We start from the raw sequence: 144179 nt of genomic DNA on the forward strand, positions 1-144179 counted from the left end.
AATCATTTAAACCCATGTTAGATATCCTAGGTCTTAATGTCCAATACATAATGCCCATCAAAGCTATAGTCCAAAAATGACAATGTCCAGAAACATAAATGTCCATATACAAAAATGTCCAAAATACACAAATGTCCAACAGAATATGTCCACATACAAAAATTCCAAATACATAAATGTCCAACGGAATGTGTTCAGATACCAAAAGTCGAAATATCTCCACATAAAAAAATGTCCACCCGAATACGTCCACATACAAAAATGTTCAAAATGAACAAATGTCCAACGGAATATGTCCACATACAAAAATGTCTAAAATACACAAATATCCAATGGAATATGTCCAAATACACAATTGTCTAAAATACACAAATATCCAATGGAATATGTCCACATACAAAAATGTCCAAAATACACAAATATCCAATGGAATATGTGCACATGCAAAAATGTCAAAAATACGCAAATATCCAATGGAATATGTCCACATGCAAAATTGTCCAAAATACACAAATATCCAATGGAATATGTCCACATACAAAAATGTCCAAAATGCACAAATATCCAATGGAATGTCCACATACAAAAATGTCAAAAATACAAAAATATCCAATGGACTATGTCCACATAAAAAAATGTCCACCCGAATACGTCCACATACAAAAATGTTCAAAATGAACAAATATGCAACGGAATATGTCCACATGCAAAATTGTCCAAAATACACAAATATCCAATGGAATATGTACACATGCAAAAATGTCAAAAATACACAAATATCCAATGGAATATGTCCACTTGCAAAAATGTCCAAAATACATAAATATCCAATGGAATATGTCCACATACAAAAATGTCCAAAATACACAAATATCCAATGGAATGTGTCCACATACAAAAATGTTCAAAATACACAAATATCCAATGGAATATGTACACATGCAAAAATGTCAAAAATACACAAATATCCAATGGAATATGTCCACTTGCAAAAATGTCCAAAGTACACAAATATTCAATGGAATATGTCCACATACAAAAATGTCAAAAATACACAAATATCCAATGGAATATGTCCACATACAAAAATGTCCAAAATACACAAATATCCAACGGAATATGTCCACATGCAAAAAATGTCCAAAATACACAAATATCCAATGGAATATGTCCACATGCAAAAATTTCCAAAGTACACAAATATCCAATCGAATATGTCCACATACAAAAATGTCCAAAATACACAAATATCCAATGGAATATGTCCACATACAAATATGTCCAAAATACACAAATGTCCAACGGAATATGTTCACATACGAAAATGTCCATTATTACATTATACTCACACACAGAACATACCAGGAAAGCTTTGCTGAACTGTCGAAATGAGATGGAATGACTGTCTGGTTGCAAGGAGCATTGAGCAGCTGTCGAAAAGAATATAATAGTTACATTCCTCTTGGATCAGAGCCACTTTAGGTAGCCTGGTGTGCTTTGCATCACTTCTAGACATTTTTCATAGGTGTGAGACATAAGAAAATGACTGAAGGACTCTCAACGAATATCAGTTCAAACCTGCACCATGATCCAGACCAGACTTAGGTCTGCGCTCATGAGACCACAACACACGCAATCTCAATCTATTAGTCCCCATTGAGGGATGGGGCACGTGCTGGAGACTGCCTTCGCATGCAGGCCATTTGGGTGGGACCATTGTGCTGCTCTTGATGGAATGATGTGCATGTCCTAAGGCCCTTCCACTGCAGATTTCCTTGCAGGCCGTCTCCAAACTCCTCTTCTGCCTGCAGAATCACTCCTACCTTTCCACTTAGGCATCGCCATGATCCCTCAACTTCAGTCCCAAGAAGTACCACGAGCCCAGAGGAGAGCCTACGGTACACCAGTGGCGTAGCGTCAATGTAAGCTAAAAAGCTCAGCTTCCCCAGTTAATAATAATTTCATAATATACTTGCAGTTTATGGATAAAATTATGTATTAATTTTAATAGGATTTATATTTACGCGTTAAATATTGTGATGCGGCAGCTCAGGATTTGTGATGCAGCAGTAAACAAGAAGCCTGCACACACCAGCTTCCAAGCAGACTGGTTTCTTACACTCATTCTTCTGTGTAACCCACCCCGCAGATTTTCCATCCCTTTCTAACTAAACTACCCTGGTCGCAAGGTTCGCAAGAAGCTAGCTTTGACATTGAAAATAAGTAGTTTCTGAGTTATCCCTTTTCGTCAGTTGTGTTCAGTTGAAGTGTTAGTGTGCATTGTGGCTGATATAATAAATAATGAGTGAAATAACAGTTCCTGACACCAATTTACTTGAATTTTTTAGGACAATTCTATTATCAAGACTGACTTACGAACAAAAGTGTGACCTAAAAAAACAAATGACCGACTCCCTTGCTGTCAATGAAGGACACAACCAAAAGACAGATGCATACTTACGTACTGTATCTATTGACCGTTAATATTGTGATTTCTCTAACTATGACGGAGAGTGAGCTAATGTTATACGTATACGTGTCTATTTGTTAGAGATATGTGTAAACCGTGAAATCATATTTTACTACCTTAAGTACCATTTGAGGTCATGCCTTATTGGTGTTACGAGGTTCCAACCAATCTTCGACTGCTGACTTGACATTGACTACTATTTATTTTAAGACTATATTTTTGTAGGCCTAATACGTTTTCTCATATTTCATGAAAGACAACTTGAGTTAGCTTCCCCTGCTCAAAATTTCATGCTAAGCCACTGCGGTACACAACATTACTACCAACAACTAATGACTACTTACCACAGAGTACAAGTTCGGGGGGCCCACAGCCAACTCTACATCGGAGCAAGACCAAAATATTGGAAAGAAACGGAGATGATGAAAGAAAGGAAGTGTAATTATGATGACGAAATAAGTGATTTGGTTGAGGAAATATCTCAATCGGGTAACTTGTCTCAACCAGGATTTTGAACATGGGTCCATTCGTTTCAGGTCACACATACTAACTATTACTCTACAGTGGTGGATAACTCAAAGTATGAAATAAGAGACTTCATGCTTTCTTGGCCTTAACACAAGATGATGTAGTTAGAACCACACTCTGGCCACCTTTTAAGACCTGGTACTCAATTTTATAGAGAATCTATTGGTTCAGTAGTTAGAAGTTATGATAAGATGAAAAATTTGTTTGCACATTGGTTTGAGCTTCGATTCTTGTAGTTTGCAGTTTAAATATATACATTTACTCTCTCAAACGCGATATAAGAAGTGTATGAATGATAGATATAACCCCTGATCCAGTGGCGGCTTCCGCATGTTTCTTAAGAGGAGGAATGAAGTTAACTGCACAAAATGACACCTTCGTGAATGAAACATGCTACAAATTAGTCTACATGCATACATGTAAGACCAGATAGCGTTCGGGTTGGCTTCCCTTTTGTATAGCAATAATCTGTTCTTGTAAACTGAGTTTCCTAAATAATTGTCCAAAATATAATATGTTTTCACTTCCAGTCATTGTTGAATAATTACATAAATTAACCATTACAAGGAAATTCACAACCTCGCAGCATTTTCGCATACACTACAGCATCACACGTGTTGGAAGAGACTAGATACACATAACCAGAACCGTTTTACGGAAGTGGGAATGGAAAATAATCTGTTAGGAAAGCGAGAACACTGCACCCACCCACGTGGTCTGTGTTGCCACATGTACATTTTACATGTTCAGTATCATATGCTTTTGAAGAATGTCAGTTCTTGTAGTCATACTATCATTATTTTTCAAAGCTGCCCTTGGCTGATTAATTTTTTTATGTTAAAAATAATGTAGTTTGGAGTAGGCCTACTTTCTATTTCAAATATATTTGTACAAAACTGACAACTTGGATGTTGTCCTGTCTAGTAGACAATGAATGGAAGTGAATTTCAGTGGCCAAAATGATTTACGATACTAACGTAGTACTTCCTCTTTGTTTTATACAAACCCGACTTTAACTTTCAAATATTCTCGAAAGTTTCAAATCATGAATAGTACCCTATACACAAAGTGCAATGAATAATATATTTTCATTTATAATTTTAAAAAAGTTTATATGGTGTCATAACTTTGCGTTAAAACTGTTTTTATTGTGCCTCCTCTAAGATGTGTTAGTCTGGTTGAATGCAACATCATTAGATGGCAGCTGTAGCGAGCTTGCTGCACGACCAGTCGGTTTCTATTTCCCGCCCATGCACTGATTCAGAGGAGGATCTCCTCCCTCTCCGTTCATTTACTTGCTTTAAAACTCTGCTTCTTTCTCTGGCTGCCAGTGAGCTGTTGTCTATGTGTGTTAACTGCAGTAAAGGAGGAAAGGATTGGCTTTCCTCCACACAAACAATCTCGCATCTTTCTCACTGTTTTCTACAGCACATGAGCGTATGTCGTTTAAAACTCGATCAACCAAGGTTTACTTATAGCTGTGAACTTAAAAATTGTCGAATCTTCCTCGAATTTTAAGGCACATATTTTATTTGGTATTTACTTTCAGAAGAAGAAAAATGTGAGGAGGACGTTCCTCCCTTCCCTCCCCCGAGGAACCACCACTGGCCTGATCACGTATAACAGATTGGCCACGATATAGGATTTTTTGACAATAACATGAGTAATTCCACAGATTGACAACAGAAGACGCGATATGGCTGAAAGACCCTAGATCTGAAACGGCAGCAGCGGTGTCAAGCCTGTGATAAATTATCGCATAATGCAATATCATTTATTTGATAATTTATGTAAATTGGGTAAGGGAATTTAATGTTGGCACACTCAAATTATATCGTTTTTCTGTACTATATAGTGAGAAAGGAATTTGTAGAGCTGACATGGAGTAATAAATATTATATGGGAATGGCCAATCTCATATATATAATCCGGGATATAACATACCAGATGATGAGAAATAGTACAAGAAAGTAAATACCAAAAATAGTAACCAAAGGCTTACCATGAGAAATTGTTTTAATAAATCTCATAAGTATTTTTCTTCATATTCTTTGTTTTTGGGTATTTTCCACAGAAGTTCATCTCCCTAATCATATTGGGTCCTTATGACTATCTTAACTCAGAAAGCTTTCTGATATTCGTTTCATGTAAGGTTGTTGTGGAAGTTATGAAAAAAAAAAAATCTTTTATTTCTTCCCAGGAAAGAACAATACTGGGTGTTCAGTTCAAAATGTGTCTTGGCTTGCTGTATGCCGTCATGTGGCTAGCTGATGAGCCTAGAGAATTCAATCTTCCTACACTTCCGCAGCTCAGGTGTATAATCTAAGAGGCAGAGAAGTTGGCTAGCAAGTACGGCGTTCATTCTGAAGAGTACGTGCCGATACGTACGGTAACGCCAGTAGTGGCAGGAATGTGAACTGTTTGGAAATACGTACTGTCGGGATATGGGGAGAGGGTTAAGACGATTACTTACGTATTTGTTGACATTAACTTCGACGGTCAACATGGACACGAAGCATTTGATTTGTGTTGTGGAATGTTACCGTACGCAACCGATGATAACAAATACCATGCGTACGACTTGCCGGCGCAAAACACAGTTCGAAAGAGGTTATGGTAGCACACAGACCGTACAGACCGCCATCTGTTGCTACGACGTTCAAGTTATACCATACACGTTCTCAAGTTCAGATTGAAGAACGCCTTAAATAATAGGCAACTTCTCTAACATATAAACTGAAACTCGCTTCAAATCGGTGACCCAACAACAGTGACGTCATGACACACTTTGAAATGAACACCCAGTAGAGGGGTCCGAATTCATTTGATAGAAAACAAAGTTATATTAGTAAATAAATTATATTTTATATAAAAATGTACAAGTTTCTACAGCACCTCAACTTCGATAAAATTACCAACACAAAAGAATTGGTTTGTTTTAATTATTTTTATTTTTACTTTCTCATTATACAAAGTACCTATAAAATTAAAACATTGTGGTACTTCAAAACATCGACTTATAAACTTTCAGAAAATTTAAGTTTTCAACATGCCTGATTCCAAAGATGGTTTCTGAGACACCATATATCTGTCTGTCCAGCAATATTTCCTAAAATAATGGACGGATTAGTATCTACAAGTTAAAGCAGCACGGAATGATGCATATGAAATAAATATCACATATAAATTGATTGGCCTCTCTTTGGAAGAGGGGGACAAATAAAATAAAATGGCGACTTTTCCGAAATCACGCTACAACAATTTTCATCATCAATGTTTTTCTAACCAAGATCAAGTGATAAAGGACATGGTATAGAAGTATGTCTCCAAAAACGTTTGATTTGGAGAATAAAATTATTGTTTATATAATTACAAGTCCAATCTAATCATTTCTGAAACAAAAAAAAAATAGGGCTTCAGTAATGGCTAAACGATTGCTTTGCAAAATTAACGTAACCTAAGTTCTGGTGGAAAGAGAGCAAAAAGGAACCTTACATGAAAATAAAGAAATTAATATCTACGATAGGCCTAAGCTTCATGTTGAAAACTTTTTCAAACAAAATTTATAAGCCTAGGGACTGAAGATACCGACATGAAATAGTTCGTAAATTTAAGAAACAAAAAAGGAGTATTTTTCTGGGGTGGGGTTAGGGGGAACACCTTTCTGGACAAGTCCGAAATGTACAGTGAGAATTCCAGAATTGTCTTTGTTGCCACAAATAATTTCAAATTCACGCAGCCCTACACGACCATATAAAGTTGCCCTTTGTAATAAAGAATTGCCTGCCTTTCAGTCAGTTGTGAAGATCACTGCTTTAAAGCAACACAACATTCACCACATCTGTGGTTCAAGTGATCTTCTATCCAGGATTCGATCTCTGGCTGGATCGTGATGGAATCTGTAGTGGCATATCAGAAGTTGCACAGAGTTTTTCTCAGGGTATTTCCTTCTATCAGTCTACCAACCCTCTCCACCTTATCATCTGCAATAGTTAAAAATAGGCTGAGAGGTTGGGAGGGCTTGGACAATCGTCTAAGAATGAAAACTGACTCTGTCAGGGCTGAGGCATCGGATTCGTGAATGCCACCCAGGTCACCTCCCGGGCTTAGACAATGGTGCAATATACAGAGTGGAAGTGAAATGACCTTGCAGATTGAAAGAGACGATAGGGTACACTTAAATGAATAGAAAACCTATTTCGGAATATGTATGATAAGAACTTTCTTGTGTTAAATATTATTAACATACCTTGTTAACATGTTTCGACCTATTTTCGGTCATCTTCGGAACTGGTTGTTGTTGGTGTCTCTTGTTTCCTGTGTGGGTGCGTTCGTAGTGTAGAGTCAAAGAGTGTATGTGTTTTGAAATTGAGTTGTGTGTTGAGAATATCGTTGGGGTGTGTTTTCGTGTGTCTGTATTTCCTTCTATCAGTCCACCTTCTCATTTTATCTATCATCTGCAATAGTTAAATATAGACACATGAACCGTTATTCATACTCACTGGGACACACTATTTGACACTACATTTAAACACTTTTCAACAATTGAACGCACCCACACAACAGGCAGCGAAGTTCGAGATGACGCCGAGATCTAGTGGGCTCTGAAGATGGTGTGAAGAAGCACCGAAACAGCTGTACGCCACACATGCTTACACAATTAACACGAGTAAGATCGCCATTTAATCAATTATTTATATTCAAGTGTTAAAAGTAGTGTACGAAAGATTCAACATGAAATGAACTATCACAAACATGTTAAACAAAAGTATAATGAGAAAGTATGTTTCATCTATTTTTTCTCTAGTATTAATACATTTGATTTAAGAGTGGCATAAGAAGAATGATGTTTAAAACTCTGTATAATAGGTAACATTTTCTGTAACTGATCACCAGGGAACGGATTTATATGGACTAAAAATATATGAAATATGTAAATATATATGTAGTTATTTTTACCAAAATATGGAATTAAATATGGATTTTTACCAAAATATGGAATTAAATATGGACTTAAAATTATAAAAAAATGACTATGTACGTTAAATATTGGTACATTTTAATCAAACTAAACAAAAAATATAATGGACGTACCTTATCTTCCAATGTAGTTTCAACAAAACACAATTTTTATTGTCTGTTACCATAACAATAGGTTACAAACATTTCTTTCAAGTGCTGAAAAGTGAATCTTCTTCTATTGTCTCTGAGGATAGATTTATACTGACTAAAAGAGCGTTCGACGTCACAAGAAGTAACTGGTACATAATTCAATTTCACAATGTCTGCTGGGGATAAGTCCAAGTTAATCTTCACTGTTGATTCACCACTCATCACAGCAACAACCTTTTGTAGTTCTTCATATCCAGGGTTTTTTGAAAGTACAGTGTCCACCTTAGCTCTTACTGCATCTGCAACTTTACCTCTACCACGATTCAGTTGTTCCACAGTACTATTTATAATTTCAAAACTTTCAGATAGTGAAAGGTGCCTATTTTGGAGACTTTTGAGCGTTTTTATGATGCATGAAAATGTATGCTGAATGTGAGCTAAGTCATTCTTCACACTTATGTCACAGGTAACTGTTTTCGCAGTATCAATTGAGACTGCATCTTCAGAGTCCAATGCAAGGAGAACATTGTTAATAGAGTCTATATGTTCGGCATAATATTCAACTGCTTCTAGCCATGTACCCCATCTAGTTAAAATTGGCTTTGGTGGCAATGGAATTTCAGGGTACATTTCTTTCAACACGTTAACTCTACTGGGAGCTTTGAGAAATACTTTTTTCACTGATGAAATCAACAAATCTACTTTAGGGAAATTGTCTCTGACCACTTCTGCCACACGATGAAATGCATGCGCCACACAAGTAAAATGAGTCAATTTAGGATATACAACAGATAATGCTTGTCCAGCTTTGACCATATAAGGGGCAGCATCGCTAATAAAGAATAACACATTATCGTACATAATACCCTTTGGCCACAGGATACCCATAGCTTCGTTGAACAGTTTAACTATAGTTTTGTTATTGCACTTTTCTAGAACATCACAATGTAAAAGAATTCGTTCAGAATATTGTTCACTTAACAAACCGATAACTACATTACCAACAAGTCTACCTTCTTTGTCGGGAGTCTCATCAATGGAAACCCAAATTGAACTATCTTTAATTTCATCTCTTATCTTCTGTATTGTCTCATCGTAGATGGGTGGAGCATACGTCTTCCTAAGTGTTGACTCATCCGGGATTGTATGTTGAGTATATTTTTCAAGGAATTCCCTGAAGACCTTATTCTTTAGTTTGTAGAGAGGAATATCAGCAGAGATGAGAGAACGGCACAGGTCGATGTTAAACTCAGATCTTACATTCGATGTTGTTGGTTGTGTTAAAAACAATTGTCTCTGCTTGGAATTTAGTTGTTTGTTGGCCTGATGTTTACTAGTTGTAATGTGTTGTTGCACCAGGAACTTTTGTGTAGATGATACTGCACACTGACACAAATTACAAAATAATATTTTATTGTCAGTTGATAAACCATCTTCTTTAAATTCTGAAATGTAACTTGTTAGTTTTGATTTTAAATTGACTGAATGACGTACTTTTGGCATATTTACCGTCTTTATAGTATGATTTACAAAACTGAACCTATGTGTACTCTGACTGGCATTTAACTGTTGAGCTGCACAACTGAAGTCTGTTAAAAATTTTAAATTAAATTAATACAGTTTTGTAACTTACTTTCCCATTGTTGATAGGACTGCTAATTTTCAAATAACTCTGATGTTAAAGGGATTACTGAACATGTGTTTAAATCTCTATTGTTGAAATGTATTTTTAAAAGTTAATGGAATTTTGTTTTGTTTTATTGTTAAACCTAATATAATATGGACTGTTTTATATGAAATATGGAAAATATATGGAAATTAACGAAAATATGTACTAAACTCTAAAATATGGAAAAATATGGAAAATAAAAGTAGGATTTTTCAACCCTACACATTGTGAAACATAAAGATAATGCAAAATATAAATTATATTAGCTTTATAAGTAAATATGTATTTACATATAAATCCTTTCCCTGCTGATCACAATAGAATAATATCCACAAGAAATAAGCTACTTAAGTGAAGAAGTAGAGGAACATTTGGAACAATTAAAATGAAACAGTAGCACATTGTTGTCCATGCTCTCTACCAAAAAATAACATGGAAGACTATTGCTATATTTGCGTTTCTTTCTGTTCTTAATAAAACACTTACGTCCAATTTATATATTCTTCTGTTCATAACATCAACATTTTACAGAAAGACAGTTCATGACCTCTGGTGCCACTTTCTGATTCATTTCATTTAAAAAATGTTTGGCTAAACTGGAGATTTGGAGTAGAGCTCTTGAACCATGCTGTTATGACAACAGCCAGCCATTCCTGATGATATTGCAGTTACATTGATAAGTCTGTGTCATGTTTTACGCCCTGTAATTTTTTTCTTTTATTTTTACGATAATTTTCTCTTCGTTTCTGTAACATCCGCTGTCTCTGCTCCTCTGTTTGTCTATTATAATCTTCTCTTCTCTTCTGTAAAAACATTTTCCTTTCTTCCTCTGTTTGTCTCTTTTTGTTTTTCTTATAATTTTCTCTTCGTCTTTTCAGTACCTGCTGCCTTCTTTCCTCCATTAGTTTCTCATAATATTCTTTTCGTCTCTGTAATGTCTCAGAATCCATTTCTTTGTATATTTGTACTATATTTTCAGCATTTTGAAAAGGCCGTATTGCATTTGTGGTAAGGAGTAAACTATCATAATGTCCATTAGCAAATGTGTTGCTGCATAAAGTAGAAAGAGATTTTGCAGTTTCTCCTGCCTCCTGTGTATTTTGCCCCTTACCCTCTTCTACATGTATTTGATAATGAACTGCCAAAGAAAAGATATCATCAAAGATCTTGTTGCACATACTGCAAATATTGTCTTCATAACTAGGTCTAATATAGGAATCAATCATTCTCAAGTCAGACATAAAATGTGTATTATATTGGTTCATTTCCCTGGAAGAAGAAAGAAAAAGAGAATTATTAGCAAATTAATTCTTTTTATTTCTCTTAAGTTACCATTTATACGCGAATACTCTGTGTATATTTTTTTTCGGAATTGAGCGAAGAAAAACTGGGGTTCGGGCATTATTTCTGTGGTGTTCGGGTAAAGGGGTATAAGTCATGTTTTTGTCAAGGTGGAATTTTGTTCCCCAGATGAACACACAAGTTAAATTATACAAGTGGGTGTGCAAAAATCAAAGAATACAAGCAGTTGATGTGTTGTATTAGTGTAGAAAATTATTTGTAATAAGGGTTCCAAGTTTAATTTTCATTTATCTCCGAACTCATTTTTATGACTTATCTCCCTTTACCCAAACACCACAGATTTGAAACACAAATTACAGCCTTTTTTCTCCTAAAATTAGGGTGCGCAGATTATTCGGATATATATGGTATATAGAGAATGAAAGGTGCAATATAAATTTTGCAGAGGTTTTTGTTAGGGTGTCTCGTAAGTATCCCAGGTCTGATAAATTAACAAAAATGTATCATTATATGACAAATTTAAGTGAATGTTACCCACATTCTTGATCTGCCTTTTCACATACAGTAATACTTTCAATATGAGGAAGTCATTTATACATATTTTCCACTAACTTTTCAAAACATGCTGGAAAGAAAGCACGATTCTGCTTTACAAGGAATATGATATTTTTTCCTCAAACATTTCTGTGTTCCGAAAACTTTTCGAATGCTTTTTTAATATAGGAAAGGGATAGAAATCTGTGAGAGAAAAATTAAGGCTGGATGGTATATGGTCTAGATGTTTCCATGTTTCTAACTGAATTCTGTGTATTTGGCATGTAAACTGATATATCATTTATATACATTGCCATGAGCAGTGGCGGATTTATAATTCTGCTGCCCATAGGCATCCAAAGTGGAAATGCACTTAACAAAATACAATAATAATCAGAGTGAAAATTAAATCAGTAATACTTTGAGTGATGAATGTAGTGAGTGTAAGGATGAGTGGTGTAGTATAGTCCGACCATCGGATCTGTGCCCCCGTAAGATATGCGAACTGAACCTTAATTCCTTTTCAGCCTTGGCAATTCATTTCTCTCCCTGTATTCCTATTTCTCTCTTTTCTATCCCTCTCTCTTTCTCTCCCCCACTACTCACAATTTTGAGCCTTCTTGCGGGACAGTTTATTTGCACTTGCAGTCCAGTGTTGTCAACTCAACATGAATACTGTAGCAAGGAGTGGCGAAAGAAATATTAATAAGCAAGTAATAGCATTTTGCGATGAAGAGAAACAAACGGGTCAATATCTGTTTCCTATAAATCAGGCAACGAAAAGAGCAGCTGCGATCACATGTGAGGCTTATTTTATTTCAATTGATTACGTATTAAAATTACTTACTTAACTAATACTGATATAATACAACATGTTATGTAATTTATATAGGCAGATCAGAGCGCCTAATAAAGAAAATCAGGAGAGAGGGAGTCTGTGCAGGAGACGAAAAGCTAGAGTCACCAGGGAAGAACAGACCAAGGAAACCTTTAATTCTTGTAGATTATATGGACAGATGTATTTTAAGAAGAAAGATACAATAATTTTATACAATGCAGAAAGAAGTTCCGACATTGGAGAAATTATTGAAGGTTGCGAGAGAAGCAATAAATTTCCAAGGAGGGAGAGAAATGCTACGGAAAGTGATTTGAGACATGGGATTTAGATTTTTAAAATGTAGAAATACAAGATGTATTTTGATTGAAAGAAATGGTATTGTAGCATGGAGAGCCAGTTATTTAAGAAAAATTGCGAAATTTCGCAGAGAAGGAAAGTATATTGTGTATTTAGACGAAACATGGATACATCCACATTATACTGTTACAAAATGCTGGCAAAGCGATGATGTTTCTGATGTAATTTCAATTTAACCAATAAATATCCACTGTAATAATATAATTATCTGCAAACAATCGTAAGTCAATCAGCGTCATTAGACCTACTTAAATTAAATTATGAATAAGTAATAATTAACCTTACATTATCATAAGCAATATTCAAGAGACATGACACTGTTTGACGGAAGTTTGGCAACATCCCTATTCGGCAAGGTTCGTGGCCTGCTGTTTGACGTAGTGGGAGAGAAACGGCTGGAATGGAGTGAGTAGAGGCGTTAACTTTCCAAGAACGACGACAGCGCTGAAGGGGCACAGATCCGATGGTGCGACAATAAACTGAATCAAAGAAAAAATCTCGGTATTTCTGCGTATATCTTCCTGAATGGGAGGTCATTTTCTATTGTTTAGGGCCAGTTAAATCTAATATAACTATAAAACTTATTGCTGTTTTATATTATAAAAGAGAATTTAGCATGCCATGTTCGATCAAATTGGGTATGATTTCTAAATCTCTTGCATTTCAATTTTATAAACCTGCATCCCTAGTCTGGGACTATTAGTATGGTCTCAAGATAGTGAGCCGGATCTTTGAACAAAGGCTGTGTTCAGCATGACTTCGAACATCACATTTCCGATACCTAATTTTTCCAAGGTTTCTCCAACTGTGAGGCAAATGTAGGGTAATTCATGGCAAGTCTTCGATCTTGTATCGCTAAGTATCATCTCGCTTTCATCAATTCTACTGACACTAGACAACTATACTTGAAACGATGTTATTAAGAAATGGATTAAAAAACAAGAATCTGAACCTCCTGAGTAATTATTCGGTTTTTAATATTATATGATCAGCCTGTTCTGAAAAATGAGCTGAAGATATCCTGTAAGAAAGTAAGTTCAATGCTGAGGAAAACATAAAAAGTAAAATTGAAAGAAAACAGTTAAACTGGTTTGGACACCTTTTGAGAATGCCGGAGTAAAGATGGTCAAAAAAGATGTACGAATGGTAACCACCAAGTGGGAAGAGGAACATGGAGGGAAGACATAGCAGTACTAAAGAATATGGAACCTAGAGATCTGAAAATTCAAGATGCACAAGACAGAAAGCTTTGAAAGACGAGCACGGAAAGAAAACATCTTGCTGTATAATACGAGATATATACCGTATACAAGCAAGTCTTAAATAATAGAAATAGTATTTAGTGTTGCACTAAATTGTTACAAACCCGAAGTCAAAGGTGTCCTCCTTTCCAATGCTGTTGCTATCACTTCCTTTATGGTCTGTAAACTCATTCTCTATAGCTATGTCCTTTTCATCATCTTCTTTTACTGGTTTTTGTTTCACTTTGCTAATACCTGCTAATTCAAAACGAGTATTGCCTTGAATATCTCCAGTACTGCTTTCAGTATCATTTATTTCATAAATACTTTCTGCTTTCTTGCTATCTTCCCAGTTTTTTATTCTTGTCGAAAAAGTATCTTCTCTTGCATCTGAGCTTGCAGTATTTCCCTACGAAAAGTACAATTATACTCAAAAATAGTATTTTAGCACATATAAAAATATTTTAAATCAGAAACTCACAATTCTGTATTAAAATAATGACTAAGGTACTGAAGCAAAGATTAGGTTAAAAATAAAAATGTTACAGAATTGGATTTTAAAGTGAATGTGATAAGCTACCAGTTATATTCCATTCGTGTTTATGTAAACATCATTGAAGATTGAAAATTAAATTTTGTGTGCACTCTTAATTAAATGTAACTTCTAAACTTGGAAGTCAACCATCCATTACATTCCACAGCTTGACATGCATAATAGTATCTTGTTTTGTGTTAAAAGATGACAACTTTTTTCAGCATTGTACACCAGAGTTTTTTAAGCAATTTTTATTACTGCACAAATCGGCACCAAAATTCAAAGATTTGGCTGTTACGAGTTAATTTCTTACATCAATTTTGCATAATTATGCTATAATTGTTTACATTACTTGTACTTCTCTGTTTACTGTCGTCGTCTTCCTAAAAAGTATTAGGCCGAGTGGCCTGTTACGGTCTCAAACTAGAATTTTCAGTCCATCTCTTCTTCGGACGATCTAGAGATCTTTTGTCATGTGGATGGTAATGAAACAGTGCTTTTGAAATTCTGCATTGATCCATTCGTTCGAGATGACCCTTCCACTGAAGTTGATATTTGCTGATGAACTGCATAATGGGTTCTATTTAAAGTTCTTGCATTATGTCCTCATCTATTTATTGTAACTGTGTGTAACTTATGCAATGCAAATTTCCATGAATACAAGACTATTGCTTTCACTTGGTATCTGTTGTTGTCTTTTAACTTTTAGTATTGCACATATTAGTTTATTACTGCACAAATTGTTTATGACTGCACACTAAAAAAACTCTGTTGTACACTTAATTTGGTATGAAAAACCAGATGAAGTGAAGAGGTTGGTTACCAACATCTATGCTCTACTTTGGTTTAATAGAAAATAAATGAAATCATGCTTAATTTCACTTTCTTTCATTTTAATTATACGAAGTACAGAAAAAAGTATGATATTTTAAAAAATAGACTTCGAATTTTTAAATGAGACGAATATTTTTAGCAGCACTGATGATGTTGAAAAGTGGTTCATTGCGGTGTCATTGTCTACCAAATTCAACAATTGGCTGAATTTCACACTAAAAACAGCATTTTCGGCCAAAAAAAGTTATTTTCTCACAACCGGATTTTAATATAATTTCCATCTAAAATCTTTCTTCTTTACATAATGTTTATCATACAAACCTATCCTAAAGAACAAGGCATTTTATGTCTGGTATAACTTTTATATAAAATATCTGTTATAGCTTTTTTTAAGTATTTTCTTAACAACGTTCTCAACTACAGATTATTCAGTACTGGTATCGAAATTCAAGTGACAACGAATTTTGATTTTGCCTGGAGTCCTCTATTTTTTAAATCGTAATGCAACAACCCATTAATTACAATTTCTACATTATTAGTTATTGGACTTAAATTATTAATTGTTATTAGTGTCAATCAGAGGTCTGCATCGGACGTTTTCACTCGAGCGCCAAGTAGTTCATAGCATAATCCGATAGGTAGCGCACATGCATGATGGGTAAAATTGTCATGAGCGATAAATCCTCGAATGGTATAAGCCGAGCATTAGACATTCGTTCTTGTTAGTGATGAACTGTGTAGTAACATCATAGATGTTTATCATTTCAAAACTTTGCAGTGTTTAACTAACCTCTCCATAGTACAACTACAAAACTTGCTTTAAAATGTAATATAAATGTTGTAGGTAAATGTTTTTTTTTTTTTTTTTCCACACAGGAGTGATTTTGTTTTTGCCACATCTGATAGATGTTATTGGATGTAAATGTAATTATTATAAACGGAGAACACAATCACGATAATGCAAGAACTGTATCAAGTTTTCTAGTAATAATAATAATAATAATAATAATAATAATAATAATTAGTGTATCAATCTTTGCGTCTGTAACAGTTGTGTAGCACGATTATTCGTTTCATTATATTTTCTGTGACGTTATCTCTGTACTAATATTGTTATTAATCTACTGCTGTATCAATAATATTTCGTAAAACGTTTCTACATTGTCGCAATATATAGGCGGAACACTATGTATGGACCTACCATATTATATATGTGGTAAATCAAATATTGAATAATTATTAATTAGCAATGCTGTGCTGAGTCTCAGTAATGGTTAATTTCGGTCTGACTGCGTTACGAGCGCCGTGCAAACCTAGAAAGGTGGAGGGGCTGCCTCCTCAGAGCTCCCAAATAATTTTACAAAACAATGGCAGTCCCAACGTTATTATATGGAAGTGAAGTCTGGGTAAGTTCGAACAGTACAAAAAGAAAAATTCAAAGTGCAGAAATGTATTTTCTAAGGAGAACCAAAGGTTGCACACTAATGGACAAAGTTAAAAATGAAGAAATTAGAACAGAATTGCAGACAATTTCTATAAACGAACAAATTGAAAGCTACCGTAATAATTGGTTATATCACGTAGATAGGATGAGCAATTCGAGACTACCAAAATTACTGTATCAATACCGACCGATTGGAAGGAGGGACGTGGGACGACGAAAGAAGAGATGGAGAGATATGCTGTGAGGACGGAACAGGCATTTTGCCTATACCGTGAAGTGCAGAAGAAGAAGAAGATTAATTAGCAATAATAACTGTATATCGAAGTTTTTCATACTATTTTATTTACAACTTCATGTTCCTGTTTTGGTACGTTCCATTGACTGTTCCATTAAACATTTGTCATAAAAGCAGAAAATAAAGCCTTATTTTTACCGTGTGAGCAAAACATATGTGTATCTTATCTGTCGCCTTCCATACAAGATAAGACATGTCGGTGAGATGACCTTGTACTGTGCTTCTATTTATTATGAGTGTATCATGACCGATCGTATCTCACTCGAGGATGCGACACTCAACCGAGTTCAAGCGAGCGATTTAACTCCAATGCAGCACTTTGGTGTCAATATAATTATAATTAATAATAGTAATATTTTTATTGATAAATAAAATATTTCATTGATGCAGGCTTTAACATAAACAGTAGTATTAAGGCTGACCAACTGATTGCAGGCCTCATGTTCACATGTCTAACAGAGGTGCTCTATCATTCAACTAGTGTGAGAGCTGTTATAGTGGATTTCCTTACTTATCGTAGCTCCCCACATTCATCACGATGCTGGCTGGTCATTGTTACCATACACTGGTCGAAATTTCATGAGAGAATTTCTTCATCCTTGAAGACTTGACTTATTGATAGGTTCTTTATTATAATTATAAATAATGATTATTAAAATCTCAAAAAAAGGTAGTAGTTATTGTACTAATCGTTCATAACATTTTATAAACTTGCAGTCTCCTTAAACGCATTTTTTTTTATTTATTCATTTGTTGCTGAACATAACAGGCAAAGCCCAATTACAATATTCACGACTAACAAATTAATTTATAAAACATAAACAAGGAAAACGAAACATACTCTTATTAAAAACTGAAACAAAATAGAACTAAGAGAAAGAAGAAAAGAGAAATTGAAATAAGGTGTGAAAGTAGCTTCAAATTAACTAACAACAATATTCTGTAAAATATAACAAATAATTCTGTATCTAGAGAAATTTATATTGAAAATGTCAACATTAGGATGAGGATGTAATTTACTGTATAACTGTAACATTTGGAAAACTGGGGAATTTTTGTGGGATTCAGTATTTGTCCTTGGTATGTAAAGCAAATTTCGAAATTTCGTTTTAAGCTTAGGTGCATATAATGTTATATAATAAAACAAACCAACACAGTCCAACTTATTGTTAATAATTTTATAAAGAAAGTTTAAAGATTGACAATTTCGTCGAATTTTCAAACTAGTAAAATGAAATATTGAAGCATTGTAGCGTAACTCTCATAGGTAGGATAATCATTATAAAGTCTGTAATATAACCATTTTAGAAATTTATTTTGAATTTTTTCTAGTAACAGAATGTATTTGTTAGTAACTGGGTTCCAGATAACAGCAACATACTCAGCGTATCACCTTTGCTTTGAATTCAGGAGGGGTAAGGGAAGATCTTGCCCCGTGTTTGGTCTAAGGCATCCTGTCTAGGACTCGTGTTACGGAATGTGCACTGGTTTGAGTCCTCATAGGGGAAGAAATTTTCTCATGAAATTTCGGTCAGTGTATGGGATCGGTGCCTACCCAGCTTTGTGATGCACTTGGGAAGCTACGATAGATAGCGAAATCCGGTTGCGAAAGCCAGCTATAACGGCTCGGGGGGGGGGGGGGGGGGGTTCATCATGCTAACCACAATACCTCCATTCTGGTTGAATGATCGTCCACCTCCGTTTCGGCATGTGAACGTGAGACCAGCAGCTGGCTGGTCAGTCTGGGCCCTTCAAAGGCTGTGGCGCCACATTATTAGGGGAGAATCTTGAAATGAAAACCAGGACAGTGTGCATCATAGTACCAAGGGCAATTTCTCCAGGCATGCTATGCTTGCTGCGCAAGCCCAATATTTTCGTAGAATGTGTATATCTCAAAATGGCGTTACGTACATTAATATTTATTTTGATTTTTGGAATACTGTATAGGCGTTTTACCATCCGCAGGTTGCATACCGCAAGCATCGCAACGCTTGCTCGTTTCTCGGAGCTACAGGAAAGACGTAGAAATAGCGAGAATATGTGTGCGCAAGTGTCTTCCTCCTTGGTCCGTCCTAGGCGCACATGCTTTTGTTATGTGTTGTTTGAAGCTCTGATCCGAGAGCTACACCAACGACTATTTATTTTAACGTTACAAGTATTGACAGTGGGAATGTGCTGTGATTTGCGAGTGCAAGTAATTGTATGAGCAGAATGCATGTGTTAGCTGCTGCATGTATTATTAATTCTTAAACATTAATTTGAAATATTGCAATGAGTTCGGAATTGTGTGTTATTGAAACCTTATTATTAAATCCATTTTCCCGAAGGACTATTCAAGAGAAGATAGACATAGAGAATATCTGCGCTCATTCAGTGCAACTTAATACAACAATATGCATTGGTTGGCAGGGTCGAAAAAACTAAATAAACTATTTTGTTGGCCATGTTTGTTATATTATATCGAACTTCTACATCTGATAATATGATCCATGACTCATAATGATTTCATAATTATAAAATAAATTATTTATGTGGGTCTGATTATTTTTATTTTATTATGAATAAAAGAGCAAGCCTAATTTTCGTGACTAGCATTCGCCCCTGCATAGTACCTTTGTTATATAAGACGCATCCTAATTTTAAGGCCCTTTTAGAGAGCAAAAAGGTGCGTTTTACACACTAACATATTCTTTTTATGTTCCTTCTTGTTTGGAACCAAGTTCGACAGTAAAATCGGTATTATTATTTTATATCAGTACACTCTATTTAAAAGAAAGACCAGTTATAAATTATGATCTTAAATGATATATTCTTACTCAATTCGGTTAATAATGTTTCAACCTTTGGAACAGACGTACATAGCGCTGAAGTCACTTCTTCCATCACAGGAATTCTGTCTCCATTTGGCAGTGACAATGGATCTATTTCGCCATCTGAATTAGATTCTTCATTTATTGAATTCGCCTTCAGCCACAAAACCGATTCTGCTATTGTTCCATAACCATACTGTGTAAAATAGAACATAAATGTATTTTATAAAATATTTTGATGCAGCAACTTTTTCTATTATCTATACCAGTAGATGGCATATAATAGTACATTATGCAACGAGCCTATAATGAAGGTAATTAAGAAGTGAGTATGGATATTTATGAAACGAGCGCAAGCGAGTTTCATAATTTTCATACGAGCTTCTTAATTACCATTATAGGCGAGTTTCATACGACTTTTTATGCTCGACCATATTTCTAACTTGATATTATTAATTTTTTAGCAATGTCCCGTATGTTGTGAGATGTGCGCAGACGCGAAAATATTGATTTTTTCCGAGGAACAGATGTCCACATTGACCATGCTAGGCCATAAGAACCTACAGAGATAACATTCAAATTAAATTAGACATTGAAAAACGAGATGACAAATTGAATTTATTTACATATTAGTTACAATTAACGCTAATTATTATAGTAATAGAACAAAACCTTCTGCGACAGTATTGGATTTCCAGCCTCCGTGACTTTTCGCTAATTCTCTTTCGATTGCATATCCGAGAATAACCGATACTTGCGGTTTTATAACGGTAGAAAGCTGACCTGTCATTGGCTGAACAGTTGTAACCTGAGTCGTCATTGGCTGAAAGACCTGACCTTTAATGAGTAGGTGTACTTTAATGACCTGCATTAAAGGTCTGCTACCAGGTGTATAATTACTACATTTCGGCATGGTCGAGCATAAAATACAATAGGATTGAATCTAAATATTGTTACAAGTATAACAGAATCAGTTTATTACCAGTTCGTGAAGTATAGTGGGTTGTACAGAAATTGCTTCTCCAGCCATTCCCATTAATGTGTGGGGCTGCGATGTTATACCTGCATAATATCTTCCACTGTATAGTTGATCCCTCTTATTTCTGCAATACCTCTCTCTTCGTCCCGAAGATATTTGTTGCCTTTGTCTATCCACTTGCTTCAAATAATTTGCTCTTCGCTTTAGTAATGTTTGGTGTCTACACTCCTCTGTCTGCTTCCTATAATTTTCTCTTCGCTTCTGTAATATTCGCTGTCTTTGTTCTTCTGTCTGCTTCCTATAGTTTTCTCTCCGCTTTTGTAGTATCTGTTGTCTTTCTTCTTCTGTTTGTTTAGTTTTGTTCTGCCTATAATTTTCTCTTCGTTTTTGTAGTATCTGTTGTCTTTTCTGATCTGTTTGATTCTTGTAATATTCCCTCCGTCTCTGTAATGTCTGCAAGTACATTTCCTTCTGCATTTGAACATTTTGCAACTGGCATTCCACACCTATCTCAGGACGTACTGCATAATAATTCTCCTCATCAATTGTGTCATTGTCATCAGAATTCTTGCCCCTTACATTGTTGGTATGCCGTCCATTATTGAACCTGTTGTTGGAACCATTTCGGCCATTTCTCAAAACAGACTTTTTAAAAAATGTATTGTATTGTTTTGATTTTCTGAAAAAAGAGACAGAAAACAAAAGAAAGTGAATTATTAATACGTACTCTTAATATTGCATATTACGTTCATATATTCATAATAAACTAAATGAGCCATTGTACAGTGAAGTTTCAATTATAGCCATTTTCGAATATAATTTCTAGTAGGCCTAATCATAATTTTTGTTGCATCATGTACTTGTAAATTTGTTTTGGTTAACTAATATTCACACAATCTGCAGCACCCATTGCCCTTGTCACGTAAGCATCTGAGGGCATAAAAAAACATGGTGAGACACTGTGGGGAAAACGGGGTTAAGTGACATTGAGAATAGAAGTTTAAAAAACTACAAATAATGCCCATGGCTTGTCAGTATATCTTTTCATTAATAGTCTTCCTCGTATGTAATCGTGAAAACTTTGTAACTAATTCAACAGTTCATAGCATAAATACACGTCAAAAAAATGACTTTCATACTCCATCGGCAAGTCTATCGTGCTATCAAAAAGGAGTGCGTTATATGGCAGTAAAAATTTTTAATAGCCTCCCTATCGATATAAAAAATGAAACTCAAAACATAAAATTATTTAGGGCCAAATTAAAGAAGTACCTATTTTCTCACGCCTTCTATTCTGTAGGTGAATTCATGACATTCAATAACGCTTAATGAAATTGATACTAAAACTATGTGTTGTACTAGTAGACTATATTGTAAATCTCGTCTGTATATATTTCATCTAGACTGTGACTATAAATTAAGATTTTATAATAGTATTAAGTTTTTTTACTTGTTCCATATTCTAGCTGTAAGCATGTATGAATACCATGGAATGTTAATAAATACAATACAATACAATACAATACAAAGTATCTTAGTGATAAGCCACATTCTTTCTGTGTAATTAGATTGTTCCGAAAAATCCTAACAAAAAATGTTTCCACAATACAAGTCACTGTGAGTAAAAGTGTTTACAAACCTTAAATCGGTAGTGCCCTCCTTTTTAATGCTGTTGATATTACTTTCTTTACTTTCCGTAATGTCACTGTCTTCCATATAATCATCATAGTCATTGATAATAGTATTCTTTACATAATCGTCATCTTTGTCTATTTCTTGTTTTACTTTACTGACATCTGCAAACTCAAAACAAACTTTATCTTGAACATGTCCAGCACTAGTATCATTTGTTTCACAACTATTTTCCGCTTTCTTGTTGCCTTCCAATTCGTTTATTTCTTTCAGATAAGCTTCTTCTCTCATATCTGGGTTTACACTAGTTTCCTACAAGAAGAAAAAGAAACTCAATATTACTAGAATATCCAGCAAAAATGAAAATATTGAAAACTACAAATTTGTAATGAAAGACACACAACTTCGTCATTCATATGAAATAACCATTGAAAATAGTAGAAAATGTTCAATTGGTAATGACAGTTAAGAAGGATTTTGGTTAATTGTGGTTTATATTTATTCAGTTGTTAAATACTGCAAAATTAAAGTGTGTGCTATTAATTAAAATTAAATGTCAATTTTAAACATTATTTTCATGACTTCATATGAAATAAAATGGTAATTTTCTACCATTAGTGGTTAAAAAAATTACATGACGTCAGTGCCTACATTATTTCTTAATAACCTACACATTTCAGGCATTTCACAATTTAGTTATTTTTTATATAGTGATTTTAATATTTATGATTTATGTTCTTTGAACTTTAATTCAAAAGATATAAAATAAAATACCCTTTGACCGACAAGTTTGCGATAGCGTTTGGGACTGTATTCAGGAGGTCCCGGGCTCCAACTCTGTGGCCGACCAATCTAACTGGAGTTTTTCAATGTTTCCCTCAGTCATAAAGGCAAATGCTGGATTGGAAATTTACATGCCATGATTCATCACCGTCTCAATCACCAATATCATAAACATTAATCAAATTCTATAATCAGTCACATGAACACAAAGTCATCTACAACACACAACAGAAACAGGAACTCAACAATACTAACAATGGTCTACTTGTATACCCACGGATTCTAAACACTCGTTATGACCATAGATTTTAAAGCGTGTATAAATAAAAATTTAACAAAAATATATATACCCAAATAAACAGATGAACTTTCATTTCTGAATTACACGTGAGAGGCATTATTAATATTTTTTATAACCCCAAAAGTAAGATATATTTGACTTTATTTATAAACCATACAGTTCAAGTGGCTGTATGTCAATAATTCTGCACAAATTCATATCAAAGCTATTCGTGTATTGTAATAACTGTAATGTTATTTTATGTTTACGAAAATGGGAATTTAAAAATGATATGCTTGTTGCTTACAATAAGATTTTTGAATATATTCCTTTCTTTTCAGTCAGCAATGCTGTCAGTCATTTAAACTTTTATAAAATATTGCTTCTGTGGAAATTCCCTATTCATAACAAAGGGAGGGTTTACAACTAGTTACTGTTAATCCTTTAAGATGTACTGTAACCTTCTTACCTTACTAACTATGCAGTGATTTAATAGGAGATGGTAAAAACTTAATTAAAAGTGCTACAAAAAGTTGAAATAATCTTGAGTAGCCTATAATAATTTATTTTACGGAATTGTTTTTACTTTATTATGAAGCACTTATTTAATTTGCAATGAATCGTCATTGCATGTTTCTGTTTTCAAATAAAGACTCATTAGGATTTACTAAACAAATTCTATGCTGTACAAGGTATATACCGGCTCATAGAATACATCACTCGATTTCGGAAATGAAACTACAATTGTGTTTTATTTTTGTTTCGGTTTACAAATTCAGAATATGGGTCTACAATAAGAGAAGTATTAATCAGGGGTATGCAATATGTTTTCTCTTCATTTGGAGTGACATTCCGAAATTAGTCCTAGCTCACAACAAATTTTTCACAGAGGCGTATACTGGTTAAAGGGTTTGGGCTACCGCTGACCCTATTATTACACAAAATATATCTAACAATTACTTTAATTTTAATTACTATGGTAAAACTAATAATACAAAATTATTACATTATGTTATATTATAAACTTTTTCTTTTGTAATTTCCTTGGGCTACCGCCGGTAGCCCCGGTAGCCCGCAAAATACGCCCCTGATTTTTCACTGTGTTTTATTTTAATATTGCAGAACACGCGATTACAAATCAAAGGAGTAGTAACACAGGTATTCTTCACCTGACATAATTAGAAACATTAAATCCAGATCTTTGAGATGGGCAGGGCATGTAGCACGTATGGGCAAATCCAGAAATGCATATATAGTGTTAGTTGGGAGGCCAGAGGGAAAAAGACCTTTGGGGAGACCGAGACATAGATGAGAGGATAATATTACAATGGATTTGAGGGAGGTGGGATATGATAATAGAGACTGGATTAATCTTGCACAGGACAGGAACTAATGGCGAGCTTATGTGAGGGCGGCAATGAACCTGCAGGTTCCTTAAAAGCCATTTTAAGTAAGTAACACAGGTCTGTAGCTATTCTTGAAGCCGAGATATTACTGAGAGAGGCCATGTGACATGGCTAATTTTATAGACAACTTTGGCACCTTATGCACGTGGTGTCATTGGGTGTGGTCACATAAGTTGCATTGGTTCATGGCCTAACTACTAATAACATTAGCATGCGACTATAGCTCATAGCATTTGAGATTCTGTTTCACTACAGATCTCGGAATGGGGTGGCCATATTTGGTGAGGGAAAGGCATGTTTTACGTCAAAAATGATATGTTTTCAAGTACTGTATGTCATTCCCCATCAATTGACTCTGTGGATACCGAATATGAACAACATCCAGCCAATAGTTTAGTTGAAATCGCTGTTCACTTACAGTCACTGCATGGCCAGTACTAGCTTTTCGGTATCAGAGATGCTGGAATCTCTAAGTTGACATTTTTCAGAATCACAATATTTTTTGTCTACTTGGCATAATGAGAATGAAAATTTTAGTTACTAGAACTGGCCACACTACCCCATTATCTCTTGGCCTAGTTTTCTCGTAAATGGTGCACTGTTGTAGGTATCACTTGTGAGGTTCAGACCTTCTTTCGGACACTTAACTAAACAACAACATGTATATAAGTAGCAGTAAATGGGCGAGAAGAGTCCAATGGTCGCTTCAACATTTATTCTGTAAATTTAATTCCCATTTTTTTTTTTTTTCACAGAAAACATAATTATTCTGCAAAAAAATCGATTTTGAAATTTTTATGTTTTCAGCAAAACAATATTAACAGTACCTAGAAATAAACTTTTAACTGTAAAGTTAGCCAATGTGATCAAACAGCATTTGTACCCCCCTGTACCCTTCAGTATATGATAGGAAACTGAAATATTATTACTACAGTATTTGTTTAGGCTTTTTTACGAAGTACTTGATCCTAACATGCATGATTTGCTATAAATAGCGTAAGACTACTCTAAATGAACATTTTTGGAAACGAGCAATTGTAGGCTAGTAGCTTACTTCTGATATTACAATCTTAATTGATGCCACTTTTGAACCTCTAGAATAGTTATACAAAGATGCGACGTCACCTTCCTGCATTCCAGAAATTTGGTCTTCTTGAAGTGGGCTTGGTGATGACAGTATTTCAATTCCACTATCTGAATTAGGCACCTGATTACATATATTATGATCTAGGATTAGGCTCAACTTTGATTAAATCTATCTTCAACCATTGTTTTACTATCATTCTGAAACAGAAAATTAATTTTTAATATAACAGAAATTGACTCGCAGTTATTTCTTTGGTTCTGTAGTCTGTCAATATAGCTAGCAAAATTATTTTTTGTACTTAATACACTTTGTAATGCCGCTTTTGTTACAAAAACTGACTATTTTTCAGCAACATTTTTTTCTGCACAATTAGTGCTTACTAGACCTTTAACGTCTACACATCTTGCTACCTGAGAATCACTCTTTAATAAATAGTAGACTAACTTATCAATGAATAGTTAGGAGACAAACTTATCATGAAATAATAATACTTAAGTACTTGTTTATTTAGGTCTACTGATTGACAATACAAAATTATAAGAACGCTGTATCAATTAATATTCTTTAGATAAAAGTAAATTATGCTATCTTGATACAGAACGAAAGTGGCATTTTTTAGTCCAAAATCTGCTTAAATTGTTTGCATTTTCTTTTATCGATTCAAAGAGATTTCTTATGCTGAATGTGTGACAGATCAACTAGTGTGGGCTGCTCTAGTGTGCTCATGACTAAAAAAAAAATGTGAATTGTAAATTTGGCGAAACTTTATTTTTGCGTATAATAGGCCTACCATACTTGAAACAGACGAATGACATTGTATAGCTGTCACATACGGATTTTACTTTGAAGGAATTAATGAGATAAATTAATATACTTTACCTAAAGTTAAGTGCTGGATCTAGTGCTATTCATGTATAAGATATATACACAGTACACACATATTGTTAATATAGAATACGAGCAACTAACAGTATTTTAAAATTATCTACCTCAATGTAAATAGTGAATTAATCACAGGGAACATAGACCTATCTATTGGGTTATGTTAAGAAAATAATAATATTCACTCTCTGTATACTGTCTGAAGAAAATGACATGGCCAGATAAATGTGTGCATATACTTTCCAGGTCACCAGTTTTTGATGAGCTGAAGATTATAGTAGTGCAGTACTCTTTAATATTAAATTTCTCAAATCTTCTGTCTCTATCACTCTATTTATAGAAGTGTTTCGTCGTTCGTTGGTTGTCAATTGCATAATGTTCGCTTGTAGGACCATAGATGGCAGCAGTAGTACACACCAGAGCTTGTAAAAGGGACATTTGATCAAAGAGTACTGAATATAGTATTCTGTGCTCATTGCATTTGACCTGTGATTTGATCAAATCTGTACTCTTTGCATTTGACCTCCATTTTTAAATCTTAATACATTTATAGGAATATGAATTTGATAAATATTCAAATTATTTAGGCCACAAATTATCTTAAATTATGCATAAATTGAGCCTACCTATAAAATTTAGTGAAATTCCCTTACCTTATTTATGTACTGCAATTAAACATGAAAATAACACAATTTTTATTTTATAACTTACCAACAAAATTACAATCTGTTCAACAATGTGAACAATGTCAATAAGTAACAATGATGAAAGAAGTAAGTGTTACAAAATATAATCCACTGGCATGTAAATCTCTTTTAAAACTGAAATTATTGTTTGAATCTGTAGATTAAATCTAAAACAGCATGTCTGTGAAGTCTATTCAGATGAAGTGTAGGCCTACTTACTGTTGTCGAATAAATTATCACTGCTAATGAATTTGGATGGTTGTTTAAACGTTTCTGATAGGGAAGACTGTAATTTTCTATTTCTTGTTTGACTGTTGGGATGCGAAAGTCATGGTACATTTATCTGTTGTTGATGTCTCAAGGGATGTTGCCAATTTTTTGTAGTGTCTGATTGGAATCGCTCCAATATCTTGATGTTAGAGTTTCTTGCAGTAACCCAAAGCTGAATTCCATAAACGTCCAAACAGGTTTTAGAATGGCTTTATAGAGGGCTAATTTAGTTACTGCTGATAGTTGTGATTTACGTCTGATTAACCAGTGTAATTTGCTGAATTTAAGATTTAGTTGTTTTCATTTAGTCCTGATATGTTTCTTCCAAGTTAGCCGGCAATCTAAATGCATTCCTAAATATTCCACATCTTCAGTTTGGAGTATAATTTGATTGTTGAGTTGCACAAGTGGACAGGAACTTATTCGCAGTGTGAATAGTCGAAATAAATTGCATTAACTTAACAAATTTCGCGATCATATTATTCAGACTAATTCGTTGTCAGTCCTGCTCTAGGTTGGTAACGCGAAACTGTCTAGGACCCAGTAGCGGCCGGTGATCGAAATCCTCGGTGAGGCCAGATGCAACTAGTTTCAGTGCCTCCGATAGGAAATGTTTATTTATGATATTAATTATTGTTATATTATTAATATCATGATTACTGCATTATTATTAGTCTATTATTATTAGCCTACTATTGATGAAAAATAATGTCACTCACCAAATAAGCTGTTATGCTGTGAGTTTCAGTGATTGTTTCAGTGTGATGAAGCAACCCACATTATGTGTTGAAAATCCCCTCCTTTCTGTTCTTTTTATTTTTTTCCCTTGACAACAACGAACAAGGCCAACACAGAAGTTTATTTTACACCACATTACCACTTAACTATTTATGTTGCCCATACCAGGATGCAATAGAAACTCGCGTTTTAATATTATCTGTCAGAAAAATTGTCAGCGATGTCGTAGGTATCTCGGTAGACTCTCTCTTTATTTAAGACTTCCTTTCTTTCAATATTATTTCTTCTTGAAAAAAAAGACACTCTAACAATGAATTAACTACACCAGCATTATTTCTCGCATTTATTTCTGTTTATATTTTCTCGAAATACATAACAACATTGGCCCCGATTCACTACACGAAGTACAATAGTACAACACCCTCGCTTAAGTCATAAACTGAGACATAAGGGGAGGGAATAGCGTGGGTCTCTGCCTGCCAAAGAGCTGGAATTTGTGTTATTTATGGCCTATTTAGAAAGACAAGTCACCATTGCTATTCCCACCCCACTCTACACTTGAGGCTGGCCCATGGATGTGAGGAGTGAAACCTGACCAGGCCACGAGGCCAGACGAATTGTGCCTCGGCTACAACGTTTTAAGCACAAGCTCAAACCCCGCGAAAATACAGGAAATTCAGAAGACAGACCCGGCACGAACGATTCTGGCCTCAGGAACAAATTTTACTGCAAAACAGGTCTATATACACCACAACCAGACCTGGCACGAGTGATTCTGGCCTCAGGAGTAAATTTTACTGCAAAACAGGTCTATATACATCACAAAGTTTTAAAATGCTTCTACAGCGATGCTTCATTCAAATAACTAATACATTATATAAAAACGCAAAATTTGATTTCAGTTAAGCCAAGTGACTGAGGCCCGGCCTCACTTGTCTCAGTCAATCAGCTGCCACTGCTAGGACCACGTTTTGATGCAGAGTTAGTCTCACACTATCAACAACTGTTCTAATCTTTGCAGATCAGTCAATAGCATAGGCGGAGATTCGGAGGGATGATGCCCCCCCCTCAGATCAGAGTGATACTGTCTTTGCAAATTAATATGCAAATCAACATTTACGTGAAACTTAAGTAGGGCCTACAGGGTGATTCAGAACTTATGTTACAGAAGAAGATGGTAGATAGTGTACTGAAACAAACATTTTTCGTTAAGTAATGTGTGTCCTATCTCACACCAGTATGGTGCTACACTTGTTTCAATGTTGTGACTGGCAGCAATCATTCATGCAAACTCTCTGATAACTGAGCTTTCAATAAAAAACAACAGGCAATAACGCTTGACAACTTGTGCATTACAGAAAAGCTACGAATTGACATTCCATTTCTCGTAAACAATACTGGCATTGTCGAAACATTGACTACTGCACCCGTTCAAATTGCCAGGTGGTAGTATGTATTGTGTTACAGCATCGACAATCCATGGAAGAAAACCATTGAAATGGTCTACAGATGTGGTGTACACTAGAGTATTCAGATGTCATCACAAGAAGAAGTCAAGTAGATTAAGATCTGGCGATCTTGCTGGCCATAGGTGGGACCTTGATAACCAATTCATTTGTCACCAAATGTTGCCCTGCTGCCAGGTGAAGTACGTATTGTGTTACAGCATCGACAATTAATGGAAGAAAACCATTGAAATGGTCTACAGGTGTGGTGTACACTAGAGTCTTCAGATGTCATCACAAGAAGTCAAGCAGATTAAGATCTGGCGATCTTGCTGGCCATGGGTGGGACCTTGATAATCAATTCATTTGTCACCAAATGTTGCCCTGCTGCCAGGTGAAGTACGTATTGTGTTACAGCATCGACAATTAATGGAAGAAAACCGTTGAAATGGTCTACAGGTGTGGTGTACACTAGAGTCTTCAGATGTCATCACAAGAAGTCAAGCAGATTAAGATCTGGCGATCTTGCTGGCCATGGGTGGGACCTTGATAATCAATTCATTTGTCACCAAATGTTGCCCTGCTGCCGGGTGAAGTACGTATTGTGTTACAGCATCGACAATTAATGGAAGAAAACCGTTGAAATGGTCTACAGGTGTGGTGTACACTAGAGTCTTCAGATGTCATCACAAGAAGTCAAGCAGATTAAGATCTGGCGATCTTGCTGGCCATGGGTGGGACCTTGATAATCAATTCATTTGTCACCAAATGTTGCCCTGCTGCCGGGTGAAGTACGTATTGTGTTACAGCATCGACAATTAATGGAAGAAAACCGTTGAAATGGTCTACAGGTGTGGTGTACACTAGAGTCTTCAGATGTCATCACAAGAAGTCAAGCAGATTAAGATCTGGCGATCTTGCTGGCCATGGGTGGGACCTTGCTAACCAATTCATTTGTCACCAAATGTTGCCCTGTTGCAAGACTGAAGTGTGCAGGAGCTCTGTTATGCTGGAGCCATGTTCTGGTGTGTACGGCAAGAGGTACCTCTTCCAATAAAATAGGCACGGCGTTTACCAAAAAGTACCTAGAATTTTCTCCCCTTAAGTCATTTGGCATGTTACGTGGACCGAATAGTGTGTCATTAATGATGCCACATCACACACTGACACTAAATCGCACCTGATGAGGTCTGACTGCAATGGATTATGGATTTATATGCTCCAAAATGTGCTGTTTGTATTTAAATACCATCCCTTGTGAAAGTTTCTTTATCACTGAACAACACACAACTTGCCAACTGGGGTATCACTGTGCTTTGATGCAAAAATCAAATTCATTTCGGCTAGTTTTCTCAGGCTGTAACACTCAATTTTTTAATGTTGACTCTCTGATGACTGAGCTTTCAATTAATGCGCCTAAAAACAACAGACAGTGATGCATCAACAAACAATCACGGCACTGAAACAAATGTAATGCCATACCAGTGTGAGACAGTACACAAATATTGATTAATGAAAAATGCTTGTTTTAATATCTTCTATCTACCATATTCTTCTATAACAAAGTTCTAAATCACTCTGTATAAGCATTCATTATGCGACTTAACTTTTTATATTATGGATAAGAAAGAATTGGGACAAGCCTGGAACATTTTCTAGAGAGAGTTCATTCAGTTCACTTCACACAACAGTGAATTTTCAGAATCATACGATAGTTTCTAAGGAAATTAGTGACAATTTGTAAACACCATCTAGTTAGAAAAAAATGCCGTAGACCTCATCCTGTATAAGGGACATAAGTGTCTGAGAGAAAAGCTGTTAAAGAGCTTTGAGTCTCTTCATTCTCTTAGATGAACCACGAATAAAGTAAATTAAGTCTTAAACGAATGATAAAATGTATATTTTAGAAATGTTATTTAGAGTCTTGTACAACCAGGTTGACAGAATGAGTAGCCCCTATGTATCAAAATCTTTGCAAATATATTAGCTACTGTAAAGATTTATGAATGGCAATGCTAGCCACCCAGTTTCCTGATTTCATACTGAAATTTCCTTGCAGAGACCTTTCGAGAAGAACTGGATCCATTGCAACTTCAGTTTAATTATAAAATCAGCAAATATTTAGTAAAAAGTTTCAGAAGCAGTTGGTAATAATAAGTTTTTTATGAGGTAAATCAATTTCAAATTTTTTTTATTTGACAGAATGCAATTTCTGATTACAAAATACACGTAAAAATAAACAAAGTTATATAGTGTATTAGAATTCGGAAATACAGGGTGGACATGAAAAAGTCTTGCAGATTTTCAGAGCTAATAGCTAATGTTGTATGTAACAAAAAACTATAATATCACATTGGTGGAAAGTTCATAGTTTTTTAGAAAAAAAAAAAGTTTTTTTCCCAAATGTTTAACAACCTCTTATTCGGTAACTATTGCGAGTAGGATCGTGATTTTTGTTCATATCGGTAGGAAATCTAATAAAGAATAATTCATTCCTCTGGCGTATTTCAATAGTGTGGATGGTTTTCATATAAATTTAATTTTAAAAACCTCTAAATTTCAAGCCACTGCACAATGTGAGCAAGTTGCAACATTGTGGCAGAGATCAGCTCATCTACTGAGACACACCAGCAAATAGGGATTATAAAGAATGGACACCGAGCGAATTTTCCTGTGTTTTGTTTCTCTGTGCGCCAGCGTTTAGTTCCACTTTCAAGCGCTAGAGGTTAATGTAATCGAGCATACGCTAAGCTATTGAGAACAGAGTTGAGACACAGGATCCAAACATCGCCTACCTTATTGCATAATCCAATAACGCTTTGCTTCAAATAAATTCAAGTTAACAGCTTTTCCTTATTTCTCAGTGACAAACTAGTTGTAATAATAATATTTTATATTTCAGATATAATAAATTATATTATAAAATAATATAATACATTATAAAATTATGTATCGAAGTCGTTTAATATTTGTATATAATATAATATAGTAAATGGTTTTACTTCTCGTAAGAGTTTTGTTTTCCCATTTTCAGCGCTATCAAATCATTACATATTTTAATTGTTGTTGGAGTCAACGTCTCAACTGTCATTATAAAGGAACTCTAGAGTCTAGACATTACAGTTAATGACGGATTTATTATTTTATGGATACAATTTATTTTATTTGAGTGTGCATAATGTACCTAGATGTATTAATTATATGTGTTATATTTCCGCTGTGTCAACTGCTAGCTGGTGTGATGTCAGCGTCAACTCTAGGGAGAAAGCAGAATCTCACGCTTTAGCTGGCTTGAAGGTCATTAAAATCAATTCGGCTACATCAAAGGTACCGACGCGAAATGTCCATTCTTTATAATCCCTATTCGCTGGACACACAGAGTTCGTCGACCTCTTACATCTGTATCACGAGTAGTGTGTGTTACAGCAATGTTGCTAGACTGCTGAAACTTCAAACTTAATTTTCTGATTAACCACGCATTTAATCACAAAACATAATATTCTATTCATTTAAGTGTACCCTATCATCCCTTTCAATCTGCAAGATTATTTCACTTCTACCCTGTATATAACATAGAAGACTTAAGAATGTATACATATAGAAATCATTGTTACAATAGTACAAATACCTTTAGAATGCACTGCTCCTACTGTCAATCTTTCAGCCTTGTTTAGGTCTTTATTTTGTACTCAGTCTCAGTAAGATTTCACAAATTGTGACATTCTCCACAAAAATGCAGACGTATCGTAATCATTCAAACCATTCATCCCTTGCTTCACTTTATTCCATGACAGTGTGGCATAAACACAAAGCGTGACAACATATACATGTATGTAGCAACACTCACGAACTACTAAGAAAGACAGAGAGAAAGATACACAAGAGATTTTTCTTTCTTGTTCTTAAGTAAAGTTGACTCCTATTTTTAATGTTCATTCTCACATTTATTATCATTAATGGGTGTCTTAATCTAATCCCCAAACCTTACCAAACATTAAATACTATTTCATTTTACTCTTTGCTGAAAAAGTAGTAAGGTTGCTGATTAGCAATTATCATTATTCTTACTTTGTTTAAAGAAAGAGGACCTAAATTAATATTAAATGTACATAACTAATGCAACATTCTTTACATTGATATTTTAATGCCTGTATCTATTCTTTTTTTTAACCCCTTACAGCATTCTGGGACAGATACGGCACATACCAGTTATATATTCATATAATTTATAATATAAGCATATAATATTTCAAACTGCATACTGGGACAGATACGGTACACTGTCAAGAATTGGATTTGATCATATGTGACATCAGTTGAGAAAGAAAGAACTACTTAAGTTATTTGAATATTAAAGCAGTGTGTGCAAGACTGTCCCATACGGTAAGGGGTTAAGTAAATAATGTGCTATGTGTAACCTGTATCAGTGGAGAAAGGTTCTAAATTTGTAAAATAGTCGAGCAGTTTGTAAATATTGTTAGTTCAAACAATCACTCTACATTATAACAAGATATCTGTAATATATTACCGGCTCAAAAAATAGTCATTGTTTTTATCTGCAGGTCTCAGAGTTCCAAATATACGAATAGGAAACTAAAATGCTATTCAAATTAAGCTTTCAGGTATAACTTCCTGTAAGTTGATTTGAATAATTTCGAGGGAAAAATTGTTCTGGGACCTATGGTTAAATGTACCAATGCTCTCCCAACTGAGCTACCCAGGAACTTTACCAGACACTGATGCAATTTTTCCCTCTATATCCACAGACCTCAAAGTGGGCTGACAATGGTCAAGCAACCAACATTGAGTGCACACTAACTCTGTGCGACTTAAATTGTGGTTTTCTGTTAACATACAGTGATATGTATTATGCAAATCAAGCTTTTAGGTATATCTCCCTGTAAAGTTGATTTGAATAATTTCGAGGGAAAAATTGTTCCGGGGCCGGGTATCGAACCCGGGACCTTTGGTTAAACATATCAATGCTCTCCCAACTGAGCTACCCGGGAACTCTACCAGACACGGGTCCAATGCTATTGTTTGCTGAACGAAATTATACTTTCCAGGGTTTATTTCTTAGACTTTGAAGAGGACTGAAAATATGTATGATTCTGTAACTCCATATAACAAACTCTAGGAAACTAAAATTATATTGTTTGCTAAACGAAATTATAAATTATACTTTCCAGAGTTTATTTCCTAGACTATGAAGAGGAGTGAAAATATGTATGATTCTGTAACTCCATATAACAAACTCTAGGAAACTAAAATGCTATTGTTGGCTAAACGAAATTATAAATTATACTTTCCAGGGTTTATTTCCTAGACTTTGAAGAGGACTGAATATGTATGATTATGTAACTCCATATAACAAACAAAATTAACATTTTTCAGTAGATAACTGGCATCAATGAAAGTTTGTATTCTGAAACTGATATGAAAAGTAGGAGGCAAGGAGAGAAATATTACGATGTGTAACATAAACCAATTTGCTCCCTTTTAGTGTCCTCTGGATTAGATGTAACTGTATAACATTCGTTAAAAGTTTTTATTAAGGCAGACAATTTGACAATCTGGATGACATAATCCCTTAAAACTGGCAAAACCTCTCCAGAGAGAACTCTAAATCGACAATCGAGACAGACAGAAAATATTAAGAGTTTGATTCAGACTTAGCATTTCGTCTATATATCAAGGAATAGCTGCCACTGAGAGAAAAGAAAAATAAATAACATATTTTACGGGTTATGGAAGGTACTGATGTGGAGAGGGGAAGCAGAGAGAGATGCAGAAAAAAACTGATATTTCAAATTACATAGTATGATTACATACAATTAAAATTTCATAGTGTTACAGTCCTATCTGAAGAATTTATTTCCAAAGTATGTTGCTTCTTCGTACATTTTCACTACATGCATGCAATTTTGGACTTGTCACTTTCGAAATAAGATCTTCAGTTTACACAGAGTCTGAGTACCTGTTTGAGGAATAGAATAAACTACTGAAATCTCTCGTATCTTACAGATAGAATGGAAGTTTTATCAGTATGACCACACTTACTCTATTCAAAACAATACATAAACATACACTCAGCATAAACTAAATTAAGATGTGACACCTAGATCCCAAGATTCTCAATTGAGCTCAATTCCCGGTATCATATTATTACGTACATGAGATTAAGTTTAGGTGAAATTAATAGTCATATTTCTTATTAATACTTCTGTGGTCTCAAAATGCGTATGGCATGTGAACAACTTTAAAAATAATGTGACTTATAGTTCACTGTTAGATTTGTTCATTTTTGTGAACACCATCACCATGCACTATAATGGAGAAGATTCATCTGTTACTCCTTCGTGATGATCTCATCTCTTTCTCAATCTCAAACTGGCGGAAGTCTGTCCGTTCTAGGAAGTCTTGTTTCTCTAAATACCTGTAAATACAATAAAATTGGATGAAGAGATTCAGATGATTTTTCAATATCTCACATTATTCTAGTAATTTATATAGTTTGGTAACATCCATTGGTCAAGTAAATCTTAAGAGCAATAAAATTATAATAAAAACCATAAACATCCTAGCAAAATGTTCACGCATGACAAACTGTGTCACAACAATGGTAGTGACAAATGACGGGTTAAGGGATGAATCCTGAGCATATTATGAATGGGAAGTCCTCTATTATTTTGTTCCTCTATGCTTAGATTTCCCAGAAATAGTTATTTTACATGATAAATTCTAATCCCATTATGTTTTAAACACATTTAGATTACATATTTTATAAATATCTTTACATTAGCGTTCTTGGTTCCAACAAATAATTTTGCATATTGTTTCTATCTCGTTCACAGTTTAAAGGTAAGCGTTCACTACATCGTATCGCACTCATACGAACTGCACGAAATGGATATTTTAAGTGCAGTGCGTTCACTGTAACGGCTCTACCTCATCATCTCATCAGAGTCTGTATCAGCTGTTTAAAACATATGAAGTACGATATTGACATTGCTGAAAACAGAAGAGTTTTGATGTTAGGTCTATTATTCATGAGTGTTAATAAATAAGAATTTGTAATTGTTTAATGCTTCCTAATCGAAGAGGAAGAAACGAAAGAGATATTGGTCGTTTCTTATATATAAGAAACGACTTGATTACTGTAATGGGAATGCCTCAAATTATATAATTCTTCGCAGTTTTCTACAAGAGAAATAAGTTTTCCGTCTGCCATTTTGGCGCGACACCTAACATGGCACAACATAATAGTAACAGTTGACCAATTAAAATTGATTTATTAAAGAAGGCTATGATCGCACACATCGGAAAAGTTGCTCATCCGAGAAACGTTGACGGATTTGCCAAGAGCAGATGTGTGCAATACGATGTAGTGAACATGGTTACATAACAACTGCAATAAAGATAGTCTTTTACCAATCTGTGCGATTCATCCGATGAGTGTGATATGATGTAGTGAACGCTTACCTTAAGAGTACTTTAATACTTTATTTAATAAAACATTTTAAGTAAGATATTTGGCAATGCTGTTACTAGATACATGCTTCAACCTAAGGCCTGACTACTACAGGAGATAAGGGCAGTCACCTCGTAACAAATGTCTGATTTTGACATTGACTACATAACTGCTCTTACTGCTGCGGAGAAGAGATATTATCATACATTGGCAAAAGCTACTGTATTTACTGTGATGTTGCAATTATTTCTAAAAAAAAATCCCATTTTCGCACTAAATAAAAAGAAAAACGCAAAATGTAAAGGAAAATTCTGTTCCTTTGGTCTTAAGGATTTACTCTGTGAAGTTACTGTCAATGAACACCTTCTACCCTGTAGAAAGTATAACTGTTATTATTGCCACATTTGGGTGGTAACATAGTTTGCAACCCTTGCAAAAGTTTCAACAAAACCAATCAGAAATATGTTGTTAACTGCAAGCCTGAGAACTCTGTTCACATATTTCTACTTTAAAGCTTCCTTTGTAGTTGCTGCTTTTCGAGCTGCATTGTTGTTCACAAAAGTAGCAACATATTGACCATACCTTAAGTAGAAAACTACAGAACAGTCTATGACATTCTCTATGGCACTCAGCAGCAAGCAGGCCCTGTGTCAGTGCTAGTCATTCCCAGTGAACGGGTCTCCTACAGTCTTTCTCTCTCTGTCCCTGCCCTCAAGGACACAGCACATGGTCACATTGAAACTGTTCAGTTGCCTATGAGCTCTGTTGACTTTTGTATTGATGTATGTACGTCTTAGTTGAAGACTGAAGATTGTGGCTTAATATGGCACAACAAAAGATTTATCTTCTTGAGTGTTACTTGGTAATGAAGAATTGTGGAACAGTGCAACGATGTTTTGCAATGCAATTTCCTGGTGTTCCCATTCCATGTAAGATGACTACAGTATATTAAACCTCGTAAAAAGTTTAGAGAAACGGGGTCAGTTCTGAATAAACGTGGGAAGAGAAACCCAAGTGTACTTACTAAGGAAAAACTCGATGAGATAGGAGAAAGCTTAGAACATTCTCCTCGAAAATCTCTCCGCCATCTCTGGGTGTTCCAGAAACCACAGGATTTAGAGGCACTAAATTCTTAAATTTAAGCCCTACAGAGTGACAACAGTTACAGCCTACAGATAACGCGAGTCGTGTGAATTTTGTAACTGGGTTTTACAAAGTGTTGCTGATGGCTTTGTGGATCCTACAGAAATTATTTTCACAGATGAAGCATAGTTTCACATACATGGCCATGTTATAACGCAAAACAATAGATACTGGAGTACAGAAAATCCTCACCTCATTCACGAAACTTCTTTACATGATGAGAAGGTGCACTATAACTGCACATAGGATTATAGGCCCTATATTTTTTGACAATACAATCAATGATGACAGATACAGATCACAATACTCAACCCATTTTTTTAATAGTGAACCGATATCGAGTGTCAGAGTGCTTATTTCCAGCAGGATTCAGAAACTGCCCATATAGCAGCAGAAACATTGAATTTGTTAAGTGAAATATTCGAGGACAGCGTTATTATTAGAGGTTTATGGCCCTCTAGGTCACCCGATTTGTCAGCTTGCGATTTTTATTTATGGGGATATCTAAAAAATAAAGTATACAAAGACAATCCGCGAGTTAAAAGACAGTATTGTACGAGAAATCGGGAGAATTACAGAAGACAAACTGCACGTGTAAATGCCAATTTCCTTTGGAGATGTCGGGAATGTGTTGCAGCAGAGGAACATCATTTTCAACACCTTCTGTAGTCAAGGTTAGTAAACAATATGAATATGCAATTTTAATAGTTGACTCTAGCGACTGTAGCGGACCCCATTCACAGGGAATGACAAGTGCTAAGGCTGGGCCTACTTGCAGCTGAGTACCATAGAGAATGTCATAGACCGCTCTGTATTAAATGTGCATATGGTCTGAAAAGATTCGATGTAGACAAATTTTGATACTGTACAACAGAGGTCTGCATCAGATGTTTTCACTCGAGTGCCAAGTAGTTCATAGCATAATCCGATAGGTAGCACACATGCTTGATGGGAAAAATTGTCACGAGCAATAAATCCTTGAACAGTATAAGCCAAGCGTTAGGCATTCGTTCTTGTTACTGGAAAGAAGTACACTGTCAAAAATGGAGAGCGAGCTAAAAGATGTAGTGAAGTTGAAACTACTCAACAAGGAATACAAGTGAAGTTCTAAAGAAGGTATGAAGAGTGATGTGTGGGACAAATTCTTACTTGTGACACTTAGTGTATCAATCTTTGCGTCTGTAACAGTTGTGCAGCATGATTATTCGTTTTATTATATTTTCTGTGACGTTATCTCTGTACTAATATTGTTATTAATCTACTGCTACAGAGTGATTTATATAGAACTGACACATTTCTTTCTTTCTTTATTTCAAAACGAATGGTGCTAGCCACAATTTGTTATACCTCAAATGTAGAGTATGGGAGATTACTAACCTCTATTGCAAATGTTGAAAATTCTTTATTTATTCGGCTGGAAATTCACTTAATGACCAGTTTTTAACGTCAAATTAAACAGGAGTTTTGATTCCCTCTCATGAGATGCGCATATGTTTATTTTTTATTCTGTATATTTGTCATATTCTTTTAGAGATCCAGTTGTTTCCAATTTGTTTACCAGTCCCAGTATTGTGTTTCTTTGGGGGGGATTACAAACGCCAAATTCTCTCTGGTCTGCCCTTTGAGTAGCTGTAATTGAATTCCTAATCCAGTATTGCTTCACAAGGAAGAGCTTTTAATTTAATGTGTACTGCATTTTCAGAGACTAAAACAAAATGTCGAAAACAGCTGCCAACAATAAGGAATAAAGAATAAACATCTGCGCATCTCCTGACAGGGAATCAAAACTCTGCTTAATTTGACGTTAAAAACTGGTCATTAAGTGAATTTCCAGCTGAATAAATAAAGCATTTTCAAAATTTGCTATAGAGGTTAGTAGTCTCCCAAAGATACTCTACATTTGAGGCATAACAAACTATGGCTAACATCATTCCTTTTTAAATAAAGAAAGAAAGAAAGAAAGAAAGAAATGTGTCAGTTCTATATAAATCACTCTGTATATCAATATTATTTTGTAAAACGTTTCTACATTGTCGCAGTATATAGGCGGAACACTATGTATGGACCTATCATAATATATATATGGTAAACCAAATACTGAATAATTATTAATTAACAATAATAACTGTATATCAAAATTTTTCATACTATTTTATTTATAACTCCAAATTACTGTTTTGGTATGTTCCATTAGACGTTTGTCATAAACGCAGAAAATAAAGCCTTATTTTTACGGTGTGAGCAAAACATGTGTGTATCTTATCTGTCGCCTTCCATACAAGATAAGACATGTCAATGAGATGACCTTGTACTGTGCTTCTATTTATTATGAGCGTATCACGACAGACCTTATCTCACTCGAGGGTGCAACACTCGACCGAGTTCAAGCGAGTGATTTAACTCCAATGCAGCACTTTGCCGTACAATAATAAAAATACACAGCTCTGTATTACCCGTTTCTTTTGTTTGAGAGTATGAACTTACCCATCTCTCCCTTTGTTATATTTCTGTAGTTCCTCTTCTATTCCTTCATCCTTTTTGTATCGATCCCAGTCCAATTTAGATTTCTCCAATGTTCCCAACTTTGACTTCTTTCCTAACTGACCCAAAACTGAAGATAATCCCTTCAAGCCTCCAGATCCTCTTCCTCGACCTCTAGCTGCTCCCTGACTAATGGCAGGGGCTGCTGGGTTTGTAGATAACCTGGCTTCAGCAGAATCTGAAGCTACCTCCTTTGTTACTCTTGAAACATATTGAAACATGACAATTATTATTATTCCTTTAATATTTTCTCAGACGCAGTATGTTAAAAGAAAACTATGCCTATAGCTTTAGGCATAAATAATAATTTTCAGTCGTCTTCATTATCAAAAAGTATCCGTCTGTGCAAGCATTCACTCCCACACTTACATGCCACTGACCGAAATTGGCAGAAGATGGGCAAGTGCGCTATAGAAAATCTTTATAATAATCCGTGGCGCTACAGCCCGTGAAGGGCCTAGACCGACCAGCCGGCTGCTGGCTTCACGCCCACGTGCCAAAGCAGAGGTGGACGATCATCTAACCAGAATGGAGATATCGTGTGGTTAGCACGATGATCCCCCCAGCCATTATAGCTGGTACTCTCAACCGGATTTCGCTACCTATCGTAGCTCCCCAAGTGCATCACGATGCTGGGTGGGCACCGGTCCCATACACTGGCCAAAATTTCATGAGAAAATTTCTTTCCCCATGAGGACTCCAACCAGTGCGCATTTGTAACGCGAGTCTTAGATGGGATGTCTTAGAACGCGACGCCACGGCACAGGACAGAAAATCTTTACAGCTGCAATTATTAGACTGAGCGCATTTTTCATGTTCAGAGGCAACAAGATGTTTGTATAGTACAGTTTTCAATTTATGGTCTTAGGATGATATATGAAAGAAGAAGACTATTAGGCTAATCCGTTGATCTTCAAAATGAAAATTGTAAAATGGACAAGAAGCCTCAAATTTCTGAGAGTTTTATAATAAGCAGAATGATTTAAAATTTGCTCTGGATTTTTTATGTCCATTCCGTTTTAGTATAAATTTTGATAGGTTAAAATACAATAATAATAAAATTAAAGAAAAATTTAAGGTTAAAAAATTTGTGAACAGTAAAATATACATACAATGTTAAAACTCAGAACCATTTTTGTTCATACATAAGTGAGATTTATTTATGCAAATTTTCAGCTGAATCAGATTAAAGCTGTTATGCAAAGTACTTTTTATATCTACTTGAAATTAAAAGGTAACACATGCTAATAATTTGAGAACCAATACAACACAATAGTCCAAATTTGGTACAGCAAGTACTGATGATAACTTATGGTTTTTAAGGAACCCGGAGGTTCATTGCTGTCCTTACATAAGCCCGCCATAGGTCCCTACCCTGAGCAAGATGAATCCAGTCTCTACCATCATATTCCACCTCCCTCAAATCCATTTTTATATTATTCTCCCATCTACGTCTCGGCCTCCCCAAAGGTCTTTTTCCCTCCAGCTTCCCAACTAACACACTATATGCATTTCTTGATTCGCCCATATGTGCTACATGCCTTGACCATCTCAAATACTGATAAGTGATGATAAGTGCATAAATATGATTGGGGTCTTAAATATTAACACACATCCATTGCAGTTTATAATGAACACTAACTCCTCTTTCACACTTTTGAGAAGACCAGAAAAAATTATGAATACATAATGAATATACTGTACATTAATGTAATTTATTTACGAACATTTCTTAACACACTCCCTGTGCTCTCTATTATTCTACTGTATACCTAGTTCAGTATTTTCAATGTGGTACTAACCTAACTTCTTCACCAGCAAATTCAAACAACTTAGTGATGGTAACTTTGTTCTCTTTTTGAACAGTTTTCTGTGACTCTGCTTTTACTTCAGGAGGATCTTCTTTCTTGTTTCCATTAGTCATAGCTGGTTTTGGTCGGTTTATGGAACCACCTGTGTCCTTCAAGAAATCTGCAAAAGACAAACACATTTGTGGGCAATGCAGCTTCCTCATCTCATTTCCTCTTTCTTCTGCTTATTTTATACTCACCACAGACTGAATGTAATTAAAACAGTATCTTGATTTTAAAACAATGTATGAGTCATTCTCGAGTTTTGCAGCAATTCCTGTCCATGACAAATATCACTACTATGTTTTATATTTACTATATAAATAAATTTTAAAATAATCAGTAGAAAATAAAGAACAATTGAGACAACATTTTAATGCCCACGTGCATCAACGTCGGTTAGTGTAACCACTGGTTAAAATTGTCACCTAACCCGTGTTTAAGCATTTTTACAGTGGATCGACCTCGGTTACAACTTAAATAGGAGGTTAACCACAGTAATATCTAACCGGCCATATTCGAGCGGTTAAAGGAGATAACCAGTGATTAGTAGACCAAGTAAAGCAAAATGGCGGCCAGAGCCACAGATGTTTATTTCGAAGACGATTATTATTACACAGTACTTGAATTACTTGGATAGAGCGTGAGCGTGAAGTTTCTTTAGTGGAAAGAGAGAATTCTTACGAGGAATTAGGTGACAGAAAATTTCAGGAGGGATTTCGTTTATCAAAATCCACAAATGGATCACTTGATATAACACAAGAACAGTCATATTTCTCCTATGGATCGGCTGCTTATGTTACGATTCTATGTACTGTTATTTTTTGTATTTTAAGAGGGAATACTCGAATATCTCTTTCTCTATGTCACTGGCTGATGGATCATAGGATAATGAACAGTTCCCTGGTGTAAATGGGGTCCTGGATCGTACACACATTCCTGCTCATCTTCTGCATCCTTTTCCTTTATGGATATTACTTCTTTTTTATATAATATATTTACATCTAGTAAGTAAGTCTATCAATACTTCAACCTCACATTGGGATATAATCATTTTTGCATCCAATTTTCCATTTTGTACGATTTTAACCTAACAACACTGAAAAACAAAGAAATGCAACTCGTAAATATAACAGTGCCGAAAGGCAAACAAATGCAACGCGAAAATGTAGGACACGTTCATTTCGATGTAGAACAGAGTGAACACAGTCACTTTTAGACGTTGACTATTATCTTTGCAGCGGTATGGATGCTTTCCTTTAGCCATTTTGTAGAAACAGTGTACCATCATAGACTTTACTCTGGTTAAATGAGGTGTCAGCTAGCCATGTTTAAGTAATCGGTGATTGTGAATGGTGCACAGAAATTACATTTTAACCACAGTTACTGTTTAACGGTCGTTTCGTAATCTATGATTACTGCGTTTTTAACCGATGTTGATGCACTTTGCCATAATTTTGCTTCAAATATTGAAATAATATCGCTTTATAACTTCATTAGATGGTGGGAAGATTCACATGATCTTGTTTGAAAACTAACTTCTGCTAAATTAATACCAAACCTAGGCACTCCACATGCTCACTCTATGAAACTTAAACTTAGAAAGTAATTTTCAAACAAGTCATAGAATATTGATGTCCTTAGTGTTACCTAATATGTCTGTGGTAATATTTATATATAAAGGTAGGTTTGGTTAATTGTATGTCTTTTGAATTACTTAATATTTGACAGTAATAATAATACTAAAATGTCAATTATTTTTTAGTAAACGGTTTTGATTGTCAGGAAAGCAAGTCAGACATGTTGTCATTTCTAGCTATATTTGGTTTGCCTGGTGATCTGGTGTTGCACTCTGGCGCGGGTTCGATTTCATATTCTGAAGGGAACTCGGCCTTTGAAGCCTAGTAAAATAACAACACACGAATACAGAAATAATTACAAAGATGACAATATGAACAGCTAGAAAATGATACTTGTTCTCCAATCTGGGAGAGTAAGGTTTTGTTATTTTCACATTTTGAAATAGTCGTCTTACTTGCGTACTGTCTTACATCAGATATCCATGTATGGTGACTGAAGTGTTATTTTATTAAGCAAATACCCAAAACATTCCTTATTTACATATTGAAATTGGCAAGGAAATTGTTTTCTAGATACTTTTAATGGAAAATTATATTTCATTCAGCTATTAATTTCTGGTGTTGGAAGGCAGAATAAATTGTAATATTCCCAAAATTAGATGTAATTATGCTATTTTAGCAATTAATACTGGGCCAGATTAAAAGTGCATTCTAATACTATTTACCAACAAAAACTTTAAGTTACAAATAACACAACTGTTCAAGGTTCAATTTCAACATTACTTGAATATTGCAGCATTATTTCACTTCTCCAAAAAGCAGTTTCGTCTTTCAGGGTAATGAATATTACAATATTAGAAGTGTCACTTAGAAGATGTTGTTGTTTTCTAATGCCAAGCGTTTGACAGTAAAATCATTTGACCTCTTGCACTCCAATATTTTTCAAAGATATTATCATGGTCAGCCACTGAAGCACAGATTTTGAGGTGTTCCGAATCCATTTCTTGGTTTGAGTTGCACAATGGGCAGTTAGGGGACTGATATATTCCAAGTCTATGCAGGTGTTTGGCCAAACAATCATGGCCTGTTGCCAATCTAATTGCAGCTACAGACGATTTTTGTGGTAAATCGGGAATTAACTGTGGATTATGATGCAGAGAGTTCCATTTTTTCCCTTGAGATTGTATTATCAAGATAACTCGCAATTATTGAGAGGGAAAGATGATTTGTTAGGTAACCCATTTTTAGACGATTTTTGTAAGAAAGAAGTGATTAATATTTACATGTTCTTTTTTTTTTTTTTTAAGAGCATGCATAATAAGCACAATTTTCTCTCTCTCCATCTATCCCTCCCTCACAAACACACGAGTGTGAGTGCACGCACACACATACAACATAAACTGAAAGTTTATCCATGGTATCGTGTCTCTAATTCTGCAACAAATGAAATTATATTATGATTATGCTCAAATATTTACCTGACCATAGAGAGTCAGCTTTTTTCTTTTCCTCCTCCTCAGTAAGAATCTTCTCCTCCTCATTTTTCTCTTCTACCTCTGTTTCCTGTACCTCTGACTGATGGCTACGTTTTCTGAAAATGACAAAGAAAACGGTCCTCTGAGCAATAAATTAAAGTTGACAACAGAATACTTCTTCTGGGGCAATGCATTTTCTAAACTTTTCTGCATCAATTACCTATTAAAGATAATTTTTGCAATCATTTACTTTCCATTTACTGCTGCCACAGGTGACATATTTTAATGACAGTGCTCTTCATCCATCTATCACTCCCTCTACTTGTCATACTGTGGTGTAATTTATTTTATGCTCGACAATGCTGAAATGTAGTAATTATACACCTGGTAGAGGCCCTTTAATGGACATCATTAAAGTACACCTAGTCATTAAAGTTCAGGTTTTCCACCAATCAGAAAGTAATATGAAAGCGCAAGTATTGATTATTCTCGGATATGCAATTGAAAGACAACTAGCGAAACGTCACAGAGGCTGGAAATCCAATACTGTCGCAGAAGGTTATGTTCTGTTACTATAATAATTAGCGTTAATTGTAAATAATATTCAAATAAATTCAATTTGTCATCTCGTTTTTCAATGTCTAAACCAATTTCAATGTTATATCAAGGTTAATGTTTATTTTACTCTCTAGATTATATCAAGGTCAATGACATTCGTTTCCTGGAAAAAATCAATACTTTCGCGTCTGCGCACATCTCACAATTTACGTGGTAGGCTATTGCACAAGGTCAGTTCCTCTCCTCACTTAGATAACAATAACATTAATACTTATGAATAATTTCAAGTTAGAAATATGGTCAAGCATAAAAAAGTCGTATGAAACTTGCCTACAATGGTAATTAAGATGCTCGTATGAAAATTATGAAACTCGCTTGCGCTCGTTTCATAAACATACTCGCGTCTTAATTACTACCATTATAGGCTCGTTGCATAATGTACTATTCTTAACTAAAGGGTTAATTATTTTCTTAATTAAAGAGTTAAACTCAAAATCTTGGTAAACCACTTATCTGTAACACAGTATCATCACAGCCAACATTTGGGAACAGTCTAGCATTTATATGTTCAGAAAACAGTGAACATTTATCTAACAGGTTATCAACATATCGTTAGAAATAAAACAGTAATGTAAAATACCAGATTTCCATATTTTGAGTGTATTTCTCCTGAAAACATTTTCAAGCAACAATCACACTGCAATTCCTAAACATGCAAATCAATATTACTTACCTTCCACTTTTAATCTTTTTCTTCTTTTTTCCTTTAATGTTTTTACGTTTCCTTTTTCTTGTATCTACATCTTCGTCATCACTCCCGTCTTGATCGTTTTCTTCTTCAACACCATCTGATTCTTCTTCGGATGGTGGATTACTTTCAGCTCCTTAAATTTTAGAATTAATAGAGATTATAGTTTTATCTGGCCACTTTATGAAAGCAATAAAAATCAGATGTAATTCATATATTTTTCTACCATGTGCTTCTAGTGAATTTATATTAGCTGCACCTTCTAGATAATAATGCATTTATTTAGTGCTTCCAGTATACAGGATGATTCAGAATCTCTCGGAGGGATAATAGGTCTTGTATGGAGAACCATTTTTTGCCACACAATCCATTTTCTTTGACGTGTCATTTAAGAGGTATGCATTCTTGTTTAAAACACGTAGCTATATATATATATATATATATATATATATATATATTGGTTTGAGTGGCAATGTTTACTATGTTTAACTGAGTCACCCCCCTCTTTATCCTCACCCCTACTCATATGTATGTGTGTACTAAGTTCACAAGAAAAATACTGAAGTCAGCAATGCTGTAATTTGTTTGTTATGATCACGTCAACCCCCACAATACTTACTTCTTTACAAATGACTTTTAAGGAACCCGCAGGTTCATTGCCTGCCCTCACATAAGCCTGCCATCGGTCCCTATCCTGTGCAAGATTAATCCAGTCTCTATCATCATATCCTACCTCCCTCAAATTCATTTTAATATTATCCTCCCATCTACGTCTCGGCCTCCCCAAAGGTCTTTTTCCCTCCGGTCTCCCAACTAACACTCTATATGCATTTCTGGATTCGCCCATATGTGTTACATGCCCTGCCTATCTCAAACGTCTGGATTTAATGTTCCTAATTATGTCAGGTGAAGAAAACGATTGCAGTTCTGCATTGTGTAACTTTCTCCATTCTCCTGTAACTTCATCCCTCTTAGCCCCAAATGTTTTCCTAAGAACCTTATTTTCAAACACCCTTAATTTCTGTTCCTCTCTCAAAGTGAGAGTCCAAGTTTCACAACCACACAGAACAACCAGTAATATAACTGTTTTATATGAAATATTAATTTATTTTTTAAATCCGTTATTTGCTTGGTTATCTAGTGATATCAATGATAAAATTAGTCTAACTGTATTATATTTTTATGAAATTGGATCCATTTGGGCTTTGATTATAATTGTTCCTACTGATTGTCGATTCTGCCAGATCATGTACATTTCTCCTGAATAACTAACATTCATGGCATCTGTGGCTACAGTGCTAGCCCACTGGTCTTTCATCCGGGTAGCCTGGGTTTAATGCCGAATCAGGTTGTGATGGAATTTGTCAGGGTACTTCTGTTTCCCTCTATCATTCCATCAACACTCTACACCTCTCCCTCATTTCATTAATGATTTATAAAAGTTAAAAATAGGGTAGGGTGAAATCTTAGGAATAGTGTGGGTTTTCATGCTGACATACAAAGGGCTTGAGACTCCAGGCCCTGGTGCTCATCAGGTACAGTGCATGCATTATGTCCAGACCTCCCCCACTCTTCCTACAGAGCTGCGCACGAGATCGGCTGCGTCTACTTACGAATTATAGGGGAATGGGCTACTCTTTTGCCTTGAACTCGGGAGATACACGCCCAACCTTCCCTCCTACTCCTACCCTCTTAAAAAAAACGTTGTTCCTGTACTGCACATCGCGAGTGTCTTGACAAAATGCATGAGTTGTACTTTGGAACCTGGCTCTCAAAAGTAGCTGGCACTGTGACAAGTTAGTGGAGTGATAACATAATAGTCACAAGTCAACAGCTGATAGGTGAGAAGGCACATTAGAACAGATTGAATTTCTCACCTCAACACATAATTTTCATTAAGTTGCCAGTACTAACAGAGAAGGCAGCCCTTCTGATGTACTGGCTCCCGTTTTCCTTCTATTTAATTTATTGGTGTGAACTCAGTGTTGAAGTGCTTAGAAAGTATTTCTCTTCCGAACTTCATAAGGATAATGACAATTAGAACCTAATGAATTTATTCACTTTTTGAAAATTATTGTACATCTCTAATATTTACTTCTTCTCTTTAGTGAATGGTCGTTATGTTATGTTTTACTTAACGACGCTCGCAACTGCAGAGGTTATATCAGCGTCGCCGGATGTGCCGGAATTTTGTCCCGCAGGAGTTTTTACATGCCAGTAAATCTACTGACATGAGCCTGTCGCATTTAAGCACATTTAAATGCCATCGACCTGGCCCGGGATCGAACCCGCAACCTTGGGCATAGAAGGCCAGCGCTATACCAACTCACCAACCAGGTCGACTAGTGAATGGTTGTACTTGATAGGGTCATGTGGGGCACATTTGAACAGTACATTTCCACCCTTATTTCTGTGCGAAATTAGTGTCAGCACTCAATTTTTCTTTTGTTTATGGTACATATGACTCGACTTAAACCCAAATAATTACGTAAATAGCTATATTTGTACCTTAATGTGGTAACGCAATTGTAAAGAAATAATAATACATTTATATATATATATATATATATATATATATATATATATAATATAATTAATAAAATATTAAAGACATACAAACGAGAATAATAAAATTGCCTCATTACAACACTAACACTGAACAAAATCATTTTAACACAGCTTCCCAAACTAACGTCTCGTCCCACCTCTGCGCCCCCCCCCCCAGATTAAAAGTCCTGGCGCCGTCTCTGATCATGACTGCTAATCAGATCACACAGTCATACCACAGTCTAGTACATACAGTCACGAAGCTTGAGGTGATTTTTTGCATTCCTCGCGATACAATGCTCCAAGCAGTTAGCAACTAAGAGTACTAGGAACAATAGCCTGTGCGATAGTAGCGATCCTAATGGCTAGCAACTGAAGTTCAACTGTCATTGGATGCGTATTCCCTACATATTGAGCTTCGTGACTGTATGTACTAGACTGTGGTCATATTTTATATTAGTCTACATGCATTTCCTATGTTGTTTCGAAAACTACAGCATGGAGAATGTAGCGCAGGTTTTCTGCGAATAGTTCCTTTCTCCTTAGCTTTACTATTTTACTTGCGCCTCATCATCGCCGTCTCTAAATAATTTACAATTTTTATAAATGTTGGTTGGAAGTATCTATAAAAGAGGAACTGTAATTACAGTTATTTAATTATACATACTAGTAAAGCACATTGAATTTGCAGTTACTTTGAGGTTCAGTGTCCCAAAAGTATGTTCAAAATTTAATTAAAGGCGTGTGGAAATCCAGAATCTTGTACTAGTTGTTCTCTAATGAAAATCTGTTCTGTGCTCGAGGAGAGGAACCAGGGTAAGAATCCGAAAGCATCTTATAGCTAATTATTCCTTAAAAGAAAAATGGGTAGAGCATTAATTAAAGGAATATTATCCAAATGTTTCTTTCTTAACTTTTTACAGCTCTTCTTTAGGCCTAATAGAATGCATAGAGTTGGTTGACCTTTGGCCCGAAATTATAATGTAACTTAAATATTTTCAGTTATTCAAGATTAATATATTTTATGTAGGTATATTACTGTAACATGTAAATGTATATACGAAATACTTTCCACATACCCGAGGGTACATAATCTTCATCACTTTCGTCACTATCTGAAGTTAGTTCACGTTCATCCATTGTCCTTGAAGATAAACCTGAAACAAAATTCAACTAGTGAGATTTAAATGGTAATTATAAAATCTTCCAAGACTGTAGCAATGTATAAGAAATATAATATTTTATGACAGCCAGTTGTTGGTCGGAAAATTCTAGCGTATTAAAAAAAATGTACTATGTTGGCATTCTTGTTTTCTGGATTGTACAAAGGGTTCAATGCGACGCGATATGTAAAGGATCTAATGTACTACTTTACTTATAAATAACTAAGAATGATAAAAATTGTTTAACTTTAATACCAAATTCATGCAAATGCAATCTGAATAATCTTACTTTAGTTGTAGAACAATAAACTTTGTCTTACACTGGTCACCAACTTCGCTTCTCTTCTCGTGTACAACTTGCGCCCTCTGTCACTGCGCCGGCTGTACGTCAATTGTTTTGTAGCAGAAGCTCTTGTGGAATGTGGAGTTCCAGTGAGAGGATGTTTTGTCTGTTATTATTATGGTGACAGCGATTAAATCGGAAGTTAATTATAATGTTTTTCCTAATAATCAGGTAAGAAAGTATTCGGTTCAATGTATTATTGGGCTGTTTATGGCTTTATTTTAAAAGAATGCGTGAACAATTAAAAACGAATTTGTCACTTCAGAGGTCAGTGATCACATTCATGCATATAGTACTTATCAATCTACATATTAACATTTTAAAGGAATCTTTATGTTAATGTAGCCATTTGCATAGCGTCTAATGTTTAATGTAATTTCTTCATGTAATTGAACATGTATGCCTAATTGTAGTCATTGTGTTTCAGAACTTTGCAACCGTATCCCTTGATGATCTATTACAATGGATTCTTCGGAGCGATACGTCTGTGGCACATGAATGATTCAAATGTGGAATAGATATTTCTGGACTGGTACTGCACCCCTTCCAGAATGTCCTATGCAGCGAAAGAATTCCAGACATCGGAATTGGATACAGTTGCAAATGTGATTGGTCTTTCTCCTACAGACCCTCTCAACACCTTTGCGGGTAACTTATGTCTTGTTCCTCACATATTAGTTGGATGTGTATAATTTAATATGTTTTCCAAATAAGCGAACAACTTTACGTCATGAGTAATTATTAAGTAATAAATTACACTTTTCTTAGGAATATGAAGTATACTTTAGATTCTTAAGAGATCCTAGTGTTAAAAATTGTGTAATCAATACACTTTTTCTTTGTGGTTGAAGATTCTCGTACATTTCTTGTAAATTTCTAGAAGTGTAGATTATGTAGTTTTAGTACTTAATTATATTAAAAACTATTGGATTTAGTTCTAATAACTTTAATTGTCTGTACAGAGATGTGGTATCAAGTATTCCTATGGGCCCTATTTTCTTCTATCTTCGTTCATGTGATTGCTGCTGCCATAGCCTTTGCAACACTCAGGAAACACAAGTTTGGGAAGTAAGTAACGTTACAGCATTCTGTGATTTTATTTGTGAAAGCAAAAGAAAAATATTAAATAATGGCATCGGTTTTCTTGGTTAACAGATGTTCAAAGTGTGGAAAGTATCAACATGACTTATCTCGGGAGGTTCTCTAGGGAGACGGATTTGTATGACATTTTTGTTCATAATCTTCATCATCGTCACGAATTAGCCTTATTAGAAGACTGTTTCATCTCTAAGAATAGGGATATCTTATGCGAAGTTTTACCGCTAGATGGCAGAAGCGTTCCATGCGGTGCAACATGTTGTAGGGCTATGTTACGTAATATGCAAAAATTTTTCCTTGGAATTATTCTAACCTGCTTTACAGGGAGCTACTACCTGAAAGCCAGATTTGTATAATATGCTACAATTGATTACGTTTTCCCGCTTTTCGTTTTCTGTGCGTGTCAAAATTATATTTATAATTATTTTGTATAACCTAGTTAAATTTAACATAATTCAGTATTTTCTTACCTCATAATTTAATTTAATTTACAATAAATAATAACGTAAACCTGTATAATATTGAGCGATTCCCCGAGATGGGTGGGGAAATCTGCAGTATGCAGAGTATAGATACGAGTAAATTGAATGTTCATGAATCTAAACGAGAACTTTGAGAACGAGGTGCACGAATAAAATATTAGGAACTATGTCGAAGGTGAATATTGCCCTCTTTAATCATTAGTATTTATTTATGCTAAAAACAGGATATGCAGCCACCAATGTGTGTTTTTTTTTTTTTTTTAGGGAAAGGACTATCGAAAATGAATTCCTCGTATTTTTTCTGTAGTTGCAGAAAGATCAAATGCAATTTTTAATAGGATGATATAATATGATCGCAGTAGTATCACGATTAGTAGTGCGTTTTGTAGGTTAAGGACATGCAGTTTTGAATACTATGTGGGATGATTTTGAAAATTTGAAGTTAAAAAAATGGTTTTAATAATTAGGGTACAGTACATTAAGAACATTTTTCACGAAATTGATTTCACTACGGATCGTCCTGGATAATAAACATCCCTCTTTATCGAGAGTTTACTGCAGGCGTAAACTTCGGAGACTCCAACTACTGCATATAATCTAAGCTAACATAGCTCGCTATTGAGGTTGATATGTTTTTATTAACTTTTCTTTTTCCTCTTCCAAAATGAAACTATAGTCAACAATTCCTTACTTGAAGTAGTTACTTTTATTTAATAGCTAGCACTTTCGAGGCGCAATTTAATTACTTATATTTTTTAAGGTTTAAAGCATATTCAGATTATTTCGGGACCAGATTGAAGACAAAAAGCTTTCCCTGGTTTTTACATATAGGGACATAACAAAATTCGCCATTTTTAGTTGTTTTTAAGAGTATTTAATATACTAATGCACTACGTATATCCTCAATGTTTATATACCGAAAAACAAATGCACACGCAAAGCGCATCCCTCAAAGTACACGTACGCTATCTGTTGGTGCTAGTTCAGGATATCCCTATTCCTAAAACTGTCGACTACATCGTCTTTGTGGATTTTCTACGGGGTTTTCTGCCTACCAGTCTGTATTTATATATTTTTTTGGTTAGACCATGTACAGTAGGTATCTATCTTTTTAACACGTGAAAGCTGATTTGTTTGGTAATCAGATAATTTTAATAAAAACTAAATGTACTACTTGTTTCTAATGTCTTCATTTACAGATCCTGCAATAGCTCTCAGGAATTTCATTATTTCCACTCCATATGATTGCCTTTTTTCCTTTGTCAAGAGTCTAGCATTCCACACCATAGGCCTACAACAATGCTGGAACTGCCATTGTCTTATTATAGATAGTTTCTGTTCTGGTTTTCCCATTTATTGTAATTTTAATTGTGCTGCATAAGTATTGAAAATTATCTCTGAATCTCTCCAAGTCTGTCATACAACCAAACTATTTAAAATTGATTTCGATTGATATGGTTTCTAAAGTATAAGTTTTTTTTCTTTTTTTAACAAAATAGGAGAAAAGCATTTTAGGAAGGTACTGTAGAATTAAAATCTCCGTACAACTTTTTAAGTTGGGCCTTATACACGATTTTCCTAGTACTTCTGAATCAAATGATACCAAAATTAATGTTGTACAATGTTGTTTCTGAGTTACAGCTCTTTACTGGCACGTAACACAAAGTTTTCTCCTTCTATACTGTCACTACCCCTACCACTCTTGTAGCAATGACTCTTTGCTTGACCGCACATGTCAGAAATGTTCATCCCTATACAGTAAAGTGCAATTTGGTTTATTTGGATACCTCTATTAGTTCTCTTACAATAGGAGTTCCTAATTAATTGATGAACTAGTGGACTTACTCGTGTTAAATATGTAATATTTGTCCGGCTTACAGCTGTTTCAGTGCTTCACGCACCATCATCAGAGCCTACTAGATCGCGGCGTCATCTCGAACTTCTCTGCCTGTTAGGAGGGTGTGTTTTATTGTTGGAAGGTGTTGAAGTGTGGAGTCGAATAGTGTGTGTGTACTGAAATTGATCTGTGTGTTGAGGATTTGATCGGGGTGTGTTTTAGTGTGTTTGTATATTTCGTATTGTTATAGTGTGTTGAGTTTTTGGTTCTTGGGTTGTGTGTGTAGGATTTCCATGTCCGTATTTATGTTATTGTATGTATGGTTAGTATTGGTTATGTGATCAGCGTATGTAGATGTATTTTGTCCTCTGGTTATAGCTTTAATGTGTTCTTTGTAGCGTGTTTGGAATGATCTGCCTGTCTGTCCTATGTAGAAGATGTGTGCTTTTGTTTTCATATGTTAGTGCGATGTATTTCACACATAAGATCGCATCGTCATTCAGAAAACAGAAATACAACATAACATACAGAACAGAAAACACACTACAAAGACATTTCAACACACAAAAAACACAAACAAATAAATACGACCACACAGGTGTATACAAACTCAAATGTAATAGTTGCGACAAGTTCTACATAGGACAGACAGGCAGATCATTCAAAACACGCTACAAAGAACACATTAAAGCTATAACCAGAGGACACAATACATCTACATACGCCGATCACATAACCAATACTAACCATACATACAATAACATAAATACGGACATGGAAATCCTACACACACAACCCAAGAACCAAAGACTCAACACACTAGAACAATACGAAATATACAAACACACTAAAACACACCCCGAACAAATCCTCAACACACAGATCAATTTCAGTACACACACACTATTCGACTCCACACTTCAACACCTTCCAACAATAAAACACACCCTCCTAACAGGCAGAGAAGTTCGAGATGACGCCGCGATCTAGTAGGCTCTGATGATGGTGCGTGAAGCACTGAAACAGCTGTAAGCCGGACAAATATTACATATTTAACACGAGTAAGTCCACTAGTTCATCAATTAATTATATTCAAGTGTTAAAAGTGGTGTACGCAAGATTCAAAATGGAGTTCCTAATTTTTTCCTATTTTTAAGTATATTTGTCATCACATTAATAAATTACTTAGAATGTTTCTATTTTTGCAGGCTAATTTAATGTATTTTTATTTCAAGGTTTTTCCCGATATTCATCCTTGTGATGGGTGTTTTGGCTCCATTGACTTCAGGAGTGGTAAGCAGTGCAGCAGTGGCTTTTGTGTACAGAGCTTCCAATTTGCAGATGGCACCACTGTACGCACTGATTTGGGGAGTGGGACAGACCTTCTTGGCTGCATGCATCGGCTTCACTCGAATACTTGCCACTTTATAACATATGTTACACTCCATCAATGAGATGAACGATCAATAAGGAGAAAATTATCTCCTGTTTTCTCAGAGTTTCCTTTCCTCCTATGCTCTCTTACTTTATTCATTATTTTTACAACAGAAATGCATCCTCACAAAGTGTACTGGTCACCAAAATGTTGTATGTATTTTTGTATAATTTTAATTTACTGCATGAGGATTACGTTTTAACTTAGACGCTTCCTTACCAGACAGGAATATTGAGATCAAAGCACTAGTCATATTGGATGATCTTCATAGGGAGAATGATCGTCAATATCCCTCTCATTTTAAGGTGTATACATCAGCTCACATACAGTGATAGAAGAGTTGTATAAAATTGTTTATTTTTTTAGTTCCACTGTGATGTAAATAATTTCCTTATCATATCACTTTCGTCGATCGTGCTGGCAGCTCTCTTTCTCTCAGACTCTAATCTAAGCAATTAGTGCGTTGAACTTGATTTTCAGTTCTTATATGTTCATGTAAAGAAATAATGCAGCACAAATATTATCCAGTCCATTCACTCCACGAGGGATGTGTTTCACTTAGAGTACTTATGATTCCTAAGATAGATTCGCTCATATGGCTTGCCACCATGAATTATGTATATATATAGAAAAGGCATGTAAATATGTATTAAGTATATTGTAAGTTTGTAACATATTTTTGTGAATATATCAGTATCACAGTAGTGACGAAAATATTATGGGCATTTTTATTTGTTTATATGTGGGGAGAAGATACCACATAATACTCGAGACTTGATTGTATATACATAAATGTAATTCAAATTTACATTTTAAAATAGCATGGATTGGTGCCTATGGTATGTTAACAATATAACTGGATATTGGAGTATATCTGAATAATTATTATATTATAATATTGAATTGTATATTTCCAATACCTTGAATTGTGATTATTTAAAGGCAGCGTAGGCACTGAGCAGTGACTTATGAAAACATGAAGTACTTTATAGTAATTTGGTGGAAAAGTAGGAATTTTGAAATTTTCAGATAATAAATGTAGACTATGAAGTGTATTTTGTATATAACATGATGAAACACCACTTTATATAAGCTTTGGTTAAAGCACTCTGTAGGATTAATTTTGAAACAGTCTCTGATAAAGACAAGAATAAATTACTGGTCATAGTTGAGAATGTGATTTATTCTTCATGAACAAGTACAGTATTATTCACTGCTAGTGTGGTATTAAGAGAAGGTTAATTTGTTAAAGTTAAATGGTTTTATGTCGGTTTATGTCCAGTATTTGTAGAGGGGGAATTGTAAATGAATATGTACATTTAATAAATAATAGCCAGGGGTAATGTATTTTACAAATATGAGCCATTCTTTCGATATTATTACAATAAGTTTTTATAACATTTCTGTGGTGATTTATTATATATGACGAAACTAGCTGAATAAATTCAGCACATATTTATAAATAAACACAATTGAACATTTGTTCATCGTTTAAAATTATTTCCCGGGTACAGTATGCTCAACCTACAACAAGTGTCTAGCTGCAGCATCCCGAATTTCTACTTCTGCTGCTCGGAAATTTTCGGATGGTTTCGACTGCAATCGTAGTTCAAGTGGAATTATGGGTCTCAGCCTCTCAACAGCAGATGATGATGGAGCTCACCGACCAAATAACGTCTTTTTATCCTCAAAGAGCTTAACAATATTGTCTGCTGTTGCGAAAATATTGCTATCAATTTAAGTCGAATATGGACCCAACATGTTTATTAAGATTAACGTATCTCACATAACACTGTAAGGAAATGTGATTAAATAAAGCATATAATTACTTGGATTTACCTTTTAGTTTATTAGTAGCTCACATTTTAATTTCGTATTTCTTGTTAACATAACACTGATTTGTATTGATATCAATATTGCACAACATATCACAAAGTATCTTTGCACAATATCTTCATACGATGAAAGAGTAATGGAACGGAGAAAAATTCTCTCCGGCGCCGGGATTTGAACCCGGGTTTTCAGCTCTATGTGCTGATGCTTTATTTACTAAGCCACACCGGATACAACCCCGTATCAAACTACTACTACTATTACTATTCTCTTTCTGAGAATTACTTTTTAATTTCTCCAGTAATGTGCAACTATAGAAAGCTTCGGTTACCCTGCATCATTACTACCAGTGAAAGTGTTCAAAAACGACATGTAGGTCTATTTTGTTGTCTTTAAAAAAAGGTAGTATCATGTCTCGTGTACTTATTATGTTGTTCAGTCAACTGTCCTAAGGCAGGTTGGAACATCATAAGTGACACCAACAAGGTAGCTCATGAGACAATGGGTTATGGTGGCCAGTTCCTTTCCCCCCTCCATTGCATATATCACTGACTAGTAACATACTGTATTACATTAACCAACCAAGACTTCAGATGTATACAAACAATTTTGTTCTTCCTCTGACACACCGTCAAGTGAGATGTACTGCCTGATGTACACCTTTGACACGGAAATTGGTCATTGTTCAGAGACAAAGTCCCACCTCGGAATGGCTCGGGAATCAAAGTGTACTCTGGTCTTTGAAAGAAGAAAGAGCTCTATGGCTAACAAGCAAACATTCTCATGGGGGCAGATAAAGTTTTTTTTTTTTTCTTCTATCATGTTAATAATGTCAAAACAAGTGCTTACACAAATTTTGGCCTTCCGAATGCAAGAACATAAAAAAATACGTTTCCCTTGGGCCATTTATAGAAAGAAAACACAATTTCATGGAAAGATTTAATGAAACAGATACAGCAATTGAGCCATTTTGCAACATATTCCCTACCAGAATTGAGACATTTGTCATGCCATGGGATCAATTTTTGAAACCGTGTCGAAGAAGTCTGCCACCTGGGATCGGAACAAGTGTGTTACAACCATCTATACCTCTTTGTTGATCCCACGGTAAGACAGATGTGTCAGTCGGAAATATGTTTAAAAATAGTTGAACAGCTGCTGTATCTGTTCTAATAAATTTTTCCATTGAAATTGTGTTTTTTTTTTCTCTAAGCGGCCCCAGGAAAACTTATTTTTTTACTGCCCTCGTAATTCGTTCAAGTGGCCAAAATTCGTATAAGCACTTGTTTTGACGTTATTAACATGGTGGAAGAAAAAAAAAATTAACTTTCTTATCTGTCCCTGTGAGAATATTTGCTTGTAAGCCATAAAGGTTTTGTAGGGAATATGTCGTTTCAGGACATATAAGTACATCATTGATATGGCTTGTCTTGATCCTAGACTGTGAATCGTGCTTCAATCTGAACACAGAAATTCATGCTACAGGAGAGCGACTGTTTTCTGTGTCAAAGGGTGTATTGTACATTGTACAATCAGCGAGAACCTCTTATTGGATCTTGATATAACAATGGGTTATAAATGTTTATATCTTAATATATATTACAATAGCGTGAATTCAAATTTTGATAACCAGTATCGAAAACATCCTTAATCAAGTGCAGAAAAATTGAAAATGTAATATCTGAACAGAAAGTAATCTTTACAAATGTAATCTACATCTTACGATGTTTGGTGACGTATACACGTCTGTTGATGTGACATATTAATGAATTTAAATACTATTATAGTCACAATCATGCCATGGTATGAAAGAAAAATTTCACAACCTCGAGCGGGAATCGAACCTGCGACTTCCTGTTCTCCTGTCAGGCGCTCTACCACTGAGCTATCGAGTTCGTCTCACGCCAAAGGCTTGGAATCATCCTTTCATACTGGCGACTCTGTTATAGAGTACTGTCCATAGCATCTGATCTAGTCAGCACTGCTTATGGGTTGAAAGAAACTTTACAAATGTAATCTAAGATGTAGATTACAGATTCAGAGATTATTAAGAAGTACCTTCTGTTCTGGTTATAGGTATATTTTCTAAATTCATTATTGAGTATAGGTGAAATAAAACTTCAAATCAATCTTTTCATATTGATATGATTTTGAGAAGAGTGACAGAGAGTGCCCTTAAACTTGAAAATGCCAGTAATATGTGTTAGTTCTATTGCCTTATATTGAAATAATAATCATAATAGGCCAAATAATTTAATAATTAAAAATCCGCGCATTTTGTTAGGCTTCAATACTCTGAAATGAACTAGGGCTCTCGGCAATACTATTCTCTTTTAGCCATCCTGTAATTTCTAGTGAATACCATTGGCCATAATAATTTTATGATTATGGTTTTAGTATTCCCTCCAGGTAATACGATTGCGGTCGAAGTCTTCCGAAAATCTCCGAGCAGATCAGTGCCACCTAAGACACTTGAAAGGCACCGCACTGGTATAGAAGGCTGTGGAGTGGATGAAACAGGTGAAATTCGGGGCGCTACAGCTAGATGCTTGTCAACCAGTGAGCTCAGCTCACTGTTGTCGACGTGATTATGTAAGAAGCTTTGATCCCTCTGCTTTCCTGCCAAACTCCAGTTATAAAATTAAAAGATGTCTATCAGTCCATTCCTCATTGTTTTGCTGTTGACAAAGCGCTGTACAGTTTGGATGTTAGTTACCGGTATTGTTTTAATAATTTACTTTACTGAAGTACTTCAACTGCTTATTAGAAATAATCGATCAAATGGTACTCACTATCAACAACCGTGACTTTATGACGAAACCTTAATAATTTTCTTGTTGCTGTCCATGCACTTGTTTTCGAAACATTTGTTTGCTGTGCTAATCGTCGCAAAGATATCTGAGGAGAATTTTCTAATTGGGACCCTATATCATCAACAGGGAAAGGGATTTGGAGTATTATAAAGAATGGTGAAACGTAGTATAGATATTCGTAGCTCAGTGACTGTCAAGTGAGCTGCGTCATGGCGCATGGAAGAGTAGAGTCCACTTCATACAAACTTACACGCAACGTCTGTAAATATATTTCAGAATAAACAAATGGAATAGTTTAATGACATATAGTGACCTACATACATAATCTGCATTTCTTTTTGAACTACATGTGCTTTTCTTCGCAACGCACAAGACACCAATAAACAACATTACAAATATACATAATTAAATATGAACCTCTGCATCTTCGCGTGTCAGTGGACATATTGATGTTGATAGACAGTTGTCTTCTGTATGGAACTCGCCTCTGAATATGTAGATCCAAACGAAATGGCATTTTCAATTAATGCTATGCCTTGTTATAATAAATTGTAAATATTATTTTCAAATTTTCAAAATACAACTTTGCTCTGTTGCAAGGAAGGAAATTTTGTAACATGGAAAAACTCCGCTCTCCATCTGCAGAGACAATTAGAGAGTACTTGAAACAAGATACGTCAATTAAATTCACATGTTGAATGGCGTCATTGGGACACGTCTTTGTTAGTACATCTGAAATCCGACTAGGAATATCGTATCCATCATTTTTAATCAAAACTTTGTTCATTTTTTCACCAACACGTTTTCCTATTTCACCCTCTACTGCACTCAGTTTATTTACAATAGTCCTCATAATATTTATTTGCTCAACTAGTTCTACTCCTGACTTTCCTAATTGAATAATGGCATCCGGTAAAGATCCAAAATTTGACTTAATATCCGTGACTTCTTTCTCGATTGTTTCATCATTTAGCAGTTCCTGGCATATTTGAATCGCAGCCGCGTCATCGGGATCGAAAGACTGGACAACTTTCTTCACAGATTGGAGGTGAAGTGCGTAATAATTGCAAGCTTCTAACCATGACCCCCATCTCGTAGGAACTGGACATGGGGGAAGAGACAATTTAGGGAATTGTTTCCTGAATTTTGATACTTGATCTGGAGGTTTTACAGATATAGTCTTTCAATACTGTATTGTTAGTTGGTTTCACTTTCGGCATTGTACCTGCACTTCACTACTCTGAACTGCAAACCTGCATGTTGAAGTTCTTATGTGACAACTGTCCCGTTCACCTGTTGTTGACGTGTAGAGACCTGCGAGTATGTCATGGAGGGGAGGACTTGGTATAAAGGGTTGTAAACAAATGACTGTGTAGATGCCAATACTAGCTTTTACTACTCCAAATTCCGTTCCCTAATCATCAAGTTTTTCTTTTGTTAAAACAGGATTGGGCCTATGTCTTGTATACTTTTTTTTTATTAAGGAAACTTTATTGTACATAAATAAATACATTATAGTTGGGAATAACAGAAACAGAGAAAGGAAAAAAAAATAATAATAAAATAACTTGACACTTGTTTATGGGCATTACCCACTGGCAATCCCAAAAGTACCCTGTAGCCACAGATCACTATGCCGTTTTCTTTTTAGTCGTCTATGTGCTGGATCTTGCAGTGAATTAGTGACAATTACTCGAAGTAGTAGATTCATGTGGTTTAAGAAGTTATATAGTCTGATGTAGCTCTGTCTTAGGACCTTCATCATCTCAGGAATACAGAGATCATCATGCAGGTTCTTGTTGCTAATATACCAAGGAGCACCAGGCATCAGTCTCAAATAGCGATTTTGCATGACCTGTATTCTTATTTGTGATGCAGAAGCAGATCCCCAAATTGAACATCCATATTGCCTCACAGGGCGCACACTTGAAATATAGATAAGTCTCTTGTAGTGTAGAGGCAATGGAGAGCTGTCTTGAATAATATGTTTTAGCAGGTAGATTCTGTGTCTAATTCTTTTTAACAATAGCTGATATATGGTTAAGCCAAGTAAGTTTTCTAAGATTAATCCAAGATATCTGACAGATTGAGCCATTGGTACTACTGAACCACATAATTTTACTGGATAATTTACAGTGTTTCTCTTATAAGTAAATCTGACTAAATTTGATTTTTGAGGATTCATAATTATTCGCCATTGCTTACACCATGTGGAAATTTTTTCACAAAAAGTATTCAGTTGTTCTGCTGCTGATTCACAAGTACCTTTACTAAGGATGGCAACATCATCAGCAAAATGGGCTATTGTTAAGTGATCTTCTGTTGGGCAATCCAATGTATATAGAATATAAAGCAACAGTCCCAAAATACTACCCTGAGGTACTCCAGATTGAACAATATTTGATTTTGACTGAGCAGATTCGTATTTAACAGAGAATGTACGTTGTGAAAGGTATGACTTGATTATTAAATAATAGGTATATGATACAAGATTTTTAAGCTCTGAGAGCAAGCCTTTATGCCATACTTTTATCAAATGTCTTTTCTGTGTCTAGGAAGAGACCCCAAGCACACCGACTTTTCCTCATATGTATATAAAATAGTATCTGTGATCCGGTGAGGTTGTGAACAAGAGTGTTTTGCTTTAAATCCAAACTGCGTTAAAGGAATAGTCCCTTGAAGTTGTTCTAAGAGATGAGGTATAAGTAGTTTTTCAAATATTTTTGATAGTAATGGCAGCAGACTTATTGGGCGGTAATTTGAAGGGTTGCTTTTGTCTTTATCAGACTTGGGGATCATAACCACTATGGCATGCTTCCATTGTCGAGGGAAATGTGTTAAACATAGAACGGCATTGTAGATTTGTGTTAGAAGAATGAGTGGTTTTCTAGAAAATTTTTAAGGAGAGGTTGAACAATAAGATCATGGCCAGGAGCTTTCGTCTTTGGAGATCTTTCAATTTGACTTCTGACTTGTCCTGGTGTAAAAAAAATTTCCTTAGTAAGATATTTGAAGAGGTTGTGTTAAACTTTCATGAATTTGATGAGCGAAATCTGGGTCAAGACTGGGATTGGGTTGAAACTGCAGATACAACTGTTCAAAGAAAACTTTTACTTTTTGTTCAGGTGTTGTATACTTTTTGTCCCCAAGAAAACCGTGTGTTCGCACTTTTTTCACAAAAAGAAAATGATTTGTGATGATGGAACGTGTATGCCGGGATATTTAAGGCAAAATTTCCTCTTGCAGAATTTGCAAGAATGTTCTTCAACGTAATTGTCGTAAATGAATATTCTTTGTTCTAAATTATATCGAATTCTCACCATTTTACGCAATTGACCACGCACAGAGCAATAAACGTGTAAATTCTACGAAATTGAGGCATGTGACGGGAAAAAATAGCAATAGGCCTATACCAGGACCTTCTGGTAGTATTCAGAAGGTCCTGAATATACTATTCCAAAGCTTCCTAGATACACTAGATGCCGCCATATGACAGGTGACATGGCGTTTGACGTTTGTGTGTGAATGAAATTGTGTTTTAGTCAATGACTTACAAAGTTACGAAATGTGAACTAGGTTACCTCCATATTATATCATTTTTCCATTTTTAAAATAATATATTTTTGTATTTACGGTTATGTGTCGAAGTGAATTACGGACGTCTGCAATACGTAAATATGGCTAACGTATATGAAAACTCGAACAAGGAAAATGATTATTTTTCGAAAGTTCCTGTGAGTGATATTAGTTACAGCGATATTGCTGCGAAACTTTTGAATGAGAATTTACTTCTTACAGCTCTGGAACTTCATACAGAACTTGTAGAAGCAGGACGTGAAGTTCCGAGATTAAAAGAATTCTTTTCAAATCCAGGAAATTTTGAACACCAAGCAGCTTCGCGTCCTGAAATATCGCCAATTCGTTAGTATATACTATGTGGAAAGCAAACAAACATTTTGTATACATATATGTAATGGTAGAATGTTTAATTTTTTTCTTTTTCTTCCCTCATATCAGCAAGGTCTTCCAGCCAAGCAACCCTTGATTCATTAGATTTGACGAGATATTCTGAAGATGGTGAACGAGGTGTGGATGAGAGAGTTGCAGTTTTGGAATTCGAATTACGTAAAGCTAAGGAGACCATTAGCGCCCTTCGAGCCAACCTGACAGTGGCAACAGGTAGTTCGGAGAGTTGCTATTACTGTCTACTATCAGTATAGGCCTAATCGAGTTTTGCTACATGTTTATACATTGTTGAAAACTTTTTCTATAATATTTTAACTGCATTTATTTTAGAATCAGAAACAACGACACCAGTTGCAGGACCACTCAAGCCTATGCACAATGAACCGATAAAACCACATGAACAACGTGCACTTAATTTTCTAGTAAATGAATACCTTCTGTTGCACGGGTACAAATTAACTTCAATTACATTTGCGGATGAAAATGAAAATCAGGTAGGTGTGTTTGTACTTTTATTTTTCCACTTTTTTTTTGTGCATATTCGTCTAAAGTTGGAACGAAACTTTTCAGCTAAGAATGGATTTTCTCTAAACTCTACAATACAGGAAAGCAAACTATTCGAGCATTAGTAACCTTGTCGTGTCGAGCCTCTGATTAAAGAGGAGGAGAAACATGCAAAGATCAGTAAAGATGGCTGTGTAGGGCCTCTTTCGAATAATTATCCCTGGACCAAAGATTTTGCCTAACTTAGTAGAGGTTGCAAAATATCAAGTTAAAATGAGTAGCAGCGAATAAAGAGTATTTTCTCTAAATAAAAAAATTATATTTTCCTTTACACCAAGAATAAAACGAGAAAGAAGAAAAGTCGGCGAATTAAAGACAAGTAATGATGACTTCACAGACTTCTCGGTATAGTTGGCCTTGATTTCTCGCAACATGACATCATAGCTTTTAACTACTTACCTGTATTCTAGAGTCGTTCCTTTTCATTAGGCTACACCTACCTTATTGATAGCCGTGCTATGTGATTGATTACACAACTAAGTTATATACCACTATGCGGTAATCCTAGTGTTTGTCATGTAGGTTAAATGATATCTTTAGAAATCATTGCTTCTTTTAGTGTTAGATGATGTATATAATAAATGTGATTGATAATTTAAGATGTTGGAAAGATTAGGAGAGAGATCATGATTTTTTCTTATAATATAGGATTTTGAAGACTGGGATGATGTTGGTCTCAACATTCCAAAGCCTGCTGAATTGCTGAATTTATATCGAGACTTCATGCGCCATTCTGGTCATGTAAAGCCACCATGTCAGCATGTGGCCTCCCAAACAGATTGGCTGGCAGAAGATCTCAAGAGAGATGCAGAGTTGCAAGAAATGGTATGGATGCATGGAAAATATAACTTTTTTCCTCCTTTTCCTTCTTCACTTTCCAGGTTGATTTTCACTGTTACATCCATCTTAAGACTTAAGTCTCCATTGGTCTCTTCTAGAGCTGGGTTGTGACAGTATTTTGCCATCACAGCTCTGGAAAAATTGCTGTGGCAGTAATATCAATTTTGTCACAGTGTGATTTTTGTACTCTGGTGATTCTTGGCGATTGTGAATGTTTCTCATCTCGAGCTGACAGATGTTTAAGTTTATCGGTCTTCTACAAATTAATATAGGGTGCCATGTTTTACTGATTAGTATGACGAGTATAACAAACATGCTCAGAGCTGTGTTATCGTGATGTGTGGGTGCGTATATTCGCCCAAGAATATTTATGACTGATTAGGTGAATGGTTTGTGGAAAAATGTAGCGAGTGCATTGTAGCTCAAGTGTCAAAGAGTTGCCGATGTTAACCTTTTGAGTGGGACGAAAATTAATTACAGAGTAGCCCAAAAAATATGTCATTGTTGTTCTCTGGTAGTCTTTCAACCTTTTGAGAGCAGAAAACTATCGTTCATCTGAGCAGTTTGTTGCCATCTTACACAGAAAACTTGTAACAGCAGTGTCCAGGTTAGGATATATAGGAAGACTTCTTGTCGAATTTTTTGTGGAAGTTGAATGAAATAATTTCTTGGCCACTTGATTGCAGGTGCACTTTGAAGTGCAAACATTCGTTAACAAATTCAGACTCGATATCGGTCGAAAAGTGTTCTTGAAGGTTTTTCTCTCCCTTTATGACGTCTTTTTCACATGGAACATTGTGAGAAACCAGAACTTCTTCGAGAAACTTTCATATGATACTTTCCTACAGTTCATTTCGAATGAGAGAGACTGCAAAATTGCGTCATAAGTATAAGTCTTGAAAATCACTGAAGGATTGTATTGGTCTTCACTTCCACTTTCTCCTGAACTATCGTTATCATCCCATAGACAGGTCATGATTCCAATCTCCAGTGACTGAAGTTGCAGTAGAATCCCACTTGCTTTGCATCACGTGATTTTCTTCAATTTCAGACAAAGTGGACATGATCTCTTTCCATCCCTCGCAAAGACTTCGACAGGTATCATCATGAGCTGACCAATGAGTAGACAAGGAACGTACATTGAAACCTGTGATAGATACTGGTGTAGACACACCAATTTCTTAAGAAGGGGAATAATAATGAAACAAGAATATTGATTTGAATTTGATATTATGAAATATATTTGACACCAATATTATTGTTAAATGACTCTTTCTCAGAAGGAAGGAAAAAAGAATAATACCGACACAAAATTAATTAGCATCTTTCTCTCCCGAACTCGATCATTTTAAAGTGTACTAGCATGCCAGTTTACCGACAACAATAAAAGTTGTCCATATGCGCACGTGTGTCAGCTTGTATAATAATGAAGATGAATATAAGTTAAAATACAACTTGCGGCTCGTGATAGGAACAGTTTGGCTATGAGATAATAACTGCACATGCATGGATTTGGTTAATAAAAACTTAAACTAACCAAACCTAACCTTCGTATATGCAGTATACTTGATTTGATCTGGAATGTGCACGCGAAAATAAAACCAGTCTAGCATCATGCTGGCACAGCATGAAAGATCTGCGGATGTGCCACAGCCAAACTGTTCCTGTCATGAGCCCCACCTAAAATACATGCTTATCTTTTGAAGTTACAATGATGAAATGAAATATATTTCTTTTGTCACGTGTGAGCGTAAAAGGCATAAAGGACATCTTTTGTACTATAAAATTTTCCACTCTAGGCCCAGGTCTGTATGGCCTAAATACGCCACTGTTGGCAGATGTGCAGTGTGTGTCTGCGGCCACAGTGTTGCTGAAAACAAGCCCGTGTAAAATGACAGCTCTGTAGCAATAATAACTGTGCAAAAGTGATTTGCAGACCAAGACAAACAATTTTTTTAAGATTGATTGTTGTCTGATCATTGTGTTAAATATACAGAGTTAAAAGGTAATCATGTTGAATAAATAAAAGTCTGTTTTGAGGTTCAGTGACTTTTTCAATGCTAGGCTAAGAAGTTATCAATATCACTTTGTACAGGGACATCATTTTATTTGTACTAACATTTCTAATATTAACCTGGCTATACCTTTGGATCAACGATTGAGAACTGGAAATACCGTTTGCTACCCCCTGGAGTTAGATGATACTGACGTAATATACGAACAAATCACTTTACTAGGTATAGGAGGGAAGAAAAGTAGTTCATCCATTTACGTAAACTATGAAATATCACGCTTTTGAGTTTGATAATTTACATTAGGTTTTTGTTTAATCAAAATAAATAAATAAAGTACTAACAGTATTAACAATAAGTGTTTTTACTCACGAACTGAGCTCTTCATGCGGTCGTATTCATTATGCAGTGTATATTATACTGTCTGCTGCACATTAGCCTACACTATAGAGAATGAAGTTAAATTGAAAAATAATCACAATATGGATATTTAAACACATTTTTGAAAATGGTGGCCGTTCATTTCGATACAGACTTCAGTTCTAATGTGCATATAATCGCACTATAGACTATTGTACGTAATTCCAATTACCAAGTTCGTACTTCGTATCAGTAACTCATGTTGAAATAATTTTGTACCTACTCTATAAAAGAGTACCTTACGTACTGTAAATTCAGTCTTCACTTCTGCCCGATCCGAAAAGATAAAATTACTCGGACATGCTATCTACTGTTCGTCCAAGTGGTTATGTCGCAGGGTTGTAGAAAGGGAGGAACTCACGTGACAGTTAATTACTTAATGAGGCCCTTTTTTAAAGTTATTTTAAACAATTGTATGGGTGTAATATTACATAGACGTTCAATTCCAAACAGAAATTAATGTTCTCAGAAAAGAGCTAAGACAGCCCAGCCACTAGCCTTTACAGAAAGGCGAATAGAAGCAGGTGGGGGAAACCGTGATGCGATGTAGGCAAATGGACGACAGTATCTGTGCGAAAATGATTCAATATTGAAAGCTCTTTCGTCACTGGAAAACGCGAACTTATTTTTGGAACGTACTGTTTACTATGACCGTAAGGCTACTATGATCTTGGATCTGTGTGAAGGATGGTTGAACTTCATTAGTAGAAGGGGTGGGAGTGAAGTACATTCAGAAACTCAGGTACCAGGGGCGGCTTTCAAAGAGGGGCTGCGGAGCTGCAGCACCTCCAGACATTTGTGGCTCTTGTCTCGTTTTATGTTGTGAAATACATTTATTATACAGTCTCTATTTAGCGGCTCGAATTTTAAAAAAAAATTCGCTCTCAATGACATGCACGCAATCGTTAGTGAAGTCACTTCCTCCCCTGGTGCTGCCAGAGCAAAACCAGAGACAAGGACTATAGAGTGAAGCCACTTCCTCCCCTGGAGCTGCTAGAGCGAAACCAGAGACAAGGACTATAGAGTGAAACCACTTCCTCCCCTGGAGCTGCCAGTCTCGTCTCGGATGCTTTGAGCGTTAGTTTTACCGCTTCTCCCTGCTGCCTCTGGCCGTGAATCCAGAGTTTCCAGGCGCAGCAAAATTTGCAGCAGTTTGTCAGTAGCGCGCAGTTTTAAATACATTTTCTTTAATGTTGTGAGTATAACAAGTGCAAAAATGTTTAATTCTGTGCAATATTTACAGTCTATTCAGTTCAGAACCTTAACAATTCAGGAGAAATGTGAAATTAAGTGCCCATCAGTTGAATCTCATAATGGAAAGAGCCGCTAAACAAAATACAAAGGCTCGCATATTTTTTGATAATTTATCCAGTATCCCAGCTTTCTTCTCTCGATCTCCACACAGTCTATATTAGATTAATGTGTTTCAAAGGCAATTCCATTAGCTGGGGCAATAAGATGGAGTTTTAAATAACAGTAAATGTTGTTCATGAGAAGAAGGAGCCATTCCTAGAATGTTTTCAAACCATAATGGAATCTGAAACATCTAACATCACAATAAATGAGGCAAGTGCCCTGGTGCGTACTCTTGAATATCCTGAATTCAATTTCTGGCTCAGTTATTTTTTTCATTTATTGATGTATCATGTATATATATTATACAACCAACTACAACATCGCCAGTTAGATATTTCTAAGGTTCAAATCTGCATATAAAAAATTAAATTATGGTTTATTTAACGACACTCGCAACTGCAGGGGTTATATCAGCGTCGCCAGTGTGCCGGAGTTTTGTCCGCAGGATTCTTTTAAATGCCAGTAAATCTACTGACATGAGCCTGTCTCATTTAAACACAACTTACAAGATAAGGCGCATGGAACTAATCTTTAATTAAAGTAAGTTGCTTGGTTTATTTTTGTATGCAGCCCCCTTAATTCAATACCCACGAGCCGCCACTGTCAGGTACAATAAAAATTGAAGTAAAAATAAAATGATGTCCCTGTATATACTTACATCTTGTATGACGAGGTTTTTTGAGGCTCTTTGTTGCAGTGGGATATACCAAAATTAAGTGTCCAAACCCAAAAATAGAAGAGTTGTCACTGGTTTGTGATATTTGTTGTGAGAGAATATACTGTACATAATTTATTAATATAACATAAATGTGAAAATATCAGTTATAGGTATATTTTTATTACTTTTATTTTTAGATAGTAGAAATGGAACAGCTCAAAGAACATATAGAAGCACTGGAGCAGGAGAAGCAGGAATTGCAGAGACTTTGGTCAAATGAGAACAGGCTAATTGTTGGAGACACAGTATCAAGTGCCACAACTCCGGGTTCTGAACTAGTGGGTATGGTGTTAGGTGAGACAGTTTCCATGCATAGTACAACTCCCGAACACTTCGAACTGATAGAAGCTGATGGCAAAAATGTGGATGGGAGTGAAAGTGCAATTCGAGGAGATGATGATGAGTCTGCTCTGAGCCTTGCTGATACAGACACGGAATGGACGCGTGTAGTGTTGCCTGCTGTGACCGACATGGCTCAAAATGGCGACGCAACTCCAGTTGATACATCCCAGAATCTACAAGAGGTTGCTCATCCGTGTGTTATACTCAGTAGTCCTGTCTCAAGGTAAGCTTGTTCTTCTAGAACAGTTTGAAATAGGATAGAATTATGTATGTACCGGTACCTATGTATCTATCCAATGCGTATCCACTTCACTTACACGATTTGGGTTCCACATATTGCAGATAGATGGCAAGAATGTGACCCATTTTCAAGTTGCCGCACTGTATATGTTGTGTATCTATGGAGAGTTATATTGTGTTCTAGGGTGAGTGTATGTGTAGTGTAGGGAATGGGTGAGAATGTGATGATGATGAAGATGCAGAAGGGAGAAGGTGAAATCCAGTGCTGACATGTAGCCTACTCCTGTCGAATAGCACCAAGGGGGTCATCAGTCTTAAAGTCTCCGTCCAACAGATGGATCGCCATCAACATTGACATATACCTTCTCTTTGTATGTACTGTGGAGAGATTTGGGATTTAACCCAGGCATATTGGTGCACAATCTAGTGATTAGAAGTTGTGCACCGCCACCTCTCCTAATTCTGAGGTAGCAATTTTACACGAAAATCTCTGACTCCATTGGGAATCGAACCGGGGCTGGCAATTCTGGAAGCAGATGCGCTACCACAGAGCTAACTCTGTGAGCTTAGGGTGGAATTATCAAAATCGTTATCTGAATCAGTGATATTTATTTTAAATTTTATTTTAATAAACCTCTAGATTAAAAAAAATAATGCAATGATTTTCTTTTTCCTTCCATTGCAAACATTGCCGACTAGCTACATATTACACTAGTTAGACTTCAAATGCATACAAACAATTGTTCTTCCTCTGACACATGTCGTCAAGTGAGATGTACTCCTTGATAATAGATATACATGTCAGCCAGTAGCATAAGATGAACCTGAGGCTCTATTACCCGGAAAAATCTGCAGTGGCGCAACACAGCATAGAAAAGGAGCATAAAATACTGTTTGACCACACCAAGGTCATTAACAAATCAAGCCACTACTGGGATCGTACAATCAAGGAGGCCATAGAGATTAAGCTGGAGAAAAACAACTTTAACAGAGACGGCAGACTACAGGTCAGTCAGGCATGGACACAGCCTTGGACCAGCTTAGGCCCTATTACAATCAAGGTCACGAAGATCACGGATCGAGGACAGCAACTGATTCCAACCGGCGGAACAGGACTCATCGCCCGCCAAACTTCACACAAGAATCCCGGGAGGGGCGGAGCTTATGAGGAATGATAATTCCCGGCCCCGGATTGGCCGATCCGCCAACCAATCCTGTATCACCTGAGACAGCCCAACATCTATATAACACACGACTTTCTGTCCAGACACAACTTCCCTGAAGATGGCTGCAGAGATAGCAGTTGAAAGCTTGGAACATTCCAAAATTTTAACTCGGCTGATATCCCGCGAAAACATATTAGCGAACCAACGCCGAGAAAGCCTCAAATCATACAGGTACAGTTGTTATTATTTTATTATTATTATTATTATTATTATTATTATTATTATTATTATTATTATTATTAAGTTCTGGCCTTTTTAGGAAAAGATCCTGTTCGTAGTAAAATTGTCATTAATAATAAAATACTAGAACAAATCAAACAGTTTAATTGCTATCAAAAAGGAGTGCGTTGTATGGCTGTAAAAATTTTTAATAATCTCGCTATGGATATAAAAAAATCAACTGAAGAATATAACGATTCTGGGCCCTGATAATATACATGCAGAATAAATCATCTCATATATAGGAAGCATAATGTGCCAATGTAAACCTAAGTGCAAGGATCTGCCCTCGGTCTGTCCTTTGAAAAGTGAAACTAGGAATATGAATTTGAATTTAAGAACGTGAATCTGTATTTTAGTTGCTCAAAGCTTTTTCGGTGGAACTACGTTATTTACTGCTATATACATTTATTACTCTGATAAAACAGAGATACTCTTATGTAGGATATGTCTAAGTTACAGGTGAAGTTTTAGAATATGTATCTGCATAGCAGTGGTATAAATTTCAGGAAACAACTGTAAGTAAGAAAGTTATCCATGTAGTTAAACAGCTGTAAACAGCAAAATATGTCAAGTTTCCCCACGTGCATCTTACAAGAATTGTGTTTGTGCATGTAGTCTATATTAAACAGCCATGTTGAAAATAATGGTTATTAACTTTCTCCTCGTCATGAAATCACAGAAGTGGTTGAACAGTATGGGCTTAATTCTGCCATATGTTGACTGGTTGAAACAAACTTTCGCTTACCTACCAGATGAAATATTTAATAAAAAATTGGTAATATGGTTATCTCACGATAAAGTTGAGTTATCAGGCTTCCCCCCCCCCCCCCCCCTTCCCACATCAATTGATTTTGTGCATTTATCTGTCAACTTTGGCAACTGCTGCATTTCAAAACTTCTTATAGGTTTCATATGTCGGAAAAGATATGTAATTGATGTTTAAGAAAACGTTGTTGAAGAAATTGTTTGAGAGAAATTGTACATTTTACCCATCCATTATTTGGAAATATTTTTATGTTCATAAGTGGAACTATTTAAAATATAATTGTATGTAATAATTAGATATTAATAGACAAAAGAAATTACAGAATTTTTCTAGTGTCATACATAAAACCATCATCTGACCTATTATTAGCTTCGTGGTTAAGAATAATAACCAGATAATAGAAAAATAATGTAGAATGGTGGTATGTGGTTTGGAGAAATGTTGAGAAGATGGAATTCCATAGGAAGTCATTTTGCTAAGGATTTGGTAAATATATTGATATGAAGTCCAGTGTAATAATAATATTTTCCTTTACACATACAGTGTTTATATCAATTTAATTCTTGAAGGCTGTAGCACTTAAATTATACATTACAAGTTCGTAAGCTAAAGAACTGTGGTTCTGAGGAGACGTGGTTTCTTTTTTCCTAGGTCTCTGCCAGCATCATTCCAAAGAGAAGTCCTTACCCGTTGTTTTGTGAATACGTCTCGACAACAAGATGGTCATCTATTAGAGGAAATGTTGAATGATGGAATTTCTGAAGAGCGTTTAGTGTATATTTTGGGTCAGAGTTTGCCTCGAATTATTCCAAATGTTATTCTAAATAAAAGAGAGGTAAATATGATAAGTAAAGCAGCTGAAATACATTACATTGAAGTGGTGTCAAATGTCTATGTATACAGAGTGATTCACGAGAAGTTTTACCACCATTTATGGAACTTATTTCCGAAGGCATTCTGAGCAAAAAATGTCATATAAACATTGGTCCTATTCTCAGTATTCAGATTTACACTATTTTGAAGTTGTTTGTAAAATATGTTTATTTAGTTTTAAGCTCAAAAAATATTACAAATAGAGAATGAACTATTCAGAAGTAATGTTTCTTTAATTGGCTAGTATTCTGAAACTTTTGCCCCTATAGTGAGGCCCTTCGCAACATCCGTCACCATGCTGTCCGTTCTATGCTGGCCGAGGCACTGAAGGAAGTAGGGTTTACAGTCCATCAAGAGGTGCAAGGACTAGCCACACAAGGAAGTGTTCGGCGAATTGATATCATTGCCATTAAGAACAACTCGGCATACATTCTCGATCCCACCATCAGATTTGAGACACATGCAGATCAACCGCATGAGGTGGACAGTGAAAAGAAACGGATCTATGAACCAACAATCCCGTTCTATAAAGATAAATATAGCCTGTCCCACATTGATGTAATAGGCCTGATGGTGGGAGCACGAGGTACCATACCCTCCTTCTTTGCCAACAAATGTAAAAACCTGGGGCTAACACACAGCATTGTGAAGGAAATAGCCATTAGTGCCCTCAAAGGATCAGTTCAGATATTGAAAAATCATTTGTATGGGAGTGATAATGGAAATTTCAAGTTATCTTAACCGATGGCTGTTAATTGGTTTAGATAACAATCCCAATAAATCCGTACTATTATTTTTCTCACGGTATGGCTGATGAAATTTTTTTCCCCCCTTTCTTAACTGTAAATGAGCACAAACGCTACTTAGGTGTAAATTTTTCTGACATTTTGTATATTCGATTCCCTAACCGTTTCAAATGTATATCATTTTACCTTTTAGGTGTGTTTCCAAATTATATGTGTTACGCTTTGTCAAGTCTGGCAACCTTTTCATACGGGAAGCTAAAAAAAAAAAAATAATCCTTAGTTGCTTTGTACAGAATTTATTTTATTTTATTTTTTTCCAATTTTTAACTAAAAATTACATTATTCTTACACACTTATCACAACAATTGTTACAGATCACACGACTGCTATAGCAACTTTATTCTTTACAGTTCAATTTTTCATCCTAATGTACAGTCTTAAAGAGTTTACAAGAATGACGTGATTTGTAACAATTAATTGTTGTGATAAATGCGTAAAATGTAATTTTGTAGTTGCAAATTGAAAGAAAATTCTGCTCGAAGCAACTATGGAATTCACAACACATTTTTAGCTTCAGAATACTAGCTAATTAAAGAAATTATACTTCTGAATAGCTAATTCTCTAATTGTAATATTCTTTTATCCTTAAAACTAAAAAAAGACATTCTTTATCAACTTCAAATTAATCTGACTTTGAAAATATTGAGAATTGGACTCATGTTTATATGACATTTTTTGCTCAAAATGTATTTGGGAATATGCTCTAAGTCCAGTTCAAAAGGGAAAAACTCAAAATTTAAAATTTTGAGAAAACTGCATTTTAAAGCTCTATCTCGTTGAGAAAAATCGAATCAACACACTTTTTTTTTTAAGTATGTTATTTTACGATGCTGTATCAACATCTCAGATTATTTAGCGTCTGAACGAGATAGTGATAATGCCGGTGAAATGAGTTCTGGGTCCAGCACCGAAAAAACCTCATCCAAGTAACTTGTCCCGACCAGGATTCGAACTCTGGTGATTTCGTGGCCAGACGTGCTACCGGCAACTGTTACTCCACATGTCTGGACAACACACTCTAATTTGAAATATATAGTATATATAAAACTGTGGAGTAACGGTCAGCGCGTCTGGCCACGAAACCAGGTGGCCCGGGTTCGAATCCTGGTCGGGGCAAGTTACCTGGTTGAGGTTTTTTTCGGGGTTTTCCCTCAACCCAATACGAGCAAATGCTGGGTAACTTTCGGTGCTGGACCCCGGACTCATTTCACCGGCATTATCACCTTCATATCATTCAGGCACTAAATAACCTAGATGTTGATACAGCGTCGTAAAATAACCCAATAAAAAAATATATATATAAAAAACATCATTAACAGAATTTGGTGTAATTTCAATGATTCTTGTATTTTCACAGCAACATAAATCTTTAAAATGCAGGTTCATCAAAACTTTAAATTTCGAGTTGTTTCCCTTTTGAATTAGGCTTTGATATATTACTCAGAGTTTGGTCATGTACAATTGAGCACAGATAATGGTTCTGCTTGCTTTTTAATAATATTTTAGTTGCTCTCTTTTACTGCAGTTTTAGGAGCAAGTACCTCCAATGAAAGAAGTATTGAAATATAAGTAAAATATCTTATAAATCTGATTCATATGTTTCTGTTTTCATTGCTGAATACACCATAGATTTTAGTAAAATTTCTTTGTATGACGTATGTTGATGCTGCTCTTATGTTAGTGTTGTTAATCTTATCATTTGCAAGAGAGTCTGGTTTCTTAATTGTTTATGTGACTCACTGCTTAGTAGTTGTAGATGTAATGACATAACTGATAAGGGAGCTTGAAATCAGTAGAATCGTATTGTATATTCAGAAATATAGTGTGTGAAATTATTTTTTGAACAAACTTTTTCGCATAACAGTATTATTAGTCATAGTGTAGTGCAACAATTTATTAAGTTTTTTATATAAGTGAAAAATTTTCATTGTATTAATTTTTTTTATAATTTTTAACTTCCTTAACACAACTTTGATAATTAGAAGTCTTGGGAGTATATGCACATCTACCAATAAGCTCTTATTCTCTCTCACACACACAAACAAACACACGTGTGCACACAAATAAAAAAGTCCAGTTTTCAAATTTCGGAACACTGGAGTTTCAATTTAAATTAAATGTGTAATGGAAACTTTTAGAATTGTGCACATTCTCAGTGAAATTTAGGCATAAACATTTTTTATTATCTAGAAAATTGAAATGTTTGAAGTGTAGTAATTAATTAGATAATGTCTTGGAACTCTACTCCGTACATGTAGGTGCTTCTAAATTAAATTACATAGGTTGGATAAAAAGTAATGGCAACACTGCTGTCACGTGACGGTGTGTTCGAGAGCTGCCAGTTGTGCGGATATGAACAAGGACTGTTAGATGAGTTAGTGCAGCCAGCGGCGACAGTACTCTGTCAATCTACTGCAGTGTGTAGAATGTTGACTTTGATAGGGATAATGCGAGCGCCCTAAGATCATGTTTACAAAACTAGAGCAACGTTCCTGGATCAAAATTGAAGTGGCACGAGGTCGTAGTGCACAAGAATGTTTTCAGGGACTGCGTGAAGCATGTGGCGATGCAGCGTTGCCATATCGCACAGTGCCACGATGGGTTAAAGCATTTTGGGAAGGCCTTATTGGAAGTGCTGTGAAGGTGATGTTCATTGTGGTGTATGGCTTGATGGGGTAATACTGCACCACACTGTACCTCCAAGGCAGACGGTAAATGCGGACTACTACTGCAGGTTCCTGCAGCACCACCTTCGTCCAGCCCTCAGGAGAAAACGACGACACTTGGGGGTACAGAACCCCATCATTCTTCATGATAATGCAAAGAGTCATACCGCTGCTGCTGTCAAGGGACCTCTTGCATTGCTGGCAATGGGAGATTCTGGAACATCCTCCGTACTCACCCGATATGAGTCCATGCGATTACGGTCTCTTTGCCAAAGTGAAAGAACCACTGCGAAGGACCCGGTACAATACCAGAGATGAACTTATTCCGTGCTATAGGGCGGTCAATAAGGAACATCAACAAAGATGGACATGCTGATGGTGTACGACGCCTTCCAAACATTTGGAAAAAGGTGATAATTAAGGGAGGCGACTATATTTAAGATACGTAAATGTTGTACCCTTGCGAATAAAGCCATGTCAGAAATATCGAACTGTTGCCATTACTTTTATCCAACCCATGTATTAATTGTCAAAGAAGGAAAATATATTTCATTAAAGTATAAAATGACCGCTAAAATGCTACGAAAGTTAGACATTGAAATTAATTGTATCGTAGTTAAAAGGTGATGGGATGGGTTTTTTACTGAATTTTTCTTTTCATCTTTGTCAGTGATTACAGATTTAATTAGTAATTAGAAATTTCCGACTTTCCATTGCCATTTGTGTGTTAATATTTGATTGAACTTTTCTTGTCAGGAATTGGTTCCCCTAATAATTTGCACCATACATTTACATCCAGAAGCGTCAGAGCGAGATGTTCTGCTGCACTTGTTATTTAATCTCAAGAAACGTCCACAAGAAGACGAGAGGCGGATGATACTTGCAGGTTAATATTTATAATTTTCTTTTCTACTGTGAACAGTTTTAGATTGACCGCTCCTAACTTCAGTGGCAATGCACTTTTGTTACTTTGTAGATATGGACAATGAATTTCTATGCGTGTTATTCAATGCAAATGAAGGAAACGGATGATTACATGCAATTCTTGGGATGTGAACTCCACCGTTGGCTAATTCCATTTCCATTTGAAAGCAAAAACGAGCTGAATTGTATGAAACTTTTTGTCTGAAATATCTCAAAGAATAATCCCCTGAAATTGATGACGTTACTTGCGGTTCATCTTGTATATTTATCCTCTGTTTTATATTGTATTGCAGGAATAGTAGGCATAGCACGATGCTCAGGTCTGAGTCTTGTTGAAAACGAGATTCTGCCTCAGTGTTGGGAGCAGATCAGTCACAAGCATGTTGAACGAAGGCTCCTTGTAGCTGAGTCCTGTAGTGCCCTTGCTCCTTATGTCTCAGTAAGTCCTGTTAATATACAATTAATCTAGATCTTTAGAAACTTGTGTCATTACTTTTGTCTGTTGTGGAGTATGCAAGGTGAGTAAAAAGTAATGGAACATTGTTTATAGCATTTCTATTTTTAATTTTATGAAGAAAAACTACATACAAAAGTTAAAGGACGTGAAAAAAGGAATACTTAAATATGTTTCCAAAAACTATCTTTTTCGAATAATTTCAAGGGAAAAATTGTTCCGGGGCCGGGTATCGATCCCGGGACCTCTGGTTGAATGTACCAGTGCTCTGCCAACTGAGCCACCCGGGAACTCCACCCGACACCGTCTCAACTTTTCCCTTTATATCCACACAACTTGCGTGGGCTGACGAAACGCCAGAGACCCCACATCGAGTGCACACAAACTCTGTGTGACTTGGAATTGTGGTTTTCTGTTAACGTACACAGTGACGTATATATTATGCAAATCTAGTCTTTCAGGTAAAGCTTCCTGTAAAGCAGATTTGAATAATTTCAAGGGAAAAATTGTTCCGGGGCCGGGTATCGATCCCGGGACCTCTGGTTGAACGTACCAGCACTCTGCCAACTGAGCCACCCGGGAACTCCACCCGACACCGTCTCAACTTTTCCCTTTATATCCACACAACTCGCGTGGGCCACGTGAGTTGTGTGGATATAAAGGGAAAAGTTGAGATGTGGGCCACGCGAGTTGTGTGGATATAAAGGGAAAAGTTAAGACGTGGGCCACGCGAGTTGTGTGGATATAAAGGGAAAAGTTGAGATGTGGGCCACGCGAGTTGTGTGGATATAAAGGGAAAAGTTGAGATGTGGGCCACGTGAGTTGTGTGGATATAAAGGGAAAAGTTGAGACGTGGGCCACGCGTGTTGTTTGGATATAAAGGGAAAAGTTGAGACGTGGGCCACGCGAGTTGTGTGGATATAAAGGGAAAAGTTGAGACGTGGGCCACGCGAGTTGTGTGGATATAAAGGGGAAAGTTGAGACGTGGGCCACGCGAGTTGTGTGGATATAAAGGGAAAAGTTGAAACGTGGGCCACGCGAGTTGTGTGGATATAAAGGGAAAAGTTGAGACGTGGGCCACGCGAGTTGTGTGGATATAAAGGGGAAAGTTGAGACGTGGGCCACGCGAGTTGTGTGGATATAAAGGGAAAAGTTGAGACGTGGGCCACGCGAGTTGTGTGGATATAAAGGGAAAAGTTGAGATGTGGGCCACGCGAGTTGTGTGGATATAAAGGGAAAAGTTGAGACGTGGGCCACACGAGTTGTGTGTATATAAAGGGAAAAGTTGAGACGTGGGCCACGCGAGTTGTGTGGATATAAAGGGAAAAGTTGAGATGTGGGCCACACGAGTTGTGTGGATATAAAGGGAAAAGTTGAGATGTGGGCCACGCGAGTTGTGTGGATATAAAGGGAAAAGTTGAGACGTGGGCCACGCGAGTTGTGTGGATATAAAGGGAAAAGTTGAGACGTGGGCCACACGAGTTGTGTGGATATAAAGGGAAAAGTTGAGACGTGGGCCACGCGAGTTGTGTGGATATAAAGGGAAAAGTTGAGATGTGGGCCACACGAGTTGTGTGGATATAAAGGGAAAAGTTGAGACGTGGGCCACGCGAGTTGTGTGGATATAAAGGGAAAAGTTGAGATGTGGGCCAAGCGAGTTGTGTGGATATAAAGGGAAAAGTTGAGACATGGGCCACGCGAGTTGTGTGGATATAAAGGGAAAAGTTGAGACGTGGGCCACGCGAGTTGTGTGGATATAAAGGGAAAAGTTGAGACGTGGGCCACGCGAGTTGTGTGGATATAAAGGGAAAAGTTGAGATGTGGGCCACGCGAGTTGTGTGGATATAAAGGGAAAAGTTGAGACGTGGGCCATGCGAGTTGTGTGGATATAAAGGGAAAAGTTGAGATGTGGGCCACGCGAGTTGTGTGGATATAAAGGGAAAAGTTGAGATGTGGGCCACGCGAGTTGTGTGGATATAAAGGGAAAAGTTGAGATGTGGGCCACGCGAGTTGTGTGGATATAAAGGGAAAAGTTGAGATGTGGGCCACACGAGTTGTGTGGATATAAAGGGAAAAGTTGAGACGGTGTCGGGTGGAGTTCCCGGGTGGCTCAGTTCGCAGAGCGCTGGTACATTCAACCAGAGGTCCCGGGATCGATACCCGGCCCCGGAACAATTTTTTCCTTGAAATTATTCAAATCTGCTTTACAGGAAGCTTTACCTGAAAGACTAGATTTGCACTATCTTTTTCATTTATAAAAGAATGACAAGGAGTTTGTTTGTTTGTTTTTTTTTTTTTGGCATCAATTTAGCGACTTCTGCATTGTTTTGTAGCAGTTTTTAAACATAGAATTGGCAATACTGGTGGCAATTCAAGGCCCGCTCCCACTTAGCGGAATCAAATCGAACAGAATTTCTCTTCACAATGTATTTAAATGGAAGATAGCAGAAAGCGGCGTGTCGAATCAAACAGAACAGAATTCATGAGCTATAATATTTATTCCACTGCCGGAATAGAATTTCTTAAGTTCTCATGAAGTCTTCTTGAAAAAACAAATGAACCACATCCATTCTTGACAGCTTAATTTGTTTACTATTGAAAGTTATTGCTGAATTACAGTGAAACCTATTCAAATTGGAACCTGAATAATTTGGAAGCCTGTCTATTTCGGAACAATTTATTGGTCCTGGCGAAATTAGTATGTATTATGTATAATTTTTCCTGCATAAAACAGAAACTGCCTGCTACTGTTCAAAACGGAAATAATATTTTGGGCACACTGCTTTACTGTAAACTATATTTTGAAACAACAGTTTATATCTTTTATCATTCTGTTGGCAGAGACACAACAAATTATGATGGTGAAATAGAGGCTATACACATTGCTCTCCGACAATTATTAAATCTTCCCTTAAATAAATATAACAAGACAGTAATTCTTTTAGATTCTAAAGCTGCAATTCAGGGAATATGTTCAAATGCTACAAAGAAGTCAACAAAAATAAGAGAATGCTACAAAATGTTAACACAACTCCAAAAAGTTAATAGATTGTCCATCTCCAATGGATTCCAGCACACTGTGGAGTCATGGGGAATGAAACCGCAGACACACTTGCAAAGAAAGGCACAACAATAAAACAAAAGCCTAAATTTAATTTCTCATATTCCTCAATAAAACGCTTGATCACTACAAAATTTTCTCATTCATACCTATAAGAAATAGAATCAAATGCTAAAGACAAAAAACGGATTACACTACTTTCCAACCCAGATATAATCCCCCAGAGACCAAGGAAAACAGCAGTTGCAGCCTTCAGACTATTGACAAATCATGACTGTCTAGCAAGTCATCTCTACAGAATAGGTATCTCAGCTTCACCAATGTGTGTCCTGTGTAACGATCCAGCAGAAATGAATGAAGATCACTTGAAGACCTGTGAAGCATTAAGATCAGAAGAAACTACAGTTCAAAAGTATTGGAAAGCACGACTGCTAATGGCTTCATTGCCAGATGCAAGGCACTGGACAACAACAACAACATATTTCGAAACAGTATGTAATTTCAAGGAATATACGAAATATGTAGGTCACTAAAATAAAAACAAGTTTGCTTTGCAAAATTTTGGAGAGTACGAGGGTGTGTTGACCTGTCAGTAATAAATTTTATTACCCTGTTGACTAGGCAGACGAGTTCCTTCAAAGGTTTTCAATGCTTCACACCCGTAAACTGTCGTAGCTGGACAGAGTGCAAGTGATTTCCTGGTAAAAAAAAGAAGTTGCGTAAAATGTGATGAAGTAAAAGTTATCGAATTAAAGGAAAATTATAAACAAAGCCTATGTGAAATAATATTTAAGTACAGTTGTGGAAAACTCGGGTGTGACACTTTAAAAAATAAAGATCATAATGAGTGAGTGGCTTGCGACCAATATTGGTGACACAAAAGGAACCAGAAAGCAACTGTTTATGTGGAAATAAATAAATTATTGTGGGAGTGGGTTCTTCATGACCTTTCAAAGAACATGTCAATTTCTGGATCTATTCTGCAAAGCAAGCCATTGAACTGACAAAGAAATTACATAAACCAGAATGCAAGGCTTCTAATGGATGGCTTCTAGTCTAATTAATAATGTGCAGTAATATACAGTACAATATTATAATGTAGTGTTAGATATTAGTAGTGTTTAATGAATGAGTTACAATAATATTTATACAGAAAATGAGATTTTAATCAAGATGATTCACCAACGGAATAAGCGACAAAGCTGATTTAACGTGAATAATGTTAAATGAAATGTTTTGTACTTTTTGCAGTTTGCGGCATGGCATTTTGTTTTTCGTGTATACGAATAATAAAATATTTCATTTTAATTTCACATCTGAATAATATGGAAACCTGTCCACAACGGAAAAAAATTAGGACCATGTCACTTCTGTCTTGAATAGATTTTACTGTAGTACATATACAAAAATCACAGTGTAATATGAACAAAGAAAAATTAATAAATCTTGTATAGAATTACTCTTTCAGTATTACAAAACACAAAAGTATTGTTCGGTTCGATTCCATTAGATGTGAGTGGCAGCAGACTTTTTGTTTCGATTCCTCTAAGTGGGAGCGGGCCTTTAGTCTCTATGCCAGGATTATACAGTCTTCTTTCAGAATAATAATCTGTGGCTTTCAATAACAATGTCTCTTCTTGAAAAATAACCTATATGCTATGGCTGCATCTTTTAGGAAAGGGAGTAGGCCCACTGTTGTTCTATTATATGTAGATTGTGGAAGAGATATTAAGAGACAAGAACGACACATGTATAATCAGAATAAGTCGTTATTTAAATCTGTTTCGGACTATAATCACAAAAGAAACTGTATACTGTTGGTAAACTTCAGCACCAGTATTAAAATCATTACTTCGCATTCTAATTAATTGCTATTATTGGAAATAATGTTATTTCGTCAGGATTATTTATTACTGGGATAATAAATACCTCCTATTTCTTTATTTCAGAGTACTATACGCAACTCTTTAATGCTGTCAATGCTACAGCAAATGCTTCTAGAGGACAAAGATGATACTGTAAGAGAGACTGTAATCCGAAGCTTAGCACTTATCGTTACCTTTATGGATGATGAGGACAAATACTTTCAAGTAAGTCTGGTGGTAGTATGTATACATACAGAGACAGGCAGCGAAAAATTACCGCACTATGCAGGGGATGTCAGGGAACAGATTGCCCGGAATCTATTGCTTGACTCACTGGTAAGCTGTAGCAGTGCGGGTGGCTACTGATTATTGCCAACTTATCATACATGATCCTTTGACAACATATCAGTTTGGAACAGATGCATTATAGGGACCATACATCACACATTCTACAAAAAAAATAAGCACTAAATGCTACCAAATTAAAAAATGAATAAAAATAATTTAAGTAGTTTGTTACTAGATGTGATTTTAGTCAAGTTTGTATTTTTGGTCCAGGGAAAATACATTTTACTGTTACTGCTATTATTTCCAATTTGAAGTAGGCTACAAGTCAACAAAACAAAACTGGCTGTTAATTTAGAAGTTGGCAACATATTTTTTATCGATTATGACAACAATACATATCGATAGTAACATTCATACCATTCAACCAATAAGGAGATTGGCCCCTATAATGCATCTGTTCGATCAGTTTTAGGTTAAGTGGTTCAAGATAATTATATCATGGTGTTACTATTATAATTTCAGTGTGTATTTCATTTTAAAGATCTTTTGTCATTAGGTTACTTAGTAATTCTTGGCGTGCCTATGTTTTTATTTTCAATAACTCTCAAAAGGATTTCCTCCTCTACGATTCTATTCAATATTATGCCCTGCCTTTTTTTCACATCTGCATGGTTTGTTCACACTTCCAGTATATATAAACAGATTAGTCACAAGTCTAGGATGGAACTCTTCTACCAAGAAATAGATGTTACCTTTCTCAGACAATTGTTTCCAAACAGTTCAATAAATTATATCGTTTCTTCTGTTTTATAATAATCCATTGTTTCAAGATTAATGCCATCAAACAGAATTTTGGTTGACAATAATCAGTAGATAGTCTTCTTTTCTACAAGGCCTACTAATTTATTACACATGCCCAGCTACATGAAATTCTTACTTACGTACTTACAAGTGGCTTTTAAGGAACCTGCAGGTTCATTGCCCCCTCACATAAGCCAGCCATCGGTCCCTATCCTGTGCAAGATTAATCCACTCTCTATCATATCCCACTTCCCTGAAATCCATTTTAATGTTATCCTCCTATCTATGTTTAGGTCTCCCCAAAGGTCTTTTTCCCTCCGGTCTCCCAAATAACACTCTATATGCATTTCTGGATTCACCCATAGGTGCTACATGCCCTGCCCATCTCAAACATCTGGATTTAATGTTCCTAATTATGCAGTTCTGCGTTATGTAACTTTCTCCATTCTCCTGTCAGATTTTTTTGACAGCAGACTAGATGACAAAAGCTTCTCAACCGAATAATAACAGGCATTTCCCATATTTATTCTGCATTTAATTTCCCCCCGAGTGACATTTATATTTGTTACTGTTGCTCCAAGATATTTGAACTTCTCCTCCTCTTCGAAAGATAAATCTCCAATTTTTATGTTTCCATTTCGTACAATATTCTGGTCACGAGACATAATCATATACTTTGTCTTTTCGGGATTTACTTCCAAACCTATAGCTTTAATTGCTTCAAGTAAAATTTCCGTGTTTTCCCTAATCGTCATATTCACGTCATCCGCATGAAATTCTACTTTCAATTTTTTATATGTAGGTTTCTTATGGCAATGTTAATTCCCTATGTACTATATATAGTTTTAAACACACATGGTATAATATGAGCTCCAGTTTTATAGCCACTAACACACGTAACTTAAAATTAAGTGGTAGAGGTTTTAATCTAAAGATAACCACTTTCTTTCAAAACAGGAACTTCACTTATATTTATATCTGTTAGAATATTTTTCATTAGTTTTACATTATATTTACAGAAAATGTGTATCATTCAATCAATCAATTCTAAAGGCTTTGCCTTATTGCTTTAGCCATTTTTCTCTTTTCTCTACTGTTCTTTTAAATTCTTCATAGTTGTTGCACTTCATTCTGCTAAGCATGTCTGTGATGTATTTTCTTCTCTATCTTCCTCTTACTTTTTTGCCAAGTATTTAGCCGTCCAATTATTAATTAAAAGTGTGTATATCTGGTTGTATGACAAATTACTTTCATTTTTCTTTTCTCTAATTTCTTCATTAATTTTTTATTTTCATTTACCCTATTTAAAACTAAATTTGACACTTTATCTCTCCAGCTGATTTTTAACATTCTACACCAGATTCATATTTCTATGGCTTCTAGATGATTCTTTCCTTGCTTTCCAATTTGCCAACTTTCGCGTCTATATAATAATACACTCCAGATAACATTTTTGATAATTGTTTACCTTATTTGCATCATTGTGTAGTATTCTGAATAATATTAATATAATGTAATGCATTATTATTGTGTAAGGATCTGTTAAGCGTTATACTGAGGAAGTGAAATGCATTTTATTTGCCTTCTGTTTGTATTGCTTAAGAAATAAAACGAACTAAAATAATTATTCTGATGCCCTTGTCATATGTTTTCTTTTTTAATTATAGTGTGAGGAGTTGGCATTAGCTACTTTAGAAGATATGTCAGCAAGTGTTGTGGCTTGTGCCACACGGGTCCTCATTCCAGTCCTTGCTAAGTGGGCATTTGATTTGGGTCGACTGCAGAGCCACCTACTCACAAGACTGTTGCAGAAATTGAAATCTCAAATGAAGGTGCAGTGAATAAAGCATTTCTCATGCAATGTGTAACTCAAAATTTTACCTTTGAAGACACATACACATACATATCTTACAAAACTCTGAATATGAAATTTGGTGGCAATAATAATACAGTAGAATCTGAGTAGTCCGGCACACCTGGGACTGTAGATTATAGAGATCTGTCAGATTACTGGATTCAAATGAGAAAACAGAGTCATTTAAATGAAAGCGTTTAATATATTGAAAAAAAAAAAACGTAAACACTACTGTGTATGTACTGCTAAGAGCATATACTTACTTACTTACTTACTTACTTACTTACTTACTTATGGCTTTTAAGGAACCCGGAGGTTCATTGCCGCCCTCACATAAGCCCGCCATTGGTCGCTATCCTGAGCAAGATTACTCCATTCCCTACCATCATATCCCACCTCCCTCAAATCCACTTTAATATCTTCCCATCTACTTCTCGGCCTCCCCAAAGGTCTTTTTCCCTCCGGCCTCCCAACTAACACTCTATATACATTTCTGGATTCGCCCATATGTGCTACATGCCCTGCCCATCTCAAACGTCTGGATTTAATGTTCCTAATTATATCAGGCGAAGAATACAATGTGCGCAGTTCTGTGTTGTGTAAATAAATTCTAACTTTCAGATTTTTTGACAGCAGACTGGATGATAAAAGCTTCTCAACCGAATAATAACAGGCATTTCCCATATTTATTCTGTGTTTAATTTCCTCCTGAGTATCATTTATCTTTGTTACTGTTGCTCCCAGGTATTTGAATTTTTCCACCTCCTCAAAAGATAAATTTCCTATTTTTATATTTCCATTTCGTACAATATTCTGCTCACGAGCATATATTAAAAGAAAAACAATATGTAATTTATAACGACATATTAAATGAAAAAGACATGTACAGTAATTTATAACCACGATTACAGTAATTTCTTTAAAGTCCATCTTCAACATCAATAGGCCTATACTGGAAAATTAAATCATTAATTTTTTTTTTTTTTTTTTTTTTTTTTAAAGAGGTTTTTAGAGCTTTCTCTTGCAGTCTCTTTAAAACTAAAACATCAGCTGCTGCTATGTTATTTTCCTGAGCTTACGTGACACATGTGTTGAATGCACTCACAGCATTGCTGTGTCGTACAGTATAAATTTGTGACAAAGTTTCTTCTTCTTCATCATCATACATAGTGGAAACATCTTGGACATTCTCATAATCACCCTTCAGCTACAATTTTCATCTTCGTTTCCAAACAGCCAGTCATTTACATCGCCAACAGACAGTGTTTCAGCCACCGGCGTAGCTCAGTCAGTTAAGGTGCTTGCCTGCCGGTCTGAAGTTGCGCTCGGGCGCGGGTTCGATCCCCACTTGGGCTGATTACCTGGTTGGGTTTTTTTCCGAGGTTTTCCACAACCATAAGGTGAATGCCAGGTAATCTATGGCAAATCCTCGGCCTCATCTCGCCAAATACCATCTCACTATCACCAATCTCATCGACGCTAAATAACCTAGTAGTTGATACAGTGTCGTTAAATAACCAACTAAAAAAAAAAACAGTGTTTCAGAATCATTCGTGCAAATCTCTTCAATTGTCTCTCGGAGCTGCATGATTTCCTTGTCGTTAGCAGAATCAAGATCTTCTTCAATCACTTTACATTCTTTAGACTTACTTTTATACTGGACTAATGAAGGAAGATCTGGCCACAGTTTGCCCCACGCAGTTACCAACACTTCTGTCGACACACTAGTCTCTCTCTCTCGCACAGTTGCACACTAACAAGCAGCAACATGAAATGTCACATGTCCAGGGCTACTGGATATGTTAGACTGGCGAAGTGTCGGACTACAGAGATTCTACTGTAATTATAATAATAATAATAGTAATAATTACAATCATTCAGTGACATTCAGATAATGAGTTATGTAAAGTATTTTAATATTTGTCATTGTGATTATTTGAATTACATCAAAGTTATCAATGTTGTAAACTTTTCAAAGTATATGTTGTTGTTGTTGTTATCTAATGCCGGGTTTGGCAACGAAGCCATTAGCATTCTTGCTCTCCAATATTTCTCTGTGGTGGATCCATCAGGTAGAACTTCACAGGTTTGTAGATGATCTTCAGTCATTTCTTCTTCTTTGTTGCATAGAGGGCAATTTGGATTTGTGTAAATTCCTATTTTATTCAAGTGTTTGGCCAAATAATCGTGTTCCGTAATCAGTCTGAAGTTTGCTACTGCAGATTTACGTGGGATTTCTGGAATAATTTCTGTTTTTTTTTTTATTAAATTGCTCCATTTTTTATCTTTGGCTTTGGTACATAGTGCTTGGTTTTGCTTGATTTTATATTTATTTTTAATTAGTCTTTTGATGGATGTAAAAGGTAGGCTTGTATTTGTATTCTGAATTAAATTGGATCCTTTTTTGGCAAGAAAATCAGCAGTTTCATTTCCAGCAATTCCGCAATGTGGAGGTATCCATTGCAATTGAATTTTTTTTCTGTAGTTTTTGAAGTTGTTGGATCATCTTGTGACATTCTTTAATTTGAATTGACATCATTTTATATGAATTTATTGCATATAATGCTGCTTTAGAATCAGAGAGAATGACAGCATTTTGAAATTGATCTATTCTGTATAGTAGGTGTTGGAGTGAGATATGAATAGCCATTATTCCCGCACTTAAAAAACGATTACACTTATGCTAATTAACCTTTTCAAAGTATGTTGAAAATAACTTTATAATAGAGTGGTAGTGTATGTGAATATTTTAATGCAGTTTGCACTAAAATTTTGTTGTTTCTGTTATAGAACGAACGAAAGGAGATCAAATAAATTCATATTTAAACATTGAAAATAATTTCGTACAGTATTTGGGTATACAATGGTGTGATAGCTCATGGAGGCCAAAGGCCAACCAGCCGATTGCTGAAGTCACTTTTGGTGTGTTGTGTGTGTGTGTGTGCGGGCGTGCGTGCGTGTTTTTTTTTATTGTTGTTATAAAACCCATAATGGCCTAATATTAACAAAAATTATTTGTATGTGAGCTTAGATTTACAGAAATCGTTCACAATATACTGCCAGGCGACTGGATTTTGTTTCATTGTTGAGGCACTATTAAAAATATGTTATATGGACAGTGTACATATGAATTATTTTCTCTGACCTGGCAGTTACAATGCAAATGAAGTGTTGCTGATGTAGAAATAGCCTTTAGTCCTGTGATATTGCTTGAAATTTTCCGAAAGAATGAGCAAGTGTAAAATTGGCTTTCAAGATGCAAACTTTTGAAGAATGAACAGAGAGTACATTCTACATAAAGTGGTTCAAAATAATGTGAGTGAAAATTAAGAGTTGGAAATCACTGACTTGAGAAATAAAATTACTTTCCTGATGGGGGAAGAAGTGTCCTAAACTTTTCATCTTCCTGCTTGGAAAAATTTAAAGTATTACCTTTGTTCTGTTTGTACACCAGACATGCTTACCGGAGTCACCAGGATCGTCACATAGGAAAAACTCAAGCAGCGACCAGAGACCTGCGTGGACTGTGACAGTCTTGCAGACACTCGTGCCTTATATTGTGATGTCTGTAGCAGCTGTGGATGCCGTCATCAGTAGGATTACAAATGGCACTCCACTTGTGGAAAGTGAGTGTTCTCTCTCATATATTTTTGAGTGAAACTACTTTAGGTAGAGTAAGAGCTAAATGCTCTGAAACAGAATTCAGTTTATGTATGTTTCTGCGTTATCATAAACAAATTGTTTCATTTTGAAATTTTGAAGAGTATCGAGTATAAAAGTGTTAAATTTAATCCTAATGTTATCGTGTTATTTCACATTGCACAAACTTTTAAATAAAATTGCTACACGTTTATGGCTTAAGAAGTTTCACTTCTGCTGGGCATGAGGTCACGCAATCGATTTTTTTAATCAGGGTTACAACCTTTGGCATCACTGCATAATTATTTAGTTCATTTACCGTGATTTTCAGGGCTACTTTGACACTATGCTTTTGAAATGTATAATATTGTTTTTTATTGCTAATACAGTGTTGTTAGTGTAGTATACTGTTAACTATCAACTTCTTGAGTAATCTTGTTATCTTATAGGCTATCCATATGTTAATGTTGTGTGTAATTGTATAGTCAGTTGGCGTGCTTTGTTATCGAGTTTCCAGTTATATTGACATGCCAGTTTTAGTTCGAGTTACACAGCGTAATGAAGTTAACACAACGTCTTCCTAAATTATAATGGTTTGATATTGTAACTTTTATTACAAAACAATAATGTGATTTTATTGTTTCAACAATAAACACTTTCTATAATTGAATTCTACTCCCGTCAACAATGGGATTTCCACTCCACACAGTAACACAGTATTCGTTATTGCACTCCACAGACGACAATGACAATTTACTTGGATTATTAAGAACAACAATGAACTGTTAATCTTAACTAATGTTCACAAAGCATTACAAAACAGAACTGTCAGTTCTCAGTTCACAGTTCGTTTGCCTTGGCTAGTTCTTCTAGCTCAGTCACTCGAGCTCACAGTATCTCGAACCCCAGACCTTCAGAGACAATCCACCGAACTTCGAACTCAGGTCCCCCAACTGCGGTCCACTGCACTCAAACTCAGGACTTCGGACGCTCACACAGCTGCGGACGCATTCAAGTCGAACTCCGGTCTCGAAGCTGGCTTCACTGCTACACAAGACTGGCTGGCTTGCTGTCCAACGACTACAACAACAACTAACTCAAGTTCACTCCGCGTGTCGTATTTTATAACCAAACCATAGTTTCTGGAGAGTACGATTTCGCGATCAATCGACAGATGCCTAGAGGATGATTCTTCCTGAAACTTCTCTGGATTTCTCCCCTCAGTCGCAGGCTCATTACTCCCCCCTCTCTGCCACGGACTAGAGTGCCGTCGTTCCCCTTACGTCACGCCCCTCCAGACCCGAGCGGCTGCAGCCTTCTTCGCCGCATTTTCTCGTGTGCCTCGCCCTCTGCAGGACGCGTGATCGAGCCTCGACGTGGCTGTCACAATATTATAAAAGTAAGCCTGAAATCGAGGATACAAAAACTAAACCCAGGTGGCCTGGGTTCGAATCCCGGTTGGGGCAAATTACCTGGTTGAGGTTTTTTCTGGGATTTTCCCTCAACCCAATATGAGCAAATGCTGGGTACTATCAGTGTTGGACCCCGGACTCGTTTCACCAGCATTATCATCTTCACTTCATTCAGACACTAAATAACCTGAGATGTTGATACAGCGTCGTAAAATAACCTATTAAAAAAAACTAAACTAGGGAAAATCTCGATAAAAATTTGAAGACTCTAGAAAGTAACCACATATCAGTTAACTAAGCATCAGAAGTGTATAACATAAATAGGACTACACTTACATACAAAATACAGAGTGATCACCGAGGAAATTCAAGTTATCTCACTGTTTTAACATCAGAAGAAGAAAAATTGACTGCTGAGACATTGGGAATTGTTGGAGATAGGGTATTTCCCATGATAAAAACTGATGTACGAAGTGTTGTGAGCAAATTTGTGTATAAGCAAGGTATAAATATTCCCCAAAGGGAAAGTGATATTTCTTGTGAAGATTTCATGGAAGCATTTGCTTCCAGAAATGGTTTATTCACAGGATTGGCAATGGGTATAAATATTTTTAAAAACAAAAGTTAGTGTCAAAGTAGCCCATAGAGACGGCCAATTTTGAACTACAACGAAAGCAAATAGCATGTCAAAATAACCCCAAAACACGGGGATGCTTTGACACCAAAAGAAGGGGCGTTTTTCTATATTTAATATTATAGAAATCATACCATTACAGGTTCATAGCCGAAGGATCATTTGGTGTGATTAAAAAAAATTGCATTATATCAAAGTAAATTACAAAAGTTACACTAAAAAAACTCTTAGAACTATGTCATAGTAACCCTGGTTTACGGTAGTTGCTAAATACAGAATATTATCTTATACTGTACAGTAAAACTTCATTTATTCGTTTTATGGGGTCTAAAAATGCTGTTAATGAATTGAAGGAAAACCCCGGAAAAAACTTCAGTCATGTAACTTGTCCAAACCAGAATTTGAACACAGGCCTCGTGTTTCATAGTCAGACTTGCTAGTCATCACTCCACAGCAGTGTTCTAGAGATATTGTAGAAGACATCGAAGAATATCACAACAATTGTCAAAAACATCTAAGAAAAATGTTCTCGAAATGACTACCTAGGCAAGCATATTTTTGTCACATGCTAGTAAACATCACATAGATTGTCCAAAGAGTAGATGGAAAGACAGAGCCTCAGAACTGGACGATAGTTATCCATCCTTGGCTTGGAAGAAAAATAATAAGAAGAAATGGGGCAACACTACTGTATCATGGATTATAGGGTAGAAAGTATATGGTTGTACATTTTAAGTATAGATAGTAGGAATTTGTATTACTTTTGTAGAACGTTCAATTAAGCATGTAGTAACTAATAAATAGACAAAATAACAAAATTAATAATTGTCTGCTAGAGATCTATCTCAGGCCGCACTTCTAGTGGTTAAGAGTTGGATGTCAAAAAAACTTCTTTCAACACACACTTAATATCGTCAGATTTCCCAGCATATAAGGTTGTATGTAAGCATTCAGGCAGTATGTGGCACCTGCATTACTCTTCTTTAAGTGTCAAAGAATCTTAGTCATTGTATGTCAAGAATGCTTTGTGTTTTTATTTCCAGGACAAGAATTCTTGATGTTGGGCCATGGGCTAACAAATCCAACTGTCTTCTATGAAGACGAATATGATGTTGGTTTGATACTGGGTTCTTTTGAGACGTATGTTAATCAAGAATGGTTTGAAGACTGGCAAGAACTGGAATGGTTGTGTAATGTATTGTAAGTGAATTTTCTGTATAACTCAACATGTACATATGTACAGTATGTGCATGTGTAAGAGAAAATGTGTGCACCAAAAGAGAGACCGTTAAATATAGTAAGAGAAATTCTGCACTTCACTTTCTATTTTCATGCAATTTCGTCTCAGTTTTGTTAATACATCCCTTCATCCCGAGATAATTCCCATATGAAGCAGTTAAAATGTATATAAAACTATTGAGGGGCTTAGAACAAAAAGCAGGTAAGTGACATTTTATAAAAAAATGAGATAAGTGCATGTTGTGATAGTCCAAAAGGATGTTTCTTTGGCATAAAATCCGGTAAGTGATCATACTGTTCAGTGCTGGCATCTGGGTGTCGTTCACTTATACTCTTTACAAAACTTGTTTTCTGTTTAGAGCAAAACCCAGGCAAGTGATTTCATTGGCATGGTTGCTTTGTTACATCACCTCATGATTTGTGTCTATAAGAAAATGGAAAATAGGGAAGAAATAACATCCTTTAATGGTATGTTAAGATATTCAACACCCAAGTTTTCATCGGCCACATACAGACACATGTAATAAGTGTAACACGTTTTCTGTGAGAATCGCTCATGAGAAAGATGAGCAACTCTTAGCTCAGTTGAAAATGGAACAAGAGCTGCACCTGAGAAAAACCTACAAAACGCAACCGAACAGAAGAAGATTTACAAAGAAAAATCAAAACAGGAGGATAGCCTAGCTGTATTCACTTTGGACTTAGAAAACGTTGCCTGCACCTTCACTCACCAGCAACAAAGTTTATTACCTGAGAGTTCTCTGGACTTATAATTTTGGTATCCATAACCTTAAAATTGGTAAATCCACCTGTTCATGTGGGGGGAAAATACTGCCTCAAGAGGATCGCAAGAAATTGGTTCCTGTCTGAAGAAATATTGTAAAGGTTTACATGAAGTGAGTCGAGTCATTGCATACAGTGACTGCTGCAGTGGTCAAGATCGAAACAAAAACCTGCTTAAATTTTGGATGTACATAGTGAAGACCAGATCAATACAAGTCTCACTGATCACAAGTTCCTGGAGCCAGGCCATACTTATATGGAATGCGATCAAGACTTTGGCTTGATTAAAAATAGTAAGCGTGTGGTTAATAATATCTTTGTTCCTGAGGATTGGTTAAGTACGGTACTGTGAAAGCAACATCAAAAAACTTTTCTGTTACTCCAATGAACAATGAAGATTTCTTCACAGTTATTAATGTTATTATTGTTATCCAAATATTGAAACCCTATTTTACCCTTTGGTATTTCTTCACAGTTAAGTCCATGGACAAATTTACAAAGACGACCATAACCAAAGATGAAGAAGATAATACTTTGTCATGGCACAAAATAAGATGAATACGGATAGAAAAGGAGAATCCTTTAACTATGCTTTTCAAAGAAATCCTGAATGAGGACATTCCCTTCAGAAGAGTTAACTTATTAAAACGTGGGACAGACAGACTATCAGATGTAATGCTCTCAAACCTTTATTCAGGAGATATCATAAAGGCTGCAAAATACAAAAACTGCAGGAACTTAAATCACTTGTACATCCTGTTCATCACACTTTATTTGACAGTCTGTCTCACCAACAGGTTCCAGAAACTCGACAGAGAACATCCTTCCACCAAAATTCAGAATGTGATTCCTGCAGAAGTGTCAGTAAATGAAGACATTGACTCTGATTAATTGCTTAAAGTAGAATTTTCTTTGGTTGTGGTTATGGTTAATTTTCCGTTATTTAACGACGCTTTCAACATTTTAGATCATTTGGGCGTCGCCGGTGCGCCGGAATTTAGTCTCGCAAGAGATCTTTTACATGCCATTAAATCTACTGACATGCATTCAAACACACTTAAATGCCATCGACCTGAGCCGGGATCGAACCCGAGATCTTGGGAAAGCCACCGGTGTAGCTCTGTCGGCTAAGGCGCTTGTCTACCGATCCGGAGTTGCGTTCGGGCGCGGGTTAGATTCCCGCTTGGGCTGATTACCTGGTTGGGTTTTTTCCGAGATTTTCCCCACCCGTAAGGCAAATGTCAGGTAATCTATGGCGAATCTTCGGCCTCATCTCGCCAAATACCATGTCGCGATCACCAATCCCACCGACGCTAAATAACCTCGTAGTTGATACAGCGTCGTTAAATAACCAAGTAAAAGAAAAAAGATCTTGGGAACAGACGGCCAGTACTCATGCTTCTGAGCTACCCAGGCCGATAATGAATGACCTAAGATGTTGAAAGAGTCGTTAAATAACGGAGAATTAATCATAAACAAACCAGATGAACATGCTAAATGTCATTATTATTATTATGTTAAAATCACTTACCTTGTTTTTGCATTTCAATAAGAATGTTTTCAAAACCAGTTAAGTATTTTGTGATAATTATTCCTATGCCTATAATGAATCCACGAACTTAATTTCACCTCAGTATTAATACTTATGACATAATTCATAGATACAACATTTTAAAAAATTAATCAAACTTGTGCGTAATATTTTATTGCATCTAGAACTTTAACTGTAATTTTCTCAAAACTAGGTTTCTGTCACTTACCTGCTTTTTGTTCTAAGCCCCTCAATTATCATTCATGATGCAAACAAATGCACACTTGTTACAGTTGATCATATTTAATTGCTGGCTGAAGTTCAGCTGTTACCATTCAATGTCGGTTAATTAATATTTGAGGAGAAAAATTCGCTCCGGTGCTGGGGATCGAACCTGGGTCCTTGGTTCTATGTACTAAGTGCTCTGACCACTGAGCTACGCCGAGTTCAATCCACAGCACTGGACCAAACTCTCCTCCTTCAATATTTCCCTTTGTGGCCTGACTCCAAGTTAGGACAAATTAATAAATCTTTAATAATCATTGTTTGGCTTAAAAGACTAAACATAAAAAATTCTGATGGGGAAAAATTCTTCATAAAATACAATAATACACACTAAGTACATTGTATAAGAGAAACAAAGGTTAAGGGTGTTCGAGAATAAGCTACTTACGAAAATATTTGGGGCTAAGAAGTATGAAGTTACAGGAGAATGGAGAAAGTTACACAATGCAGAACTGCATGCATTGTATTCTTCACTTAACATAAATAACATTAAATCGAGATGTGTGAGCTGAGTAGGGCATGTAGCATGTATGGGTGAATCCAGAAATGCATAAGAGTGTTAGTTGGAAGACCTGAGGGAAAAGACCTTTGGGGAGGCCGAGACGTAGGTAGGAGAATACTATTAAAATAGATTTGAGGGAAGTGGGTTATAATGGTAGGGACTGGATTAATCTTGCTCAGGATAGGGACTGGTGGTGGGCTTATGTGAGGGCAGCAATGAACCCCTAAAAGCCATTTGTAACTAAGTAAGTAGTCTGCCTCCTTGGTCTCGAGGTAGCGTGTTGGACTTCTGATTAAGATGGCCCGGATTCGATTCCCGGTTGTGAGGTCGGGGGAATTTTAATTCAGACCTCTTCACGGGGACTGGTTGTCTGTCCATTGTTCCAGTGTGTATGGTGTCTCGCAGTGGCCCCCGGGTACCCTGACCCAGTAAACGGGGGAGTCCTGCAGTGTGTATGTGTGTTGGTTATTAGAGTTGTGGGTCTAGGTACAGTAAGTCTCAAGATTTGCCGAAATTAGTAAAAAAAAAAAGTAACATTATATACAGTTATAATACTATTATTGATACTTCTGTTCTTCTCAGTCTTATGACAAGTACACTCTAGTAGAATGTACACATAAATACATTTAACGCACAATTGCAGTAAAGAATACTTCCTCTGTTCCAAAATATGGTATAGAAAGATGTCATTTATTCCGTTCCAAAATATGGTATACATTTGGTAAAGTTCTCAGTAATATAATGTAACTTTAATACAACTTCTAGATACTTATTTGTTTGATAAATTAACATAAGGAGAACAAATAAATAAAGTACATATCATTCCGTATGATGTCCAATTAATAAAAGAAAAAGACAAACATTGTTTTGAGAGAGACAAATTAACATAAAAACTGCAATAAATTACAACCCGTTTTTATACAACTGTTGTGCCTTGGATGTTCTATTCAAAATTGACTGGGTTGGCGTTACATTTTATGGAACAGAAACACCATTGCAGGTGCCCATTTGATTTCTGTCTATAATGAACTATTTAAATATGATTTGATGCACTGCAGAAGATTAGAAACATTCACAACTGCACCGTCTGATAGTCACTTCACTACTGAACAGAATACCACAACGCGAAACATTTTGTGCGAGCATGCACATTAATCTAACTTATTTTGTTTGTTACTAGACCATATTTTGGAACGGAGGGAGTATTTTTCAGTGGAAATTGCTGTGCTTATGAATGTGTATGCTTTGTTTTCAGATTACCAAATTTACTTGATATCCTGAAAGGAGTTGAGCTGTATCAAGAATTGATAGTCTCTTCATTTGTGAAACTATTTCGAACTTTGTGTTGTGGCTTTGGGAATTCTTTCACGAGACAGAAGGTACGTTATTTCAATTATAACTGCCTTTATAAATCTCTATTACTGATATTGTGATTGGTTTTGTGACTAGTGCAGGATGCGACAAAGAAGTTGGACTATGTTAAAAGGCATTTACTAAGCCACGTTGGGGGTTATGGCTACTGATTGATCGTCGTTTGTCAGCTTGTTCAATGTAATTTTAGTAATCATGGTGTTGTGGAGCATTGTGATTTTGCTGTCGAGACATTTAAAAAAAATGATGATTCAGTTGTCAAAACACAGTGCCTGTTTTGTCTCCATTTTAATGTTGGCCGCCACAGAGCCATTCCTAGTTTCATTAGCACTTTGAGATGGTTAGAAGACTTCATATTAACAGCATCAGCTTACAATAAGAAACCAGGTCCATATTTTTTGAGAAGAACCGGAACTCCGTGAGAGTGAATAGTGAATGCTTTGAAGAAGTGCTGACGAGATTTCTTCAACCAGAACAGCGTAAGCGTCTTCATGGGGTTAATAGACAAATGGTATGGTTTCAGCAAGATAGTGCGATGGCTCATACGGCTGAAAACTCTATGAAAGTTCTGCGCCTCATGTTCTCAGAGTACATAGTTTCTCTGCGCAGCAACAGTTTCCGGCCTCCCCATTTGCCTAATCTCATCATCTATGACGATTATTTGTGGAGATATCCGAAGTAAAAAGTGTACATAAACAGGCCACAAACAATCATTGACCTGAAGACTGCCATTGGGCTGGAAATCAACAACCCTGATGTTGGAAAGAGCAACACGTAACTTCAGGGAGAGACTTGAAGACAGCATGGAAAGAGACGGACTACATTTTAGGGACATAATTTTGAAGAAAGTTTAAATGTATGTACCAATATCAAAATGACATATATAGCCAGTTTTTTTGGGAAGTAATAAATTTCTTCTGATATACATTCCCACTGTGTTATTTTCATTTGAAAAGCATCCAACTTCTCTGTCGCACCCTTTATATGATAAAGATGCACATGATGGGATACATCTTGTGAGGTTAAGTAGTTTAACTATTAAATAAAACGTATGCACACATACACATTCACGTTTGTGATAGAATAAATTGAGGGGTTGGGTGCAAGAAAGACACTTCTCTCAAATGCAAGTTTTGAGAAAATTGATGTTGAAAATTCAAACCGTAATAATCTTATCTATGCACGCATTTACATTTTAGGTACTCCTGACCTCTATGATCATAGTATTGAACTACAACTTGGTGATCATATGCATAATAGATCAGAGAACACAAATCATTTTACTAAAAAAGGGCACATCCTCTAAAATGCCCTTGTTGCATCCAGCCCCTCAATTGTAGTCTTGATTTTCAACTTGATAGAGCAAATTAATAATGTTTCTAATTCAGTTTGTCAAATATTTAAAGAGACATTTCATGTTCATATTAATAAAAGTTGCACTTAATATCCAACATCAAAATATACATATATTTTATCTGCAGAGTTAAGCAATCCGTTACTATTAAATTTTGTTGAAGGGAAGGATGTTTTTCTTAATACTCGTCATTTAACTCTTGTAGATACAGCCTTTGTTTGCTGAAAGACTTCAAAATCTTGAAAAAAGTTTGATGGATGTTGGACAAGGATCTGGCTGGCCATCTTTATCTCTTGTACCTGTATATCTCATTGGAGTTGTAGCATCAATTCAGGTAAAATATTTTTTGAGCTTTGCAAATCAGTTTAAGTTTTATTGAAAACTTGTTGATTATTATTATTATTATTATTATTATTATTATTATTATTATTATTATTATTATTATTATTATTATTATTCTCGCTACCTTTTATATCATTTTGTTATTTATTAATTTACTTGATTCCATCCTTTCATTTTCAAATACAATTACTTTTAATCTCATTATGCTATGTAGTTTAGTCATCCATTTTATTCCGTCCATTCAATGCCATTATTGTCGTTGTATTATAATCTTGTATATCTTTGTAATACTATTTTATATGATTCCATTCTTCATTTATGATTCCATTATTTCATTTGTAATTATTATTTTATTTAATTGCCATTAATTTAATTATTTCTTTGTACTTTTATTGTAAATTATTGCTAATGTTTTTATTATATTCTTTGTGCTGAACTATAATTGGCCACTGGCTGTTGTACAGCACATTAAATATAAGTCAATAAATAAATAAATTATTATCATTATTATTATTGGTTCATTAATTATTTTTCTACCTTTTTGTGTTCCTATATAATTTCCTCTGCATATGCATAGTTGTAGTATACAATAAATGTAATGAAAGTGCTACAGTGAATAATTAATTGAAAGAATTGAATACTGTCTACCAAGTCTATACTTACATATGAAATTTCGTTCCTCTAGAGTCAACTGTCTATCTTCTCCAATGAATGTAGCCTATATTGCTGTGATACTGTCAGGGAACAGGTCCAGACATGAACTATCAGGCAGTGGAGGAGGGGGAAATGGAATTGAAGTATGGGTGCTGGTTGCTTCGGCACACTTAGTAGCCAAGATGTAAAACCTGTGTGAGCGGACAAGATTTATAAACAAAGTCCTGTATGTGAGAAAAAAAGGATTTTATGCTCGACCATGCCGAAATGTAGAAATTATACACCTGATAGCAGCCCTTACATGGAGCTCATTAAAGTACACCTATTGATTAAAGTTTAGCTGTTCCACCAATCAGAAAACACCATTGTAGCAATATGAAAGTGCAAGTATCGATTATTCTCGAATATGCAATCGAAAGACAACTAGTGAAACATCATGGAGGCTGGAAATCCAATACTGTCGCAGAAGGTTATGTTCTGTTACTATAATAATTAGCGTTAATTGTAAATAATATTCAAATAAATTCAATGTGTCATCTCGTTTTTCAATGTCTAAATCAATTTCAAGGTTATATCAAAATTAATCTTTATTTTACTCTCTAGATTATATCAAGGTCAATGACATTTGTTTCTAGGAAAAAATCAATACTTTCGCGTCTGCGCACATCTCACAATTTACGAGATATTGCACAAGGTCAGTTCCGCTCCCCAGTCAGATAAGAATAACATGAATACTTATGAATAATTTCAAGTTAGAAATATGGTCGAGCATAAAAAGTCGTATGAAACTTGCCTATAATGGTAATTAAGACGCTCGTATGAAAATTATGAAACTCGCTTGCGCTTGTTTCATAAACATACTCGCGTCTTAATTACTACCATTATAGGCTCGTTGCATAATGTACTATTAATATTAGATATTTTCTCCATAAAACCATTCTTCTTTCCCCAGGATCAGGAAGCAAGTGAAGAGTTGTGTGCACAACTGAAGCATTTCCTTTGTGCACTGCCTGTGTGTGGGGCTCCTTTGGACAGTTTGGACATGAGTATGCGCAGCCTATGCAAGGAATCATTTCACCAGGAACCTGTGCTGTCAGCTCTTTGGGAGGGAGTGGTACATCCTCGACCCTTGGTGCGAAGTGCAGCAGCTTACCTCTTTGTGGCAGCTGTGGGCAGTATCCCTGAGGCTTTGGTATCAACTCGTGTAGCTCCTGCCCTTGTCACTCTGGCCAGTGATCCAGACACGTAAGGCAAACATTACCACTGAAACATGCATTTTTTTTATTCAATAAATAGGAAATACAATGCATTTAGATATACAGTCATGTTAGTATTTACTAATCCCTAACATGTGCAAACTGTAAATAGTATGAAGGACAGTAAGAATTGCAAGATGTGTAAGTAGAAAGATATTCGGTTGAGAAGCTTTTGTCATCCAGTGTGCTCCGGAAAAAGCTGAAAGTTAGAATTTATAAAACAGTTATATTACCAGTTGTTCTGTATGGTTGTGAAACTTGTACCCTCACTTTGAGAGAGGAACAGAGGTTAAGGATGTTTGAGAATAAGGTGCTTAGGAAAATATTTGGGGCTAAGAGGGATGAAGTTACTGGGGAATGGAGAAAGTTACATAACACAGAACTGCACGCATTGTATTCTTCACCTGACATAATTAGGAACATTAAATCCAGACGTTTGAGATGGGCAAGGCATGTAGCACGTATTGCCGAATCCAGAAATGCATGTAGAGTGTTAGTTGGGAGGCTGGAGGGAAAAAGACCTTTGGGGAGGCCGAGACGTAGATGGGAGAATAATATTAAAATGGATTTGAGGGAGGTGGGATATCATTGTAGAGACTGGATTAATCTTGCACAGGATAGGGACCGATGGCAGGCTTATTTGAGGGCAGCAGTGAACCTCTGGGTTCCTTAAAAGTCATAAATACTGTAAGTAAGTAAATAGAAGGATCCAGCAAGCAAACTGTGTGTACTTGAGCGATTTCAGAAGTTTTGTGTAAGATGACAGAACTGGAATTTAACTGGCATGGATCCTTGCATTTAGGATTAGAGATGGGAAGTTATTTTCTCGTAACAGTTTCAACTGTTCCAGTTCCTTGAAAATACTGGGTTCCAAATAACAGTTCCGAAATAAGAACACCACATATAACTACACAGGTGCGCAGTGGTATTTTGTAACTTGTACATAAGACTAATATATAATGGAACAGTGATATTTTTACACTAAATGACTGCATATTTCCCTGCATGCCATGTTGTGCAGTATGACGTCATAATGAACTGAAATGTAAATTCGTGGAAAAATGTTTTCTAATACCAAACTGGTTCGCTGATCAGGTTTGTTCGAAGCAGGAAATTTAATGTAATTTTAATTGTAAATTTGTCACACAATCGAATTATATCTCAATGATAAATAAAACCTTATCTATTTTTCCTCTTTTGTCCAGCTCAACTTCACAGTGGTGTTAAATTTCTCTAAAAATTAGTAAATAAAAATTTATAATTTCGACCGTGCTAAAATTCATAATACCATCATGAAGAGTAATAATCTCATTGTAATGAAACAGAAAAATTTATAACCTTTCTATTTTTGTAAATAAAAAATCTTCAAAATTCTCTGCTGTCTCACTAAGGTTACAATACAGTCAAGTTTGAACAGAATTTAGTTTAGTTTCAAGAGTTGGTAATGAAACTAAAAATGGAAAACTTTTGTAAATGAAACTTAACCTATATTTTTTCATCTCCCTTGATAAAATTCACAATAAAGTTACTATACTGTAATACAGGCATTATGTTAATAATTGTTTGATAGAATCCACTCAGTAACAGTTTCGAGATAATTTGTATATTTTTTTCGAAGAAGTTCTTCGTATTTTTACCATTCATCTTTTACATCAGTTTTTGTCATTTCTTTCAGTGTGACGAAGGGATTTCCACTTCTGCTTCCAATAGTGCTGAAGGTGTTCCGTTCTGTGGAACAGGTGTTGTCATAATGTAGTTTCAAAGTGAAACGAGTATTTTGTATTAGCTCAGAACAACACTGTTATTTTGGAACATAGTATTTCAAGGTCCTATTACTTTTCCCCCCATTGTGCTCCCTATATGTGCGATGATTGTTCAAATCCAGCAGGTGATCTGGGTGGCATTCGTGAATCCGATGCTGACAGGTGGGTCATTCTGCCTCAGCCCTGACAGAGCCAGTCCAACATTTTCTTACTCCCCCCGCTCTCTCTCCCCCCTCCAATTTCCCCCTCACTCTCCCCTCCTCCTCCCCTCCCACCTTCCCTCTCCCCTCCACCTCTCTCTCCCCTTCCCCCCTCTCTCCCCCCTCTCTCTGGTTTCTAAAATAATTTTTTACAGGATAGGGTTGTTATTTCTATCCCCAACCCCGACTTGGAGGGTCAGTTCCCTTTATTTATGGCCCAGTTAGGTCGGATACCTGGGGAATGTCAGCTATACTAGCATATTCAATTTTTTGAACCTCTGAGAGTACTTCTAGAAAAAAATTTGAGAAATATTTTTGATGAGAAGCTGAGTTTCAGAAGAACATTTCACATTAATTTTTCCTTAAATAAGACTTCTCATTTACAGATCTGTAAGGAGTGCTACAATTCCAGCTTTTGGCACATTGATCACCAATACAACACTGAAAGAAGTAAGTTACCACAGTAGTTTTTACTAGAGTGCAAATATATAAGCATTAAAAGTTAAGAGTGGCACTAAGTATGCTAAAGTGGATGCAGTGTCTGTTAGGAGAATTAGGCCTGGTTACAAGATTCTGGATTCTAACAATAGAGAACTGAGTCAATGAACTGGAAAATGCATAGAGTAAACCATGTGCTGACTTGTAGGTACCGATTAAGATCATTGATGGTACCAAATAAAATACTGAATTACAAGAATAACATTTGATTTGATTTCTATATCTATAAACTATACCAACTAAAATGTTTATTCCTTGTGTTATAAACCTGGGCCTTCTTATTATGGTGTATTTTGCGAATGTGCAAAAATATATCGCTATTGTCATATTATGTGCTTCAACACATTTTGCACTTTCAATGGTCTTTCAATTTAGCAATTAACATGAAAGTATGACATTGCGTAATTTTTTTGACCAGCACTGTTTACAAAATTAGAGAAATCGGGTTTGATAATAGTCTTAAGGCAGTGTGCATTATTCTTGGTTAAAAGCACAGTAACCATAAGTTACGAAAGCACAGTTAAAAAGTAACCATGGTTAAATTGTAATTTCTGTGTACCATTCATAATCACCAGTTACTTACACATGGTTAGTAGATACCTAATTTAACCAGAGTAGAGTCTGTTGTGATACATTGTTTCTATAAAATGACGAAGGGAAATCATCCATACCTTTGCAAAGATGATAGTCAGCGTCTAAAAAGACTGTGCTTACTCCATTCTACATTGAAACGAACATGTCCTATATTTTCGCATTGCATTTGTTTACCTTTGGGCACTGTTATATTTGTAGTTTTAATTTCTTTATTTTTCAGTATTGTTAGGTTACAAAATGGAAAATAAAAAGCGAAAATGATTATATTCTAATGTGCGTCTGAAGTATTGATAGACTTAATTACTAGATTTAAATATGTTATATCAAAGAAGGATACTATATAAGATGTTATTGTCTCCATAAGGTTCAAGATAAAGCTTACATGCAACTTCAGAGCTTTCTCTCCGATCCACTAACTCGTGAAAACCACCCAATGTTGCTACAGTTAGTGGCTACGATGGGCCACATAATCTCTGCATGTGAAGCGTGGTTCAGAGAGGAAGGTAGGTAATAAATGAATCTTTGTGTCATTAACTTCTTGCATGAGTTCTGAGTTAATGTTCTTAAATAGCACTTCGACAAATATTTTCTAACATTGTCTTTTCGTGGCCTTTGATTTTGAGCTGAAACGATTTTCAGCTTTTCACTGTCTCTAGGTTCTATTTTAAATTCTTTTGAGGTTGTTTCAGTTGGTTAGGTATCAAAACCATGACTAAATTTTCATTGAATTCTAATAGTGTATTGCTTGACAGATTCACTGATATACTGTATTGAAGTTACTTTTGTGTACAGGCACATGTCTACATTTTCTTTCTTTTATTGTGTGAATTTTATATTGAAAACCCACTCTTATTGTCGGTATAGAAATGAGGTATTATGTAGTTGTCATTGAAGACTGTGCTTTATTTTTTATTTGTTTTGTAAAATAAATCTACAAATCATTTTCTAACTCGCAGTTACTGGAATAGTAATCTGTTTACTTTTTTTATTATTATTATTATTATTATTATTATTATTATTATTATTATTACCATTGTTGTTGTTTGATTCTGCTGCGTATAACTAAAATGTCTCCTTTAGGGTCTTCGATTCCATGTCTTGATGTCTGTTAGATTATAATGAAGAGCAATTTGGGTAGTGGATAATTAATTATTCATACTGTCAGTAAGTTGTAGTCATTTTCATTAATATTACCTCAACTAGCAGGAATAGCAGCATATGCATTGCACATGTCCAAAAAATTGAGTGCGTATTATATTCGAGTAAATATGGTATGTCTGTAATAGTGAATTTATAAACTGGATTTTCAACATATTTTTTGTAGTTAATTTACCTCAATTAGCAGGAATAGCAGCATATGCATTGCACATGTCCAAAAAATTGAGTGCGTATTATATTCGAGTCAATACAGTGTGATTGTAATACTGAATTTATAAACTGGATTTTCAACATATTTTTTACAGTTATTTTACCTCAACTAGCGGGAATAGCAGCATATGCATTGCACATGTCCAATCAGACAAGAAAGCTGGACCTAGCTGTCGCTCTTGTTGAAGCGTTTTCTTCAGCTGTGTACTGCACACTCTCGAAACAGAGTATCAGCACTGCATTACTTCCTGGTCTTAGGTACAGTAAAGCTATATAATTTATCAATTCTTTACCCTAAGATTGTGTCATATTCTGTTGAGCAGTAAAAAATAAGATGATAATAAATTGTAAACTAATTACAAATCATGTATGATGATGATGATTAAGTTATTGGGGATGAGTTTCTAATGCTTCTAGGTATGGTAACTAAGCTCTCTTCAGAATTCTGCTAATCTGACAGAATTGAATTCTCGAGTGATTACCATTCTTTTCATGAGATCCTAGGTTTTCATATTCAAATCTAGTTTGGCAACAATGGATTTTGAAGAGCATGATTTCTTTTGGAAAGGAAAGTAAAATGGGAATCCCAAATTTTTAAATTTATAACTCATAAATACCTCGTTCTTAATTAGAGCATTCAAATTTGCCCTCCATTTCTTCCTACTTCAAGATTTAACTCTGCCATACTTTAAGGAGTTTCACTATGCCTTGAGTGACAAATTTGTAAGCAAATAACGTTAAAATTGGTGATAAGTACTGCACCTGATAACTTCTGTTATGTAAGATGGAATTTTATGTTGAGTTCGAAGTGCAGAAAGTGGGATTTTGAAATGGGAAAATTGGTGTTTTTAAATTGAATTTTTCGACATTTTCAAAATACCATTACCATTACCATCACCACCACCACCACCACGATCACTATCACCATCGGCATCATTATCTATATCATAATTATCATTATTATTGAATAAATGGAAGATTAATTATGCCTTGCTTAAAAAAATTGCTATGGTTAAGAATCTCACAAAGACCCTGAACTTTATTTATGTAACAGATATCTGGAACCAATCAGCAGTCAGTCTCTTTCATCTCATCATGATACTGTGCAAGCCATGATAAAAGGAGCAGAATCTCGTATTGAAGTTCAACGGCCTACAGAAAGGTATAGCAGATGTTCTGGTTGAATAAGACTGAGGAAGTAAGGGTATTATATTCTTTTATGCTCGACCATGCCGAAATGTACTAATTATACACCTGGTAGCAGTCCTTTAATGCATGTCATTAAAGTACACCTACTCATTAAAGTACAGGTCTTCAGCCAATGATAACTCAGCTTACATGTGTTCAGCCAATGACAAGTCAGCTTTGTACCATTATAAAACCGCAAGTATCGATTATTCTCGGATATGCAATCGAAAGAGAATTAGCGAAAAGTCACGGAGGCTGGAAATCCAATACTGTCGCAGAAGGTTATGTTCTGTTACTATAATAATGAGCGTTAATTGTAAATAATATTCAAATAAATTCAATTTGTCATCTCGTTTTTCAATGTCGAATTCAATAATCAAGGTTATAATATTATACTATTATCAAGTTTAACGGGACTATGTCAAGGTCAATGACATTATTATTCCTCGGAAAAAATCAATACTTTCGCGTCTGCGCACATCTCACAATTCACGACCTAGAACAAGGTCACTTCCGATCTTGTCAGATACAAATAAAATGTATACATCTGAATACCGGTAATTTCAAATTAGAAATATGGTCGAGCATAAAAAGTCGTATGAAACTCGCCTATAATGGTAATTAAATATCCATACTCGATTCTTAATTACTATCATTATAGGCTCGTTGCATAATGTACTATTATGAAGAAGCCACTAGTGTTTGTAAAATGAAAACATACTTTGATTATGCTTGATTTACAGATTTTACGTCATAACAAATGCATAGAAAATTTCTGCTGTCAATACAAAATGCAAGAGTGTAAAATAATTATTGAAATTTCTAGTTGTGAGTTACTGAAACTATTCACTATGGCTTTTGTATGATGCCCTATACCAGTCATGTCAACTGATGCCCATAGGTGCGCTTTAGAGCTCAGGATAGCCTGAGCACTTTACAGTGGAAAGGAAAGAGACAGACAAAGGAAGTAGTATATGCCGCTTGGTCGAGCCATGTACAGGGATGGCCAGCACTGATTCAATGGATAAAGGGAAGACAACTTATTAAAACTGTATCCATCTTAATTTTTAGATTTGTGTGAGAAGTATAGGCTTATGTGCATTATAAGAATGTAAGTTTTAATTTTAATGCTCATTTTTCACAAGTTTGCTTTTTTATTGAAAAGAAATATTTTCTCAACTTTTTTTTTTTTACAGAAAAGTGAAATTTTCAGTTATGTTTATTTAGTAGTCTTACAGGTACTGAAACAGTGTTTTCGTAAATCTAATATATCGTAAATACGTGTAACTGAAGATAGTGTATTGAAAATTTTGAAAATATTTGCATGGAATATGTTTGTAAGGACATGAATTAACAAAGCAACTACTGTTACATCATAAACAAAAGATATGTGTCCATGTGTTGTAAAAATGTCAGCTCTATAGCTTCAGCAGATTTCGAGAAAATAATTTAATATTCTGATGATAGGAAGTTCCATACCAATATCACCTTAAAAGCATAATATGGTAAGAGGTTAGTTATGTAATATTAGTTACAGTTAAAACATATACCAAGATAACTTTGCTTTGTAGTATAATATTGTTTTGATTAGTTTATTCATTACTTTTACAAGGCTAAAGATACCATCAACATCAATTCCAACTTATCATGTCATAATCAATCTCTTTCTATTTATGAATGATATGTTTCATTCACTTAGTACAGTATAGTTGTACTACTATGGAATTTATGTGAATATTCATTCCTAACTCTTTATTTTGTTATTAACGTTTAAAACACAACTGGAATATTAAGAAATTGGTGTTAGTACTTTTGTTTTGCAGACAATATAGATAACATAAAACAGAAAGAAGCCATATAAAAATAATGACATAAAATTTAACATTCCGTTTGAAGTTTGCGCACCACTATTTTCTTAATCCAACTGGCTGCTTATTCATATACATAATCCTTCCTTCTTCCATACACTAGCGCTTGATGCCCACGCACAACATCAAGGTCACAAAAATGTGCTTGCTTTGACATCACTGCTCTTTACTAAACTGCTGGTCACAGTACTCAGTAGGCATAACTGAAAGCAACAACGTATTGCTATTGCTATTGTGTCCTGTTATCATTATCAATGTCGCATTTTCTTCCAAGATAACATACATTGCTTGAAATGAGAAATCTGCACCTTAACACTGAGATCCTGGAAGGGCTAAAGGAACACATCTTTTACTTGAACTTTTACAGAGCATATGTCAGGAAACAGGTTTTGCTTAGGTAAATGCTGTCAGCCTTTTACTGATACAGATAAAACGCGACTGCCAAAAAAATTGTTTGTACATTTCCCTGGATCAAGCATGGAAATGTGAGGGGGCTTAAACTTGTTGTTTAAGCTAACAAGTAACAAAGAGGTACAGTACCCACATAAGCTGCATTAACACCAACGCAGTCCCACTCTATTTTTCACTGCTTATGGTACATGGAGTCCCTCGGTAAAAAAGTAGATGCTAATTGGGAAAAAATAGATGATAATTTTGAGAAATATAGATGCTAATTTTGATGAAAATAGATGCTAAAAATTCAGCAAAACCCTAGTACATGGCCAAGGGTCTCGATGTCTTTACAGCCATGTTGACAGCAAAGCGTTGTTTGCTGACTCCTCCCAGGAACAGAACGAGCTGCTGATACATTGCAGGATATTTTAAGTGCATTTGTCCACTCGGAATACGAAAGATTTTTCCTGTTACTCACAAACTTGTTTTGTTTTGGAACAGTCACCATAAACTTCCACCTCTTTCCCTTTGTGAGGTAATCTACACCATGCCTCATAGGAATTTCACTGCATTTTCTTACGAAGCCAATGACCACATTTGAACAAGGCTCTTAATATTTAAATGAGATAGTGCTTCTTTTTTCTCTTCTTGAAAATTCCTACATAAGTGCAAATGTTCATCTTATACTCTCATTAATCTTCGAGCTATATTAAAATGCTAGCTGTAAGCTTCCCATTCAGCTCTAACCAGTCCTAACCCCTGATGATTTCTTGATGTATCCATGTAATTTGGGCAGACATGAGGTAAGCCAATTATTTCTTTTACTGCTGTTCATAACATCTCATCAACATCATTTAGGAAAGAGGAGGGGATTTTGTTTAAAGGTGTACTTTGAAGAGAATAGACTAGGCCTGGCCGTACAAACTGATTAATTATATTTAATTTGTGATTTGCTTTGAATAAGTTGGACGGTATTAGAAAATTTAAATCTTTCTCTAAATTATTTCTGACCACTCCTTTTACTGAATAATATGCAGCTTGAAGCTAGTATTCCACATTATGGTCATGGACTTTGATCAACCAAATGAAATGGGTGGTTTGTGTGTCTTGTCATTAATTTACTTCTCTAGAATATAAGGTACTTAATACTGCAAATACATAAGATCGAATAATGGCTACCGCTGATTCTAGAATTAATAATGCAATTTGTAAGCAGTTTGTGGCATGTGCAAGGATTGATGACTTTAATGGCGCATCATTTCAGATCTGGCAGTATAAGTCTCGCAATGGCAACTGCCAATGTTGGTCAGGGAGTAGAAGATATGAAGCAGAGAGTATCCAAGATATTCCAGAATAAACCTGCTATGAATCGACCAACAAATCTGCCCAACATTCCTGGAATTTTTCGGAAGAAATAAATCACATATCAGGTTGGGTGTCTTTCATATTTTTATTTCAGTGTAGAAAGTATGTGAGAACCAATATATTTATACAGTAAATAAATGTATTTCACAAGTTTTGATTTCATATTTTGTGCATTTTGAAAAAACATGAAAGACAACAATTGTAGTGTTTTCTTTGAAGTTGTAATAATATATCATGGTTATTTTTTGTGGATCTTTATATTTTGATTGACAATTGATGAACTTGCATAGATTTCTAATTAATCTCCTAACGTCTTGTGTGTGATAACGATAACTGTCAAAGGAGAAAATACTGTAGAGTGCTGTCTGAGGTGAATATACCCAGAATTGCGTATGTTCTCGAATTAACAAAATATCGATGTTACAGTGGTTCTCAATGGTTGACTCACGGATTATGACTGCATTATATTCCATTTCGAATGATGTAGGTTGTCTGTGTTTTTCTGCCCCCGAGTTCCAGATTTAACTGTTGCAATTTGAAATTATAGATGCCAATTTTTATTGATTTTTTTAACAATCATAGACTTTTATTTGATTTTAAGTATTAATTTCTGTATTACAGGAAAATATATCTGTACTAGATCTAATAGCTTATTTTTTTCTGACAAGTGAAATTCGTATCTGAATTGTACATTGTGTCTGGACTAGAGGTATCAAGAAATAATTGTTCACTATTTATTAACATAAGGATATTTTATTAGTATATGTGTGACATAGGATGCAGAAACTCTCTAAGATTTTATTTTTATAACAACAAAGCTAGAAATCTATACAACAAAGCAAGAAAATTGAAAAAAAAATATATATATATATATACGATTTATCATTCCGACTTACGTCACGAATTGCTAACAGTCAACATTCTTCTTCTTCCCTTCAAGTATTAGGCCAAATGGCCTGTTACGATCTCACAGTTGAATTTTCAATCCAGCGCTTCTTTGGACGACCGAGAGATCTCTTCCCGTTTGGACGATAGTGGAGCATGACTTTTGGGATTCTATCCCTATGCATGCGATGCAGATGATTTATCCAGTTGTTCCGATAATGTTTTACGTGATTAATTACAGGTTCTAGTTGTAATTCTTCCATCACATCTTCATTGCGTTTGTGATCCCATTTCGTATATCCCGCTGTATATCTCATAAATTTCATTTCATTAGCCATTATTCTGCTTTCGTCTTTCTTCCTCAGTGTCCATGCCTCACTGCCATAACAAAGTACAGGTCTTGCCAAGATCTTGTAAAGGCGAATTCGAGTATGCCTTTGTACTAGAGAAGGTTTCATAATGGTGTTAATTATCCCCATTGTTTTGGTGTATTTAGAAATTTTCTGTGAAATGTCTACTTCATTGAAAAAAGATAATGTGTATCTGAGATATGTAAAATAATTTATCCTTTCTAATATTTTTGAATCTAAACATATTTTGCTAGGCACAGGGTATTTTCCGCAGAAGGCCATAATTTTAGTTTTTTCTTTATTGATTTTCATATATTTAATTCCAATTTTGTTAAAATTAAAAGTTGAACGTTGTAATTCATCTTCTGAGGATGCCACCAGAGCTAAATCGTCTGCAGAAAGTAATGAATCTAGTTGTAAATGTCTGTTGAGTTTAACAGTCAACATTAATCATTCTAATTAAATGTAAAATGTGGCCACCACAGCAAAAAGTGAAGTGCATGCATTGACTTGCTGATTTGAGGCACAGTGAAATTTTCTAGCATATCAAAGTAACTGTGCCCGGTGACGGTTTTCTCCAGCAAGAAGAATGGACCAATAATAGCATTGTGCATTAACCCCATCCAAAAATTAACTTTTTCCTTGTTTTTTTTTGGTGTTCCATTACAGCACAAGGGTTCTCAGACCCCCATATGCCACAGTTAAGACTATTAACTTTACTGCAGAGATGGAACGTGGCTTCATCACTGAATACTACTTCCTCAAGATATGAAGGGTTTTCGTCAATGTGTTGCAGAATTTCAGTCGCAAAATTTTGTCTTAATCTTCTATCGTTCGGCCAAATGCAGTGAAGAAGCTGGAGCTTATATGCACATAGTTTGAGTCGTTTATGAATAATGTCATGAACAGTTGATTTGGGAATCTGTAACTGATGGATGACTAGCCTGACTAATGGACTTCCTTGGGCTCCAGTTGAATGTAGTTCATATACAATTTAAGGCTGGTTCACAATAAACCGGGAACGAGAACTAGAGTGAAAACGAGAAGCAGAGAAAGTGAATATGGAAATTTTTTATTCACAATAAATCGAGAATGTAGACGACTATGCATATCGATATGTAAAGTCGATATTACGCATTCTGATGTTAGTTGTGTATAATTGATCAATGGCGTTCTCTCATGAGTACAAGGCAGCCAACATAAACACAGGTTAACCAACTTCAAAATTTCAACGTTACTATAAATATGCGCATGCATCTTTGTTATCACAACCTATTTTAAGTCTACCATAACGTAAAATAATTAGAGAAGAAACATTTGTAATAGAACAAAAATGAACACAACAGTAGTTATTGAATTGAAGCATGAATATGTAGTGTGTAATACAACCAATACAGTAATAAAATATGATTCACTTACGATCGGTGTTCAAAGATGCAGCTATTGAAAGCCACGTATTCTCTCATTTTCTCATCTTTATACGAGGCGCTCCGCTTATCGTAAACGTGAGGATTTTCCTCAACACTCAATATTAGAATCTCGTCAAATAAAACTTGCTCCATGATGCACAGCACAGAACAAAATAATGCATAGGTTATGTCACGGTCTTCTTGCTACAAAATATACGACGACAAAATAGTTTTCAGATGGCAATAGAATGAATCTAGTGGGCTGTGATCGGAAACGTGAACACCAAAGTTGAAACTTGGCCAACTCTCTGTTCCCGATCCCGGGCTCCGGCAAGCTTTTTGTTAATTGTGAATGCTCACATTTAAATGTACACATTTTAACAATTTTACCGTTTTCATTTTCGTTCTGATTGTCGTTTCCGGTTTATTGTGAACCAGCTTTTACTGTTTCTTCGATTTTATTTTTTTTTTGGGGGGGGGGATTTTTTCTGTTTTCAAGGATCCTATCTATCCCACTTCAAAATTGATTTCGATGTAGGTGAATCCACGTTGAATTATAGATGAAATTGGCGTCGAACTCTATGTCTACATTTTCTGTTCAATTAGAATGGTTAATATTGACAGTTAGCAATTCGCGACATAAATTGCAATGATAAATCATATGTTTTTTGTTTTCATCAATTTTCTCGCTTTGTTGTATAGATTTCTAGCATTGTTGTTATAAAAATAAAATCTTAGAGAGTTTCTGCATCCTATGTCACACATATAATAATAAAATATCCTTCTGTTAATAAATGGTAAACAGTTATTTCTTGATACCTCTAGCCCAGACACGGTGTACTGTATCCTGATCTATTCCTACGCAACTTTTTTTGTTGCAAGGTCATACCAACTGTTCTCTTGATCTCTTTTACATGAAGATAAGATCTGTGCTAGATCCAATAGCTTATTTGTTTCTGATGGAAGCCAGTTTGGTTCCCTTCTGTACTTTAGAGTCCACATGTTTGTAATTTGTTTTCCTTGCACTCGACCCACTACTTTGAAACATTTCCGCCAAACTGATTTGTTCACAGCAGCACAAATACCATCGAACTTAAAAACTGCCTGTTGATAATAATATTTCTAGTTGCCAAAAAGTATGACAGATTCAAGGACCAACATCTTTGCAGGATAAATCTCGTAGTAAGTAATCGAAATTAACTGAAGGATGGGTCACATGCATGGCTACTTCTTGAGCTAATTTCATTTAATTAATGTCGAGTAACATTAAAGTTACTCAAGTTTGATGTTGTAAGTCCTGAATAGGAATAATCAGTAGTATCATTTACATAGCTGTCATATACAGGGTGAGGGACTATTGTCGGTATCGGTAATAGTATAGGAGATATTGAAGGTGGTAGTTTTAAGTGCCCTCATACTGTATGTCATCATTGTCATTACAACCATTATCGTACTTTATTATTATTATGATGATGATGATTATGATTATGATTATTATTATTATTATTGCTACTGCTGCTACTACTACTACTACTACTACTACTACTACTACTACTACTACTACTACTACTACTACTACTTCTGCATTGTTATGTAGAAATAATATGTAATGAATTTTGGCCCATTGGAATCCCCATTTCAGTGTTTATTATAAATAGGGAGCGGATTTTTATGTGCTAAAAAATTTAAATATATTTATTTTTTATGTGCTAAAAAGTACGAAAATATTTGCTAAAAATAAAAATATATATATATTTTTAAATATGACAAAAATACCTTACTTACCTTGAAAAAAAAAAAAATGTTACTAGGTACTCACCAACCACACTTGAGTGCTAGTAGTTGGCTGAGAATTGCAGTGAACAACAAAGGTTATCTCCAAATTCTCCATCACAAATGCATGCCGATTATCTCTGAGCAACGACTTATACTGTGAAAACGATCTTTCCACATCACAGGACGTCAGACGTGCATATTTAAAGAGAGTAATGTCACAAACACATACACCGTCAATTTCAGCTACAGGCACACCCTACAATACTTGACCAACTTTACACATTTTTTTTATATCCACTGTTTTTCCCAAACACATTCTGGAATTTGTCCCTTAGTAATTGTACTTCTGGACCTGGTAGCGAGTCTAGTTTAATTTTCACGGCACGCACCTCTCTGTTTCAGACAACAGGTTTTTGGATGTTTCTAGTTTTTTTTTATGGAGTCACACAAAAAGCTTAGATTTGCTAATAGGAAAGCCAAATCATTTTTTAAACAACCATCTTTCAGTATATCTTGAATGATAACGATTGATGAAGCCTATAACAGGGAATCACAACAAGACGTATTGCCTTACTTGATGGACATGAGCGAGAGGCGAGAGATTTGTTTAAATTAAATAATGTTCATACCCGAGCTCTTATCTGTTGTGTTTCACAAACAAAGCGTTGAATGAAATCACCTTCAGCAACAATAAACATTTCTAATTATGTGTTGCAAGATCTCTCCTCCTTGTCCATGTTAATTTATTCTCTAATAATAACACTGATATGCTGCCTAGCAGTTCTCAGAACTTGAGGCGATACTATTACAAAAATGGATTACAGATACACCACACAGTGCTTAAAAACACGAAGCAACCAAGAATTCTTAAAAAGATAATGTACTTCTGAGTTACATAATTGATTTAGTTTTAAAATGTTTAGAAGTTCTTGTAAAAAAATTATTTAAGTAAAAAAAAAACTCCAAGATTTATGTGTTTATAATAGATTTCCTGAAAATATGTATTTACATAATTTTTTTGTGAAAATATGTGTTTTTATGTGAAATAAAATTCGGGTTTTAAACTTGAAACTTCATGTTCGGAATTTTTAACTTTGTTAATTGTGTTTTATCACACGCAAAATAATATTTAATTACATAGGAATCCGCTCCTTAATTATAAATAAATGGCAGTAGGCCACCAGTGTGGCTCAGTCGGTTAAGGCACTTGCCTGCCGGTCTGAAGTTGCGCTCTGGCGTGGGTTCGATCCCCGCTTGGGCTGATTACCTGGTTGGGTTTTTTCAGAGGTTTTCCCCAACCGTAAGGTGAATGCCAGGTATCTATGGCGAATCCTCGGCCTCATGTCGCCAAATACCATCTCGCTATCACCAAACTCATCGACGCTAAATAACCTCGTAGTTGATACAGCGTCGTTAAATAACCAACTAAAAAAATAAATAAATAAATGGCAGTTCTTGGCTGTCTGGTATTTTTTCCAGTGCCAAATTTCAGATTGAAGGGATTGATTGATTTCATGACTGAAATTCCTTTCATAGGTATCACTTACAGATCAAGCTGTGTCCATATCAGTTATTGCGAATAGAAATTGTTTCATATTTATGTAAAATAAACTGGAATTAGCTACAAATGAGCACAAGAAAAGGATAGAAGATTACCGAAAGTCAGTGTCAAGGTAATACAACTACTGAAATATATTTTTTATAAGTACAATATATCTTGAATAGATAGTATTAAATGGAATTAGAGGACGAGTAGTTCTTATGGTTTCATATTCAATGCAGTGGAAAGATTTCTTTCTTTCTTTCCTTCCTTTTTCCTTTTTTTTTATTTTGCTTGTTTTTTCTTTCTTTAATTTCTTTGTGAGTTTCGGGAGTTTCATTACTTCCTTTAAATACGTGTATGTAAACAAAGTTCCAATGAATTGAACTTTTATGTGAACTGATTACAAGAAATGGGAGAACAAATGTGAATAATTCACGTTAATTGAGATCTTGTTTTGCTTTTTCCAGGGCCTGTAAAGCATTGGAAACCACTGTACCTACTAACAATTAATTACTTTGACGTGAAACGTCTATGTTCAAGGTACAAAAAAAAGAAAAACTGTAACATTTTTTAAATGAAAAGTTTACTCTGACGTCACTTGTGGTACCATGGAAACTGAAATGTAAATGACATTCCATATGGTCATCTCGCTTCATTCTCTATTTAATATGCCTCGAGGTTTTTCACATAATAGTCGTGGAAATATTGGGTATAGGGTTATGGGTTTTTATAGATGAATATCAAATAAAATACACTAGTGTTACAGAAGGTATATAATATTATATTTTATTACTTGAAATTTGAGTATAGACGTTTCACGCATTTAAATTCCCTGTCAAATTTTGCATATATGCATATGTATACTACCAAATGTGGGTGACTAGTCACACAAAGGATGTGTAAAGTAGTGTGAGTTTTGTTGGTGAAGGGTATTTGGTGTATATCGGAAATGATGTTACACAGATCGAGAATTGTTTCAGTGGACCAACGCGATTATATTTGACTGGAAATGCGTAATGTAAGCAGTAGAAGCACTTGCCTCTGGTAACAGCTAGGCTGTCACTTGAATATTAATGACGCACTGATTGCTTGGGCCTGGTCAAGAAGATATTTCTAACAAATTACCTTGGCAATGTATGACCATGATTATTAATGATTACAATGATTATTAGAGGAAAAAATTTCTCTCCAGCGTTGGGGATCGAACCCAGGTCCTTGGTTCTACATACCAAATGCTCTAATCACTGAGCTATGCCGAAGTTCAATCCACAGCACCGGATCGAATCCCCCTCCTTTAGTGTTTTTTTTCCTTTTGTGTTCTGACTGCAAGTTCGACATATATCGACCCTCCCAAATACTAACATTGTAACTCAATTTTTTATGGTTTTGAGTTATGCTAGTTAATATGATCTTAAATTGTTTCTTTTTCTTCCAGTAACATCATTGTAGCTCTAAACCTTCCCAATCGTATGTAAAATCTTATTGTTACTATCTGTATACACTGATTTACACGATCATTTTAAAACTTCATTTGCTTCTCCTGAAAAATGGAAGAAAGTGAGTTACAATGTTAATACATGTGAGGGTCGATATGTTGACATATCGATGGCTCAGAACCAGACTGTTCCAAGTCCATTTTACTATTTTTTTTTTTCAAGAGAGCTATTTTAAGCTCCTGACATTCAAAGCTTCAAGAAAAAACTGGGAATAGCTTCATAGCAACCTAATGGAGAGGAATATTTACAATTTTGTTTGATTCATATATGCAGACAAGAACTGAAACACAATGAAACAGATTTCTTTCTTACAAAAAGTTGGACTTAGAACATTCTGGTTCTCAGCCATCGATATATTAAGTCAACTGCCATTATACAAGGAGCGCACTCAACTGAGTGACTTGGTGGCTGGGATTCCACAATAATATGCACTGTTGGGCGAAGAATCTACGTAAAGATTAATTTTTGGTTCTACAGAATAATGGTAATAATGATTATTAATTTGCTCCGGTGCCTGGGATCGAACCCAGGTCCTTGGTTTTACGTACCAAGTGCTCTAACCACTGCGCTACACCGAAGTTCAATCCACTGGATCGAATCCCCCTCCTCTAAAACCAAGAACCCAGGTTCGATCCCCAGCGCCGGAGCAAATTTTTCTCCTGTAATAATCATTGTTACCATAACAGATATATCCTGTAAAAAAAAAAAAAAAAAGGTAAAGGTATTCCCGTAATATGCCATGAAGGCACTTGGGGGGCATGGAGGTAGAGCCCCATGCTTTCCATGACCTCGGCACTAGAATGAGGTGGTGTGGTTGGCACCACGCTCTGACCGCCTTTTACCCCCGGGAAAGACCCAGTACTCAATTTTATAGGAGGCTGAGTGATTAATTTTTAAGTAAATGTATGACCAATTTTACACACGTACATCAGAGACAAAGTTGTCAGAGGTACGTATTCGCCCTGGGCTTGGTGCACAGTTCTGTTCAGTGTACAGTACCAGAAAGAAGTAATGGGCCAACTCTTGGAGGTTATTTCATAACGTGATTCACACAAACGTTGATAAGCAGATTGACATGCTGCTCAGAAGCATGGCCTTTTGTAGCTCAGATGCTCAGCCATCTGTCATGTGGAGCCTCATCCAACAGAGAGAGAGAGATTTTTTTTTTTTTTGGTGTTTTAAAGTCTTAGGACCAATGTTTCAGTTTGCTTGAAAAAAGAAGGGGAATAATAATTACTGCCCAACTCTTATGGCTTGACCTTGAAGTAATGTTACAAGAGTGAAAAGGTAAAAGATAGCTGGAAGATCCTTATTGAGCAGTAGAAAATTCAGCTGTCTCTTTTCGCCACTTTCAGATATGTATTTATTTTCAGGTTTAAGCACAGATTAGCCTACTCGGAGGGAGCTATTAGATATCTAGCGAGGACAAAGTGGTTTTTCTGAAAGGAAAGAACAAGTTCTTAGCTACATACTGAAGAAACTAGATTTAATGAACTGTACTGATGACATTGTTATTATAAGGAATATTATTGACAATTTATATATCGTGTTTAAAGAGAATTTACTTAAAGTAATCAAACTCTTAGGAAAGTTATAGCTAAGAACAGGGAGTAGTTGAATTATACTGTAACTTTCCCGAAAAACGTGGTAAATGGAATTAGACCTTGTGAATCACCAGTTTCTTGTCCTAACACCTGGTCCCAGCAGGAGAATTTCCTAGGAAAATGCTTAAAGGGAACAGCAGAAAATCTAGGATACAAAAAAGTTGAGGCATTATTAGGAAGTACGAATAGACAGAAAACTAAGTTACGGTGGGAGATTAGTTTATGATCAGAATGATGTTACAAAGGAATTTTAGAGACTTTTTTTTTTCATAATTGTGTTCGGTTATCTTTATTTTGTTTGGGGAGGACAAAAACTATCTTCTTCTTTTTTTGGGTCAGGTGAAGACTAAAAATAACTGATGATAGAAGTTGGACAGTAATTATTCCACTTCCTCTTTTTGTTAGATAGACTGAAACATCAGTTCCAAGACCCTGTAAAACTCAATTTTAACGTTATTTAGTAAAAAAAAAAAAAAATTCATAGAAATGAGGCTCAAGCCTTGCTCCCTTCCGCATGCCATACATATATCTGAGCCATTTGAGTTACTGAGACGGGAGAGAAGATTTCACTTCTGTACGGCATGTCATTATCTTCATGAAGATCCAAATTTCGATTGTACTACGTGATATATCAATGGACCAGTTTTGTGTTTGTGTGGAAGTGTAACAGATTGTATTGACATTGATAGTTATAAATTAAATTGGAATAGACTTGGCTGCCTTTACCGTTCTCATTAAAATTAAGTCCATTCTCTGTATCAATTACCGTATTGGTCCGAATATAAGCCGCACTTTTTATTCAAATTTCAAACTCGAAAAGTTTGGGTGCGGCTTATTTGCGCGGCCGATAAATTTAAACTTGAAATGTGGCGCATGTTGCTACCGGTAATTTTATAATTTTGAAATGGAGCAACAATGCCACGCGCTCGTGTTTGAAATTGTCAGCAGTCGTATGGTATATGACGCAACAATGTACCAGTCTTCATATTACAGTGATCGTACTCTTTTGTATGATAGGACAGATTAAAACAGTTTGTACGTAGCTACGGGTTCAGCCATGAGTGGAAACGTAGAAAGAAAAGCTTCAACAAGCTTGGGAATTCGGCGCAGTTATGACGCTAGTTTCAAACTTGCAGTTATTCGTCATGCTAGGAGTACGTCTAATAGAGAAGCCGGCAAAAAGTTTAGTGTGGATGAGTCTAATGTGCGGCGCTGGATCTCCTCGGAGGATAAACTGAAAAATGCCAATACAACCAGAAAATCTTTCAGAGGACCCAAGGCTGGGAAATACCCTGAACTAGAACGTAGGGTCCTTTCCTTTGTACAAGACAAAAGGAAAGAAGGGATGCCTATCTCTCGACAAGTAATCCAGGTAAAATCGTTGGAAATAGCGAAGACCCTAAACATTCCACAGACAGAATTCCATGGGAGTATAGGTTGGTGCCGCAGGTTTATGCGTAGAAGTGGCCTTGTTCTCCGACGAAGCACTTCATTAGCACAGAGACTGCCAGAGGATTTTACTGAGAAACTCATCAACTTCCAGAGGCACGTCATTGAATTGCGTCAGCGCCACTCTTACCCATTACACCAGATCGGCAATGCCGACGAGACGCCCGTATTTTGGGACATGCCGAGCAATATGACAGTTGACAATAAAGGGGCGAAAAGCATATCATTGAGAACAACTGGAAATGAAAAACAAAGAATCACTGTGATGCTGGCGGTTACGGCAGATGGAGGAAAACTGCCTCCGTACATTATTCTGAAGCGTAAAACTATGCCCAAGGAGAATTTACCTAAGGGATTAGTGATTCGTTGCCAAGAGAAAGGATGGATGACAACCGAACTAATGGTGGACTGGCTAGCTATGGTTTGGAATCGCAGACCAGGTGCGCTGCTCTGTAAGAGGACTATGTTAGTATTGGATGCCTTTAAAGGTCACCTCACACCCGAAGTAAAGAAGAAAATTACTGCATTGAAGACAGACCTAGTCGTCATACCTGAAGGTATGACATCAAAATTGCAGGTGCTTGATGTCGTCGTGAACAAGCCTTTTAAAGACCATCTCCGAAAACAGTATTCGGATTGGCTTCTAGAAGGGGGTCATGCATTCACTCCATCTGGGAAGATCAAGAAGCCATCTGTCAGCCTTATGTGTGAGTGGATTCTCTCTTCATGGCACACGATATCACCAGATTCAATCATCAAAGGCTTCAAGAAATGCTGTGTGTCTAATGCTATGGATGGCAGTGAGGACGACGTACTTTGGGCGGAGAGTGATGAACAAAGTGACAGTGATGAAACAAATACCGGTACCGGTAGTAGTGAAGTCAGCAGTGACATTGGAGAAGACGGTGATTAGTTGTACCGGTATTTTTGGTGATTTACCCACGTAATACCGTAATTGAAGAAAAAGTGTTTAAATAGTGTAAACAGTTTTGTAACTGGATAATGTGACAGGTAAATTTCACTGCACTCAATTTTCCTTTTTTTCTCATTCTGCTCTCAATTTTTCTTTTTTTTTTTCTCCTTTCCCCCTAAAATTAAGGGTGCGGCTTATACTCGGGTGCGGCTTACACTCGGGCCAATACGGTAAGTACGGTACCGTGGAAGTGGGTAAAGTCAATCAGAGGGTGTAAAATCGATCATTTGCGATTTTTATTGAAAATTATATATTTTCTCATTTACTTGCTAAAATTTCGTTATGCTGACTTCATTGCCTGACATTGCAAATGTAAGCGAGAAGGACAACAAAAAGCCTGCGAATGCCAACAATGGGAACACTGTGTAATTACCGTTGAAGTGAAAATGGTTATTCTCAACTTTTTCTCTTAAACGAAAACAAAGTGTTACAAACTCTAAATTATAGTCAGCAGTGAAAGGAGACAGGAAGTATACGTAAGTACTTTTCGTTGAGATTGTATCCTGAAATAATAGTTTTGCAGTTCGTAAATGTTAGTATTGAAACTTGTTATTTTAAGAAAACTTGTACCTTTGTAGGGTTAAGTCGATCATGCCAACGACCTACTAGAAGCAGATAGGACCAGCAGGAAGAATAAATTGTTCACCGAAATACCTCCAACTAACACTTATAAACAGAAAAGTGTCATAGTATAGCTTATATTGATGGAATAGTGGGGAAAGAGGAAGACGAAATTATGGTGAATTTCTTGTATTAGAGAAGCACTGCCAAAGGAACATATTTTGTACACCCCTCTGTACCTGACTATGGGAATAACATAGTTTCTAAAGTGATATGAGGAGGGGAAGATTTCAAATAACATCTGATATAAACCTAAGCAATGTTGAATTGCATTTTAGATTATAATTGAAGGGTGGTATTTCAATGTAAATTTTGAATTCTTAAATCTTTGTTTGTTGGTATGTGAAGTATTAAAATGTGTTTTTATGTTTTATAAGTTGGCAATCATAGTCACGATTGTACAGTGGAGACCTATAGGCCTAATTGTAACGAATAGTATGATCATAGTAACAAAAGATACACTATATAATGCTATAGGCATATATTGAAGATTTTATTGTTTTTACACCCCTTATAACAAATAAAATATGTGTAATACACTTAATTTGTTTTTTAAAAACATGAACAGTGATCGACTTTACTCCGCAATATTTTAAAATCGGTCTTAAACTAAAAATTCAGTGGTGATCGACTTTACCCTATTTAAGTAGGTAACTTCGATCACAAGTCAAATAAAAAAATCAGTTTTTTATAGATTGTAATTCAATTCTTGTAACGTGCCTTCATAAATGAAGGATATGACGACAAAATGCTATTTTCTGAGAAACTTCGCTCCATTGCATAACCTCAATATCATTAAAAAATTGCAAAATTTTGATCGACTTTACCTTCTTCTACGGTACATTTAGAATATCATAGTGTCATAGGAAAAACAACACTAAACAAAACTTTGCGGGCCTCTATTGCTCACATGATGCTATCCTGGTGATAAGTATATTAAGCAAATATCATTGCTTTGGACTGTTAAATCCACTTCCAGTCTGTGTAATGTCATTTCTGATGCATGTGGTACTACTGAAATGGAAAAGGGCAGCCCTAGAAAATTTCTACTTAGCATATATATACTACATAGATCTGAAAACAATGGTGTTTCTTAGTGGATTTTTTGTGAAAAGAAATTCCATGGTTGTGATTTGTATTATATTGCAATTATTTCCAGTTGTAATATTTTGACACGATATGTGAAACTAGGTAGTATTATTTTGTATATATTGTACTGTACTGTTTTAAAGTCAGATTTTATAAGGTATTAATATAACAAGTTACTTGCATTCTATTTTGAATGGTGCTGAATGATGTTATTTTCCAAAGTTTTGAAAAATAAATATTGTAAATTGAACTTTCTAATCTTTATGATTACAGACAAAAAAATAATTTGTACATAATCGAATTTAGAACATTGAGGGAAGTTGAAAAGTTAAGTCTACCGTATTCTTGGTATTATTATTCTTTTCTTTGTTGTTTGAAGTTTAATAATACTATTTTAGCAAAAGAAATGCATTAATCTCTTTACAAATGAATTTATATTTTCATGTTAATACCTGAAATTTAACAATCTATTTCGTAACAGATTTGATTACATTACGACTTCTGAACATAGCTTTTTTATGGAATATTTATTGAAATAAGTATATTAAAAATAATGCTCTTTTCTTACATTCCATATATATTACTTATGTACTTACAAATGGCTTTTAGAGAACTCTGAGGTTCATTGCCTCTCTCACATAAGCCTGCCATCGGTCTCTATCCTGAGCAAGATTAACCCACTCTCTACCATTATATCCCACCTCCTTCAAATCCATTTAAATATTATCCTCCCATCTACGTCTCTGCCTCCCCAAAGGTATTTTTCCCTCCGGCCTCTCAACTTACATACTATATACATTTCTGGATTCGTCCATACTTGCTACATGCCCTGCCCATCTCAAACATCTGAATTTAATGTTCCTAATTATGTCAGGTGAAGAATACAATGCATGCAGTTCTGTGTTGTGTAACTTTCTCCATTCTCCTGCAACTTCATTCCTCTTAGCCCCAAATATTTTCCTAAGAACCTTATTCACAAACACCCTTAACCTCTGTTCCTCTCTCAAAGTGAGAGTCCGAGTTTCACAACCATACAGAACAACCAGTAATATAATTGTCTTATAAATTCTAACTTTCAGCTTTTTTGAGAACAGATTGGATGACAAAAGCTTCTCAACCGAATAATAACAGACATTTTTCATGTTTATTCTGCGTTTAATTTTTCCACCCCTTCAAATGATAAATTTCCAATTTTTATATTTCCATTTCGTTCAATATTCTGGTCACGAGACGTAATCATATATTTCGTCTTTTCGGGATTTACTTCCAAACCTATCTCTTTATTTGCTTCAAGTAAAATTTCCGTGTTTTCCCTAATAGTTTATGGATTGTATCCTAACATATGCACGTCATCCACATAAACAAGCAGCTGATGTAACCCATTCAATTCCAAACCCTCTTTGTTATCTCGGACTTTCCTAATGGCATATACATTCGATATGCCTTATGAAATAATTGTATGTTCATTTATAATGTATTCAGATACATTCTGGTTTACTTAAAATCGTTTTAAAGAATTTTTTTAAAATTGTAAATCTTTACTACATATAAGCTTAATGAAGGAAAGAAGAGGAAATGACAGGAAGACAAAGAAAAGTTTTGAGTGAGAGAGAATACACAGACTAAACTTTTCATTGTGTTTTACAATGTAGGTAAGTTGCTTCTGTTTTCATTAAGCATAAGTTCTGATCACAGCTCTCGGTAATGACTAAAAATGAACGTCATATTATAAAATAGAAAGATGTGACTACCATTAATCACAAGAAGTTCTTGTATTGTTTTTACCAGATACAGTAATGGTAATTATATATTTTTGGTCCTGTAGAATCGCATTAAATTTGTGACAAAATTGAGATATCAGCTGATTCCACCACGCCTTTATTCATTTTACTAAAAAATCCTACTCCAAATTCACTGCAAAATATTTCCCTTTCCTTTGTTACTGATGTCAATGACCAGTGTCTTTTCACTGTTCCCTAAACGTAATAATTTTTTTATTAACCATTTTAAGATTTTAAACCTACAAATTGTTCTTCATTATGTGTAGAATTTATGTACTTTTTCCCATTAAAGAAAATTATATTTGCAATATTGTTGTTATGTTAATATTGAAGTTTTCTTTGAAAAAAACAAGTGCTGTAGTGCTGAAAGACATTAATATAGTTCTTTCTTACGATACTAGTAGGAATTCTGTACAAATTTATTTAAGAATTTTGGATAAATACTGTTAGTAGTGTAATATTTGTTATCATTGAAGTAGTGTAATATTTGTTATCATTGAAAAAAGGAAAACCCATTATGGAAGTATTTAGTATTACTAAAGGCATATTTTCAATTGCTGCAAGATTTTGTGACCTACGAAAAGTACTCCCTGTGAAACCGAAAAGAAATTGGAGTAGGCTGTATCAGAGAGATAGCCACAAGTTTTATGCATGAATATGTCTCTTGGGATGGGATGTTGAATATAAGGTATATGAATGAAGAAATGCACTCACATTAAGTAGTCGGGTATAATTTTATTTATCAAAGGACGCCATTTTGTATGCATTGAGAGTAAACATGTTGGTTGTCCATTGCTGTGGATTAATGGTTAGCCTTCCTGATCGTGAAATGAGCAAGCCCGGGACAAGTTACCTGGTTGGGGTTTTTTCCGAGGTTTTCCCTCAACCACTCAAAGCAGAATTGCTGGGTAACTTTCAGCGTTGGACTTCAGACTTATTTTATCGAAAAATCGAAAGGGGATAATTGGGAGGAAAAATTTAAAGGTACGCAAAACGCGTCCTTGCAAGGGGTTGGGGGCTGTAAGAAACTAAATATGTGAGCTCCAAGCCTGTTGGCCACTAGTCTCACTCCGGGTTACACTGCTCCACTGAAGGAGCTCTAGAAAATTTTGAAGGGGAAAACTGAAAATGGACGTAACCTCTTAGGTACCACATACGCGAGTATTTTATCTTCATTAGTATCATTTTTTAATAATTATAGGTTGACCAGGAGGACATGGCGAACATGGTTCCAGGATCCACCTACAGATGGCATTTGTCTGCAGGAACTGCACATATCCAGAGAAGCCACAGGGGCTTTAATAAGCGGACTGTGGGTGACTGGGGGAGTGTAGCTCCCTCGGATAGATGGTGCCTTGGTGAGTCGTGGAATCGATGGCTGTATATTCTTCTGGTTGAGAATGCAGCAGATTCAAGAACATGAATTGCGAACAGATGTCATCGATTTGAGGAGACTGCAGAATAACATCACAAGCAGGCGGAGGAATGGTCTCCAGTCAGAACTGAATGCTGTGCCTGAGTTGATATGATGGTACCATGCGGTGAATCATGCATGGTGCCATTGCATCGAAGAGCAATCCTAAATGGACTTCAACAATCATTCCAACGTAAGGAGGTTGCACAGTAAGGTTAAGGCTGCGGTGCTTGCCTACACGCCCTTCTCCTAAGGTTAAAAAAAAAAATAACATGTTGGTTGCTATAGTAACAATTGTGATCTCTCTTTTGCTACCCATTGCTTATACTCCCGCCCTTGTTTGCGATGCATATGCCCTGACATTGTGAATTTTCTCTCTTCACTCAATTACACTCACGAATTTTTCCAGTTTAACTTGTTGACTGCTGATTGTTGCTTAACCCCTCAACAGTACCGGATTTTAGGCAACCTAGGCAGTTGCTAGAGCAGTAATTTCCAGGGGGCAGCATTCTCTCTCTCTCTCTTCCTTTTTTCATTTTCATTTTACAGTGAAATTTGTTTTTAAAATACTTGCAGAAGTTGGATATTGTTTTATCGCATTGTCATGGTTGCGACAAGAGTAAAAGGAAAGTGTGCAGCTGCATAATAATATTGTACTGGTATGGGGTATAGCAGTGCTGTCAATATCTAAACAGAGAAATGAATCCTCTAGATTGAAAACCCCCTAAAGACCATTTTGTTCATAATTGAGTTATGCCACATATTGCTTGCTAAGAATGAATTCAAATGATTTATGTAGTTTGAATTCAAAGAGCTACTAAATTAAAAACAAAACTTTGTTAAAAGTCAGATTTAGGATGAAAATTCCCTATATTTGCTGCCAATTACTGTCAAAATTCATGAAAGTGGATATAGGGGATTTTGAATCTATAGGATTCAAATAAACAATCAATGACAGGTTATGTTTGGTTTGTTTAGGCTTTTGGTTTGTTTTGCAAATACGCTTTTTGGTAGGTAAATAGGTAGGTAGATAGAAGGCTGAGTTTTCGTTAGGCTAAAAATCAGTGACAGGTTAGGTTTGGTTTGTTCGAGCTTTTGGTATGCCTTGCATCTACACATTTTTGGTAGGTAGCTGAAATAAGTTTTTCGTAAGACCAAAGATTACTGACAGGTTAAGTTTGGATTGTTCGGGCTCTTGATATGCCTTGCATATACATTTCTGGTAGGTAGGAAGATATATAGATAGAAATCCAAGTTTTCGCATGGTTGAGGATCAGTGACAGGTTAGGTTTGGTTTGTTAAGGATTTTTTTAGGTATGCCTGACATGACTGTTTAAGTTAATAGATAACATTTCTCTTTCCCTCCTAGTGCAAAATGTAGGTACCACTGGGTTGTGTAATTATGTGTGTGAAACTGTCGGAGAAAAAATTTTCTGTCGGGTATATAAGAAACGAAGATATTTTGGATGGGTTTACAGCAGCTTTCACAGTGTCCCTGGAATGGCGTACTACAATTTTGAGAGTATGTTTATGTAGTAATGAAATAATTAAACTATAATCATTTGGTCCAGAGAACTTCCTTTTTGGTTCAAGGATAATCCGCTTAACATGCAACTGTATTTAAATAATTTTATTAAAATACGATACAACCAGCATCGTGCTTTTTACCCTTCATTTGTAAGAAGAGGAAATTCATAGTGGAACATAGTGGAACACGTGTTGTCAGCAAATAGCTGGATACACTATGAAGATAGAATATTAAAATACGATCATTTTTGTCCAGATAGCACCCTCCCTATTAGAGGAATCAAACATGAAAACAGCACTATTTGCAGATGATATAGTTTTGTGGACTTCCGGATCTTACAGACATAGAGACAAAATTCAAAATTCTGCTCTTAAAGCTCTAAATCAACTACATGAATGGAATACATCAAATTTGATGACACTCAATTTAAGCAAAAGTAACTACCAAATATTTTCACTTGGTAAAAAAGAAAGAGAATTCAATATCCAATACAATGGCCACCACCTTCCTAGGACATGAATCCAAATATCTTGGAGTTATTTTCGATAGTAAGTTAACATGGAGCAACCATTTGAAATACATTTCTGAAAAAGCTCGTAAGAGATTCTCCCTTCTAAAAAGACTAGCAGGAAAGAAATGGGGATGCTCTAGGAATACTTTGAATACTACATACAAAATGTTTATACAGCCAGTGCTGACATACTGCGGAGAAATTTTAATTACTTCACCTTTCATAAACGAAATAGAATATGTTCAAAACCAAGCTCTCAGACTCATTACTGGTGGAATGAAAACAACTCCAATAGATTCTATGAGATTCCTCACTAATATTAACAGCATAAAAATGACAATAGAAGAAAAAGCACTGATTCAATATGAAAAACATGTCAGATTACTAGGAAACAATTGGCATTCATACAGTCCTCTCTGTAGATTGAAAACTCAAAAAAGTTTCATATCCATTGTTCAAGAATTAAAACAGAAAATCAATATCCCGAATTTAAAAGAAAACCTACAAATTAAACCAAACCCTTTAACTCTATTAAATATGGAATATAATCTAAATTTAACAGAAGAAATACTGAAATCAGAAGTAAACATTGAAATACTAAAACAATTGTCTTTAGAGACAATTAATATTAGGTACCCTCCACAAAACTGGCTTCATTTATACACTGACGGATCCTTGATCTCCAGAGAACAAGGTGCCGGTGCAGGTGTTACGTGCTGTCTCTTCTCACTTTATAGATCTCTTGGATATGGAACAACAAGTTTTGATGGAGAAATCGTTGCAATAAGTGAAAGTCTCAGGAATCTTCTATTTCACATCAATAAATTTAAGAATGCAGTTATATTGTCAGACTCCAAAGCAGCTATTCTATCAATAGTCTCTAAACACACACCTTCATCTCAAACAGCAGAAATAACTAAAATGCTCTCTCAATTAATATCACTCAATAAAAGAATTGTATTCCAATGGATACCATCCCATTGTGGAATCCTGGGAAACGAGAATGTGGATGCACTAGCAAAGAAGGGCAGCACTGCTACTTACAGACCTGTTACTAAATCTACATATTACTCTGTGAAAAGATTTATTAAATCTACATACTTAGACTTCAACAAACAAAATTTGATAGCACAATCTCAAGGGGAAAAAATGGAACTCTCTGCATCATAATCCACAGTTAATTCCTGATTTACCACGAAAATCGTCTGTAGCTGCATTTAGATTGGCAACAGGCCATGATTGTTTGGCCAAACACCTGCATAGAATTGGAATATATCAGTCCCCTAACTGCCCATTGTGCAACTCAGAACACCTCAAAGTCTGTGCTTCAGTGGCTGACCATGATAATATCTTTGAAAAATATTGGAGTGCAAGAGGTCAAATGACTTTATTGTCAAACGCCTGGCATTAGAAAACAACAACAACATTATTGAGATTTCTTTGTTTTCATTCTTGTGATAAATTTAAATGTATAACATGAGAGTAGAGTTCTATTTAGTTTCATAAAGCCTAGAAGTCAGGCTAAACATTCCCTTTTTATAACAATTTATTAAACTAAATATTTTTCATGGAACACATTCTACATCCTGAAAGATCCAGTCTCAGTCCTGAAGAAATAAATGCATCTAAAGAATGGATTCATTGGTTTACGACTTTCGAAAACATTTTTTCAGCAAAAATAAAAGAAACTGACAAACTGAAAGTACTTACCAATTTTATTTCTTCTTCCGTATATGAATACATAAGTGAATGTAGTAGTTATGTAAAGGTCATTGAAATTTTTAAGAATATTTATACAAAACCTATGAACGAAGTTTTCTCGACTTTACAATTTGCAACATTTTGTAACATTCAGAGTGCTCTAATGCAGCGTTTCTCAAACTTTTTTGAAGTGGGGACCACTTTTTTAAGTCAGAACTGTTCCGTGGACCACCTTACTCTTGTTCCCTTCGAAAGCAAATTTATCAGTTTGTGGCATATTTTAATACCAGTATACTTATATTTAAAGACAATTAATTAAAATTAATTTAATTAATTTAATTTCATATTAATATTAACTAATTAAGTTAGTGTTAATAGAAAAAAAATCATTTTCGTTCTTTAATAAATCAAGGCTATTAGAGTTTGGATAATCTTTAACTTATTAACTAAACAAAATAAATAAATGTTGGTTCCCACATTAATGAGATGGATAAGCCTGCCGATTCTTGCACAGTTGTTCTATATTTGGATGTATGCTGGTAAGCTTAAGTCAGAGATCGTCACATACATCGAGTCAATTTCAGTACTTCGTTTTTATTAGAGTTAGTGATGAAAGCCCTTTCTCACACAGATACCTAAAAGCAAACAGAATTATAATCTGTAAAGCATTGTACAATTCTCTATGTTCTCTTTCACGTGTGATTAGGTCCAGAAATTAACCATACCTTCCGCTTGGAATTTTATTTTAAGTCCGGTGTCATTCGAGAATTCAATTAACTGTTCTCTTTCACTCAATGAAAGTTTGTTAGTTTCAATATCGCAATGAAAGGGATCACGAACCCATGAAAATTTGTTACATTTACTTGGAAAATAAGTTTCAAATTCTGACCTCAGAGTTTCGAGATGCGAACATGTCATTGCACAATTCTTTTCCAATAACGAAATCATCTTCAAAAAAAAAAAAAAGACTCTAGGGTTGAAAATAGTAAACAAATGCTCTGTTTTATGGAACTGACCCGCAAACCAAGTTTCCTCTCGAACATCTTTATTTTCTCATGCGCATTGAGAACAGTCAAAGAATAACCTTATAGAGAGAGATTGAGTTCGTTTAGTTTTGAGAATACATCTGAAATATATGCCAAATAGATTTAGCCACATGTCATCAGCTGTTGTGCAGGGAAAAGATAGCGAGAAACACCACATTCATAGTGCTTTAAATCCCTCTTTTGTTGCTGAGAGTAGAGTGGGAAATCGGTAGACAGGTAGGGTAAGAAATTTCATAAAATGTCAGTGCTGAGAGGAAAAGTGAAAAGCAATTGCCATGTGTCATTTCCAAACTCTGCGATTTTCAGCTATAGTGTGATACGCAATTCGTTTCAATTTTATTTTTTTCTTCTGACCTTTTTGAAGGACCACAAGGGCAGACCTCGAGGACCACAGGTGGTCCACGGACCATAGTTTGAGAAACGCTGCTCTAATGAATGCAGTTTTTCTCCAATCTCAGTGAAATTTTGCACAGACGTCCACAAAAGCATGTGAAGTAAACTGACACATGTGTTTTCTTCTGCTATTGAAAGTATTCAAATCAGTATGTGTTGAGGATGTGATAAGTTTTAAAAAACTGAAAAATTAAGAACTAAAAGAATACATTTTTTTTTCTTAAAAAGTAATTGAAAGAGTATGAAAGAATGCGTCATATTTTACTTACACCTATCAGGAATAAATTAAATATAAATTTAAAGAAATATTATGTAAACTTTTAAAATTAGGACAATTGTAATTCAGTATTAAAAAAAACAACAACAAAAAATTAATTATAAGTAGGCTAAACTAATTGGAATGACAGAGTGAAAATTTGAGTATTGCATGTCCACATTATAAAAAATATGTGGTAAAGTTTCGGACTGATTGGTGTACCAGTACCAGTAAAATTATACAAGTTAGGAATTTTACCAATCCATAGCCTTAAACCTAGACTTGTGCCCATTAGTATTAAGGCTAAAGTTTTGAAAATGAACTTGACAGTCAGATAGGACATTATTTCACCTATTTCATACAATAAATGTGCTACACCCATAGTACAGAAAATAAAATATTAAGAATTAAAAGGTTACTATGCAATTAGGAATTAATTACATGTTGTTAATGATAACTGTCTACGAATTAATCACAGAATAGTGGTTTCAAATAGTTTACAACAATATGTCCTAAATGAGCGTCATAGTTCTCATATTGTAATTGTAAAAACAAAAAGTTCAGCCAGATCGTTTCAAGTAGTTTACAACAATATGTCCTAAATGAGCATCATAGTTCTCACATTGGAATTGTAAAAACAAAAAGTTCAGCCAGATCGTTTCAAGTAGTTTACAACAATATGTCCTAAATGAGCATCATAGTTCTCACATTGGAATTGTAAAAACAAAAAGTTCAGCCAGATCGTTTCAAGTAGTTTACAACAATATGTCCTAAATGAGCATCATAGTTCTCACATTGGAATTGTAAAAACAAAAAGTTCAGCCAGATCATAATTTTTGGTGGCCTGAAATGAACATGGATACTTACTTACTGGCTTTTAAGGAAGCCGGAGGTTCATTGCCACCCTCACATAAGCCTGCCATTGGTCCCTATCCTGAGCAAGATTAATCCAGTCTCTACCATCATATCCCACCTCCCTCAAATCCATTTTAATATCTTCCCATCTACGTCTCGGCCTCCCCAAAGATCTTTTTCCCTCCGGCCTCCCAACTAACACACTATATGCATTTCTGGATTCGCCCATACTTGCTACATGTCCTGCCCATCTCAAACGTCTGGATTTTATGTTCCTAATTATGTCAGGTGAAGTATACAATGCGTGCAGCTCTGCGTTGTGTAACTTTCTCCATTCTCCTGTAACTTCATCCCTCTTAGCCCCAAATATTTTTCTAAGAACCTTATTCTCAAACACCCTTAATCTCTGTTCCTCTCTCAAAGTGAGAGTCCAAGTTTCACAACCATACAGAACAACCGGTATCACTAAATATATTAATAATTGTGAAACTTGCAAACATTTTCCGAAATCTCACTTTAAAGCATCTTTAAATTCTTGGAAATGACCTAGCAAACCATTGGAATGCATTCATATGGATTTCTTAGGAAAAATCAACAAGTTTTACTTGGTGATAACTGATGCCCATTCTACATGGATTAAAGTCTTTCATATGAGTTGCATTAATGCTGAGAGTACCATAAAAATTCTTCATTCTTGTTTTTCTAGATTTGGGCTACCCAAAGTCATTGTTAGTGAAGGGGGTAACCAACTAGTTGAACTAGAAAGCAGCTTGTTTGATAACATGATATTATTTCCCTTTACGTTTAATTAACAATAAATTCTTTTCTTTGAGGTAACATAGTAGGAGCATGATTTTTAACTAATCACATTCTTATCTTGCTAGACTTACAAAATAGGTCAGTCTCTATTTTTGTGCTCCTTCTATACTTTCAGTCATTATGACAAATCACCAGGGACAATTTAATTGTACATATTATATTTTTCTAGCGACACACCATGAATATACATAACATACGTACTATAAATTTACATTAAGGTTACTGAAGAATGATACTTACAATTAAAGTAACTATTGATAAAAAAATATTCTCTGTCAGATGTCTTTAGTACCCAGTGCATATTGTAACAGTTGTACACTTCGCCATGTAGTTACTTATCCAATAGCAACCGTGGCTCGTAAATGAAGGCTCTGATGTGCAGCTACACATATTTACCGCAATATCATGAGTCATAAAATTCCATTAATTCTTGCATTATGTAATCGGTAATGGTAGTAAATATGTTTGGAATTGTTGATAAGACTACGGACTGTGAAGCTGTTCCTAAGAATTGTAATAAGTTTATGCGAGTTCTTGTAAAGTAGGTATTGAGAATGGACAGTTGGAGATTCTACCAGTCTGAGAGGGGTGGAAGATGTCACTGCTTTCTAAATGGATATAAGGATCTTCGACTATTGCCACTGGGCACTCTCTCTCATACTTTAGTAAGACAGGTTTTGCTGGGATGTTGTTGACACTATTTTCCCTGAAAGTGAATTCAAACAGCTGTCGACTTATTTAAACTGAACTCATAGTTGAAGTCATCATAAACAGAATGTACATAGGTTGGATAAGAAGTAATGGCAACACTACTGTCACGTGACGATGGTGCGTTCGAGAGTTGCCAACTGTATGGACATGAACAAGGACTGTTAGATGAGTTAGTGTAGCCAGCAGCGACAGTACTCTGTCAATCTACTGCAGTGTGTAGAATGTTGACTTTGATAGAGATAGTGCGAGCGCACTAAGATCATGTTTACAAAACTAGAGCAACGTTCCTGGATCAAAATTGAAGTGGCACGAGGTCGTAGTGCATAAGAATGTTTTCAGGGAGTGCGTGAAGCATGTGGCGATGCAGCGTTGCCATATCGCACAGTGGCACGATGGGTTAAAGAGTTCCGGGAAGGCCTTGTTGGAAGTGCTGTGAAGGTGATGTTCATTGTGGCGTATGACTTGATGAGGTAATACTGCACCACGCTGTACCTCCAAGGCAGACGGTAAATGCGGACTACTATTGCAGGTTCCTGCAGCACCACCTTCATCCAGCCCTCAGGAGAAAACGACGATACTTGGGGATACAGAACCCCACCATTCTTCATGATAATGCAAAGAGTCATACCGCTGCTGCTGTCAAGGACATCTTGCGTCGCTGGCAATGGGAGATTCTGGAACATCCTCTCCATACTCACCCGATATGAGTCCATGCGATTACAATCTCTTCGCCAAAGTGAAAGAACCACTGCGAGGGACCCGGTACAATACCAGAGATGAACTTATCCATGCTATAGGGCGGTCAATACGGAACATGAACAAAGATGGATGTGCTGATGGTGTACGACGCCTTCCAAACATTTGGCAAAAGGTGATAAATAAGGGGGGCGACTATATAGAAGGTACGTAAATGTTGTATCCCTGTGAATAAAGCCATGTCAGAAATATCGAACTGTTGCCATTACTTTTTATCCAACCCATGTATCTCACAACCGAACAGATCCTGCAAAATGCATCAGGCATTTATTAATCTTGCTAAATTGTATTTATGAAAACGATTCGGTGAATATCTTACTGGAGACTATCAAACTTTTGAAGAAGCAGAACGATGTTTCTCCACTTTGAAAAGAGTGAAAACATTCACGTATAAGGCAATGAAAGAAGGCAGAATTTGTGCACTTGCAGCGTGTTCGATTGAAAGCAGCTGTTTACATCATCACTGAACTTCAGTGAATTTGTCACGGACTACTTTGCAGCACAGAAAGAGAGAAGGGCTGACTTTATTTGCAAAAAAAAAAAAAAAAAAAAAAACTACGCTTGTATACAGAGTGTATCAAAAAGTAAGCTTCATTACTACAGGAATGTGTTCCTCATACATAGACAATGAAAATAGTTTCTATGTACATAGGCCCGGGAATGCTTGGTTTCTGAGTTATGGGTAATTATTCCATCGCATCATCAAGTGTGGTTCTCTCTCAATAAGCTGCTGCTGTTGTTGTTGTCGTTGTTGTCGTCGTCGTAGTCGTCGAATGGCAATTAAAAGTTGATTTGCATCATTCTTCCTCTAGATTCCCAATAAAGTGCTTCAATGTTGTTATTCTTTCCATTATTGTAGTCTTCATTGACTTTTCATACAGTTTGCCTTTCAGTTCCTCAATATTTGGGCCTGTGTTTTTGATATGTTATTCAGACTCCATATACTCCCAAACAGACTTACTGTGCCAGCATACAGATATTTTGTGACAAACACCTTGCCTGTATTTTTGGTCCATATTCCATTGAAAATTCGTCAACACACACACTACATGCATGATGGCACTCCAGTGCCACTTTAGTTCTCTTACCCACAGGTACCTGAATTGAAGATACCCAGGTTGGTGGATCAGCAGAGATGGACCAATTATCTGGCCTCCACACTCACCCGATTTAAACCCCTTAGTTTTCTGCTTGTGGGGTTTTCGCAATTGAATTATAGTAGGTTGTGAGACAATACAAACATGTCAGGAATTAGCATCTTTGCGGGTTTGTGAGATGTCAATGTGTGGCCTGTATTAAGGCAGAAGGTGAACATTTTGAACATCTCCATCGTACTGCGAGGAACTAAGTTTCATAGATAACCAGCGAAAGATGAAGACATTCTGATTAACACGTGTTGTGAAAGCCTAAAACGCAGAAACCAAACAGTATTTTCAGACCAATGTACGAGCTATTCAATCTCAAATCGACCGAAATATAGAAAAAATTGACCTTACAATTTCTAAATACAATAAAATGTTTTTTGTACGTAGAGAACTGTGCTTTGTGCAAAGTTTGAGGCATCAGAACTTCATAGTGTTTAAATTAAAAATATTTAAATTTATCGTATTTTCATAAAATTAGCAACTTTAAACTGTTGTAGCTCCGAAACCCTTTTACCCAATGATCAAAATCATGGTTTATTTTGATGCAGAGAAATTAAAATTTATATTAACATATAAAACAGATTTTCTTACTTTTTATGGAAATGGAGAAATTTAGATTTTTCCTTATTAAGACACCTTTGCCAAGGAAAAAATATTAAAAAAATATATAGTTAGATTCAGCATTGAAAGTACAAATAAACATATTTTTTACTGTTGGCACGTTGATAAGAAAGTATTGAAAATATCAAATAAAGAAAATAAATAGTACGCACGTGAACTAACCAGCTGACTGTGAGGTAGGAGATAGCCGAGGCAAGCAAGGCTACAAGACAAACACGTGATGTGTCGTCTAGCAGCACATGGCTGTGCTAGCTTTATCACAAGTTTTCATAAACACAGGAGTAAAATGACGCCCAACGCTCACTTATCTTCAGCTCTCAGCCAGTGCGTGCGGTACTGCGCCGTTCAAGTCCAGGCATGTGAAAATAATTTATTTAATACCCTCGAAACTTATTGCCGTGCCACTAAGCAAACAATGCCGAATCCCTCTTAATAATGCAAGGTTTTTTCTCAATATTTTTTTTTACATTTTTACAAATTGGCAAAAAGCCTAAAAGTAAGTAAAATCAGATTATCTGTCTCTCTGTGTACAATAAAAATAAGGATTACTTCTTAACATAACCTACCAAATGTCAGCTTCAAAATAAGCTCTCGTTCAATGTTCTGCAGTAAATGGTTCCAGAGTTCTAAGCACTGAAAAAGGCTTGTTTTCATAAATTACGCTAAATTTGTCGCTCAATAATACGAAAACCGTTTGACTTTCAATAGTATATTTTTGAAAATGCACTCTCCTCAGCACCTTGTATAAATAGGGAAAAAATTAGAGTGTAAAAAAGTGCGAGGTTTTTTACTGATCGATTTCATATGGAATAGCCCGTACATATAAACTATTTTTGTTTACATATTATGAGGAACACATTCCTGAAGTTATGCCATTTATTTTTGGGACACACTGTAGTATGTTCATTTTGTCAACATTATGCCACTGCCTATTTATGTCCCCTCTATGGTACATCAGAGCCTTCCCAAAATGTAATACCACGAGCTGCGGTTGTCCAACAATGCAATTTCATTTTGGCATAATACATTTTTACGTAATACATACTTCTGCTATTTTGCATATAAGGTAGTAGAATTTGATTATCTCTTTATACATACTGTAAGTAGCATTACAGTAATCAGACTGATATTTAACCATTAAAAAACACTGCAGTTACAGTAATTACATAGTGTGTTAAGAGTTCCATAACCTTCTTTTTATTTTGAGGTGGAGATGGTTGTTATTTTAACACATTAAAAACGTAATAGTACCCAAATGATGACCTTAAGATTGCTAAGTTATTTCTTTTTCTGACATTACAGACATTATTGCTTTTTCAAGTTTCCTAAGCCATTATACATATATTTTTTATATACAGTGCTCAAGAATTGTAACTAACAACATTTTTTTTAGCTTGTATCATCCTTGCCATACTGTTTACATTTATCTAATTCTAGTGCTATCACTAATTTCATAATTAATATACATGAATTTATTAATGTAAGAATTATTTTACTTTTCTTTTAAACATGGTATAAAATTCCTTGATTTCTTTCTATTGTAGTACTTATTTCCCCCCAAAATCAGTGACTTTTGTCTTTATTACTCTGTCACCCATGTAGTATAGCCCGCAGTTTGATATCAGTCAATTCATGTTGCATTCAGCGATTTCATATGTAGTGCCATTAAAAAAATTAATTGAAAACTTTTCTGATCTAAATAAAGAAAGAAAGTATTGTATGATATCCTACATAATTAATTAAAGTGTTTGATGTACAAAGTTCGAAACAATATTTTACATTCAGATACCGTACTAAATAAAATCATAGAATAACTTGTATTATAATAAGATAAAATAAATCTCTTTCTTACCGTACAGGAAAGGAGACAGAAATCTATACTTACTTGATACCGGTATTATATGCTGTGACAATATTATGATATGTTGCCACAAAAAGGAAGGAACAGTTTTAACATGACAAGAAAAAGACTGCTTTTGTTCGAATAAATATATTATAGACTAGAGAAATCAGTATTCGAATAATATTTAAATGTGGATGTGAGAATTAGTTCGAATGAAAGTGTGAACTAAATTGTAATGTTTGTTACTACAGTGAAACCCTGATAACACACGCCCGTTTGCTACGCTATCCCGCATTATACGCTCTTTTCGTCCGATCCCTTGACATCCCTATATAAAACCATGCAAAATCCACCGCTTAATATTCTCACCATCCCGTTTAATTCACCCTTTCGTCTGCTGAAAATTCTAAAATATCGTACTTTAAAGGATACTGAGAAAATTTGCCTGGACTTCTAAATTTACTGCTAGCGCCCGCATATTAAAAAATTTGTAGGAGTCTCTATTTGGTCAATACGACCCTTGAGTATCTGTACTTGCAAGACTACTGTATTTAGAGTCTGTCCTTCTTGGTGGCAGTTTTAAATCTCATTGTCAGTAAAGACTTGACGAAGAGAAAGTGGAAGCTGTAGACATTCCAAATCCTTCTCGCAATGAAGCCCTTGCCACGGTGTCTGTTATTCGTAGATTCGTTAATGTTTTTAATAGTCAAATTACTGATGTCACTTCCGATTTAAATCATGTGGAAATTGAAATTTATTCATACCTACTGGATCAAGTGCAAGACAGAAAACAATATTTGACTTTTTTAATAAAGGAGCACTTTAATTGATAAGACATTGTATTTGTTCTGACATTTTCTGAAAGGAAAGAAAATAAAATAATCTTTTATTCTGTATAATTACAATATTTAATACTTAAATTTCTTCAACAAATGTTTATGTTGATTCATATCTTTGTGTTAAAATTAAAAAAAAAATCCAAAAATGACCCACTCTCGCTAATACGTGTTCCCGTTTAATACGCTATTTTTATGCTGTCCCTTGAAGAGCGTCTTACCGAGGTTTCACTGTATTTTAAAAAAGAATTGGTTAACTGCGCCACATCGAAAAGACACATGATAATGTTTGTCTATGAAGAAAAATGTAATAACTTTACTTATGAATTATTAAGTTATTTAAATTAAATGAATAACGACTTCACTATTATGTTATTTTACCTGATTGACTATTTCGAGGTTATTTCCATCGTGAACCACACCAACAATTCAACTCACACAGAACACATCACAAACTCCAACCACTACTATAACAACATAGACATTGACATGAAAATACTACACAGTCAACCAGAAACTCGATACTCTAGAACAATACGAAATTTATAGATACACAAAACACACCCACAACATGAGCCCTGTCAACAAGGTCGGGTCACATCCAATGACACCATCTTTTTCAGCTGCATATTTATGGTAATTTCCATTCGTATATGTTATGTCATAGCAGCATGGGTACATAAGTAAGCGAGGAGGGAGGGAGAGCTATATTTTAAGCTACAGGCACTCGGAAGTGAGAGAATATCCGAAGGGAGTTGTTCAGTTTGAATGTTCCAGAGTAGGAACATACTCGTAAGTATAGGGTATCGTAACTTTGGATTCATCCAGTAATGTATAGATATTAGTACTAGAACTTAATAGAAAGACTCCTCTTTTCGTTTACAAAATTTTGTAATATTGTACATGATTATATCTTTCTTGATTAAAAGCCAACAGTAAGATTTTTGTATTGTATTTGACATGGTTGAATGTATCTTCAGGAAAGTTCTGTGTAGATCAGCCATTATTACGTTGTAATTTATATTCACTTTCTTAAATATTGTTCACTTAATTATTACCATTATACAGACGTGGACAAATTATTAGCAAAATTGAAGATTTTTATTATAAATTTTTACAAAATATGAATCTTCAATTTGGACTACACTTGATATTTTTGCGTATTTCCAAATTATTAGCAAACTGAAGATTTATATAGTATATTTTTAGAAAATATGACTCTTCAATTTAGACTATAATTGTTATTTTTGCATATTTACAAATTATTAGCAAAACTGAAGATTTTTCTTATATATTTTTACAAAATATGAATCTTCAATTTGGACTGCAGTTGATAGTTTGGATATTTCCAAATTACTAGCAAAACTAAAGATTTTTATTATATATTTTTACAAAATCTGACTTCAATTTAAACCGGAGTTGACATTGCATATTTACAAATTAATAGGAAACTTGAAGATTTGTATTATATATTTTTACAAAATCTGTCTCTTCAATTTAGACTGGAGTTGACATTTTTCATAATTTGACTCTTCAATATTTACTACAGGTAAATTTTTGCATATTTCTATCTACTGTAATGATAGAAATATGCGAAATTGTCAACTGTAGTCTAAATTGAAAAGTCAAATTTTATAAAGAGAATTACCATAAATATCTTTAATTTTGTTAATAATTTGTCCACGTCTGTATTATTATATACCATATTTATACTTGTATGTATTTTCTATTTAATTATATCCAACGTTGGTTTATTTCTGCTCGTTTCCACCGAGCTATATTGGTCAAATCCTTATTCATCTTTAACATCTGACACGGTAGATATAACCAACATGCTGTGTAAACATTTCAAACACATCCTCAACATTCAATTGAATTTCAGAACACACACCCTTTTCGATACAATCATGAACACATTCCACCGTAACAGAAAACCAGAAGATAGCACTGGAACTCATTAGGACTTAGAAGATGATGAAAATAACATCAAAATTAGTCAATCAGTTGGACCCCGGATTCATTTCACTGGCATTATCACCTTCATCTCATTCAGATGCTAAATAACCTAAGATGTTGATAAAGTGTCATAAAATAACCTACTAAAAATAGTCAATCAGGTAGAATAACACCATAATTTAAAATGTTAACACAGTGAAGTCGTTATTTATTTAATTTAAATAACTTAATAATTCATCAGTGATTATGCAAGTGTTAAAAGAGTGTATTCAAGAATGAAGAATAACTTTACTTAACACTGTGCTTAATAACGTTGATGTTGATATAGATATTTTACAGAAGAAATAAATTGCTAATTGACGTGAGTAGCAAAATAATTATGCAGATGTCGAGAATTAAAATTAATTTTCTGTAATCGAGAAATAATACCCTATACTGCAATAGCAGATATGGAGACTGCGGTAAAACTGATACAGTAAGACACATGACTCCTGGGTTCTTTCCTTGGCAAAATATATACAGTGAAACCTTGACCTATCATTCCTGCATGTATTGTTATTCCAGATCTACCATTCAGTTTCTTATGGTCTCTCAACAACTAATGAAATAAAATTCGTATTAATCATTCCTCAATTTATAATTTTCCTGCTCCTGTTAGTGACAATTTTCACGTAAAATTACGTCTTATTGTTCAGGTCATGTGACAGGTATACCAGGGTACACACTGGCCAGTGAGTGTGATGAAATCTTGTTACCATGATTTCCTGGTCGAAACGAGAGAGATTGGGGATTAGTTATTTATATCGCTTGGAAGGTCTCTTCAAGTACTAGATCGTGCGTGGGTTTCATTCGTTAAAATTGTGCAGTAACAAAATGTCGGCAACCTCCAGAAATGGGTGTGGTGTTATCTGTTAAGGGCTATATCTCTGGAACAAGTGAACGTAACTCAATTAGTTATTGAGTTATTTATATCGTTAGGAAGGTATCTTCAAGTACTAGATCGTGCGCGGGTTTCATTCGTTAAAATTATGCAGTAACAAAATGGCGGCAACGTCCAGAAATGGGTGTGGTGTTATCTGTTAAGGGCTATATCTCCGGAACAAGTGAATGTAACTCAATTAGTTATTGAGTTATTTATATCGTTAGGAAGGTATCTTCAAGTACTAGATCGTGCGCGGGTTTCATTCGTTAAAATTGTGCAGTAACAAAATGGCGGCAACGTCCAGAAATGGGT

General features: G+C 35.5%; 4 protein-coding genes across 13 annotated transcripts; 2 read left to right on the forward strand and 2 right to left on the reverse strand.

Annotated features, from left to right (window-relative positions):
- Positions 1 to 10092: 10092 nt before the first annotated feature.
- LOC138713225 (mRNA export factor GLE1-like) lies at positions 10093 to 27394 on the reverse strand. Of its 9 annotated transcripts, none has more exons than XM_069845141.1 (7): positions 27258 to 27392; positions 26104 to 26333; positions 22588 to 22892; positions 20952 to 21627; positions 20001 to 20165; positions 14177 to 14460; positions 10093 to 11048 (listed from the first exon to the last, which is right to left on the reverse strand). In XM_069845141.1, the coding sequence occupies exons 2-7, from the start codon at positions 26182 to 26184 to the stop codon at positions 10448 to 10450; spliced, it is 2112 nt and encodes a 703-aa protein (XP_069701242.1). In that variant the 5' UTR covers positions 26185 to 26333; positions 27258 to 27392; the 3' UTR covers positions 10093 to 10447. The 9 variants fall into 9 exon arrangements, with proteins under 9 accessions (XP_069701242.1, XP_069701241.1, XP_069701246.1 ...); XM_069845140.1 differs by having other exon boundaries at positions 27016 to 27390; XM_069845145.1 differs by having other exon boundaries at positions 26175 to 26333; positions 27016 to 27389.
- Positions 27395 to 36123: 8729 nt separating this feature from the next.
- Positions 36124 to 51618, reverse strand: Yeti (yeti). 2 transcript variants are annotated; one of them, XM_069845152.1, is made up of 7 exons: positions 51554 to 51618; positions 51150 to 51227; positions 47509 to 47659; positions 46221 to 46333; positions 43115 to 43283; positions 41256 to 41513; positions 36124 to 36593 (listed from the first exon to the last, which is right to left on the reverse strand). In XM_069845152.1, the coding sequence occupies exons 2-7, from the start codon at positions 51208 to 51210 to the stop codon at positions 36500 to 36502; spliced, it is 846 nt and encodes a 281-aa protein (XP_069701253.1). In that variant the 5' UTR covers positions 51211 to 51227; positions 51554 to 51618; the 3' UTR covers positions 36124 to 36499. The 2 variants fall into 2 exon arrangements, with proteins under 2 accessions (XP_069701253.1, XP_069701252.1); XM_069845151.1 differs by having other exon boundaries at positions 51523 to 51615.
- LOC138713227 (transmembrane protein 170A) lies at positions 51602 to 57910 on the forward strand. The gene is made up of 4 exons (XM_069845153.1): positions 51602 to 51747; positions 52004 to 52224; positions 52539 to 52644; positions 56229 to 57910. The coding sequence occupies exons 2-4, from the start codon at positions 52128 to 52130 to the stop codon at positions 56422 to 56424; spliced, it is 399 nt and encodes a 132-aa protein (XP_069701254.1). The 5' UTR covers positions 51602 to 51747; positions 52004 to 52127; the 3' UTR covers positions 56425 to 57910.
- A 6640-nt stretch (positions 57911 to 64550) lies between these two features.
- LOC138713229 (RAB11-binding protein RELCH homolog) lies at positions 64551 to 111764 on the forward strand. The gene is made up of 20 exons (XM_069845154.1): positions 64551 to 64995; positions 65092 to 65253; positions 65371 to 65534; positions 66253 to 66429; positions 71088 to 71515; positions 74398 to 74581; positions 78848 to 78977; positions 79309 to 79454; positions 84480 to 84620; positions 87152 to 87316; positions 90794 to 90965; positions 94068 to 94224; positions 98620 to 98743; positions 100295 to 100423; positions 102038 to 102330; positions 104691 to 104754; positions 105761 to 105899; positions 106860 to 107022; positions 107819 to 107926; positions 111478 to 111764. Exons 1-20 carry the CDS (start codon positions 64752 to 64754, stop codon positions 111629 to 111631), a joined length of 3444 nt encoding a protein of 1147 aa, XP_069701255.1. The 5' UTR covers positions 64551 to 64751; the 3' UTR covers positions 111632 to 111764.
- Positions 111765 to 144179: the final 32415 nt, after the last annotated feature.

Source organism: Periplaneta americana, chromosome 14 (assembly GCF_040183065.1).
Source record: "Periplaneta americana isolate PAMFEO1 chromosome 14, P.americana_PAMFEO1_priV1, whole genome shotgun sequence".
Lineage (NCBI taxonomy): Eukaryota > Metazoa > Arthropoda > Insecta > Blattodea > Blattidae > Periplaneta > Periplaneta americana.

Excerpts from the sequence above, each read along its gene's own strand:
- LOC138713225 (XM_069845141.1), bottom strand. The coding sequence starts at position 26,184 with ATGCAGGAAGGTGACGTCGCATCTTTGTATAACTATTCTAGAGGTTCA. Across the intron at positions 20,166-20,951 it reads CCACTATACTTCACGAACTG|TATGGTTATGGAACAATAGC; the intron begins GTAATAAACTGA and ends TATTTTACACAG. Across the intron at positions 14,461-20,000 it reads TATGTACGTCTGTTCCAAAG|GGAAATACTGCAAGCTCAGA; the intron begins GTTGAAACATTA and ends TACTTTTCGTAG.
- Yeti (XM_069845152.1), bottom strand. The coding sequence starts at position 51,210 with ATGGATGAACGTGAACTAACTTCAGATAGTGACGAAAGTGATGAAGAT. Across the intron at positions 47,660-51,149 it reads TGAAGATTATGTACCCTCGG|GAGCTGAAAGTAATCCACCA; the intron begins GTATGTGGAAAG and ends CTAAAATTTAAG. Across the intron at positions 43,284-46,220 it reads AGCTGACTCTCTATGGTCAG|ATTTCTTGAAGGACACAGGT; the intron begins GTAAATATTTGA and ends TGTCTTTTGCAG.
- LOC138713227 (XM_069845153.1), top strand. The coding sequence starts at position 52,128 with ATGTCCTATGCAGCGAAAGAATTCCAGACATCGGAATTGGATACAGTT. Across the intron at positions 52,225-52,538 it reads CCCTCTCAACACCTTTGCGG|AGATGTGGTATCAAGTATTC; the intron begins GTAACTTATGTC and ends TTGTCTGTACAG. Across the intron at positions 52,645-56,228 it reads AGGAAACACAAGTTTGGGAA|GTTTTTCCCGATATTCATCC; the intron begins GTAAGTAACGTT and ends TTTTATTTCAAG.
- LOC138713229 (XM_069845154.1), top strand. The coding sequence starts at position 64,752 with ATGGCTAACGTATATGAAAACTCGAACAAGGAAAATGATTATTTTTCG. Across the intron at positions 74,582-78,847 it reads TTATTCTAAATAAAAGAGAG|GAATTGGTTCCCCTAATAAT; the intron begins GTAAATATGATA and ends TTTTCTTGTCAG. Across the intron at positions 84,621-87,151 it reads ATGAGGACAAATACTTTCAA|TGTGAGGAGTTGGCATTAGC; the intron begins GTAAGTCTGGTG and ends TTTTAATTATAG.